At 39.0% G+C, this 101349-nt stretch overlaps 1 protein-coding gene and 1 pseudogene across 10 annotated transcripts; one reads left to right on the top strand and one right to left on the bottom strand.

The window, feature by feature from the left end:
- Window positions 1-465: 465 nt before the first annotated feature.
- Window positions 466-89283, bottom strand: ZZZ3 (zinc finger ZZ-type containing 3). 9 transcript variants are annotated; one of them, XM_084872138.1, is made up of 14 exons: window positions 89018-89283; window positions 57194-57326; window positions 55467-55620; window positions 48304-49853; window positions 23901-24039; window positions 19464-19611; window positions 19262-19374; window positions 18751-18822; window positions 17678-17779; window positions 13255-13350; window positions 11032-11184; window positions 4535-4669; window positions 2052-2152; window positions 466-1768 (listed from the first exon to the last, which is right to left on the bottom strand). In XM_084872138.1, exons 4-14 carry the CDS (start codon window positions 49800-49802, stop codon window positions 1624-1626), a joined length of 2703 nt encoding a protein of 900 aa, XP_084728264.1. In that variant the 5' UTR covers window positions 49803-49853; window positions 55467-55620; window positions 57194-57326; window positions 89018-89283; the 3' UTR covers window positions 466-1623. The 9 variants fall into 9 exon arrangements, with proteins under 9 accessions (XP_084728264.1, XP_084728260.1, XP_084728261.1 ...); XM_084872134.1 differs by having other exon boundaries at window positions 19262-19377; window positions 89018-89280; XM_084872135.1 differs by lacking the exon at window positions 89018-89283 and adding an exon at window positions 88339-88415 and having other exon boundaries at window positions 19262-19377.
- Window positions 69337-71153, top strand: LOC311615720 (ribonuclease inhibitor-like; annotated as a pseudogene). Its single transcript has 2 exons — window positions 69337-69340; window positions 70147-71153. The product of its transcript is annotated as a ribonuclease inhibitor-like (transcript).
- Window positions 89284-101349: the final 12066 nt, after the last annotated feature.

Raw genomic sequence — 101349 nt, 5'->3', positions numbered from 1 at the left:
CCAGGGTATGGTTTTAGTACCCTACAATGTGTTAAAAGAGGCCTAGTAAATAACGTCCCCTTGATTTAAAATTAGAAAAAGCAGGAGACTCTCACAATTGGGTCAGTATAACTCTTAATCTTAGAATATATATACTGTCTTTTCTAATAATCAATAATAATTTCCAGGGAATACAGGTTTTTTCAAAAGCCGCCTATTTAAATTAAATACATGGGGGCTTATCTTATCAAAAAGAATGAGTAAAATTTTCCACTGTTTAAGTTTTCATATCTGAATAAAACTGCCTTTTTCTTTAGCAATAGTATGTGTTCTTTTGTACCTAGTTTATAATTTAGTGCTTCAGTACCCTCTTTTACAGAGCTTTTCAAGTTCACTCTCGTTTCCATAATAAAGTCCTTACCTTTGAAGGGAAAGGTAAAGCAAAACTCTTGAGGGGGAAAAAATCCAAAATCTAACCAAAGGAAGTCACAACAAGCATTCTATAATATAAACAGACAGTATCCACACAGTTTATTTCTCACAGTCTCCTGACAAATGAACATTATTCAAGAACATACTGTATACACAGATAAGAAGAAACATACAAAATGTCATAAATGATGCACAACGAAACCCAGCAGTATAAAAGAATGCATGTGAGCCCTTGCTCACTGCGCAGACGAATTTAATCACTTGTTTAAATAGTAATAAAAATACAATCTTTTATGGATCTTGTGCAGACTACAAAAGGGGGAGTTATTACCATATATATGATCTTTATATTAGGCAGTTTTCTTTGATGAGTTGTACTGACAACTCCAAATACAGAGGCAGAAGGCTGTGTACTTTAAAGGAATTAATGTTGTGAATTAAAGACTTTACACAGTTACTACCACTGGCACTTTTCACCATAGTTTGTACACATCACATGATCATCTTATATAACATTACATTTAAAAAATATATCTGAGTGACCATTCTATAACATTCACACACCATGAGCTGGTTAAGGAAGCGATGTGGCCGCTGCCTCCTGTAGTGCTTCGTGTTGGTAAGGACAGTTCATTGTGGTTAAAAGAAATTAGATATCAATATGGTTAAGCAGCTCCAATTTACTAACAGCCGCCAGGGACCACCTCTGGAGGGGTGGGGGAACGGAGTTCTTTTAAAGTGTATATTCTAGAAGCAAACACCTTCATTGGTTAAAATTTTGTCTAAAGAAGTCAGTTTCTGTGCTGAAGACTATTTTCACAAAACTGAAAGCTACTAAACTGTTTTAATATAAATACTTCGTCTTCTCATTGTCGTATTTATGACCAAGTTCTTGAAACCTTTGGAACTGACTCACGTTTTAATGTGTGCTCTCATTTCCATCTCACCTATGTAAGTGCCACCTCAGAGACTGGAAGGTGGGGGTGAGAGACTCACCAAGGAAACCCTTTGCTCACCAGGAATGTTCAGCTGCTGAGCAGCCATCTGGAGCCACACGGTGCAGAGCTGGACTGGACGAGAACACTCAGGAAGCTGTCATGCTGTGAGTGTCATTCAGGGAAAGCAGAGAACCTTTCCAAACTGTGCACATAACTCACAATGAGACCATTGCTATGTGTTGAAGAGGACTAGCATACGGTGTTCTCTCCCATGTCATCTGTTGGCTGGAAAGTAGTTTGGGTCAAGGTAATTATAACTGGTGCCCTGGGACACACAGTAGTCTCTGTCTAAAAATGTCTCTGACCTATACACAGGTTCTAACTGGTGATCTTCTTTGTGAATATCTGTTTCATGTAGGCTGTAAAGAAAAACACACATGCACACACATTATTACATGCATTTTAATCTAGATATTCCAGAACTTCCTCACAGCTCAACTGGGTTAAACCCATTAATCTCTCCAAATCTCTAATGGAAAGTTATACTTAAGAAATATTATAATTAAGGAAAACTTCTTCATCGCCTTAGAACAATAAAATTTAATCCAGCAGATGTGATTTTCTAAGTAGTCTGGGAAGCAAATTCACTAGTACTGAAAGCTCTAGTCAAAATTGAAGATGTACAATGTAGAAAACACTTACCAGTCTGAACAAGAATCACAGAAATCCAAAGACATTCCTGGAGGACAATCCTGGCAATGCCACCGAATACCCTGGATAGGCTCTATGCCACAGTTATCACACTGTCAGAGATTCAGAGAAAAAAGGCATCAAGCTACATTATTCCACAACCTTTTCTCTGCTGGAAAACTCGTGGTATGCACACCAACATCCTCTCCCCCTCCCCACGCACTGGACAGCGATACAATTTCTAGCATGGACTGAAATTCCACCCACTTAAGACCAAGTGCAGGTGGACAAGAGGGGCATTATAAGAAACTAACTTTAATATGGTGTGTTTTAATTTATTCTTTAAAATTTTAAATAAACTACCTACAAACTTGGCTGTGTGGTTGATTAGTAATTATTCATCACCAGGGTACAATGACTGTGATCACAAACCACTCCCTTAACACTGCGGTTCAACTTTACAATTATGTCACAGAACCATTTAACACACTATTGTACCTAAATTACCAGGCAAACTCAAAATCCTCTCCAAACTCTCATTTTACTGAATTCCTCTCCAAGCCCGCAGGCTCCTATGGCCAATGACCATCTGAAGGGAAGGAAGGCCAGGCTCCTTCTTCATGTGGTGCCTGTGGAAGACCTCAGTGTGTTCTGTGCTATTTGAGAAATCAAAGTAAATGTCATTTCTAGTTTCTTTGATCATCAGGCCACCCAGAATGGCCGACTGGCCAACAAGCCACAACTGGGTCTTGTGGCAAAATTATGAGAAGTGAAGTTTCCTCTGAAAGGTCAGAGCTGTCAATTTGGAAAATCCCTAGAAAAAAGGCAGGGTCACTGAAGGATCAAGAGGGAAAATGCTTTTATACAGCCTAGCTAATGGCTAGGCCAGAAAACCAGAGGTATAAAAATCTCGTTTTAAATTTCAGTGTGTCAGTCATAGCATACATCAGTATTTTCATGTATACCACTACAGCAAGTTGATAGTTCATGGTCTCATTATCACCTCCTCCAGTCCCATCCAGTAGTCAATTCTAATGCCTAAAGTGTTCTCAAATCTGTCAATCTTTATTCCACAGCCACCAGGCAAATTCAAGAAATTCTCATCTCTTATAAATTACTGAAAGAAAAATCCCCAACTAAGGACAGAATTATCTTTTTCTCCTTCACTTTCCCAAATTACATAAATAACATACATACATGAATACATTATTGTTAAAAATAAAATTTAACAACACAGTATTCAGAAATTAAGAGTTATCCACTCTAAACCCACTGCCTTTGTAAAGATGATCAATACTAATGGTTTAAGAATGACCTTTCTGAAATGCAAATTTCATATTACCAACAGTTCCACAATCCTTTAGAACAATTTAAATTCCTTACCAAGATTTCCCTGGCACCTCAATAGCCTCTCACTATTCCCCAATATGCAATCTAGTCGTACTCAACCATTTCACTTTTTCTAAATTCCCCGAGATGATGACAAATATGTGATACCTTAATCAATAAAGTAATTTAAAAAAAAAAAAAGAGGAGGAGGAGGAGGAGGAGGAGGAGGAGGAGAAGGAGGAGAAGAAGAAGGAGAAAAAAGAAACAGAGTAAGAAAGAAACTGAGTCTGTCTTATTTACTGTTGAATCTCCTAGCATTTAGCCTAGTGCCTGAAGCATAATTGGGTATTTCAAAATTTTGTGGAATGCTAAATGTATTTCTACTAGTGTCTGAAAAAGTAACAAAAATAATTGGATGTGAAAGAAAACAAATTTCTGATTCATGAACAGCAGCAAAAAAAGGGAAACAGTTCCATGGGTGCATGGATAAAAAAAATATCACACACACACACACACACACACACACACACACACACACACACGAGTATTGTTCAGTCATAATGCAGAAGAAAATTCTGTCATTTGTGACAACATGGATGAAACTAGAAGACATTAGGCAAACTGAAATAAGCCAGACAGTGAAAGGCAAATGCTGTATAATCTCACTGATAGGTGGAAACTCAAACAGTCAAACTCAGAGAAGAGAGAACAGGGGTGGGGGATGGGAACAGGAAAAGTGGTACAATGTTGGTCAAAGGACACAAACCTTCAATTATAAGACAAATAAGTTCTGAAAAACTAATGTACAGCATAGTTAATAATTATAAATTATTTGCTAAGAGAGTATATCTTGTGTGTCATCACCACACACAAAAAATGGTTAACTATTTGAGACGATACAACTTTTACTTATCAATTACATCTCAGTAAAACTGGAAGGTAAAGAGAAATAGGTAGACAAAAACTTATTTCACATTTTACCTCAAAGTACAGAAACCTGTATGTTTGCCATTGGCACACTACTTTGTGTAAATAACAGGTTGAGAACTAAACTTACTTTTACCTGTATGCTTAGAAGTTGTGGCGTTTAAAACTCCGAAGCCATCTTAAATATCTCTATCACCCTTTCAAAAATTAATTAAATAGTAAGAGTAAGTAGAATTTACCTTAAAGCCCAAGTGTTGTACAAATCCACTTTCAGCTTGCATTTGCTGAAGTTTCTGCTTCTTTAACTTTTTAAACTGTAATAGTTCCTTATATTCAGGTAAATTCCTGTACATAATAGGAATACTTTCTTCATCCTATTGAAATCACAAAACATAAAATAAAAAATGTTAGTCTGGCTGAGACTGGTTTGGCTCAATGGATAGAGCGTCGGCTTGGGGATTGAAAGGTCCCGGGTTCGATTCCGGTCAAGGGCATGTACCTTGGTTGCGGGCATATCCCCAGTAGGGGGTATGCAAGAGGCGGCTGATTGATGACTCTCTCTCATCGATGTTTCTAGCTCTCTATCTCTCTCCCTTCCTCTCTGTACAAAATCAATAAAATATATTTTAAAAAATATTTTTTAAAAAATGTTAGTCTGATAATTAAAATGATAATTGTAAGAAATAGTGACACAGAGTATTTCTATCAACAAGATTTTTCACTTCTAGGGTACCTTTCCTTTTAGAAAACTAGTACAGAAAACAGTGTTTTCTATTAGCAATATTTCAGACTAAAACTTTCAGAGGGCTTCTTACTGCATCCTACTGAACTCTGGTGTGCTGCCTCATAGGGAGGCACCAGGAGAGCAGGGCATGGCTGCCACCTTGTCACACACTAATGCAGGCGTCACATCCCAACACACTGGTAGCTACCTGACAGCCCGGATAACCTACTTCTCCCTGACCAGCGAAACCTCCTCTACTTTAATCTAACAGATTTTATGCTTCCTCAGGTAAATATGACATTTTCTTAACAGCAAGCAAACCAATCTCTGCTTTGCTTTCTGCTCTGTACTCCCAATGATCAAGGCAGTACATTCATCTTACTCAAGGGGATGAAATAAGGTACAAAGATGATTTAAAATAGAGTATAAAAGAAATGAGTAATAAAAACTATATAAAAATATGAAGTTGAAGTTGATAGGTGAGTCAGTGTTTCTTATCCTCCCAATTTATTTGTGCTCTGTCACCCAGAGCCCATTTCTTTCCTTTGCTACCTCATGACTGATCCATGGTCACCAATTTCCACATGTACCTAAAAGCATACCCAATTCACCAACACCCTCATGTTTCATCAATTACTGGTCCTGACCAGACAACCCGTGTCCCTCTCTTCCCTCCTTCTCTCCATGTTAGGTATTATTAAACTACAATGTGTATTTCACATCAAGAAAACTGGCTTTTATAGAAATTATAACAGTTGCCCAAGGTCAAGTAGCTTGCAGTCTGATGAATTTGAACCTGATTTATCTGATTCTATAATTCCTCACACATTTAGCAGCTAAAGCCTACATAAAAGAGTTACCCTTAATTTTTCACTGTCTCATATCTAATGTAACAAATCTTGTCACTACTTAACACTTTCTAATCTCTCTCTCAAACTGGTTCTCTATAGTACCTACTCCCCCCTCTACTCCCTCCATTACTTAACATCTCTGAAATGGCTTCCTGGCTGTCTACAGCAGTGGTTCTCAACCTTTGTAATACCACTATCCTTTAATACAGTTCCCATGTTGTGGTGACCCCCAAACATAAAATTATTTTCGTTGCTACTTCATAACTGTAATTTTGCTACTGTTAACAAATTATAATGTAAATATCTGTTTTCTGATGGTCTTAGGCTCTACAGCAGCGGTTCTCAACCTGGAAAACCGCTAGCTGGGTCGCCTAAGACCATCAGAAAACACAGTTATTAAAGGAACTATATAAAAGGGTCATGGCATTAGAAAGGTTGAGAACCACTGGACTACAGCATCAGGTCCAAAGTATGTAGCTGGATAAAAGATTCTCTACAATCTCACACTTCATCTACCTTATCTCCCACTCTCTTTCATCCATTTCAAATTCTTGTCAAACATATTAAAATAGCTACTGCCTTCCTATGTCACCACTAAGACAATTTAAGTAATCTAGTAAATAGTTAACACTAATAAATATGTGATCTAAATTATGTAGTAAAAAAATCTTATAACAAAATTTATTGAATGCAGATATTTTAAACAAATACAAAGAGTACAAACTGCTAAATATGTGTGAGGGTGTGTGCATGTGCATTATAGACTATTATTCAGCCTTAAAAAAGAAAATTATGACACATTACAAGATAAATGAAACTTGAAGACATTACACTAAGTGATATAAGATCTATAGTAAGAACAAATCTCCACCTGTGAAATTGTTCAATTTATGAATTTATGAATTTAATTTTAATCACCACCATACAAACACCGTCTTTATAGGGTTTGGAGCTATCAGTGGTTTCAGGCACCCACTGCGGGAAAAAGGGATGTCTTAGAATATATCCTCGGAGGATAAGAGGGGACCAGGGATGGCTATCTTAAAATAATCAACCAAACAAAATTTAAGCCTACTATATTATATTTTGCCAATATTCTCAAAACATAATTCTTTTGAATATCCTGCCACCTCTCCTGGCCTGACTAAATTTTATTCATCCTTCAACTGCCAGCTTGACTGTCACTTTCTCCGGTCTCCCACTTAAACTCCCAATCTAAATTAAGAACCTCTTAAAAATAATTATGCTAGCAGCTATTTTTGAAGCAATTTTTAACTTTAAATTTATTGTTGTAATAATACACTTATCTTCTCTCACGAGACTAAAGTCTATAAGAGCAAAGATCAAAGATATTTTGTTTATTTAACTGAACTTAGCAGAGCCTAACATATATTAAGTGTGAATAGACATTTCTCAAATAAATAATTTTAATATCCACAAAGTATAAAATTAAATATACTTTCCTCAAGATCTGGAACTAATAGTAGCAACCCCAACTGGCCCTCCCCAGGAGGGGCCATGCCACGCCCACACTATAGGCCAGGAGCTTTGGGGATGGGGCACCTAAGCCTACCTTCCCTGGCCATAGGGTCTTGGGTCCCTGCTCTCTCACCCAGGTTTGGTTCCTCCCAGGGCCCCCCACTTGGAAATAAAGATGGGAACAGAATGGGGGAGGAGGGGCAGAAAGCCCTTCTTTAGCTGCCCTGAAGTCAGGGCCTCATCCCCCTAGAGTCTAGAGAGTCAGAGGTAGGAGGTCGAAACTCCAGGGGCTGGCTTTTGTAAAACTGATTTTACTTTAATTTTTATTATGGTTTCAGTTTTTCCATAAAGGAGCCAAACCATTTTTAAAATTACATACAAACGGCATGTCTTAAGATATGACAGATATAAGCTGTTTTCAAATGGTAAGTTTTAAAAAAAAATTTGAAGAATAGGCATTTTGCCTGGCCAGTGTTGCTTAGTGGTTAAGTGTAGACCCATAAACCAAGAGGTCATTGGTTAAGATTCCTGGTCAGGGTACATGCCTGGGTTTTGGGCTCAATCCCCTGCAGAAGGCAGCCAATTGATGTTTCTCTAATCACTGTTTTTATCTCTCTATCTCTCTTCTTTACTCTCTCTAAAAAATAAATAAAAAGATTTTTTTTTTTTTTTTTTTTTTTTTTTAAGAATAGGGCCCCACCCTAACTGGTTTGGCTCAGTGGATAGAGTGTTGGCCTACAAACTGAAGGGTCCCGGGTTTGATTCCAGTCAAGGGCATATGCTTAGGTTGCAGGCTTAATCCCCAGTATGGGGCATGTAGGAGGCAATTGATCAATGATTCTCTCTTTATCACTGATGTTTCTATCTCTCCCTCTCCCTTCCTCTCTGAAATAAATAGAAATATATATTTTTAAAAATAAGCATTTTATAATAGTTTGATACCGAAGTATACAATCGGTATTTAATCTAGAAACAGACAATATAGAGACTTACTTTTATTTGCTGATTTGTCATAAAAATCTCCTTTTCCAATTATTACATACTAGAGGCCCAGTGCATGAAATTTGTGCACAGGAAGGGGAGGAGGGGGGAGTCCCTCAGCCCCGCCTGCACCCTCTCCAATCCAGGACCCTGTGGGGGGATGTCCAAATGCCTCTCAAAATTGGGACCGCTGACTCCTAACTGCTCACCTGATTGCCTGCCTGCCTGATTGCCCCTAACCACCACTGCCTGCCTGCCTGCCCGATCGCCCCTAACTGCTCTCCTGCTAGCCTTTTCGCCCCTAACCACCTCTGGCTTGCTCTGAACCCAGGACCCAGGTCCAGGATTCCCTCCTCTAGCCAGTTGTAGCACCAGGGACCCGGGCTTCCCTCCCTCTGGCCGGCCACAGGAACCCAGGACCTGGGCCAGCTTCGCCCAGCCCAACCGCAGCCACAGGGGACCCTGGGCAGGCGGCTTTGCCCAGGCCTCAGCTGCAGGTGCTGGCACCCGGGACCGTGTGTTGGGCGGCTTCTCCCTCTCCTGGGCCCCAGCCCCAGCCCCAGCTGCTGGCATCTGGGACCATGGGGTGGGCGGCTTGTCTGTCTTCCGGGCAGCAGCCTGGCTGGTCCCCATTCCTCTCTCCCCAGTGTTGAGTGTCTGAGCCATTGTGGCATTACTGCGTGACTACCATTTGCATATTAGCTCTTTATTATATAGGATAGATGGTAGTGTTAGTAGTATATTCTGAGACTACTGTGAGCTGTGTAAGACAAAGAAAATGAGTATTATTATATTGATGTTTTTGATAAATGGGGTTTTCAAAATGGGAGAAAGAAGATAATATTTTAAGATTAACAAGGGAAAGTAAAATTCCCATAGTGAAGTTGTATTTGAAATAAAAATATAAACTTATGATGTGTTTTATCCTTGAACAAAAATATAGTTCCCAGCTCTTGCCACTAAACAGGCCTAGAAAAAATGATCAACCAAGTAACAAATAACATTTATGGAGTCAGGATATAGTTTACTAATACTATTTCCCAATAAAACAAAACAGTATATTTCCTACCCTAGGCCTGGGGTAGGAAACATACAAAAAGAGCCCAGAACTTCCTTATCATACCAGACAATAAGGAAGTTATTAAAGACTACTAGAGTCTTGTCAAAAGAATTCAAAATCCAACTTCAATAAGTTACAACTATCAATGGACCAAAACATATTAAATATATTTAAGTCCAACAATTTTTCAGAATATAAAATTTTAAAAATCTCAGTCATTTTTGGAAGATATTAGAGAAAAAACTCAGTATTTTAAAAACAAAATAAAGGGAAGAACTAAGCAGTGGTCTGAGCTGTTCTAAAATTATCAAGTGTTCATGGTGGTGGCCAGGATTAGATTTATTTCAAAGTATTTTTTTTCAAATTACTAAAGTAATAAGTGCTTACTATAATAAGCAAAGAGTAAAGGTATCCATAAATTTTTTTTAAATTAATGCTCCTTCTAACCTACTCCCCTGCCCTCAAATAACCAGTGTGATCAGTTTTTGTGTCTCTTTCTACTTCCCCTACTCTCCCTCAGCAGCTATACTGCCTTTTCCTGTATGTAGGATAATCAAATAAAGGAGAAAAGAAAGGAATATCATTGTTTTGTAACATTTAATGAATTAATGAATCTAGGCAAAAAGCAATGGCTGTGTCAAAAAGAAAAAAAAAAGAGATGATCAAACGGATGAAAGTACAAATGAAATAGTCCTGCCCACCTTAATAAATCTGAGTCTGACCAACTAGCTAGACCTATAAATTTACTGGAAATTCAGGGAACAGAGAAAACAGGTTAAATGACACTAGGAAGATGTAAACAATAAAATCCACACAAGATAAATTCTACAAGATAAATTACCCAGTTTTTCACCAAAAACAAGTAAGAAAATGTAAGAAAGAAAAAAGGAGGGGGAAGGGAGGACTTATTGCAATTTATGATTAGGAAAATGTGAACTGAATGTATATTTGATCAGATAAAGAATTACCTCTACAATCATATTGAAACTGTATAATGTCTAGAACTTTGTCTGAAATATTTGTGAAAAAGTTGGAATGGGTAGGAAGTATAGATAAAAACAAGATTGTCATAAATTGAAATTATTGAAGTTAGATGATGCGTGAATATGGATTATCCTCTTGTATTTCATTTATTTTAAAAAATTAAACACATTGTAATAATAGACCCTTAAATTTGATTTGTTAATTTAAAAAGAAGAAGAAGAAGAAGAAGAAGAAGAAGAAGAAGAAGAAGAAGAAGAAAGAAAGAAACCCTCATTCTAGAAAAGAAGAAGAAGAAGAAGAAGAAGAAGAAGAAGAAGAAGAAGAAGAAGAAAGAAGAAAGAAGAAAGAAGAAAGAAGAAAGAAGAAAGAAGAAAGAAGAAAGAAGAAAGAAGAAAGAAGAAAGAAGAAAGAAGAAAGAAGAAAGAAGAAAGAAGAAAGAAGAAAGAAGAAAGAAGAAAGAAGAAGAAGAAGAAGAAGGAAGGAAGGAAGGAAGGAAGGAAGGAAGGAAGGAAGGAAGGAAGAAAGAAAGAAAGAAAGAAAGAAACCCTCATTCTCCAAGGAGCAGGAATAATGAGAAAATCCTGGTGTGCTTATTTGGGCCCTAATCTGTACAGTGCATAGACAAATATACATCTGTAGTAAAAACAGATAACTTACTGATGCCTCCTCGATAGTGGTGCTCATGTGGCTATGAAAACAAGATCGGTCATCATCTTCATCCATATACACTGGTGGTTCATGGGAAGTCATAAAAGTGGAAGGTTTAAAGAGATGCTTATTAAGAGGGTGCTGTCGTCTGCTTGTTGAAGACTACATGAGAAAACAAATGTTTAATTGCAACAGTGGAAAATCATTAAAATAATCAAGACAAAAATATAAATGTTACTTCCTACAAGTCTATTAGAAGGGTTTTAATTCTATTTATTTATTTATTTATTTACTTACTTACTTATTTATTTGCTATTGTTCTTAATCCTCACCCAAGATGTTTTTCCACTGATTTTTAGAGAGAGTGGAAGGGAGAAGGAGAAACAAACAGAGAGACATATCAATTAGGTGTCTCCCCTGTGCCTGGTCCAGGGCCAGGGATAGAGCCTGCAACCGAGGTGCGTGCCCTTGACTAGAATCAAATCTGGGATCCAACAGTCTGAGGGCCAATGCTCTATCCACTGAGCCAAACCAGCCATAGCTCACTTCTATCATTCATCACACTCCTATGCAGCTGCTTTTCCTACATTATCTGGATTTTTAAAGCACAATTAACCTTTAACACATTAAGCGCCCTGTCAGTCACTGGTGACTGACACTATACCTTCCATCCTGAAGACAAAACAGGCTGGGCACTTAACGTGTTAAAAAACAAAGAAGAGACACAGAGGGCGAGTACCCAAACAATGGGACCACGTTCTCATTATCTAGCTTTACATCTGTATCCCCAGTATTTATCACATTCCTGACACTCAAATGCTAAACTGAACTCCTTTTACACTCCTCATAGAAGATCAGGGAAGATGAAGTAGCCTTAGCCAGATATAAAACTATCAAGTAAAAGAAAAATTTCCACAACATGGTGAATGTCTGAAAATGGTACCTAACACTGACTGACTGCTTACTTTATGCCAAGCTCACTTAATCCTTACCCCATTCCTATAAAGCTGTTATTACCACCTCTAATTTAAGATCAAGAAATGGAGGCATGGAGAGGTTAAGCTGCTTGCAAAGGTGTTGAAGGAGATAATGGTAGAACCAGTATCACAACCCACATCTAAGACTAACTTAGAAACTAGCCATAAAAATTAGAGCAGTTAAGTTGAATGTTGGCTATCAAGGTTCCAACATTCCAAAGTTATAGGATGAATTCTATATATATCTAATATAGGTAATGTTAATATTTAAGGGAAAAGAAAATCCAGAATATTTAAAACAATTGATATATTAAAGAAAGCTTCCAAAGCTTGGTAACAAGAATAAAAACAAAACATATAGCTTCAATTAAAAAAAAGGGCAACAGCATTAAATGGTCTTAGCTTCTCTTTATATGAAGGATGGCAGTAGTGGAGGGGGGGAAGTACCAGGATGATTTACTAAGGGAATGAAATTAGGCCATTCTGTGCTTTATTTTTTGTAATTAAAGCAAAACAACAACCACAACCCTGGATATAATTTGGTGCGATGTGCTATGTAGGAGAGGGACAGTAGCTTTTTTGATGTGGAGACAACCAGAGAACAACTTGAGATCAGATCTGGCTTGAGATCAGAATCAGAGGATCAGTGGTTCCCATATTTAACAGTAATGTGAATAGACAATCTACTCAACATATTGTAAGACCTAGTTGTCTCATCTATAAAAAGATTGTACAGTAGTACCTGACCCAGAGCATTCAATCATGAGAATAACAGCTAGCTACTAACACCATTATCAGTAAAGTGAAGGTGACATTATCTACACTTCTAGAATAACAGTGAGGATCAAATAAAATATCTTAAACATTTCTATTCTTGGATTTAAGTAGCATATCTAAAAACTGGAAATTGATTGTGTTTATTAAAGTGTCAAACATCCTAAAAACTTTAACATCACAAAGGCCTTTCTGACACATTCAATTTAAAATATTTCAAGCAGCACTCATTCACATAAGCTAACCTACTCCAAAGAAAATAATGAACAAACATCATTAAAGCTCTCTCAATTAAAATGAGTAGCAATCATGGATTCCTGCCCTGTGTTTATGCTCAATATAACAAAATGCTTAGAATAAGTGAACTTTTAAAAATAAAACAACCCCATTCTAATAAATGTATACATCTTTACATAGCACTTCTGACTTTGATGAGTTTAATCTATAATCTAAGATTTATTTTCATCTATTTTCTTCTTACCTTTTTGGAGTATATATATAAGTTTGGTGTTCTGCCTGGGACTGGAATGCCAGCTTTAGTTAGTTTTATGAAATACTTCTGCACTCGGCTGGCAACCTAAGAAAACATGACAATCCATTGAACATAGTGTATTGATATGCTATACCCGAATAGTTTTTGGTCCAATTTCAAATGTATTATTCATCTAAGTGTATATGCTTTTTATTAAAACTGAAGTCTCTCAAAAGCATATACAGGAGGTTCTGAAGGACTGTCAAATTGGGATTCACTAACAAATGTTCAACAGTTATTCAGTCTATCATACACCATCACTTATTCCTTTTCTACTGGATCATTCCCATCAGCAGACAAGCATGTAACACATGAATAGCTTTTAAAAATTAAAATGTATATGTGTATCTTAATGAATGCTAAGAATTTTAAATTTATCAAATGTTTGATTCCAAAGCTAAATACATACTTTCAACTTGTAAATACTTATGCTTATAATATAAAAAAACATCTATAATAATATTGATGAGAATGTAAAGGAGAAAACTGCTGGTTTTTTAGAGACAAGCAGGAAATACTAACTAAGGCCATATCACAAATCTATTACCACAGTCTAATAAAAAAGTATATAGTTGGTTACCAAAGAGATCAAAGAAGAAATTAAAAACATCCCGGAAACAAATGACAATGAAAACACAACAACCCAAAATTTATTGGGCACAGTGAAAGCAGTCCTGAGAGGGAAATGCATAGCCTTATGGGCCTAACTAAAAAAAAACAAGAAACACTGGTAATAAATTATCTAACTCTACAACCTAAAATTAGAAAGAGAGCAACAAGTAAAGCCCAGAGTGAGTAGAAGAAAGGAGATAATAAGGATCACAGCAGAAATAAGTGACAGAGATCAAGAAAACAATACAAAAAGATTAATAAAACCAACAGCTGATTATTTGAAAGGATAATCAAGATTGATGAATCTCTAGCCAGGCTCACCAAGAAGCAGAGAGAGAGGACCCAAATAAACAAAATTAGAAATGAAAGAGGCAAAATAACAACAGACCCCACAGAAACACAAAGGATTGTTTCACAAAAAAAAAAATACTATGAACAACTCTATTCCAACAAACTGGACAACCTAGAAGAAATGGACATATTCCTAGAAAATATGACGTTCCAAAACTCAATCAGGAAGAATCAAAAAATCTGAATAGGACAATAACTAAAACTTCCAGCACACAAAAGCCCTGGGCAAGATGGCTTCACAGGGGTGTTTTACCAAACATTCAAAGAACTAAAACCTATTCTACTCAGACTATTCCAAAAAATTCAAGAGGAAGGCACACTTTCAAGCTCTTTCTATGAAGTCAGCATTATCCTAATCCCAAAACCAGATAAAGACACTACAAAGAAAGAGAATTACAGGTTAAATTCCTGATGAACATAGATGCTAAAATCCTCAACAAAATTCTAGCAAATCAGATTCAGCATTACATTAGAAAGATCATATACCATGACTAAGTAGGATTTATTCCAGGGATGCAAGGATGGTACAATATCCACAAATCAATAAATGTGATACATCACATAACAAATTGAGAAATAAAAATCACATAGTCCTATCAACTGATGCAGAAAAAGCATTTTACAATACCCAACACCCTTTCTTGATAAAAACGCTCAGCAAAATGGGAATAGAGGAACAACACCTCAACATAACAATAGCCTTATATGACAAACCTATAGCCCACATCATACTTACTGGGCAAAAACTAAAACCATTTCACCTAAGAACAGGAACAAGACAGGGATACCCACTCTTACCATTCCTGTTAGACATAATACTGGAAGTGCTAGCAATAGCAATTAGAAGAAAAAATAAAAGGTGTCCAAGTTGGAAAAGAAGAAGTAAAGCTATCATTATTTGCAGATTACATGATATTGTACATAGAAAACCCTAAAGACTCCATCAAAAACTACTAGACTTAATAAATGAACTCAGCAATGTAGCAGGATACAAAATTAACATCCAGAAATCTAACACTTTTCTATACACCAATAATGAACTTACAGAAAGAGAAATTAAAAAAAACAATCTCATCTACCATTGCAACAAAAAAATTAAGATACCTAGGAATAAACTTAACTAAGGAGGTAAAAGACCTGTACTCAGAAAACTACAGGACACTGAAAAAAGAGATAGAGGAAGACATAAACAAGTGGAAGTCTACACTGTGTTCATGGATTAGTAGAATCAACATCATTAAAATGTCCATACTATCCAAAGCAATCTATAGATTCAATCCCATTAAAATACCAATGGCATATTTCACAGACCTATAACAAACTCTCCAAAAATTCATATGGAATAGAAAAAGACCCTGAATAGCCGCAGCATTCCTAAGAAATAACAAAATAGTAAGGATCTCAATACCAGATATCAAGCTATATTACAAAGCCACTTTTCTCAAAATTGATGTACTGGCACAAGAACAGACATAAACTGAGTGGCCAGATTATTATGATCTTTGAATCATAATAATCTGAACATTGTGTGTGTGTGTGTGTGTGTGTGTGTGTGTGTGTGTGTGTAAAAGGCCCAGTGCATGGGTGGGGGTCTGGCCAGCCTGGCCAAGGGGAGGCGATATGGGTGGTTGGCCAGCCTGCCTACTGGTCTAACTCCTGGGTCAAGGGGACAATTTGCATATTAGCCTTTTATTATATAGGATATACACTGAGTGGCCAGATTATTATGTGTTCAGAGATCATAATAATCTGGCCACTCAGTGGATAGACCAATGGAACAGAACAGAGAACCCAGAAATTAACCCAAGCCATTATGCTCAATTAATATTTGACAGTGGAGGCAACAGCATACAATGGAATCAAGACAGTCTCTTCAATAAATGGTGCTTGGAAAATTGGACAGATATATGCAAAAAAACGAAATTAGACCAGCAGCTTACACCATAAACAAAAATAAAACTCAAAATGGATAAAGGACTTAAACATAAGACAGGAAACCATAAAAATTTTAAGAGAAATCCATAGAAAACAAAATGTCAGACATATGTCATATCTTTTTACTGATACAGCTCCTAGGACAATGGAAACTAAAAAGAAAATAAACAAATGGGACTACATCAAAATAAAAAGCTTCTGTACAGCAAAAGAAGCAATCAACAAAACAACAAGAAAGCCCACTGCATGGGAGAACATATTTGCCAATGTTATCTCCAATAAAGGTTTAATCTCCAAAATTTACAAGGAACTCATACAACTTAACAAATGGAAGATAAACAATCCAATAAAAAAATGGGCAAAGAACCTAACAGACACTTTTCGAAAGAGGACATACAGAAGGCCAAGAGACATATGAAAACATGCTCTAAGTCACTAATCATCCAAGAGATGCAAATCAAAACAACAATGAGGTACTCTCTCACACCTGTCAGAATGGCTATCATCAACAAATCAACGAACAGTTAAGTGCTGGTGAGGATGGGGAGAAAAAGGAACCCTCGTGCACTGCTGGTGGGAATGCAGACTGGTACAGCCACTGTGAAAAACAATATGGAGTTTCCTCGAAAAATTAAAAATGCAACTCCCATTTGGCCCAGTAATCCCACTTCTAGGAATTTATCCCAAGAAATCAGAAACACCAATCAAAAAAGATATATGCACCCCTATGTTCACAGCAGCACGATTTACCATAGCTAAGGTTTGGAAACAGCCAAAGTGCCCATCAGCAGATGAGTGGATTAGAAAACGGTGGTACACCTACACAATGGAATACTACCCTGCTGTAAAAAAGATGGAACTCTTACCATTTGCAACAGCATGGATGGACATGGAGAGCATTATGCTAAGTGAAATAAGCCAGTCAGAGAAAGATAAGTATCATATAATCTCACTCATTTGTGGAATATAATGAACAACATAAACTGATGAAAATAGCTCCAGAGACAGATAAGCATCGAACAGATTGTCAAACCTCAGAAGGCAGACAGGGGAGGAGGGTGAGAGATTAACCAAAGGACTTGTATACATGCATAGAAACATAACCAACGAACACAGACACTAGGGGGGTGAGGGCATGTGCTGGGGGGTGGGAGTGGTCGGGGAAAGGTCAATAAAGGGAAAAGGAGACATATGTAATACTTTATTCAATAAAGAATTTTTTCAAAAGTATATCACTGGTGCATCATCAAGCATTCAACGGACACTAAATCCATTACATTTTTATTTTTTTAGTATTATCTCAAGTTTGTTCTAAAATCAACACAAAAATATACAATGCTAATTTTAAAACCCTACATACCATTACACTCTGTAGCTAAAATGATGCTGCAGTCTGCTGATGTCAGTCACACTATCCTTCATAAAATAAACTATCAAAAACATATCAACAATATGGGACTGTCTCCTCAATTACCTGCTTTGCTGTCCTATTGCCCAGCTCATCTGCTATCTTCTGCCAGCGTCGTGATTCCACTTCTTCAGGAGGGTATTTCAGGAGTAGCTGTTCAAGCTTTTTCTAAGCCAAATCCAAGATCAAGTTTAAGAAAGTTTAATACTGAATTTCTAAATAAATACATCCACATTTCATTTTAAATTATAATATTCCCTCCTCAAATTTGGGGGTTAGGCACTAGAAATCGTCATGTAAGAAAAAGTTCCCATAAAGCAACTTAAAGAACTCACGGAGAAAATGAAATTAGAGAATAAGCCTAGAGAAGCCCTTATAAAGATTTTCTATTCACTTCAATAAAAAGATAGCATGCAAAAATTAATATTTTATACATCTTGGTGATTTCCATTGACTATCTTTTCTTATAGACTACGTTGAGGTTCACCCTTATACATTTGACAAAAACATGTAAATTAATTTGATTTGGACAGAAAAAGAGACTTTCCTTCCTTTGTGTGGTCCTCCATTCAAAGATTTGATTTTAATATTCTGACCTATTCCTCAGTTCTCCCATAGTAATAAATAATAAAGATGCAAAATAATCTAGATGCCTGAAGTCAAGATTCTTAAGCTTTTAATAAACTCAGTACAGCTGAGAAGTTAATCCTCCTATGAAACAGAAATGTGTCTCCAACCTTACCCACAAACAGTCCTAGTTGCATGCCAAAACGAAACAGAACCCACTGACTGGCTTCGTCATCTCCCCTCACAACAAAACAAGAGCTCACTGAGGCACACTTGACTTGGCCCCAAGTTTTTTCTCTCCCAAAACTGCAATACAAAAGCTTTAGTCTGTCCATTTCACTACCTTTTTTACTCTTCCTCCCAAAACCAGGTACCTTCTTTAAAAATCAGCCCAAACAGGATTTCATTTATGCTCAAAATCCAAAACTCTTAAAAGATTGCAAAAAAGTATACATAAATAAGTTTAAATATTTTAAATTCATGGTGAAGAGAGATTATAAACAATAACATACACTTTATCCATATCTAATTTTAACTCTTTATAATCTACACAATTTAGAAATATCTATTACCTGTTCTTCAACAGTCCACAACTGGTTAAAGGTTTCAGGTTTGGTGTCATCACACAGACGTCCTCTTATCATCTGCATATAAAACAAGGCCTTTGTCAAGCAGAAAGGAACAAAGACCGCCCTCTGATATAGCCAAATAACAAACTATGGAACTTTTTTTTATTAATTCCAAATGTTTTAGTAAATTTACTTTTTAAACATGTATATAATGTAATATTACACATATTACTCATTTAATCCTCACAACTACTCTACAACATAGGCAATATTAATTATGTTTTATATAATCAAAAACTGCAGCTTGGAGACCTTAATAAATGACATCTGAAGTCCCACAGCCAGTAATTATTAGAGGTGGGTATGCAATCCAGGTTTCTCTTAACTTCAAGGTCATGTCCCTGCTATCTTCAGTGAAAAGACTGCTTAAATTTTAAGAATACAAATCAGCAAAAAGTCAGAATATTTTGTCTACAATTCAAATTTCCCTACTCCAATACTGTGTACTGCTTACTTGAGGACGATTGCTTGAGCCTTCTGGACCATCACTCAAAGGCAGCACAGAGTAGGAAAGGGACTCTCCATCCTTCTTAGGATCTGAAGGACTTTTTGGTCTAGCAGGTAAACCTACTAAATAAAAGACCATGAATAGGATTATTAAAGCAGGACTTTGCCAGGTATTTCTCTACTCAAATTCTTATCATGTCATTTCTTACCTTTATCAAAAACTAGCTTAACTCTCCTTGTATGTCTTTTACGATTTTTAAATTCTCTTTCAAAGTTCCCAAGACTATTGGTATATTGGTCCCATACAATCTCAGGCAATTGAACAACTCTTTGTGGGTACGGAAGCCCTATATCAGCCTGGAAAAAAAATAAAACAGTCTAAATTTAATTCAAGAAATTATCAACTATAGCCAAACTACAGATGACATCAAATCCAAATAATCATCAACTGGGCATTTGTAGTCACAATTAAAATCCAATAGCCAATGAAGTTAAGATAATGTAGTCTACACATTAAATGGTAAAGATGATAACAAGGAAAGGATGAATCGATTTAACAAAACATAAGCACTATTTTTAGAGCTCTAAAGCTGAACTGTATAGACATATTGTACATTATCACTAGCAGACTTTAAACATAAACAACAAAGCAAAAAAAGGTTGTTTATTTTAAATGTAGTCCAGTTCACCACTTATCCATAAAACAATGATTTTCACAATATATACTCTTACGACATGTAAAAAAAATTATATCCTTTTAAAAAATATATATATTTTATTGATTTTTTTATAGAAAGGGAGAGGGATAGAGAGTTAGAAACATTGATGAGAGAGAAACATCAATCATCTGCCTCCTGCACACCTCCTACTGGGGATGTGCCCGCAACCAAGTACATGCCCTTGACCAGAATAGAACCGGGTCCTTTCAGTCCCCAGGCCAACACTCTATCCACTGAGCCAAATAGGTTAGGGTGAAAATTATGATATCTTGAGAATCAAAATTATACCTTTAATTTACTTTAAATTCAGTTACTTTACCAACCACCTTTAGAGAAGTCATTCATTGTTATAATTACTATAATCAGGTGACTATGATCAATGTCTTTTAAGGGGTTTGGGTTAAACATAGGTGGATGCATTGTTGAACTCATAGAGTACTACAATTAGGATATTTTAACTTTCATTGTATGAAAAATTCACCTTTAAAAAAGCCTAAGAATTTTACTTAATAATATGCATTTAAAGTATTTTGGTATATTAATATGTCTAATATTATTTTGGTATATTAATTTAAATGCATGGAAAGCATTCTATCTTACAATAAGATGGAATTATGGATTGAAGACTGATAGATATGTGATAAAGCAAAAATAGTAAAATGATAATTGGAGACTCTAGGTGGTGGATATGTGTGTGTTACTTATACAATACCTTCAACATTTAAAACGATGAGGAAAACCATCATAAATTATAAAACTGGAAGGGCAAAATCCACTTTGTGACACAGAATTCTTAATTTTTATTTTGCTTATGACATATTACATTATCATAATAGTACCTATAAGTTTACGGTTCAACTTTAGCAAATTAGATCATCTTTTAAAGTAATGATGGTAATATTAAAGAAAGCTAACAGCCACAAATGTTCGCTGCATTCTATATATTAATATATACCACAAATTTCCTAATTTCAATAAGGAGCTTCTAGATGTCCACTAAAACAAACAGATCACATGTCAACAGCTTAATGTGGTAAACCTAGAGAATAGGCAAATTAAGTATACATGAGTAAACACAGAAAAACAAGAGTCAAACACCTAAAGTAAATCCAGTATAAACATTTCTCCCTAATAAACACATATTTTTCATGATTATTATAGTATCTGGACTTACTGTACACCTGTACGTTAAAACTGGTCTATATCACACCTGTTTCTGACATAAAATGAAAAGAAATTCAGTTCTAAATTAAACCTGAAAATGGAGAACCAGCCAATACCCAGCTGTATACAACTTTAATGAATGTGCCTAACTCTATGTTCTGTCCACCTGGAAACATGAACAAAATAAAATTAAGGTTAACAAATGTTTTATCAATATTTACAATACTACTTATTTTAGCTGGTTCCATTTTAAGTAATCATTGTAAGTACTATATCTTCTTGCAACAGCAAATCCTATATAATAAAAGCCTAATAATTATGCCAAGTGTCCGACTGTTAATTGGGCCAGTTCCTATGATGCACGGGGAACACTCCAACTGGTAGGTTAGCTTGCTGCTGACTGGGATTGGGCAAGATGGGCCAGATACACCCTGGAGCCGTCCCATGGTCCCTTCCCCTGGCACCAGTGGGAACCCTCAGCCTGGCCTGCACTCCCTCGCAATCCGGGACCGGTTGGGGGATGTCAGAGAGCTTGTTTCAGCCCGATCCCCACAGGCCAGGCTGAGGGACCTACCGGTGCACAAATCTGTACCCCGGGCCTCTAGTTTTTTAATAACAGCAGCGCAGAATCAATAAACATCTAAGTGGACACTATAAGAGGGAGGATGCAATAGGGTTCTAGAAACTTTAAAAATTTTAACAAATGCTGAAACCGGTTTGGCTCAGTGGATAGAACATCAGCCTGCTGACTGAAGGGCCCCAGGTTCAATTCCGGTCAAGGGCATTTACCTTAGTTGCAGGCACATTCCCAGTGGGAAGTGTGCAGGAGGCAACTGGTCGATGTTTCTCTCTCATTGATGTTTCTAATTCTCTGTCCCTTTCCCTTCCTCTCTGTAAAAAATCAATAAAATATATATATTTTAAAGCAGGGGTCTTCAAACTACGGCCCGCGGGCCACATGCGGCCCGCAGAGGAGTCTGATCCTGCCCGCCAGGTTTTTTGGGCAGTGAGCACAGCCGAGGTGTTACAGTAGGAATTAGTAGTTCATATAGTCCGGCCCTCCAGCTCTCTGAGGGACCGTGATCTGGCCCCCACTTTAAAAAGTTTGAGGACCCCTGTTTTAAAGTTTTAACAAATCAATATATAGATTCCATATCCATTAAGATAGTCAATGTTCTTAAAGCACATAAAGAAATGTTTGTCATGTAAATATTATAGCTAGAAAAATTCAAATAATAAATTAATAAATCTAAATGAAACAAAGTCCTCAGGGCCATTCCCTTACTACTTGGTAGATCACTTTTGTGATTCATTAAAAATGGGGAACTAATAATTATACTAAAATTGTCACACTAGCCCTTGCTGATTTGGCATCAGCCTGTGGACTTAAGGGTCCCAGGTTTGATTCTGGCCAAGGGCACATGCCCAGGTTGCAGGCTTGATCCCTAGTAGGGACCGGGCAAGAGGCAGCTGATCAATTATTCTCTTTCATCATTGATGTTTCTATCTTTCTTCTCCTCTCCCTTCCTCTCTGAAATCAATAAAGAAATATATTTAAATCAAGAGTTCAAAACTTTGGAAAACATTTAAAAAAATTGTCATACTATACCTACACAAGCCAGGTTTTTGTTTAAGGTGAAGAAGGTGATTCTTTTTCATAGTTTTTCAATTTTAATCTTGTCACACAATGCTGATTAGTATTACTGAACAATTACTGGATCCCTAATTTAAGACACATACTGTCATAAACGCATATCTAGATTATCTCCACATTTTTATATTATAGCCCTGGCCAGTGTTGCTCAGTAGTTAGAGTGTTGATCCACACATTGAAGCATCATGGATTCGATTTCCAGTCAAAGGCAGTACCTGGGTTACAGGTTCAATCCCCAAGGCCTGATAGGGGGCAACCAATCGAAGTGTCTCTCTCACTTCAATGTTTCTCCCCACTTGCTTCCACTCTTTCTAAAATTCAACAGAAAAACTATCCTCAGATAAGGATTAAAATAATAATAATAAAATAAAAATTAAAAGGTTATTATAAAAACTTGAATCACTTTCATAGGTTAACTGCTAAATATGAAAGTTCTGTTTAAAGAAAAATAGAAAATTATTAGAAAATTCTATACCAACATGCATATAAGTGCAACCAATGGACATAAAACTCTGGGGAGGGAGGGTATATATGGGAGGGAGGAGGGCAAAAAAAAAAAATCAATAAAATATATTTTTTTAAAAAAATTCTATACTAAAGTAAAGGACACTTCAAAATTAAGTAAAGTTTATACCTCTACTTTACTGACTTGGCAACCATAATATTAAAGATATTTAAAAGAGAGTTTTTGTTTTTATCACTGTTTTCTATCTCACTATTTTGAGTTAGTTACAAAAGTAAATTAAAGCTAAAGGTGTTAATAAATCCTGAAGTTTTTTTAGTGTTTTGGTTTTTTTGCCGTTTTTTTTATTTGTTTGTTTTTTAGCTAATCCTGAAATCAGGAAAGCAGAAGAAGGAAAACACTCTAAAATGGGGAAAGTAACAGGAAAAAATCATAATACTGACTAGGGAACAGGACATCAAGTTCCTATAAGAGCATCCAAATGAAATATCTAGGTATTTTCAGGAAGGCAATGTCTTGCCTTCAGTAGTATGGTTAATTACAGAAAGGGAAATAATTAAACATTTTTAAAGTATATACTGTATAAAAAAACACAAGCTTTTACCAAATAAATCTCAAGAAATGTTAAAAAGTGCTCAATATATACCTTCTTCTGGAGTTTCTCCACAAATCCAATGGGATTTTTTAGTGCTTCTTTCTGATGTCTGCTTAAACTTTCAAGATCCTGGACTGCTTGAGAACGTTGAGCCTCGAGTACAGCAATCGTCTGCAATAGTCTCTGGTAACTATAGAGACAAAGAAAAATACCTCACTAACACTTTCTAGTAACAACAATAAACAAAAACTGAGTTCAAGCCATAATCTACTATTAAGTCACACAGTCTTTTTAAAGTTACCTGAAAGAGTTTAGTAAAACATATTACTGGGAATAAATGAGGTCTTCCTGAGTTACGAAGTACCTAGTCAGAAAATATCAGTTAGAGAAAGCAAAGCCTTATTTCTCCATTAAAAAATGTATTTGACTGATTTTGAGAGAGAGAGCAAGGGAGAGAGGAAAGGAGGAGAGAGAAACATCCATTTGTTGTTCCACATATCCATGCATTCACTGGTTAATTCTTTTATGTGCCCTGATCGAGGAGTGGACCTGTAACTTTGGCCTTTGGTGTATGGGAACAATGCTCTAACGGAGCTACCTGGCCAGGGCCTCCCCCACGTTTTATTTCTTGAAGCTGAACAAGTATAGAAAATAAGAAAGTATGTGTGTGTGTGTGTGTGTGTGTGTGTGTGTGTATATATATATATATATATATATATATATATATATATATATATTATTGATTTCTTACAGAGAGGAAGGGAGAGGGATAAAGAGTCAGAAACATCAATGAGAGAGAAACATCGATCCACTGCCTCCTGCACGCCCCCCACTGGGAATGTGCCTGCAACCAAGGTACATGCCCTTGACCGGAATCAAACCTGGGATCCTTCAGTCAGCAGGCTGATGCCCTATCCACTGAGCCAAACTGGTTTTGGCAATATGAAAGTATCTTGACTTCCCAACAATCAAAGTCATCAAGAAACTGCTAAACTAAAAAAAATTAAAACCGTAAGACTTCAGCACTAGGAGGGGTCACCAAATTTAGCCCCTCTGTTGTACTCCATTGGAATAAGCAATCTGAGGCACATTTTCTTTTCCAGAATTACATAATTCAACATGATCTTGTGTGTCATGCTTTTCATTTGCTCTACTATACTGTTCTACAGGATGTTTACTTTCATATCTATTTTTAAGTATTGAATATTTTAAAAGAAAGTAGGCCATTACAATATTTTTTTTACTTCCCTGCCTACAAAAGTCCACTTAGCACAGCTAACAAATTTATCCACACAAATCTATTTACTATCTGTCATTATCCTGAAATCTCATTATGTTACATGTATACTAATTAATTTCCTCCCTCCCCCTCTCTCTACCTCTAGTTCAAATTGTCTTGCTTTTCAGATTAAGGTCTAATTTCACATACAGATACACATATGTAAACGTGTTGACCCAAAACCCTGAATACTCAAATACATTTTGCAAAAAGAATTAAGAACAAGTCACCCTAAGTTCACTTCCAAATAAGTGGCTAATCCCTAGATGGTTTGGCTCAGTGGACAAAGCATTGGCCTTCAGATTGAAGGTTCCAGGTTTAATTTGGGTCAAGGGCACATGTCCAAGTTGCAGGCTCAATCAGTAGGGGGCATGCAGGACGCAGCCTATTAATTATTCTCTCTCATCACTGATGTTTCTATCTCTTTCTCCTTCTCCCTTCCTCTCTGAAATCAATAAGAATATATTTTAAAAATAGTAAGTGGTTAAGACCTTAAACTATTAATGAGGCACAATTTTTTATGGTCTCAATTACATTTCATTTTGTTTCCCACTAGACTGTGAACTTCACAATGGCAAACACATCTTAAAAGTCCACTAATTATTAATCTAGTGTGCAGCGTACTCCCCAGCATATAGATTTGCAATAAATACTTTTTAAATATATTTATATACTAGAGGCCCAGTACACAAAAATCATGGGGGCCGTACCTTCAGCCCGGCCTGCACCCTCTCCAATTAGGGACCCTGTGGGATCGGGCCTAAACCGGCAGTCAGACATCCCTCCCGCAAACCGGAACTGCTGGCTCTGAACCACTCACTTGCCTGCCGGCCTGATCGCCCCTAACCACCTCTGCCTACCCAACCTGATCGCCCCCTAACTGCTCTCCTGCAGTCTGATCACCCCTAACTGCCCTCCCCTGCCAGCCTGATCACCCCTAACCGCTTCTGTCTCGGACCCCCGACACTGTGGCTTTGTCCGGAACGATATCCAGTCTAATTAGCATATTACCCTTTTATCAGTATAGAAGATATACTAGAGGCCTGGTGCACAAAATTCGTGCACTGCGGGAGAGGGGGCCCCTCAGCCCGGAGTGCAGGCCAGGCTGAGGGGCTGCACAGGTGCAGGATCAGGGCCAGGGAGAGGCGCAGGAGGTTGGCCGGCCAGGGAGGGACCACAGGAGGGCTCCAGGGCATGTCTGGCCCATCTCGCTCAGTTCTGATTGGCCAGACCCCAGCAGCAAAATAATCCACCATCAGAGTGTCTGCCTCGTGATGGTCAGTGCTCATCACAGTAAGCGGATGAGCAGCCTTAGCATATCATTAGCATATTACACTGATTGGTTGAATGGCCAATTGGATACTTAGCATATTAGGCTTTTATTATATAGGCTTTTTTAATGGATTTCAGAGAGGAAGAGAGAGGGAGAAAGAGATAGAAATCTCAATGATGAGAGGGAATCATCATTGATCGGCTGCCTCCTGCATGACCCCTTCTGGGGATCAAACCCCCAACCTGGGCATATGCCCTTACTGGGAATGAAACTGTGACCTCCTGGTTCACGGGTCCATGCTCAACCACTGAGCTGCACCAGGCGATATTTTTTGAATGGACAAATGAATGAACAGATTAGTCAATGCAGTAAAAAATATACTGAATCTTTTAAGTTCAGAAGTAAGAAAACTAGCAGAAATTTCAAGGATTAAAAAGAAAAACAACAAAAAAGATGCAATTCACAAACACAGCATAATTACAACATTATATCATAACACTTTCTCAGCTCCCTGCCTAAACACATTTTATTCTTGTTCTCAAGTCCCCTATTAACTAATCCTTGGTGAAGTGTTTAATAATTAAGGTAAAAATGGCTAGGAGTAAGACTCCTCTCAAGCTAGATACTTCATTTAAAAGTTGGAACGGAGTTGGAAATTAAGGGCAGTACTAAGTCACTACAGAGATTGTCTAAACTCACTTTTCACTAAGTCTCTGTTTGCTTTGAGGTGAATGGAGCATACAAACCTGCCTGTGCTGGCTGTTTTGTTTCTACCAAGCAGGCTCACTCAGGCTCAATCTGAGGAACCTATCCTCTGTATCATATTCTTAACTGTCATATCTCACCTCTAGAATTCCCATCTTGCTAATTAAATAACTATAGGCTTGTCATAGTATCTCTATAATACATGGACTCCTGTTTTAAATAGGAGTTATACATTTCTGTATCATCAATATAAAAATGATTGAGACCTGAAATGGGGGGGGGGGGGGAGGAGAAGGGGAGAGGCTAGGCGAAGGGGATAATGGGGGTGGGGATGGGAAGCATCTGTAATACTCTCTACAATAAAAAATATATATGTCCTAACTGGTTTGGCTCCATGGATAGAGCATCATCCTGTAGACTAAAGGATCCCAGGTTTGTTTATGTTTATATATATATATATATATATATATATGAAAGAAAATGGTTGTAAGTGTATAAAATTTCAGCATCAGCTGAAAGCACAGTAAACATCAGTAAGGAATAAGAATAGAGTTAGGTAAAAAATAAGTGGAGGCTTGAAAAAAGTGCTAGTCAATTACTGACATTGGGAAGAAAGGCCTATATCTGAAGCAAATAAATTTTAACAATTTTAATTGTATATAAATTATTGCAGAATAATTTTGACTTGAAAAAAATAATTCCAACAAAGATGACAAAACAAGTGTAACTTTTCATCTCTTATTTTGCTTCTCTTTAATCAAGATAAAATGATTATCAGATTGAAAGGCTTACAATAGACACTGGTAAAGACTTAAAGTTCAGAATATGTGAGAAGACTAATAAAACAGTGAATTAGTCTTCTGGCCCAGCAAATTTAATTACTTCCTAGAGTACTCAGAGATTTTACCAGTAAGATTACCATATGCATCTCTGTATAGAAATGGAAGGAATCATTAAAAACTGGGGTGACATCTAAAAAAAGTGATACATATAAATTTATTTTCAATCCCACCTACTCACTCACTTTATCTCCGAAGCAAACTATTGGATTCAGGCATCAATGAAGACAAGATTAATTTATTCAATTATTTACCAAGAGAATAAGACACTATCCTAAAAGCTGTAGTTACTATCAAGGTGAAGGAGGCATAGAGCTTAAGTATATCAGGGGAGCTACACTGAGAGAGAGAAAAGGAATTAGATAAAACTGAATGGGACAGCACTGGCCATGCTGTTGGACTTGGAGGGTGGGTATGGAGAGTCCATCATAGTAGTCTGTCTACTTTATGTATAATTTAAATTCTCTACAATTAATTAAAAAGAAAACTCCAACTGTAGTTCACATTATGGGTAATGTGACCATTCTACTCTTCCTGGACTGGTCAGATCACACCTGCTACTACTATACACAGCACTGCTTTAAGACAAACAGGTTCAAGAACAGATAAGACAGATGAGAAACAATGTAATAAGAACAAACAATAGTGTTCAACGCATTTACCAAATGTGTACCACACAGGGTGGGGCAAAGGTAGGTTTATAGTTGCTCAAATGGAAAATTATCCTACCTAATAAAAGAGTAATATGCAAATTAACCATCACTCCACTCCACCAGCCACACCCGCGAGCCACGCCCACCAGCCAATGAGAGTGAGTATGCACATAAACCCAACCAAGATGGCTACAGCCAGAGAGAGCAGGAGGGAAGCATTTCCCTGGCAACAGAAGCAGCCAGGCTTTCCACCTGCCCTTGCCGGCCTAAGCCTCCATTTAAGGCTACAAAGTTTCAATTATAGAAGGTAAACAAATCCAAATAGAAATTATGGCAGCCACACAGCGAGCAGCAGCAGCGAGCTGGAGGCTTGGTTCCGCTCCAAGCTACAAAATTTCAATTGTAGAAGGTATGGTTGCAGGCACATCCCCAGTAGGGGGTGTACAGGAGGCAGCTGATCGATGTTTCTATCTCTCGCCCTTTCTCTCTGTAAAAAAAATCAATAAAATGTATTTTTTTTTTTAAATTGTAGAAGGTAAATATATTCCAGATACCAGGGCCTCCACTTGGGTCAGTTGGGGGGGGGGGGGGGGGGAGGCACGTGGCCTGCAAACCACCACAGCCCCTCACTCAGGCTTCCCCCCGCTCCAAGGGAACCCCCACCCTGATCCAGGACACCCTTCAAGGCAAACCAGCTGGCCCCCACCCGTGCACCAGGCCTCTATCCTATCTAATAAAAGAGTAATATGCAGATTGACCATCACTCCAACACCATATGGCTGCCCCATGTGGCCAAAGATCCTGCCCCCATGTGGACACAAGATGGCCACCACAAAATGGCCAACAGGGGAGGGCAATTGGGAGGGACCAAGCCTGCAAGGGAGGGCAGTTGTGGGTGATCAGGCAAGTACGGAAGGGCACTTGGGAGGCACCAGGCCTGCAAGGGAGGGCAGTTGAAGGTGATCAACCCTGCAGGGGAGGGCAATTAGGGGTTACCAAGCTGGCAGAGGAAGGAAGTTGGGGACTGGCATGGGAGTGGTTAGGGGATGATCAGGCAGGCAGGCGAGCAGTTGGGAGCCAGCAGTCCTGGATTGTGAGGGATGTCCAACTGCCCTCAAGGGGTCCCAGATTGGAGAGGGCGCAGGCTGGGCTGAGAGACAACCACCTCTCCTGCCCCCATGCACAAATTTCATACACCTGGCCTCTAGTAATTAATAAATAGAATAAATTGTTTTGCATACTTACAACTATATACCTACTTTTGCCCCACCCAGTATTCCAGACATTGTTGTACTTTAAGTGTAATAACTTAACCCTCACAGTTTTATAAGGTGCCATTTCCTTCATTTTACAGATAAGGAAATCAAAGCACAGATTAAGTAACTTGTCAAAAATCAGACCAGCCATTTATTGTACAGATGTGATGTGAGGAATGGTTAAAGACTCTGAGAATACTTAGCCAAAAAAGGAAAACCTCCAACAGAAAATTATTTCAATCTTTACTTAACACCCAGAGATATGGGTATAAAGGGTCAAACTAGAATCAAATTATGATAACTGCACAATAATGAAAAAACAGCTTGTCTCAGTCAAAACCAATTAAAAGTTGGCAGGATAGTACCCAATCATCCACACATGTTCATATAGCTATTTAAAGGAACCTCAACCTCAAGCACTAAAAATCCCAAAATTCTTTAGTTCTAGTAGAATATATTACATTCACTTTTGATACTCATAGAACTAAGTAAAAGAATGAAATAATTATTTAAATGTATACATTTTTACATTTTTACATAAATGTAGTATATTGCAAAGTAGTTGCAAAGTAAAGTTGATCCCCAAAGCCTTTTAAAGTATTACTCTCTGGCCCTTTAAAAAAAAATCTGCTAGACCCTACTCCAGATTAAAGGATACTGAGCTATGATAACCAAATGTAATGCGTAATTTTGGGTTACAGACCACTGGGGCAGAAGCAAACGTTTCTGGGGATAAATGAAAAAATTCAGATTATGAATTATATAATTTTATTGTATCAATGCCAAGCTGCTTATTTTAAAATAAGGTATTTAAGGTTATGCAAGAGAATGTCCTTGTTTTTAGGAGCTATAGATACTGAATTATAAGGGTGGTAAGGCTACAACGTACTTATAAATTACCCAACAAAAAAGTTTCAAAGTATATGAAGTGAGGAAGAGGATAAGGGAAAAGAAAAAAAGAGAGCAAATGTTACAAAATGTTAAGCTGTTAACTGATGAATATAGCTGAAGAGCATATAAATACTTAGCATGGTATTCTTTTAGCTTTCCTAAAAGCTGAGTGATGAAGAAGCTATTTACTATACTTTGCTACTGCAAATGAGCAGCTTGATTATCCTATAGATACTAGTCTTGATTAAACACAGTGAAAAAAACTAGAAGACCCAGGTGACATGAGCATAATGTATTAGCTTAATTCCAGTGTATGAAAAGGGAAGTGAATACAGAAAAACTTACAATCATGTAAATTAACCCATGTGTTTTTACCTATGTGCATATGTGCACAAACGCATACATGTATGTATTGGTGAGCAGAAGGAAGAGAAAGAAAAACAAGACATACATAATATAATCTAATGTATGACAAAACTATGTAGTGAAATGGCTCTCAAGAATAATAATCAGGCCGTGACCAGTTTGGCTCAATGGATAGAGCGTCGGCTTGGGGACTGAAGGGTCCTGGGTTAGATTCCGGTCAAGGGCATGTACCTTGGTTGCGGGCATATCCCCAGTAGGGGGTGTGCAAGAGGCAGCTGATCGATGACTCTCTCTCATCGATGTTTCTAACTCTCTATCTTTCTCCCTTCCTCTCTGTATAAAATCAATAAAATATATTTTAAAAAAAAGAATAACAATCAGGCCATGGATTTGTTATAACAAATTTCATCCTAGCAATTTACCAGTGTAAAATAATTTATGGATAAAATGCCTCAATCTAACTATGTCACAATTTTAATCAAGTGTGATATTTGTCTTTTTTGCAAAATACTGAGCTCATTATATATGTATACATGATTGAACAATTTTGATGTGAGTAGCATACAATTTAATAATGTATCTATTTGGTGAAATAGAAACTGTATAATTGATATTTTCTCTTTCTTCATGAAGGAACTGAAACTATGTGATCTATGAATTCAATAATTCACAAATGATCACTTGCTCTCTATGAAAATAAAGAACTCATTAGAGGGTGATTAAAAAGCAGTTTATGATATTCTGTGTTAAAGAGAAAAACTAGTATCTCAGCTTCTGATATGGTCTTTCCAGATATAAAGCTCAATACTATTAAAAATAACTAAAATTGCTGAATTGAAAACAAGAAAAAAAAACATGTACTTGTTTATTTTAAAAGAATGGAAGAACCAATAATAAACTAAGATTTTGGGGGGGAGGGGGGCATAAATTGGGATAGTCAAATTGAACCCAAAACTTTGGGCTTAAGGACAGTTACTGAACCATGCAAGCTGGAGCTCAACTGCCTTTATTTCCCTTGGCCAAGGTACAGAAAACAAGGCTACCAAGGTAGGTAGTCTAATAGGAGACCCTCTTCCATCAAGCTGAAACCCTACCTACCTCTCACTTCCATCCCATAGGACAGCCGATTTGGAACTGAGGCGAAAAGCAGGTAAAAATTTCAGCCCTAAAAAGGCAGTCCTTATATGTATCTGCTGCCCAAATCTTATTATCTGGGTGGCCTAAAAAGACTAAAGCCATGACTATTGTAGTTTAAAGCGGTGCTTCTGGACTGGTTCAAACACTGCCATCCCCTGCCAAGACACTCACAGAAGCAAATGGTCTTCCATTGTAGGCCTCAAAAACAACCAATAAATAATTTTCCAAAGAAAATGAACAGCTCACATTTTTAAACTACCAAAAGCACACAAGAAAACAAGACACAAATAATAAAGAATAAAAATAAAAGACAAGCTTAAGAATAGCTATCGGGAATAAGCAGCAACAAAAATTGAGTATGTAGGAAACTACAAAGAGTGAATATGTAGCTTTGAAAAGGAAGCAAATTCCAATTTTAAAAATATAATAATTAAAATGAAAAGCTCAACAGAAACCAATTTCCAGTTCCTAAAAATGGAGACGAGGTAAATTCTGAACAAAACCTTCATTGAAGACAAGCTGGAAAAAAAAATTATTTTATATATATATATATATATATTTATTTTTTTTTTTTTTTTTTTAATGAATCAAGGAGCTAAGAGAATCATGAGGTATTAACAGGTCAAGAACCGTGAGAAGGTGGAAACCAACCTTAAAATAGTTTTGGTGGCATTTTTGCCCTGCAGCAATTTACTGATCCAGAAGAGGTGGCTGAGAGGCTAGGCCGTGCTTTAAATGGTACCGTATTTCCCTGAAAATAAGACATCCTCCGAAAATAAGACCTACTTACAGGTTTCCTTCTGAGTGAAATATAAGGCATCCCCATGAAAATAAGGCCCCCTAGGCTAAACATGAGAGATTTGGTCCACTGATTCTGAAAGAAATGGAGTCACAAGAAATTCAGGAACTGGATTGTTATGATGATGTTCCAGAAGATGATGACATGATTGTCATTGAATAAATGAGTAAATTCTTGATACTGTAGGATTCAGTTTGTCTGGTTTGTGTTGACAACTACCATACTACCATACCATATACAGGTAATAAATTTCCTTTATTTTCATTTAACAATAAATGTGTACCATATTCTTCTTCATGGAAAAATAAGACATCCCTGAAAATAAGACCTAGCGCATCTTTGGGAGCAAAAATTAATATAAGACACTGTCTTATTTATGGGGAAACAGGGTAGAAGATCAAAGCTGGGGTCCAGGACGAACCAAAGATAGAGGCTCTGGAAAATCCGCCTATGCTTTGGCCTGGGATTCTGAAGAGCTACACCCAAGGAATAAAGTAAACAGGAAGTAAATAGCCCCCTTAGAGAAGACTAGGATGCCTCAGTTTGTAATTAATTAAAAAGGCTGAAGATGTCCATATGTAGACATCCCAAACGTAAGTATATAACCTCAAGAAACTGTTGAATACACACAACATACATTTTAATAGCCTTATCATAACCCAAGTCCAGAAACAACCTAAATGATGACCTAAGCAGAATGGATAAACTGTGGTATTTGTGCAGCAATGAAAATAAGCTTACTACATCTATTTATATCAATACACTTGAATATGAAAAACAATGTATTACAACAGAGTAAAAGTAGTAGTGTGTAAAAACTGAACTAAAAATTTATTTAAAACACACACATAGGTGGTTTAACCTTATATTTATTTTATTTTCTTAATCCTCACCTAAGGATATTTTTTTCCATTGATTTCTAGGACAACGGAAGGTAAGGTGGAAAGGGAGAGAGAGAAACATCGATGTGAGACACATCGATTAGATGCCTCCAGCACATGCCTCCACATGTCAGGAAACCTGCAATGGTGTTACATGCCTTTGACCCACTGGAACCGAATCCACAATCCTTTGGTTCTGGGGCAGATGCTCTAACCATTGAGCAAGCCAGCCAGGGAGGTTTAACATTATAAAATAGCTAAGAGTAATTTTGAAACAGTAAAATAGTGGTTATCTTTGAGAAGAGGAAGAGGGAGTAACTGAGGAACTATTTACCAGGAACTTCTAGAGGGGTGTCAATATTTTATTTCATAACCTGGACTGTGGTTTACCAATTATAAACTATTTGATTTCATAATTACTCTATATCTGTATGTAAATATTTCATTACTGTCACATTCATGAGATATCACACAATTTTTTTAAGGGAGATTTTTTGAGGAAGTAAATATTACAGAGATCACTTCTACTCCTCTAGAACTTTTAGTTTCACATAAAAGACCTGGCTCAAGCCCCGCTCTACCAGTAACTACGGGACCTTATTCAAGTCATTAAAGCTTGGGTCTTAGCTTCCTCAGCTTTAAATTAACAATGGATGAGATAAATGACTGCGCAAAATGCTTTTTACCAGGTGAAACATTTTAAAACTGTAAAACACTTGTTCGACCTTGGCCACTCATTATTACAGATTCTTCCTGAGTTAAAAATGGATTCATTTTATATTGTATACATAAATAAAGCATTAAATCACTGTTTTCTTTACAAGACTTATATCTAAAACCCGAGTTTATCAGCTCTGCCCATAGTGAGAAGCATGCCACTCTTGAGAGGAAGGTACTTAAAAAGGGATTGAGTCTCTCCTATTCATGATACATTAATAGCATTTCTCTCTGAAGTTACTAACAAAAAGAAATCACCTGGGGAACTGAAAGGGGTGCAGCAGGCTGGGGGGAGTGGCTGCTGGCCGATTGGGGTGGTGGGGGCCCATCAGGGGAGGGGCCAGCCAGGGGAAGGGCTAGAGGAGGATGGCTGGCTGGTCCCGCCCCCCAATCAGGCCAGTTCCCTGGCCGCAGTGGGCATCCTAGTGACCAGACCAGTTGTTCTGGCTTTCTGGTCGCTGACTTTTTATTTTATTCAAATATATTTTATTGATTTTTTACAGAAAGGAAGAGAGAGGGATAGAGTTAGAAACATCGATGAGAGTGAGTCATCGATCAGCTGCCTCTTGCACACCCCCTACCGGGGATATGCCCGCAACCAAGGTACATGCCCTTGACCAGAATCGAACCCGGGACCTTTCAGTACGCAGACCGACGCTCTACCACTGAGCCTAACCAGTTTCTGCTGGTCGCTAACTTTTTAAATATATAGACTAGATGACCAGTGCATGAAATCGGTGCACTTGGTGGGGAGGGGGTCCCTCAGCCCAGCCAGTACCCTCTTGCCATTCGAGAGCCTTCAGGGGATGTCTGACTGACAGCACCGTGGAGAGCGGGCCTAAGGCAGCAGTCGAACATCCTTAGCGCTGTTGCAGAGGCGGAAGAGGTTCCTGCCACCACTGCTGCGCTGGCCAGCCTTGAACCTGGCTTCTGGCTGAGCAGCGCTTGCCCTGTGAGAGTGCACTAACCACCAGGGGGCAGCTACTGCGTTGACCATCTGCCCCCTCGTGTTCAGTGCACATCATAGCAATCCATCGCTCCACCATTCGGTTGATTTGCATATTATCCTTTTATTATAAAGGACATTAATTAGGACATATACACCAGTTTATTAATTATAATAAATGTATTAACGTAAGACGGTAATAGAAAAAACTGGGTAGAGGATATTTGGAAATTCTCTGGACTTCTTCATTTTTCGGTAAACCTAGTAAAAGTGTACTAAAAAATAAGGTCCATTTAAAAAAACAAACAAAACAAGAGTTTTATAGTTTCTTCACTGGGATAATAAAATTTTACTAACAATCCTTCAAAATTGATATGTGAAAACAATACAAATGATTTAAAACTCTTATAAGGAATCAAGGATAGGAAATCCTGACCTGAGAGTCAGGACACATGTAACAAGTGGCAAACCTTCCACAAGCTTTGAAATCTCGAACATACTCTTTTCTGGTCTAGGTTTTTACACTTATCAACTGAGAGGGATAAAAACAGCCTCTGAAGCCATTATCATCATACCAAATGTAAAGTGTTAGAATACATTACTTTAGTAGATCATAATAATAAACAAAAAATGTTGCTGTACTGCCGATTTCTAAGAGAAAGATAAAAGTCAGGTTAAATTAGATGGACAATTAGCAAAATAGCTCTGCCACTAGTACTCCTAGGAGATGACTCCCACCATTGAACCCTAAATTGATCCTAGTCACCCATTAATTAAATGACTTTTTAACTACCGTATCTTTATCCTAAATTAGAAGCAAGTGCCACGTTATGACAGGAAAGAGTGAAGACATGCCTAGGCATCCAGAGCCAGCACAGCCTCCACAGGTATGTGCCCAGTTGCTCCCTCTTCATTTTCTCTCGGCAATCACAACTGATAATCAGCAGACCAAATAACTCAAAGAAGCCTTCTTTCTAGTTAGCCAAAACACTGGCTATCCCACCACCACAATAAATGAACTTGAAATAGTCAGGGATCATTCAAAATTAAATAGATGCAGAATTACACAATATAATCAGTGAAGATGGTCTATAAATAGTATGATTTATAGACCATCCTCACAGAATTTCATATTATGGTGATTAAAAAAATGATACAGGAGAGAAAAATCCACAAAATATTCAGAATCTTTAAAAAGTTTGGCAATGATTAAATCAATGTGGAGAAACTATATCATGTACACAGCAAATTTGGCACCTAGTTTCAAGAAATTCACAGCCTAAGAAACAAGATGGCTAGAGTTGGTCTGAAATTTTTCGGGCCCAAATTTATGAATCACATTTAGTTCAGGTTAGTGAAAGATGAAAGAACATCAGTTGCTTTATTTATAACTAGAGGCCAAGTGCACAAAATTGTGAACAGATGGGCTCCCTCGGCCTGGCGTGTGATGGGGGCTGATCAGGGCCTTCTTGCCCAGTCCAAGGCGAGGGACCATAGATCAGCCGACCATAGGTTTGCTGTGAGAGCACACTGACCACCAAGGGGCAGCACCTGCATTGAGTGTCTGCCCCCTAGCGGTCAGTGCACATCATAGCGACTGGTCCTTAGGTCAACTGGTCTTAACGGTCGTTTAGGCTTTTATATATGTAGACTTCATTTTTTTAAAAAGTATATTTTATTGATTTTTTTTTTTTTTTTAGAGAGGAAGGGAAATATCGATGAGAGTTAGAAATATCGATGAGAGAAACATCAATCAAGTGCCTCCTGCACACCCCCACTGGGGATGTGCCCGCAACCAAGGTACATGCCCTTGACTGGAATCAAACCTTTCAGTCTGTAGGCTGACGCTCTATCCACTGAGCCAAACCGGTTTTGGCTAGACTTCATTTTTTGACACAAAGAACATATATTTCTCCATGTCATATTTCTATACCAAACTTGATTAAGAATCTTTTTTTCTTTTGGCCAGATTTAAAGAAACAGAGAAACATTGATGTGAGAGAGTGTTGCCTCCCATACATCGCCCAACTGGGATTGAACCTGAAACCTGAGTATGGGCCAGGGCCTGATTAAGAATCTTAATTAAAAGTAAATGTCCTTCAAAAAGAATTGCCACTGAGGTTGTTTTGCAAACTGTTAAAAAAAAAAAAAATGTGAGTTACAAATCATTTTAAGCAATGATACCTGAGTCCAGCAAAGTGAGGATCTAATATCTATTAGGGAAAGAACATTCTACTTCTTTTTGGTTTTAAAATAAAGCTTAGTATACATGTCAGCAATGATATTTCAGTTCTGGGTGGTGGACAAATGGTGGTAATGCAGGTCCAACCCTCTCTGGTTTGGTCCTGGGCAACCTGCAGTGATACACAGCTGCTGACTGCTATGAACAACATAGACTGATGAACAAGAACAGAGCCAGAGATGATGAGCCATGGGTCAGACTGTTGGACCTCAAAGGGAGGGTGGAGATAAAAGGGAGAGATCAACCAAAGGACTCATGTGCATACATATGAGCCTAACCAGTGGTCAAGGAAGGGGTTGGGGGCATGAGTGGGGAGGGGTGTGGGATTGGAATGGGGGTTTGAGGACAAATATGTGACATCTTAATCAATAAATAAATTTTAAAAATAAATAAGTAAAAATAAAATAAAGCTTAGTAAATCAATATTCGCATGCTACCTAATATAACCACTATGCAATACCTGCAAGTCACAGGCCCCCTCAAATTAACTATTTCTTCTTAATCACATTTAAATAACCATAGTAATATGAAAGCTTCCCATGGGCTTTAAAGTCTACAGACATTATACACTCTCAATTCTTTTTATGTTACCTCTTAGATAATTCTCATTAATTGGCCAGGCATGCTTCTTATCCCTGCCCTTGAAAAACATTATAATTCCTTTCCTCAAAATAGCTAGTTTCTCTTTAAATGCTCAGTATTTGTATTTATTATCATTAGTACTACTGGCTTCCCAGCTTCCCAGTATGAAGAATAGTCACAAGTCCCTAATCCCCAAGAACCCTTTGATGTTCTTAGGAACTTAAGATACTTAAAATGTCCAATCATAACACCACACAATTTAGCTAACCCAAGTTAGTTTCAGGACTGCTAAGTAAATGCCAACTGAGCACTACAGTTTCTCTAAATATATTATTAGGTTTTGATAACCTGTCTACTTCAAGAGATAATCTGGTATTATCTTTAAATACTGCCTCTAAATACTGAGGCAAAAAAGTAATGACGGCTCAGTAATGTTTTTCCTTGATAAAAACATCATTTTTTTTTTCTTGCACAAACTACCTCTGCTATTAAAAAAAAAAACCTAAAATTTGTGGCAAATGCTTCTCATAAATGCATACTTACTTATAAATTATGCTTTACTATACTTGCTACATGTATTATAAATATATACAAAGAATCTGAGAAATTCCTAAGAATGAGGAAGAGTCATTAAGTAGTATTTCTTCCTATCTCCCAGGGGATTATCTCAAGCATCCCGGGTGTGCATATACCTCACCCATACATTTCTTTGGCATTCCTTTTACTGTATTAAAATTCACATGCCACAAAATTAACCATTTATCCATTTTAAAGCATAAAATTAAATTAAGCAATGTTTAGTACTCACAATGCATGCAACCATCTGCCCCTGGCAACCTTTAATCTTCCTATCTCTATAAATTTGCTTATTCTGGATATTTTATATAAATACCTGTCATGTCTGGCATCTTTCCCTTAGCATAATATTTCCAAGATTCAATTATGTTGTAGATGTACTTCATTTGTTTTTATGGCTGAACTAGAGACTCGGTGCACAGATTTGTCCAGGGCTGCATAGATTTGTCCAGGGCGTGTCCAGCCTGTCTTGCCCAGTCCCGACTGGCCAGACCCCAGCAGCAAGCTAATCTACCAGTTGGCCCATCTACCCCCTGGTGGTCAGTGCATGTCGTAGCTATCGGTCAAACCGTCACTTAAGCTTTTATATGTATACTAGAGGCCCAATGCATTAAATTTGTGCATGGAGCCCGGGGTGGGATCAGGCCTAAATGGGCAGTCGGACATCCCTCGCACGATCCAGGACTGCTGGCTCTTAACTGCTTGCCTGCCTGCCTTCCAGATTGCACCTAACTGCTTATGCCTGCCAGCCTGATCACCCCCTAACCACTCCCATACCAGTCTGATTGATGTCTAACTGCTCCCCTGCCAGCCTGTTTGTCCCCCAACTTCCCTCCTCTACTGGCCTGGTCACCCCTAACTGTCCTCACCTGCAGAGTTGATCACCTCCAACTGCCTTCCCTTGCAGGCCTGGTCCCTCCCAACTGCCCTCCCCTGCTGGCCACCTTGTGGTGGCCATCTTGTGTCCACATGGGGGCAGCTATTGTGTTGGAGTGATGGTCAATCTGCATATTACTCTTTTATTAAACAGGACAGAGGCCTGGTGTATGGGTCGGGGCCAGTTGGTTTGCCCTGAAGGGTGTCCCGGATCAGGGTGGGGGTTCTCTTGGGGAGTGGGGCAGCCTGAGTGAGGGGCCTGTGATGGTTTGCAAGCCAGCCACGCCCCCTGGCAACCCAAGTGGAGGCCCTGGTATCTGGAACTTATTTACCTTCTACAACTGAAACTTTGTAGCCTGGAGCGGAGCCAAGCCTTCTGATTGCTCCATGGCCGCTGCCATTTGTTTGGATTGTTTACCTTCTATAATTGAAACTTTGTAGCTTTGAGTGGAGGCTTAGGCCTGCAAGGGCAAGCGGAAAGCTTGGCTTCCTACTTGCCTGGGAAACCTAAGACTCCCTCCTGCTCTCTGTGGCTGTAGCCATCTTGCTTGGGTTTATTTGCAAACTCTGATTGGCTGGTGGGCATGGCTGGTGGGTGTAATGGGGTGATGGTTAATTTGCATATTACTCTTTTATAAGGTAGGATAGACTAGAGACTCGATGCACAAAATTCATGCAAGAGTAGGCCTTCCTTCCCCCAGCTTCTGGCACCGCTTCCCTCTAGCCACCAGCAGGCACCCAGGACCCGGGCTTCCCTCATAGCCCCAGCTTCATCCAGAAGGTCTGGAAGGATGTCTGATCTAATTAGCATATTTTGCTTTTATTATAGATAGTATTCCATTATAACAATACCACCTCATTTACAGACATCTGAATTGTTCCCACCTTTTGACTACTATAAAAAGGGCTACCAGGAACATGTGTGTGCAAGTTTTTATTTGAATGCTTGTTTTTAATTCTTTTCAGCAGAATTAAAATAAATATGGTAATTTTATGTTTCACTTATCAAGGCACCAACAAATTAATTTCTATAATGGGTACACAATTTTATTTTACATTTCCACCAGCAATGAATAAGGGTTTCTGTTATCCATTTTATAGACAACTGACTGGTCAAGAATACAATTTGACCCAAAACATGAAATGGTCTGTACTGGGCGTATTTTCACAGTCCACCCATCTTTCCAGGAAGACATCCTTGTGAAAGAACATTCTAAGATGGACTTGACTTCTCCTCCCCTTCCCTCAACAACTCCACCTCTGACCATTTATAATTTTGCTGGGAATGGAAACCTGACCCAAGGTAAGTCAATCTACAAAACAGCCAATAACCAGGTTCGCTTTACAGGATGTGAAGAGGCTCTGGAGAAAGGTCATGTAGATTTGAGACCAGGATAAGCATAGGGGGAAAGTCATCGCCAATTGCAAACTGAACTTATCAGGGGAAAGAAAAGTGTGCAAAAACATTAGTAAAAAGAGAAAAACAAGTCTACACTGCACTTAGAGAAGCTGAAGCAATTAAATAGTGATAGATTGTAACCTTTTGAAGCCTGGCTAGATTTTATTTCCTGACCTTGGATATTCATCAATTGTCTATTTAAAATAATTTTTTTAAAACATACTTTGAATGGGTTTCTGATTTCTGCAACCAACAAGCTCTTATTAAAACAAGCTCTCACTACCTCTATTTTATTTCCCTTGTAAGTTTTTAAAATAACCTAAAGAGGTTCCATACTGGTTACTAGATTTTAACAGCTGTGTTTAAATTGAATACCTTTTGAAGTACCATACAAAGGCTTTCATAGTGAATTTTTTAAAGTATGTGTCAGTAATTTTTTTAATCCACATTTCCTTCAAACAATGGTTTGTTTTTCCAGATTTTTTGTGGCAATCAACCTTAAAAGATGACCTTTCAACTTTTTCCTAGTGCCTGTTTTTCTAAATCTATTCACAGACTTCTTGAGTTTTTCTTCATAAAAAAAAGAAAGCTGAATGCAACTGCATTGTGGTTGATGTTATAAAAGTTGCATGATCATCTAGAAAAAATCCTGACTACCAATGAACTCAAGAGTCATATATTTTCCCTACTCCAGAGTTTTAGATCACACATTCTAAAAAACAATAACTATAACATCTAAAAAGTTCACCTTCTGTTCTGGAATTGCAAATATATAAAAGTTTCATATAGTATAAACAAGCTAGTAATTTCTAATCATAAACTAATTAATAAACAACACACATCAACTATAGACAAGCTACATATCTGTTAAACTATCTGTATAATATGTAGTTTCACAATAATTTCAAAAGCATAAGACATGTCTTGTCATTTTTAAATTACTTCTAGCAACTATTCAAAATATGTTTATATAGAGAAAGCTGAACAATATCTTCTATTGAAAATCTTTAAATACTAGGACAGACACACAAATAAATAAGGACTCATTTTCTTTCAAGACTTGCAATTCAATAAAGATAATCCCAACCAAATTCTTATCATTCTGTATGCTTTCTAAAGCATAATGGCAAAATTCTAGATTGTAAAAATGTATTTGAAACCATATAAAACATACTGATCATATCAAACTTTGTACACTTGTTTTTAATATAGTAACATTCTCTTTGGGGTTTGGTATTAACAATCGAACTGTCATTTTATATCGCCAGGCAAAAACATCATTTTACTACTATTCCTGATCACAAAAAACACCTTTCTATACCTACCTCCATCCCCCTACTATAATCTCTCCCCAGTTCCTGAGTGGATGTGGTATACTGGTCTGCTTAAGAAATGGGTAAAGGCCTAACCAGTTTGGCTCAGTGGATAGAGCGTCGGCCTGTGGATTGAAGGGTCCCAGGTTCGATTCCAGCCAGAGTCATGTGCCTTGGTTGCGGGCACATCCCCAGTGGGGGGGTGTGCAGGAGGCAGCTGATCGATGTACTCTCTCATCGATGTTTCTAACTCTCTATTCCTCTCTTTTTCTCTCTGTAAAAATCAATTAAAAATATATTTTAAAAAAAAGAAATGGGTAAAAATATATTTTGAGACTACTATAAAACTTATAAATTTCCTAATGCTAAAGCTTCTATTAAGTCTCAAATAAATGGTAATGCTTTAGATGGGTTTTATTGTTAATGAATACTTATTATCTATCCTATATAACAAATGGCTAATATGCAAATCAAATGGCAGAACTACTGGTCACTATGATGCGCACTGACCAATCAATGCAGGAGCTGCCCCTGGTTGTCAGTGCACTCCCAAAGAAGCCAGGCTCATGTCTGGTGAGCGCAGCGGCAGTGTCAGGAGCCTTTCCCGCCTCTGCAACAGCACTAAGGATGTCCGACTGCTAAGGATGTCCACCAGGAGCGGGCCTAAGCTGGCAGTCGGACATCCCCAGGGCTCCAGGACTGCAAGTGGTGCAGGCCGAACTGAGGGACCTCCCCCAAGTGCACAAATTTCATGCACTGGGCCTCTAGTCCTATATAATAAAATCCCAGCAACCATAACAGCGTAATGACCAGAGAGACCGGTGGAACCAGTCACTATGATTCACACTGACCACCATGGGCCAGATGCTCAATGCAGGAGGAGGGGAAAGGGGGCACAGTGAGGCCTGGAGGTACATGCTATAGCCCATGGATCTCAGGAACTGCAAGCCCAGAGCTTGCTTTCCAATAAAAATAAATAAATTGGGGGAAAAGAAAAAAAAGCAGCCCATGAGAAGAATGGCTCCAGCAGGGAAAGGCCTCCCCTGGCCCTGCCTAGCCTGACAGTGCACCGCAGGCTCACGGGGACTCACCGGTGACATGCAGGAAGCACAGCCCCTTCAACTCCAAAGCCGACTGCACCAACAGCTGCTCCCTGTCCAGCTCCATGGCGGACACAGCACTGCCAGGCCGCCTCAGCTCCGACTTCCAGTTTCTGGCTTCCTGCCTGCCCCTTCCTGTGTACTGCATGCGGTTGGCAGCGTGGCTTCACACACACACACACCCGCCCCGAGCCAATAGCACCGCAGCACAGCCAGAGAGTGGCAGGACACAGCCACCAGCACTGGCTGGGCATTAATGTGGCCGTGTAACTGAAATCCATGTGCATATTTACATTTGTAGGGAAGCAGTGCAGCCCACTCCTGTAGCCCACATCATCTTCTAGGGCAGGCTAAGAAAGGCCTGCTGATCTCTGTGTTTCACCTCCCATCCAGAATCAAAACCTCTTGGGAATGAATGATCCTAGCGATGGCCCCAAGATATGCTCAATGTCACTGCACAGACATTCCCACTCATTACAGCCTGTTCCTCAGCCCACAGTGCCCTGCTCCATCCACTGCCACTCCTCACTTGTCACCCCTTGAGGACCATCTTATGTTATCCTATCTGAAATGTGAGCAAGATCTCAAATGACCCCATTAATAGCTCCCTTGCCCTACCTTTCTTCCTCTAAAAACCTTGTATTTAAAAAATATATATTTGGCCGAAACCGGTTTGGCTCTGTGGATAGACCGTCGGCCTGCGGACTGAAAGGTCCCAGGTTCAATTCGGATCAAGGGCATGTACCTTGGTTGCAGACATGTCCCCAGTTGGGGGTGTGTAAGACGCAGCTGGTCGATGTTTCTCTCTCATCGATGTTTCTAACTCTCTATCCCTCTCTCTTCCTCTCTGTGAAAAATCAATAAAATATATTAAAATATATTTGGCTGAAATCGGTTTGGCTCAATGAATAGAGCACCGGCCAGAGGACTGAAAGGTCCCAGGTTCGATTCCGGTCAAGAGCATGTGCCTTGGTTGCGGGCACATCCCCAGTGGGGGGTGTGCAGGAGGCAGCTGATGGATGATTCTCTTTCATCGATGTTTCTGACTCTCTATCCCTCTCTCTTCCTCTCTGTAAAAAATCAATAGAATATATTTTAAGAAATAAAATAAAAATATATATTTGATGGATTTTGGAGAGGGAAATAGAGATAGAAACATCAATGATGATAGAAAATCGACTGGCTGCCTCCTGCGCATTCCAGCCTCCTGCGCATACCAAACTGGGGATGGAAACCTCACCTGGCTCCTCCCCTCATCCCTGCCCCCATGCTTCCGGTAGTGGCATGGCAGCCCCCCCACCCTCTCCACCCCCCCACCCCCCGCGCAGGGAACTGTGGGGTGGCAGGGCGCCAAGGGCAGCAGCATCCGAAGTCTGTTCCTTTCTCACCAGGCCCAGCCAGCACCCGGCCCAGCCTGCATCACCTTATCTCCTGACCCTGCCAGTATAAACATTAGCAATGTTATCAACGAGTTAACCTTTTGCAAGACCTCAAGAATCTAGAAACCCTAAGGCTTTTCACCCTCTATCTGGTTCATAAAAGGTTACAACATCATTAAATGAAGCTTTCCAAGGTCCTTTAAATATATATTTTTAAAAATATTCTTGTACAATGAGAATTCAGAGGCAAAAGAGCAAATCACATTTTCATCTGAAAATTTATTTCCAGTGAGCATCTTCTGAATTGGAAGAGAAAGCTCTGATGTTAAAAATCAGGGCCTATAAACTCTTCCATACTTGCTCTCCCTAGAGCCAGAACTTCAAACTTAGAGATCAGTTTCCATTCTTCTGATTCAAAAAATCAGCAAAAAGCCAATTCCCAAACAGAAAGGGCAATCCACAGTGAAGTACATGATCTCAGTCAGTCTGACCACTTAGGCCAAGAAGGGAGTCACTAGGTATTATCCACCACTATAACATATTTCATCAACCTTGAGATCAAAGCATTTGAGATGAAGCATATTTATTTTGATTCCCCACCCCTTAATCTTTGAGAAGGCACATCTGGTAAAATAATACACAGCTGGACTCTTGCCAGAGAAAAAGATACTCATTAGTCCCTTGCTTATAGAGGAGTTTTTCATTTGGAAAAATAAATATATAAAAGCACACTGTAGATTTATGTCCTGGAGAAGAGAAGAAACAGGGTACAAGTACCTAGAACATCTGCAGATTCATTTCACTGGCCTATAGCCTCATTACCAAGAATCCGGTCTAAGGATAAAACTCTACCCACAGTATCTTTTCAGTCATTTAGAAGTGTTTAAATGACCCTATATGTGATATCCTTACAAACAAGATGGATAAATTTTAGCTAAATGATAGGATAGAAGGTTGCTGATTAAATAATCCATGTTAATTTAGAAGATAGTTGCAACTGGAATAAAGAGCTCTGTCCTGCTAGCTCCAGACAAAGAATTATGCCATGCTCACTGTTTTCTATTAATAACATATATGTATTTTCTTAAACTGGCCACCAGGAAGTACTCATTCAGCAGTGGTAGAGATTCTTCTGTGTATGCTGGGCAATGCCCATTTCCTAGTTTCAAAAGGCAATTATTTGCAGAAATTTTCCAGCATGAGAAGAAAAATACTTGATGGGTATATGTACATCTGTGTGTACAGAACAGCAAACCATCTACCCAACTTGTCTTTTTTTCCCTTTACCTCAAGGGACTTTTAACATTTTTAAACTGCCAGAAATATGTTTTTGAGATTTAAAAGCACTTAAACAGGTATTATAATACTATTTTTAACAATGACTATTTTTGAGGGAGGGAGGGGGTCAAAAAAAAATCAATAAAATATGTAAAAATAAAAAAATAAAATAAAAATAAATAAAAAAAACAATGACTATTTTTAAAAATGGCAATTTGGGTTAAAAAGAGCCAATATTATATCCAACCATCTCTTGGCTCTAGACAAAAAGCATAGAAACAGGGCTTTACTGAAATAGATTACATCTGATATGATCAAACACCTTCTCCCAATTTACCTTAAATTATCTCCAAACAAAATATTAATCAAAATGCTCCCTCTTCTCCTTTCTCATAATGTGTTTTCTTTGCAGGGGAGGGAGTGAAATGTCAAAAGGTGTTATTTCAAAAGATTTGAAACAAGGCAAAAAAGAAGTTATTTCCTTTTGTCCAAAGTCACCCAATGAGGCATTAATTTGAGAACACTGTCCTAATAATAAAACAACTGCTATGGAAATTCAAAGGACTTTGAATATTCTAGAAATTCACAAAACTGTAATGATGTCATTCTCAAGACTTAGGAATATGGAACATCATTTTTTAACAACTGTTGGACAGGAACATCATCCTTCAGAATCATCATGAAGGGAGCTCTTACCAAAAAGTAACATTAATAAATTTGTGGGAAAATATTTTTCATCATCAATAACCAGCTAAGCCTTAAGAGAGTATCTCCTTTGCCAAAGAACCAATAAAAAGGAAAAACTAGAAATAGCAGAATATAATTTTGTAAAAATGCACATTTCTTGAGTTTTGGTATTTCCCTAAGACTTATGCTCTGCTTTCTTCACTTGTAGTTAAACAACTCTACTCTTATGAGCTGTTTTTCTTTCTCAAATTGGACTTCAAACATTTCAAATATATGACAATGCTAAAGCATTCCAAAAATAATGAATAAAATGCTCAGAGACAGTATCTCTATCAAATCCAATATTAAAATATTACTTACAAAATTTCAGAAGGGAGACCTATGCTAAAAGGCTACCAAATTACCATATGCAAATATGAATTATTTGTAATGCATGGCAAAAAGATTATTATGTTCCACAATCAAGACTTGATACTTTGTTTTGTTATATACCATTATCTGGCAACTGTCACAACAAAAAACATTACAAAGGTTCTTCATATCAGTATTTTTACATAGATTATATAATCTGATTGTGATATTAATTCAAAAGCCTACACTGTAAAATAAAGATGATTAACATATATATATATATATATATATATATATGTCTGTCTTTTACTATGGTATATATATGGTATATATATGGTATGATACATGGTAAACACTGTTAACAGTTCCTTTCAGGATTATTTAGACATAATTAGCTCCAATTCTTCAAAGGAAATTTAAGATAAACTGATAAATTTGGAACTCTGAATTCTTTATTTTAAAAAGTACCTTTATCATGAAGGTTAAGAACTAGTATTATTTTAAGATACGGTCTCCCTTATAACTTAGAATTAGGTAAAAGCAATCTCAAATGCTCTATGTCAATTATAGAGCAGACTAACTCTTTTCCAATTTTATAAATTAAGTCAAATGACATAAAACTTATTAAAAACAAAAACATCATCAACCAAGTTTCTACATGTCACTTCTAATTGAGACATGTTGAAGTACCAAAACTAGAAAACCATATTGCCATTGAGAAAATAAAAGTTGAGTTTTAAAGTCTTTCTTTTTTTGGTAGATTTTTTTTTTTAATGAGATGAAAAAATTATGTATGTTAAACTTAAAACTTCAGCTAAAGCATTAGTTTTTAGCTGTAAAAGAAATGCTAAGAATAGACATTTACAAGTACTGAAAACTTGGGGAATAATAAACAAAGCAGAATTCATGGTTACCATATTTACACATACTCTTTGTTGTGTTTCAGTGCCACATGATCTGATTCAAAGTAATAAACATCAGGATCATCATCTTCCTCTTCTGTAATGTGCGGATTGGCACTCTCTTTGGCAGATGGCAAATTTCCAATATTGAGTCTTGCCTCCGAGGGTGGCTTACTTTGTCCTTCACTCCCATAATTTTCAGAGTCACAACATATCCGTTTATTATTCTGAGAAATTTCATCAGGATTTGTGGGAGACTCACTTATATTATCACTAACAGTTACATTTGTTTCATTGGGACTCAGATTATTCTCCTCCAGTTGTCCATTTTCTCTGCAAGGAGAACTGTTTTTCGTGGGACTTCTGGTCGGGGCTGCCCTTCGAGGTGAAGTTCTCAGAGTATATCGATGTTCTTGAGGTTCTGCTAAAGACATCGTTTGAGCTGACACACCGTCTAGAACAGAAGATGGGTCCAGTTCTCCAGAGTCTGGCATACTCTCAAGTCTTGTGTCCAGGGCGCTGTTGGTATTTTCATTACACTGCTCTTTTGAGGCACTGCTATCTCCCACCACATCTACTTCCTCTTCAGAATCCCTTAAAGACGACTGAATTTCAGGAAATGGGCCGGTAGCTGGCTCAGTCGTCAGCTGATTAACATGCTCCACAGGCAGGCAGGCAGTTACTCTTTTGTGGTCCTCCAACTTGACCTGCACTTCAGAATTTGTGCAAGGCACGTTATGGTCTATATAACTGTCCTCCTTCCTACTGTCAAGAAACACTGAAGTGCGGGTGTCCGAATCCCCATTTTCAGCTACTGATTTCTCCTGCAATGGGTAGGAACCAGTGCTGTTTTGCTTAGTGTTCCCATCAGGCTGACAGTCATCAGAGTTTACACCAGCTGAATCACTGTCATCAACACCATTGACAGCCAAATAGCCTGTGATTTCTTCAACTACTGCAGAATTAAGTGGCCCCTCCTCACTGACATTCACCTTTTTAATTTCCCTTTTCTCACAATCATCCAGTATAAGACATCGACAAGCTCGTTTAGTCCCTTGAAAATCTGCATCATTGTCCACTACTGTACTTCTCTGTTCTGCTGACTCCTTGTCTGATTTTACAGGCGAATCTTCTTCTGAACTGTTTGGTGCTTCAGATCTAAGACAACGCTTAATTCTTTTTAAAACTGGTGAAACAGGTTCTGTTTGCCTTTTCTCACAATTTTCTACAGCCTGCCTTTCTATATTATCTTTTTCTGAAGAAAGTCGTCTTTTCCTAGGGCTTACCCATGATTCTCGAGTATTTTGCGGTTTTAAATCAGTAGTTCTCCCACTATTACTTCCCTTCTGAATTTGCACAGGCTCTGGTCTCTTCTTTGGTGATCTTGATCGTACTTGAGAATGAGAAGAGATTTCTTCAGGGTGAGCAATGCTACGATTTCTTAAAGTTCTACCACAAAAAGATTCATCCAAGCCGTTTAACCCCACTGTTGATCTTGTAACACGAGTAGATCGGGAAGCAGCCATACTATGGCAAGTCCCTACAATACGGTCATCATGATCCACTCATTGGGAAACCTTCAAAAATGTAAACAAAATAATGAGAAAAAGGTAATAGTTAATATTCCTAAAACAAAGGTATAAAGCCACAATTTTTTAATCCAAGTATAGCCAATATTAACAAATTACTTGACATAATTTATTAACATTTTTTTTAAATGCTATTAATAATAACTAACCACTCATTATATGGCAGTTGATATGTTCCAGGAATCATTCTATATGCTTTATATACATTAACTCACTTAAATCTCATAACAACTAGAATAGGTGCTATTATCAATCCCTACTTTACAAATGAAGGGACTGAGCCACACATTTTAAGTTATCCAAAGCCACCCAGCTAAGTGGCAGGGCAGGACTCTAGATTTTAACCTGCTTCACTGTGTATCTGCCTCTCAGACTTGGGCACAAAGGGCCCAGAAAAGACCTCTCTCAAAGACAGGATTTCATCTTGGTTATTAAAATAATAATCTTGAATTTATGTAGAAGCTATCAAAAAAACTATCCCAATCATTTCTCATGTTTTCTCAAAATATTCCCAGGAAATAAAAAGGAATATTTTTAAATATTTTAAAATAGAAACTGCTCTTTTAATTCACTCTTACTACAAGGAGTTTCAGGTCAAATCCTTTGATAACAAACTACATGGCATGAAAAAAATTTTTATTGCAGCAGAATGTTTTTTTGTGAAGCAGATTGATAGAACTCACAATCTTAGCTTGCAGTGGGCTAAGGGCAAAACATAGAAAAACCAAGCCTCGCTAGTTCCTATACGTAGAGCCATAATTAGCAAGTGAAACACAGTATTCTAAAAGAGGATTAGAAAACTAAGGAAAGAAGCCCCTGAAGCAAATACTGCATTTAAGAAATCAGGAGTATACTTATAACCCCATCCTTTCCTTCTTTGAACTCCTATGTATGCGAGTATGCCACAGTTTTAAAGCATATTGGGGAGATGAGCTTTTTCTGGTGTGAATGCTTGGTATTCCTAAGATGAATATGAGGAAAACTGAAAAAAACTTTGAGGGGTTTAGTGGTTATTTCCCAAAGGCTCTCTCACTGAGCAAAATAAAGGAGCTGTTAACATTTCAAGTCTCCATTCTTCTGCTCCTATGTTTAGCTTCCATAAGATACTTTGCCACTTCACTGTCTAACTTCTAACTGGAGTGCTGGATAGACAGGAAAATAAGTCAAAAATGCCTGTGGTACAGTTTCACAGTGTCCCTCCCCCCTCTCCCTCTTCCTGTCTGCCATCCTTCAGCCTTTCTCTAATCCCCCAAATGCCATTCTACGCCCCCCCCACACACACACACACCCACACACACTCCCCGCAAATCAAATACAATGTTCTTTATCTCAATTGGAAGTATGTAACAGAAAGGTTATAAAGAACCACAGAATGCACAGCAACTTGTTATCACAAACAAAAAGAGAAACATTAAAAGCAAATCTTGCTGTTCCTGCCTGTTGGCAAATGAACTGAGTGAGAAAGTACCCAATAACATATTTAAGTTGGTTGAATGTAGCTTTGTTTCAGAGTATAGCATACTTTTAAATTTCTAATTATTAATTTTTAAAAATTTTACAAGAACCATAAAACCAGTTCTGGGATTAAAGCATGAAAATTTGTTCTAGAAATCAATCACATGAATAAGTGTGGGATGCCAATCAGAACTTAGAAGTACATTTCTCACAGTAAACTTTTACAGTTTTGGGATTCATTAGAGGAACCTGACATGTAATTCTCTTTTGTTAAATCATATTAAGATTACATTCTCTTATTTTTATTCACATATAATAAAGTGTATGACCCATAAATATCCACTTTTAATTACAAAAATTTTTTATTTTGAATGATGTTTCAAAAAAGCACAAACTAAAAAATTTAATATAAATTTATTTGTCTCATATACCCAAACTTGGACCTCTCAATCTTAAAGGTGACTAATTTTTAAATATTAAATACCTATGTAAATTTACGAAGAAAACAAATGAATTATAAAATGCAAATATCATTGATGCAAATTTGATTATATTCATGATTTATGGCTCAAATATAGTAATGAAAATAGTAACACCTAACACACATTTTAAAAAAACCTGGTAATCTTTACTTTTTAAAATGTGATGCCAAGTGCCAAAACCGGTTTGGCTCAGTGGATAGAGCGTTGGACTGCGGACTGAAAGGTCCCAGGTTCGATTCCGGTCAAGGGTATGTACATTGATAGCGGGCACATCCCCGGTAGGGGGTGTGCAAGAGGCTGCTGGTCAATATTTCTCTCTCATTGACGTTTCTATAATAGCTCTCTATCTCTCTCCCTTCCTCTCTGTAAAAAATCAATAAAATATACTTTTTTTTAAAAAATGTGATGCCAAGTAAGGGCATATAAGTCACAAATGATTCCAATGAGCATTCCTAGCCCTTCTTTCTATGTTAATCTGAATGAGAGCAAAATCCCTATGTTGTCCTTAATAAAATAAGCATATTAGTAGTAGTAGCACCCAGAAGTACTATAGTACTATATAAAACACCACATGTGAGGGCCTATTTTATTCCTCTACCATCCAGTGATCAAAACACTGATTAATAGGAAAGATTAAACCTTTGTTTCTTTTACTAAAAATGTTATTATTCCATTCAATAATTACAATGAAGTCCAAATTTTATAGTTCTCAAATCCTGTGCTATTGGGCGATAATTAAAGTGGAACTGGTTTTATAACAAAGACCTTTTGGTATCTCAAACTTCTGCAATTCAAAGTGTAGCCTGAGGACCAGCATCATGGGCATCTCTTGCAAGCTTGTTAGGCCCCGCTCCAGACTTGCCAATTAATCCGATTCCTAGGTAATTCATATATCTCTGAGGGTTTGAGAAGCAGGGCCTTAAGACTACTACAAACAGACAGTATTATATTAAAATAACAGTGTCATCAAGTTTCAAACTAAATTAGACTAATTTATCTGATTCCTTATTTGCTACCAATAATAAAAATATTTATAAATAAAGCCATAATCTCTTTGGCAAAGAAAGCACCAAATAGAGAATTGTAAAAATCTCTTGCCTGAAATTAACATAAGGTAATAAATTGCTTAAAATTCTGAGAACTAGAGTTTAATGATATTTTAAATATTTTATTTATTTATTTATTTTTAAAGAGAGAGAAAGGGACAATAGTGAGAGAAGCATCAATATGAGAGCAAAACATCCATTGGCTGCCTCCTGCACATACCTTCACTGGGGATCAAGCCCAAAACCCAGGCATGTGCCCTGACCAGGAATTGAACCCATGACCTTTCAGTGCATAGGACAATACCCAACTGAGCCCATGCAAGATAAATAATGTTTTAATATTCTACCCTCTCATGATTTTTCTTCTGTTCTAACTTTTTTCTTTCCTTTTCTACTTTGGACAAGCATACATAAAGGCATACATTTTCCGTAGTTACCTGATAAACAGAGTACAAAATTCAGTGACCAGAAAGGGGCAAAAGGAAGTCCTAATTATCTCAACCAAATCTCAACATTATTTTGCCATGGTTAAGCAAAGTATTATAGACTAAAGCAATTGTTTCCTTCATTTTAGCTGCATAATACAGTTACTGAAGAAATTCAGAGAATTTCTTTGGAGCACAAAATTGTATTTCTGACAAAATTTAAGTTGCTAAGGGAACAAAAAGAAACTCAGTTATAAAACAGTATCTCAGAAAAGACTTTTGCTAGGTAACAAAATAGGAGGTACAAGATGAAATCCTTAGCCAGCACCCTACTGGAACTGAAAATTCAATCTTTAGTTTTAGAATAAAAGGAAACTGTTAGTTAACATATTCATATAAGCAAAACCCAATCTAGCAACTAGAAAGAAGTTTTCCCTATATGTTATCCACCGCTAATGAATAGGATGCCACTTTCTAAAATAGAGAAAAGAATGTAATGCATCATTAGAATTAAACTGACTCCCTTCCTCTCTTTTGTACCCTCATAAAGTTTTCAACCTTTGGAGGGCTTATCTGAGAAGAGCAGCTACCAACCAAATTTCAGCCTCTCCTTTCATATTAAGCCCTAAATCCTACCCCAAATTCCACATATCTCAACCATTTACTTTCTGTTGGAACTACTCTTCCCCCAATTTGAATGTACTTTTATCTAAAATTTAATAGGGTTCTAAAACAGAATTAGCTATGTTTCATATCATAAATTTCTTGCCCCTGTGAACACATCAGAAGTACATCAATAAGAACTGAAAGGAATAATAAAAGATTAAACTAAAATGGTCCTCCTAATGCAACACTACTCCAGCTATCACCTTTACTTAAGAAAAAGAAATCTCAAGATGATATTTCAAAGATACTGCTTGTAACCTTTTGCTCCCACTATAATTATCAAAGTAGTACAGTTAATTTTGGGGATTGAGGGACTGGTGGTAATCAATTCTCCATTAACAACAATGTTCTGGCTGATATTTATTACAATAATATTTAGTTTTATTGAATGAACAATTTTCAAGAAACTGGTCATGATACCAGGTAGACAAACCAAAGTGAAAAGCAAAAAAGAGCAAGAGCAACTGAAAAATATAATGAATATTATTATTTTTCTTTCTGTCTAGAAGAGCGATTTTCAGATAGACAGTTCTTAGGGGGTAGAGAGCCTGAGCAAAAAAAGAAAAAAATAAAGAACTCATTGACAGGGACAATTATGCGGTGATAACAGAAGGGAGGAATGGGGAGAGGTAGAACAGGGAAGGAAGAGGGATAAATGGTGATGAAAAAATAAAGAAAAATAATTTTTATAACACTCAAACCTGACTATTTAGTTAGGGACACTGACCTCTTTCTTTTCCCTTAGATTGTAAAACTAAAAAATGAAAATAGCCAACAAAACAATAGCTGTTCAGTATAGATGAATCAAAATTACTTTTTTTTTTTTTTTTTTTTTTTTTTTGTCAGATAGCAAAAAAAATATGCCACAGAATTTTAGTAATTAGTTTATGTATGCCATGGGGTGGAAAAGGTTGAAAATCGCTGGTTTAGAACGTAAGAATGAACTGTTTAATAATAGTTCAGACTATCCTTGTCACACAATTCTTTTAAGACATTTCTTCAGCTGAGCAATTACCACTATTTCTATCAGATTAAAAGAACCTGTAAGGTTAAAAGTAGGAGAGTGAAACCTGGGAACCACCTACGCAATTCAACTTATTCTTAATATTCATCTTTCTGAAGCTTGGTAACTCTGTTACGTATTGCCTTGCATAAAAGGATCTCCTCTTTCCCATTAAGAGAAACAGATATATGATTGATAGATGACAGATGGATAGATTAGAGCTGAATGAATACCCACTTAAAGCGACAATTGGGAACAAAGAAAAGTAAAGAAATTTCACAATGTCCTTGAATAAAAAAATACATAGATGGTCAAATATGCTCTAAAGATTGCAATGTATTAGTCACTTCATTTATTGGAAAGAGAGAGAAAATATTTCATCCCCATCCCATTCCCTATAGCCTCACATTCCTAAGAGCTATATAATTTTCCATGCAGAATATAGACAAATAAGCTTCCCCCTCAAAAAAAAGAAATCAAACTATTGATATCTTTCTTCACTACTGCAAAACTAAATAACTTACCTGTACAACCAAAGATCTATCATTGTGGAAATATTATCTCTTTTCCTTATATCCTGAAGGAGTTGGAGCTATGATCTAGAATAGAGCTTAAGCATCAGGGTTTCAGACTTTCAGCTTCAGCCATGGAGAATACTAGAACCTCTTAAATTCCTTTCTTTAAAATAAAATAATGAAAAAAAATTAAAGAAGCAAATTAACTTATGCTAATAGATATACTCCTTCTATAATAAGAGGAAATAGCAGGTAACAGAGTATCTGTTCACAGTACTTCTTGGTGACTTTGTAGCCTCAGAGATACTTAAGAAACTGGAAAAGATCTTTAGGAACCAATAACAACAACAAAAAAAGCTTAACATGTACTAAATCCTTACAACTCAATATTAGTTTGAGTCAAACTTTGACTCAGTTTGTTATCTATCAATAGAATCTCAGGCAGTATTTTTTGGAGATGACCCAAAGACTACCCATGATATGAGTCCTAATACAAAACCTATAAATTTTTATTCTAGAGCCTTTCCCAAATGTTGGCCTTCATATACAAAACTGGGAATTGAACAAGAAAAATAATTTAGGTTATACACACCAACTAATCAACCAAGTCTTCTCTATCTATATGATAACCTTGATGACTATTAAAGTGCTACAAAGACTATTATAAAGGGAAATTTCTACTATTTTGGCATGTGGATTTTCAACAAGGACAAAACCAATAAGGATTTTCTGGTTTTAGTACCCAGTTGGCCAGATATTTTAATTACCTTAATTAAATTCCATTTCATGGTCAGTTAGGCTAATTACAGTTTTATTTTATAATAATGTATTATAATATCTTTTTCAGAGAATCTGACTAAAATGAATGATTATGAATGTCTATTTGGAAACAAGGAGAAAGACCAGGAAAAAGACTAGTGATGATTATGATAGTAATTGTCATTTTATTATAAACATAAAACTAATCGTTCTAAAAGTGCTACTATTTTCGGTGAAGGTTTATTTTTAAAACTGATGTACCTTATCAAGCTTTGTAAACCAGAGTTACTGCTTAATAAATTAGATAATGTTTTAGTCAGCTAGGAAGTGAAGAGGGCTGATATATAATATCAGTAGACAAAACCTCTCCCAAATATGCTTTGTAAATTATTAAAAAGTAAAAGGTAGGAAAATTAACTAAATAAAGTAACTTAATACTACATTTAAATAAAATGTTTGAAATTAACATGAGGAGGGTTAACAGTAAAAACATAGTCCTATAAAAAGTAACTCATAACATGAAAATTCACTTTTCTTAAAGCAAAGATTCCAACTGCCAACTCCTTTGTACCTAACCCTGAAAACGTTTCACAAACATGGCAAAACATTACATTCTACAGTGCATGGTGGTGATGGCAATCATCAGAGATAAAGAGAATCCACAACATAAGATGTGTCTTGAGTATACACTGATACACCAAATCTAGCCTTCTGTCAAGTTCTAGTCACCAGGTTACTACCTTTTTGTATAGGATTTGCTATAGGAACATCATCCATTATATTTACCAAGCAAGGACATCTGCAATTGTTATTTTCACAGAAGAACTGATACTTACAGCTGAGTTCTACAAGTATTAACATAGGATCGTGCAAATGTGTTTCTAAATAGCCTCATACACTAAAAAACAAACTTTAGTCAATTACTTCTACTAATACTACAGCCTGTTTGGCCTTAATAAAGATTACATTTTTCTTACCTTTTTGAAAGTGTTTCGCCTAGTATTTGATTCCCAAGCGTCTGCATTTATCTGTCATCATTGTTACTGTCCATATTACATTGAGACTTCAGGTATTAATTATTTATATGGTTGTACTAGCACAACTTGATATCTGTGAAGGGAAACCACAATATAGTCACTATGGTTGTGTTAACTGTTTACAGATTTGTGGATAAAACTGACGATTCTAAGCAGACGTTACAATGCATTTTCTAATAAATTACAAAAAAAAATATATTCCCAATATTTAGCTACAAAATGTGTTATCTTCAATGATAGATGATTTGCTAATAAAGGTCTTACAAATGCTTCTCAGAGTACCAACATAAAATACTTCAAAAATTACCTCAAAATTTAAATTCTTACAAATAATAAAAGCTCCTTAGATTCCTTTTGACTACCAACATAAATATACATCATTTTCCAGAAGTCTGTAACTTCTCAGACATTAATAGAAAAGTATCATTTTTATGTTATATTATAATAAACTTATAATGCTAATGAATAAAATAAAAAGGATCCCTTAAATGTGACTTTAATACTGTCGATGCCTTTTTAAGTAATATTTTTGCTCTGGTTACATTATCCCTCTGTGACAAATTTATCAACATAATTTTGAAAGTAAATAGAAAATAAATATGACCAAGTAAATTAAGAAATGAACTAAGATATAACTGTACAAAAACAATTCTTTAAAAGTAAGCTTCTTAAAAACACATATTTTATTCAAGATAACAAGTCTGAAAAGCATATTGATGTGCTTACAATGAAGAAAAGCATTATAAACATATTCATATATATTAAAGAGAGAAACCTAAGAATGGCATTCTGGAATAATTCACCATGGTGTGCCATTCCAAAGTTCTGTCTAATAAAAACAAAGAGTAAAAATCTGCCAAGAAAATTCAGACAGCCTTAGGCTGTTTTGTGGATAAAATGTGCTACTAGAGTTCTCAACCTGCCAAAGTTTTTTTCATTAACAGTAGAGTAGAAACCAATATAATCCTATCTAATAAAGGGATGACACTCAAATTGACCATCAATCCAACACACAAGATTGCTGCACCTATGTGGACACAAAATGGCCACCACAAGATGACCAGCAGGAGAGGGCAGTTAGGAGGGCCCAGGCCTGAGAGAGAGAGCAATTGGGGGTGAGGAAAGGATAGTTGGTGGAGGTGGGCCAGGCCAGCAGAGGAAGGCAGTTGGGGGCGACCAGGCCTGCAGGGGAGGGCAGTTGGGGGTGACCAGCCCGGCAGGGGGACAGTAGTTTGGGACAATCAGGCCGACGGGGGAAGTTAGGTGTAGATCAGGCTGGCAGGCGAGTGGTTAGAGGCTGATCAGGCTGACAGGCAAGCAAACAGTTGGGAGCCAGCAGTCCTGGATTGTAGGAGGGATGTCCGACTGCCCATTTAGGCCCGATCTTAAATGGGCAGTCGACCATCCCTCAAGGGATCCCAGATTGGAGAGGGTGCAGGTTGGGCTGACAGACACATACACACACACACACACACACACACACACACAAACACACACACACCGTGCACAAATTTCATGAACCAGGCCTCTAGTCCTATATAATAAAAGCCTAATATGCTTACTAAGTATGGGTCAACTGGTTGGCTGTTCAACCAATCGAAGTGCCATCTTATCTAATAAAGAAGAAATATGCAAACTGACGGCCACACCATCATAAAGATGGCAGTACCCAGTCCCCTCAGCCTCACCAGAGTCCCCCAATCCTTTCAGCCCTGCCGGGGGAACAGCAGGCAAAAAGGTGTGGCTGGACCCACCCTCAGCCCCCCAGCCACCTAGGGCCAGCCCAAGGAGCAGGCAAGCCTTGGATGGCGGCTGCCCAGTCGCCCAGGGCCGCCAGAAGCTCAGGTAACCAGGGTCGGCTGAGGCCTGTGCTGCTGGCAGTGGCAGCAGCAGAGGTGTGATGAGGGCGTCACCTTTCCATGATCAATGGGTTGCCTCCCAACCCTGAGCATTCCTGGACTGTGAGAGGGGGCAGGCCAGCTGTGGGACCCTCCCTCCAGTGCATGAGTTGTCATGCACCAGGCCTCTAGTATGCTAATGATATGCTAAGACCACTCAACCACTCATTATGATATGTACTCACTACCAGGGGCAGACACTTCAACCAGTAGATTAGCCTGCTGCCGGGGTCCGACCAATCGGGACTGAGGAAAATGGGCCGGACACTCCCTGGAGCCCTCACGCAGTCCCTCCTTGGCTGGCCAACCTCCTGCATCCTTCCCTGGCCCCAATCGTGCACCAGTGGGGTCCCTCAGCCTGGCCTGCACCCTCTCATAATCCGGGACCCCTGGAAGCCAGTTTCAGCCTGATCCCATAGGCTAGGCCAAGGGACCACACTAGTGCACGAATTCGTGCACCAGGCCTCTAGTATATCAAATATAACTGGCTTTTTTTTAATCAGAGGAAGAAAACAGAGTGATTAAGAAACACTGATATCTATCCTCAAACATTTAAAACAATTCTCTATTTACTTTTTTCAAATGTTAAAAAAAGACTAAGTAATACTATAAAAATTTAACAGTTTTAAGTATTCCTAAATTTTAAAGTTGCTATAAATTTTCTTGTAACAAGCAAGGAAATTAAACTAGTAAAAAGTCTTCGATTCCCTACATAGTACTCTTCATTTCATTCACTTCACATTTCAAATGTAAGCAGTCTACGCAAATGCCATATGCTTTCTGGAGCAAATAAACTACTCTGAATTGTGATTTATTTATTTATTTATTTAAAATATTTAACTATAGTAACACTTCCAAAGTTTTAAAAAAAATAACTATTTTGTGTTTTTAAAAGCATACAAACTTGGAAGCGAATCATTTAAATCCAATTCCTAAGGCCTCTTATTTATCCTTGCCACAGAGCTTTGCTTGTTACCACATACTAATAAAAATGCATTGACTATTCAAGAATTCTATAAGCAAATCCAAAAACCAATCTTGACTGAAAAGAATTACTTCTCCTACTCTTTGCAAACTAAAACAAGCACTACTGTGTCAAATAGATTACAGGACCTCAGATTCATGGCACGTATGAAATTACTTTAAAAGAATACAGAAAATCTCACTAGAAAATATTATCAGTTCTAGAAATATAATAGTTGTAAGCCACAGAATTTACTATAAAATAAAATTGCAGTCATAAAATACTGAGATTGTCTTTAGTTTAATAAGACCTTGGAAAAAACTTAAAAGATTATACTATACACTCATATTTGGTACCGAACTCTTCAGTTGTTCTAAGTGAAAATATCAAATATGTATATTACATTCTGTCTTTAAATAAATAATTTTAAAAGAATAAGAGAAGGATATACCAAATCAGTTATTAAAAAGTATTTAGGATACTAGTCAAATACAGAAGCACTTTTCCCATTTAAGCTTATCACAGTTACTTACTACAGAGAACAAACAAATACTTTTTCTTTTAAGGAACTAGTAAAAAAAATTTTACTGAAGTCAAGAGGATGAAAGCAATATAAAAATCAAAAACGTATCTGGCATTAATTGGCTTTTCTTTCTCTTGTCAAATGGGGGTGGGATTTTACTTACATATTTTCTAAGGGTCCCAATATGCTCATGAAATCCTTACACAGGAGGAAGCTGTAGAGGAGAGATTCCTTAAGGGACCCATTGGGAGAACGTCTATAAGAGCAGAAGTAACTGCTCTGTGCTGCCTATTTCCTTCCCTTTTGCTTCATGTGTTCTACAACAGTCATTGCACACAATGGTGAAGGATACTTCACTTGGGATGGTGAGCATATAATACAAAATAAAGATGATTTATTTATGTATTATAGAATTACTGTATTCACCTGAAGCCTATATAATTTTATTAGCCAATGTCAATCCAATAAATGCACTAAGAAACTTAAAAAAAAAAAGGGGGGGGGGGGAGCAGTTAGGAGCAATTAGGCGGCAGGGGAGGGAGGTTAGGGGCGATCAGGCTGGAGGGGAGGGCGGTTAGGGGCGATCAGGCAGGTGAGCGATTAGGAGCCAGTGGTCCCAGACTGTGAGAGGAATGTCCCAGACTGGAGAGGGTCCAGGCCAGGCTGAGAAACCAACCTCTCCCCTGCATGAATTTCATGCACCAGGCCTCTGGTTCCTCAATAATACTCCAAAATAAACCCAAAAACAAAACCCTTCCAGGGGCACAGGTTGAAATCTAAGCTTCTAAGGAAATGTACAACTTCTATCTGGTCACTCCATCTCTACCCAATTCTATTCTATATTCTCCCCATCAGCCAACCTTATCATAGAGGTTTTCAACCATGGCTAAATAGCTTCTATGACTTAAAAAAAAAAAAAAAAAAAAGCGCAGGAGTTTCTGATTTCATAGATCTAAAATACAGTCTAGCTACAAATTTTTTTTTGGTAACCTTTTTACATTTTTAAATATTATTTTTAACTTTCTGTTAAAGTATTCAGCCGGGACTGGTTTGGCTCAGTGGATAGAGCGTCGGCCTGCAGACTGTAAGGTCCCGGGTTCGATTCCGGTCAAGGGCATGTACCTTGGTTGCGGGCACATCCCCAGTAGGGGGTGTGCAAGAGGCAGCTGATCGGTGATTCTCTCGCATCGATGTTTCTAATTCTCTATCCCTCTTCTCTTCCTCTCTGTGAAAAATCAATAAAATATATTTTTTTAAAATAAATAAATAAATAATAAAGTATTCATACAGAGAAGTTAAAATTATTAGTGTATAGGTTGATGAATTATCACAAAGTGTAAATGTGTTTATCTTTTATTTAAATATACACCTACCAACGAGGATCCAAGATGGCTGCTCGGGTAGACATCTAACCGCAGCAGCACACAACAATTTCAATGGAATACAACTAAAATGTAGAGTGGACATTGCCCAGAGCTACAGGTAGTCGACTGACTGAAAACTCTACAATAGGAAGGAGGGAGAAAACCAGAAGGAAAATCAGAGGAGCTGAAAAAAAGCCTAAGGTACGGAGACATGCTGTGCGCCCGCACGCACGCGCGCGCGGAGAGGTCGCAGCCGGAGAGGAGGAGAGGGCTGGGTGCTGCCTGCGTTCCCTAGCAGGAAAGAAATAGAACCCCCAGCCTGGGCTGAACCCCTGAACCGGCAGCGCTCAGCCCCAGTTATGGGCCAGACCCTGGGGACCCAGGCTCGGGCAGGGGGAGACGGGGCTGTGAGGCGGAATCCCGGGAGAGCAGCGAAAGGCGGGGCCCCTGGAGTCGCGCGCACATTGTGCGCACAGAGCGCACAGAGGACTGAATGTTGACTCTGATGCTGGATTACCCTAGCCGGAAGAAACAAAGCTTCCGGTGGCGCTGAGCCTCAGTCCGAACCGCCCCGAACTCCAAGTCTGGGCCAGTCCCTGGGGACCCAGGCTCGGGCAGGGGGAGACGGGGCTGTGAGGTGGAGTCCTGGGAGAGCTGCGAAAGGCCGAGCCCCCGGAGTGGCACACACTGCGCGCAGAGGACAGTCTGTTGACTCTGATCCTGGACTCCCCTAGTGGGAGGGAGAAAGAAAGCTCCAGACTGGAGGAACGCGACGAGGAGCAGGAGCCCCTGCAGGACACCGGCCAGCCAGGCACCAGCAAGGAGCCAAGCGACGGGGCCCCAGGGGGGGGGGAGGGTGCCCCTGAGCCTTCGACCGCTGAGCGCGGGCAACGGAGCCAAGGATGGGGCTGCTTCCTGGGCGGCGCCGACCCCGGCAACAGGCTGAAGCAGCGCAGGAGCCCGCTGAGAACAAAGGGGTGCCACAGACCAACCTGCTGAGCTTCCAGGACAAGGAGGAAGAAACCAAAGAAGTTCTCAATGTGAAGAAATCAAGTGAGAGCAAAAATAGTAAAATTACTTAAGAAAGAATACGAAGAAGATCTTGAAAAATCAAAGACTAAGTCAGAACTCAACTCACCAGCCAACATTGCAACATAAATGCGTTTTTAAAAAAAAAAAGAAAAGAAAGAAAAAGGGACAGAAAGTTGGAGCAGTGGCGACCAGGCCTAGAGTGGCCAGGCACAAGGCAGTGGCAGCCGGGCCCAGAGCAGCAGCGGCCAGGCCCCAGAGCAGCAGCAGCCAGAACCAGATCATCAACGGCCAGCACTGGAGCAGCCAGACCTGGGGCAGTGGCAGCCAGGCCTGAGGCGGAGGCGGCCAAGCCCAGGGTGGCCAGTCCAGGAACACCCAGACCCAGAGTGGCCGGGCCCGAAGAAGCCGGGCCCAGAGCAGCCGGGTTGGGAGCAGCCAGGCCCAGAACAGCAGTAGCCAAGCCCAGAGCATCCAGGCCGGGAGCGGCCAGGCTCGGAGCAGCCGGGCCCGGGGCAGCCAGGCCCAGAGCAGCCGGGTCGGGTGCGGCCAGGCCCGGAGCAGCAGCTGCCAGGCTGGGAGCGGCCAGGCCCGGAGCAGCAGCTGCCAGGCTGGGAGCGGCCAGGCCCGGAGCAGCGGCTCCCGGGTTTGGAACGGCCAGGCCCGGAGCAGCCGGGTCTGGTGCGGCCAGGTCCGGAGCAGCGGCTGCCAGGCTAGGAGCGGCCAGGCCCGGAGCAGCGGCTGCCAGGCTGGGAGCGGCCAGGCCCGGAGAAGCCGGGTCGGGTGCGGCCAGGCCTGGAGCAGCGGCTGCCAGGCTGGGAGCGGCCAGGCCCGGAGCGGCTGGGCCTGGAGCAACCGGGCCCAGAGCAGCCGGGTCGGGTGCGGCCAGGCCTGGAGCAGCAACAGCCAAGTCCAGAGCAACTAGGTCGGGAGCGGCAGTGACCAGACCCGGAGCAGCTGGTTGTAGAACGAACCAGAGCAACAGAGGCCAGGCCCGGAGCAGCCAGGCCCGGAACAGCTCGCTCCTCGCCTGCCCCCTCCCCACGGCTGCCTCTCAGACATGGCTGGAAACTTTTGCGGGAACTTGAGGGTCTGCTGAATCAAGTGATGAAGGCTTAGATCTGGATGTGTTGAGTTAGTATAGTGCTGGGGTGTTGATCTGTGAGTGCCTTGGGCGGGGCCTGGATGAGGCTGGTTGACCTATTTGGAAATGTCTTTTGTGTGAAGTGTATCATTGGGCATGTGGAGGTATTATTGATATGAGAAAATGCTAAGTAACAGATTTACTATCTGAAAAGGGATTTACTATCGTGGAAAGGGAGGGAGGAAGAGACTGAACATAAACTGTGCACCTATGGATGAGGACAATGGGGGGTGGGGAGGGGGCGGAGGGTGGGGTGGGAACCTGGTGGAGGGGGGAAGAAATGAGGAACCTTTGTAATAATATGAACAATAAAGATTGATTTAAAAAAAATAAAAATAAAAATAAATAAATAAATATACACCTACCAACCAGGTAGGGCAGGTGTATATCTTTTATGAATTCCAAGGACGATTCTGATAAAGAACCTAGAATTAAAGCTATCTTTGTTTCATTCATGTGTAACTTACTTCCATTGCCCAAGTCAAAGATCAGATGCATCTACCTAGAACAGGGGTCCTCAAACTTTTTAAAGTGGGGGCCAGATCACGGTCTCTCAGAGAGCTGGAGGGCCGGACTATATGAACTACTAATTCCTACTGTAACACCTCGGCTGCGCTCACTGTCCAAAAAAACTGGCGGGCCGGATCAGACTCCTCTGCGGGCCGCATGTGGCCCGCGGGCCGTAGTTTGAAGACCCCTGGAAGCTACCTATTTTCAGGGAATTTGTACATAGATCTTATCATACTATTGAGCACATGTGGTATTTTTAAAACTATTTTTAAGTTTAGAACTCTTAAATATGCTGGAAAAATATGATGAAAGTAAAGCTACTCTACTTAAAGGCAAGGGTAAAGTGACTGTACTACAGTAAGCTAGCCCATTAACCCTCAAACTAACCCCCAGCAGTCTGAAAATTATTGCTTCCTATACTAATCTATCCATTCACTTATCTGTGTCATCTACCAAATTATTTTATAGTAAGGTCTCTCTCTTTTTTTATTTTTTTATTTTGAGGGCAGGAGAGAGAGAATCATCGATTTTGCTTTTCAACATATTTATGCATGCACTGGTTGCTTTTTGTATGTGTTCTGACCGGGGATATTTGTATGTGTTCTGACAGGGGATGAAACCTGCAATCTTGGCATATAGGGAAAACGCTCTAACCAAATGAGCTACCCAGCCAGGGCAGCAAGACCTCTTTTATTCTTCATTTCCCTGGTACCTAGAAAACATTCATTAAACACTCATTATTGGGACATTATTAAAACTAAAAGTAAATATCAAAGATAAATCCTTAAGGGGAAAAAAGTTTGAGGAAAAGAACAATAACTATGGAAGCACTTAAATAAAAAAAGGTTTGGCATATCAGAAGAAACTGAATAAAGCCAGTGAGGCTGGACCTTAGTAGGCAAAGGAGAAAACATCATGAAATAAGCTTTAAAGCATACAGTTGACAGGCCATGGGGGGCTGTGTAAGTTATAGTATGAATTTGATCTTTGTTTTGTTTTTATTTACTTTTTAATTTTTATTTAAATGTAATTTGGATTATTTGTCCTATTGAAGAGGTTTAAAGAGGAATGGCACAATCTGATATAGGTTTTTTTTTTGGTTTTTTTTGGTTCAAAATAATTTTATAAACTATTTTATCAAAACTCACATTTACAGGATCCAAGGAAAATTCTAAAGAATGTCATTAGATTTTAACAACAAGACAAAACATATTCTTTTTTTTTTTTAAATATATTTTATTGATTTTTCACAGAGAGGAAGAGAGAGGGATAGAGAGTTAGAAACATCGATGAGAGAGAATCATCGATCAGCTGCCTCTTGCACACCCCCTACTGGGGATGTGCCCGCAACCAAGGTACATGCCCTTGCCTGGAATCGAACCCGGGACCTTTCAGTCCGCAGGCCGATGCTCTATCCACTGAGCCAAACCGGTCCCGGCAGACAAAACATATTCTCATTACAGCACAGTCCTTAAAAATGGCCGAGGCCGGTTTGGCTGAATGGACAGAGCGTCGGCTTGGCGACTGAAAGGTCCCAGGTTCAATTCTGGTCAAGGGCATGTACCTTGGTTCCGGGCATATCCCCAGTAGGGGGTGTGCAACAGGCAGCTGATCGATGACTCTCTCGCATCGATGTTTCTAAGTCTCTATCTCTCTCCCTTTCTCTCTGTACAAAAATCAATAAAATATTTTAAAAATAAATGATATACATGTTTTAAAGATCATTCTGAATACTAGGTGAAATGTGAACTCAAAAGCATAATCATCAAGGAATATTCTAATGACCTAAGATATAAATAGCAATTATATAGGACCTGGTAAGCCACAGTAACAACTTGGGATTTTTCTGGGTGAGATGAAAGCCTTTTGAGAATTCTGATCAAGGGAGTAACATGATCTTGACACATTTAAAAGGATCATCCCTTTAGACAGCTATGTACAGAATAGACTGTAGATTGCAAAAGAGCAGAAACATGGAGAATGATTTCAGAGGCTATTATTGCTCTAGAAGAAATAATAGCGCAGTATCAGTGAAAGGACTAAGAAATTATCCACGTCAACATAGATTTTGGAGATAGGCCCAACAGAATTCTCTAATACACTGTATGTAGGGCTTTAAGAGAAAATAAAATAAAATAAATTTTAAAAAAAATACATTTATTTATTTATTTATTTATTTTACAGAGATGAAGGGAGAGGAATAGAGTTAGAAATACCGATGAGAGAGAAACATTGATCAGCTGCCTCCTGCACACCCCCTACTGGGGATGTGCCCACAACCAAGGTACATGCCCTTGACCGGAATCGAACCTGGGACCCCCCAGTCTGCAGGGTGACGCTCTATCCACTGAGCCAAACTGGTCAAGGCCAAATAGAAATTTCTTTTTTTTTTCCAAATCAAAATTTCTTAAATCTACTTTCTCCTCTACTTAAGGGTGGGTACTCCTCAAGGTTCTGTCAAAGTCCCCATTCTATTACTGCCTTCTTTTATTCCTGTACAACAAGCATGTCAAACTCAAAACCTAACACAGGCCAAATAAACAAATTTTAAGTTTATGTGGGCCGCAAAAAAAAAAAAAAGTTTTAATTTTTATAGGAATGTGGGTTTATTTCAATAGAGACATGCTAAATACAAAGGGCTGAAATAAATGAGTAATGGTTAACATAAAATAATAGAACATTTAAAAAATTAATATATTTTCTTGAACATTAACTTACCAGACACTGAATAACTGCACAAATTAATAAGCAAAACGCAAATAAACCTATTTTTCTTGTTCTCCAAAAGCGAAATATTTCCTGTTGTACACACCAAAAAAGTCAGTCCAAGACTAATGACGTGGCAATCAGCTGCTAAAATATTCACTGCTAGTATAAGTGGAGAGAAATGGTGCACCTGTGAGTAAGACGTGTAAGGGAAATGAATGCAACACAATTATAGTAATTAGTCATTAGCAAACATTATAGTTTGTTATTAATAATTATATATAAAATTATGTCTAAATAAATGACACTATAAAATACCCTGTTGTCCACAAAAAGAATATATGCATCCCTATGTTCACTGCAGCATTATTTACAATAGCTAAGATCTAAAAACAGCCCAAGTGCCCATCAGTAAATGAATGAAAAAAACTGTGGTACATTTACACAATGAAACACTTTATAAATGAAAAAAGGATCTCTTAACCTTTGAGATAGCATGTAGGGACCTGGAGGGTTTTATGCTAAGCGAAGTAAACCACCCAGAGAAAGACAAGGATCATATGATCTCACTCATATGTGAAATCTAACAAAATAAACTGATAGACAAAATGGATCAGACTGATGAATCTTAGAAGGAAAGGGGGGGGGGGGGAGGAGGAAGACATTAACCAAAGAACTTACATGCATATATGCATAAACCATGGACACAAGACAATAGTGTAGGGGTGTCGAACTCAATCAGAGAAGGGGCCAAAATGTAAAATCCAGCCTAAATCACGGGCCGAATGGTTTACTGAACAGTCATAAACTGACAATGTCATAAACTGACAGCGGAGTGCAGTGATGACAGCGCGGTGCGGGCCACATTGCAAGGCCTGGCGGGCTGGATTTGGCCCGCGGGCCTTGTGTTTGACACATGTGCAATAGTGCATTGGTTTGGGGGAGGGCAGGGGGAGAAAAAGGGGGAGAAAAAGGTCAAAGGGGAGAAAAAGGAGTCATGTAATAATTTGAACAATAAAATGGGGTGAGGGGAATACCCTATTGTCCAAAACAAAGCCTCAAAAGTAAACTTTTAATTTTGTTTTCCATTATCATCCAAATCATCCATCCATGCACATATCTAATCATTCATCATATCCAAAATAATAAAAGCCTAATATGCTAAGTATCTGGTAGACTGTTCAACCAACCAAAGTGTAATATGCTAATGATATGCTAAGGCCACTCAACAGCTCACTATAATGTACACTAAACACCAGGGGGCAGACAGATGACCGGTTGAAAGCTGCTATGATGTGCACTGACCACCAGGGGCAGACGCTCTGACCAGATTACCTTGCGGCTGGGGTACGGACGATTGGGACAGAGAGACAGGCCCAACATGCCCTAGACCCCTCACAGTCCCTCCCCGGCCCTGATCATACACCAGTGGGGTCCCCTCAGACTGGCCTGCGCCCGCTTGCAATCCGGGACCCCTCAGGGGATGTTGGAGAGCCGGTTTCAGCCCAATCCCGCAGGCCAGGCCGAGGGACCCCACTGGTGCTACGGGCCTCTAGCATATATATATATATATATATATATTTTTTTTTTTTTTTTGGGGGGGGGGGTATGTAATGTGCCCTTTTGTTGTTGTTGTTGTTGTTGTTGTTGTTAATCCTCACCTGAGGATATTTTTTTCCATTGATTTTTAGAAAGAATGGAAGGGAGAGAGAGAAAAACATCAATGTGAGACACACTGATTAGTTGCCTCCTGCATGTGCCTGAGCTGGATCAAGCCTACAACTGAGGTATGAGCCCCTGACCAGAATGGAAGCCACGATAGGGTGACACTCTAACTACTGAGTAGCTGACTAGGGCTGCACTTTAATAATGTCACAGAACATTATGTGACATTATTCCCTCCCTCAATGGTAAGGAAGATCATTTAATTTGCTTTCTCTGACTTATGGGTAAGTAGGTGAGTAGTATGTAAATTAATGCTCTAATATTAGTTCAAAGAAAAATCTAAGGGAGTAAAACCTTCAACATAAGATTGTATTGTTCCATTTAAGAAGTAGAAAATCTCAGACTAATTTCCAAAACATGAAAGGTCCACGTGCATAATTTATGAATCAGAGCTTCAATTGTGAAAGCAAATTAGCTCAACCAAGGCAAAAGAGACTAGAAGAAATTTTAAACAGAAACTCTAAAGCAGTGTTTCACAAACTTCTCTCATGATGAGAATCACCTGGTGGAGTTGTTAAAACACAGATTCCTGAATCCCAACTAAGAAGTGCTAAACTAGAATTTTTGAGAACATATAGGTAAAATTGCATACCTAACTTAGTGCTCTGTATATAAAATCTGTCTTAGAGCACTAGTTAAGTATACAATTTTACCTATATGTTCCCAAAAATTCTAGTTTAGCACTTAGTTGGGATTCAGGAATCTGTGTTTTAACAACTCCACCAGGTGATTCTCATCATGAGAGAAGTTTGGGAAACACTGCTCTAAAGGTACCATGTACCACGGTAGTAAAAACGAGACAATTCTAGAAACTGAAAAAAATCATCAGAGATGGCACAATAACCTGAAGAGAGTAACATAATCAAACTATGTTTAGGCTATTGGGTCCCAAAAACTGGTCTTCAGTGAGGTGAGTGAAAAAAAAAAGGATTTCATTTTCCATAAAGCTATATTTACTTAATAAGTGCAACATGAGGTTTCTGCAGATTTTCTACTTGTTTTTGTTTTTGATTTTTAACAAAATTAAAAGTTGGCAACTCCAGGCTGCGCTCCCTGCCCTCCCTTCACGAGCTGGACCTCAGCTACAACCAGCTGCAGGACGCGGGCCTGCAACTGCTCTGCGAGGGGCTCCTGGAGCCCAGTGCCACATCGAGAGGCTGCAACTGGAGTACAGCAACCTGATGGCTGCCACTACGAGGCCCTGGCCGAGGTGCTCAGGGCCAAGCGGGAGTTGAAGGAGCGGGCCACGGCCTGGCTGACTCCACCCGCCCACTGGAGTCACTCACGCTGGAGAGCTGTGGCCTCACCGCAGCCAACTGTCAGGACCTGTGCGGCATTGTGGCCACCAAGGCCTCCCTCAGAGAGCTGCAGCTGGGCAACAAGCTGGGGGCTGTGGGCATCGTGGAGCTGTGCCCTGGGCTGCTGAGCCCCGGCTCCAGGCTCAAGACCCTGTGGCTCTGGGAGTGTGATATCACGGCCAGGTGCTCAGAGCCAAGGAGAGCCTGAAGCTCAGTGTAGCTGGCAACGAGGTGGGGGACGAGGGCATGCGGCTGCTGTGCGAGGAGCCCAGCTACCAGCTGGAGTCCCTGTGGATGAAGTCCTGCAGCCTCAGGGCCGCCTGCTGCCCGCACATCAGTGTGATGCAGGCCCGGAACCGGAGCCTCCAGGAGCTGCAGATGAGCAACAATAAGCTGGTGACACAGGCATGGAGGTGCTGTGCCAGGGCCTGGGCCAGCCGGCACGACCCTGCAGATGCTCTTGTTGGGGGACTGCGAGATGACCAACCAGGGCTGCACTACCCTGGCCACCCTCCTGCTGGCCAACCACAGCCTGCTGGAGCTGGACCTGAGCAACAACTGCATGAGAGAGGTAGGCGTCATGAAGCTGGCGGAGAGCGCCCAGCAGCCCAGCTGCCCCTTGGAGAAACTGATTCTGTGACATTACTGGAGGGAGGAGACGGAGGACCTCCTGCTGGCAGTGGAGGAGAGGAAGCAGGGCCTGAAGATCATCTGCTGAGCCTGGACCCTCCCCAGCACCCAAGTCTCAAGGGGCTGGCCAGCTCTCAGGGCTCTCACTACAGTGCCTTAGCTTTAACTGAAGAGAAATGCTCAAATTAGCTTCTGCAAATATTCTAGGCATTTATAACTATTAAAGCGTTTTGGTTTAAAAAAAAAAAAAAAAAAATCCAGCTAGCTCCTCCCACAAATGCAAAGGTTTCTCTTCTCAGTCCTCTGAAGCTTACAACCAAGACATCACATTTCCTTCCTTCCACTGAAACTCTCACCTTTACCCTCTACTTCTTTCTAGTTTTCCTGCTACTTGTAAGATAAAAATTTTTCAAGTCTCTGATCCTCTCATTTTTTCATGCTAACTCTTCCTTTCTGCTGCCCCAAAAATGTACATGTCCCTTTCTAATCCTCCCTCCACAGGTGAAATTATTATAACTCTCTTTTAAATAATTTTGAAATATAAAGTTTATATATCTATCCTCAACTTCCACCCCAAAATTCAAACTAGCATATTCTGAGCTCTCAATCTAGATGTCCCAAAAGTACCTTGTATTCAACAAGTAAAAATCCCTATTCATTTTCTTCCTAACTCCCCAAAATAACCAATGTCAACAATTTTAATGACAAATACCTAACCACCAATCCCAAAAACCTTTGAGACACCTTAACTCTTTCCTTTTTCCACCATATAATATCAACAACCCTACTTATTCTTCTAAAATATCTGAAAAAAACTGCCCACTCTATCTATTATATCTCAGTGTTATTGTCCAGTTCAGACCATCATCACCCCATTAAAAAAAAGTGTAATAGCCTAATTAGTCTCCCATTGCAATCTATTCTTTATCTGTTCACAATATGTCTTCATAAACACGGCCTTGATTGTAATTTTTCAGTCTCCTAATTTAAAAAAAAAAAGTACAACTTTCCCCCACTTTCAATTTCTGGAAAATTACTCATCAAAGTCCAATTCAATGATCCATCTGAATTAACTGCTCTCGCCCTTACTTCCATCATAATTAATTCTGCTATCATAGAATTTACAATGTATACTTTGACATGACTCTATTTCCTACTTGATTATAGGCTCCTTGAAGGAATAGTGTAATTCATTTTTATTCTTAGTAACTTTATATTGGTGAATTGAACAGAATTCACCAATACAACTTTTGTTATATTGAACTTTTTAATTGAAAAACTATTAAATGAATTGGAACTTTTTCAATTAAATTTCATACTTTTTAAAATTCCTTACTTTTATTTATTTAAAAAACAAAAGAAAAATAAATTCCTTACTTTTAAACAACTCACACTATAGGTTCCTGCCTTGGGTTTAAGGCAAAATTTTTAAAGTTGCTTTAATTATCTCTCCTTGATTGCTGAGTTGTTCAGAAATGTTATAAGCACAAATGTATATCTAAAGCATTAATAAAGGTATTAAAATGGACAAGAACAAAAATAACCTATTTAGATACATCTTTAAGTTTCACAATTATACCTTTGTAACATTTTATTAAAGGTTACTTTATACCTATTAATGTAATATTCCTAATGCTGATGAGATAGCCTACATTTCTCTACCTCAACTCCAAGGATGGAAAATGACATCCAAAACTACTATTTTCTTTAAGACTTTTTGCCCGTTTATAGTCTTCTGGCATACTCTGAGTCACTACAAATTAAGCAAAGTTACTAGCACCTCTCAGTTTCTTTGTGTCGTTTAAATGTAATTTAAAACCTGTGGCATTAGCCTGATAGGTAGCCAATGGTTTCTAGGAATCCAATCAACTGGTAAAACAACCTAGGTGGGATTTACAGAACTAGATCAGACAATGGAAATTAAAAAAGACTTAAACTTGAATTTAGAAGAAACCAAAGAGCATTGTCTTGGAGTCCCACTGAATCACAGGGACAATTTTTGTTAAAGGTTCATTCAGTGTGCCCATCTGTGGCATGAGAAAAAAACCCACCTAGACAAAGGCAGCTTCCGACACCAATGTCAGCCTGATGATCACAGAAATTTCCCACTGCTTGAGACAACAAAGCAGGGCCTTCAAAATGAATTAGAATATAGAAATTAAGTATATATAACCCATGATATTAATATTTCCATGTTAAGTTTAAAACCAGCCATATATTTTCTTGAAGTTCTTGTAATATTTAAGAAAATTTTAATATTAAAGAATCTGACAGCCTCATGATTTTAAATTTAAAGTCGTAACTAATCAGACTTGTGACTAAGTTTAAAGCTATAGGAGCATTTGGTTTGCCCTAGGTGGTTTTGTTCAATGGATAGAGCATCAACCTCTGGCCCAGGTTGGATACCGGGTTGATTCCAGTCAAGGGCACATATCACAGTTACAGACTCCTCTCAGGCCTAGACCCTGGTCAGGGGTTTGTCCAAAAGGCAACCAATGGAAGTGCTTCTCTTACATCAATATTTCTGTCTTTCCCTCTCTCATCCACTCTCTAAAAAACAATGGAAAGCCCAGCCAGTGTGGTTGAGTGGTTGAGCATTAACAGGGGCCTTCAAACTACGGCCCGCGGGCCACATGCGGCCCACAGAGGAGTCTGATCCTGCCCGCCAGGTTTTTTGGGCAGTGAGCGTAGCCGAGGTGTTACAGTAGGAATTAGTAGTTCATATAGTCCGGCCCTCCAGCTCTCTGAGGGACCGTGATCTGGCCCCCACTTTAAAAAGTTTGAGGACCCCTGAATTAGGAAGTCACGGTTCAATTCCCAGTCAAGGCACATGCCTGGGTTGCAGGCTCAATCCCCAGTAGGGGCCATGTAGGAGGCCAATGATTCTCTCTCATCATTGATGTTTCCATCTCTCCTTCTCCCTTTCTCTCTGAAATCAATAAAAATATTTTTAAAAAACAATGGAAATGATATCCTCTAGGGTAAGGATTAAAATAAATATAAGTGGCTTATGTTAAAGTCATAAAAAATCCTTTAGATGACTCATACATTTTTCTGCCCTCAATGGATATTTTTTTAATTTTAATGACAGGTTTTATTTTTAAGAGCCTTCTATCACTACTGATTGTTTATACCATTTGTGGTCATTACCAATTTTTTCTCCTAAGTTTCTGAAACTAGCTTCTCTCTGAGTTCTGTCTATGAACTCCAAGGTGACACATTCACTATCTTTTGATTCCCATGACTTCCAGTTCTATCCGGGAAGCAAAGAATAGTGTTTTGGAAAAGCATGAGCTTTAGAATCAGGTATTTGTTACTCAGACTATTAACAAATTTCTCTGAGCCTCCATTTCTACATCAATAAAATAACAAATAGCATTTACTGAGCACCTATTTTATATCAAGTACCTTATATATCCTATATGTGAGTAGAAAGATCTATAATAATAAAAGCATAATATGCTAATTAGACCAGACAGTCGAACGACCTTCGGGACGAAGCTGGGGCTGCAAGGGCCAAGGCAAGCTCTATGACTGAAACGGCTCAGCCCCTTGCATGAATTTTGTGCATCGGGCCTCTAGTATCATTTATAATTAGAAAAACAAGACTTAAGAGATAAATCATTTGCTTAATTACAGAGCTCAGAAATGCTCGAGCCAGGATTTATTAATCCTGGGTCTTGATTCCAAGCCCACATTCTTTACCACACCACAAAGCAGTAACTATAAGATGAGTCTGCTTGCCCAAAAGTGAAGTTCAGTAATGGTTATTTCCATATGCCCCTCACTGCTCTTTCCTGTTGGTCAGAATCAATTTCACACCAGCAATTCTCTTCAACTTTTAAACTGCCAGCAAAGCATTTATCAAAAGATCTGATACCCCTAGCCGGTTTGGCTCAGTAGACAGAGCACTAGCCTTCAGACCAAAGGGTCCCAGGTTTGAGGTCAAAAGCAAGTACCTTGGTTGCAGGCTCCTCCCTAGCCCAGACCCTGGTTTGGGCTCATGAAGAATGCAACCAATCTATGTTTCTCTCACACAGACCTTTCTCTCTCTTTCCGCCTCTCTTCCACTCTCTCTAAAAATCAATGGAAAAATACCCTCGATTTAAAAAAAAAAAAGTGCTGATAATCTTTATTAGTAAATTATTTAATCAATCCACTAATTAAAACCATGTCACATTATGCCAAACATACTCAGGATGTTTTTTGTTTTTTTTTGGTTTGTTTTTGTTAAAAGAGCCTTGCATACAATAAAAACCCATGGTTAGAAAAACATAAAAAGTCAGGAAACCTAACTATCTTTTTCAGCATACTGTGCTATATCCTCAAAATTCTTTAAACATACCATGTGAAGAAAAGGCTTTTTTTTTTTTTTTTTTTTTTTTTTTTTTTTTTTAGTTATTTGGGATGGGAGAGAGACATAGGGAAAGGGGATGGAGGACATCTGTAATACTGTCAACTATTTTTTTTTTAAAAAGTCATTCTGTGAGTTATTCAGATCAAGACAACAGAAATAGAAAAATATATAGGTTAGCAGTTAGGGGTGTCGAACTCAATCAGAGAAGGGGCCAAAATCTAAAATCCAGCCTAAATCGCGGGCCGAATGGTTTAATGAACAGTCATAAACTGACAATGTCATAAACTGACAGCGGAGTGCAGTGATGACAGCGCGGTGCGGGCCACATTGCAAGGCCTGGCGGGCTCGATTTGGCCCGCGGGCCTTGTGTTTGACACATGTGGTTAGCTGAATGGATAAGAAAACAAGACTCAGACTGGAGAAACCCAGATGGCGGCATAGGTAAGCACCTAAGCTGCCACCTCGCACAATTTCAAAACAACAGCCGAAGCCGGTTTGGCTCAGTGGATGGAGCGTTGGCCTGCGGACTGAGGGGCCCCGGGGTTCGATTCCGGTCAAGGGCATGTACCTTGGTTGCAGGCACATCCCCAGTGGGAGGTGTGCAAGAGGCAGCTGGTCGGTGTTTCTCTCTCATCAATGTTTCTAATTCTCTGTCTCTATCTCTTCCTCTCTGTAAAAAATCAGTGGAATATATTTAAAAGAAAAAAAACAAAAACTAAAAGACAGAACCATCATCATCCACAGGAAAGCTGGCTGAGTAGAAAAATCTACAACTAGAAAGAAAGAGAGAGGCTCAAGGATCAGGGGAGCCACAAAGCGCTGAGGTAGGGAGACGCTCGCATGCAGAGAGGAAGGGCAGACAAGTGTGTGGCTGGCGAGAGGGGAAAGGGAGCCCCCGACCACACGGAACCCCAACCCCAGCCAAAACCCGGTGGACCCAGGCTCATATGGGTCGAGTCTGGACTATAAAGAAAGGCATCCGGAGACTCAGAGACTGGGTCTCCCCTGCACACACTCAGGGGAGCCAGGAGCCACAGCTGACAGGTTCTAGAGGCGCCCGTGCGTGAGTGAGTGTATGTGTGTGTGTGTGTGTGTGTGTGTGTGTGCAGGGAGGTCTGACCGTAGAGGTTGCCGCCGCCTCTCCATAGCGGAAAGAGTTGGAAGCTCCTGACTGCACTGAGATTAAAAATATTATAGAGACCCAACCCAATTCTGGGCAAGACCCTGGGGCACCCACACTTTTGCAGGAAAAAGAAATCTTTTTGGATTGATGGAAATGTTCTAAAACAGGACGGTGGGAATAGTCGCACAACACTGTAAATTTACTAAAAATTACTGAATTATACACTCAAAAAGAATGAATCAGCCAGAACCGGTATGGCTCAGTGGATGGGGTGTCGGCCTGCAGACTGAAAGGTCCTGGGTTCGATTCCAGTCAAGGGCGTGTACCTTGGTTGCGGGCACATCCCAGGTGGAGGTGTGCAAGAGGCAGTTGAACGATGTTTCTCTCTCATCGATGTTTCTAATTTTCTATCCCTCTCTTCCTCTTTGTGAAGAATCAATAAAATATATTTTTTTAAAAGAATGAATCAGAAATCCTCCCTAAAAAATGTCTAATATGGTGACCAGAATGCTCAGCTCTTTCCTTATCCTGCCTTGACATTAACACCAGTATTTAGATCTATTGTTATGCAAATCTGCATGTGTTACCTGAACTCCAAATCAAGTAATTTTAGCATATTGAGGCCTCCTGGTGCTGAATTAGATTGTAGTCCTCTTTTACTAAACCAAGTAGTTTGTGTATTTGACACCACAGTACACAAAACACTTTAAGAAATGCCCCGCGCTGGCCGGTGTGGCTTAATTAGTTGGAGTGTGGTCCAGTACTCCAAAAGGTGTCAGGTTCAGGGCACATACACAGAACAGGGTCCCATCCCCTGTCAGGCACATGCAGAAAGCAACCATCAGTGTTCCTCTCACACAGATGCTTCTCTCTCTCTCTCCCCCTTTCTCTCAGATGTCTGTCTCCCTCCCTCCCTCTCTCTCTCTCTCTCTCTCTCTCTCTCTCTCTCTCTCTCTCTCTCTGTCTCCCTTTCTCTCTCTAAAATTAGTAAATAAAATAAAATAAAAGCCTTTCTAAAATTACATGCAAAAACAAGGTGTATAAAGAGCATAACAGTTTGGATAAATAACACAATGAATAAACTTAAATGCATCCTATTTTTAAAGATCAAAGTATTCAAATCATAGCTACTCCAGTTCTGATTTTTTTATATATATATATATTTTATTGATTTTGTACAGAGAGGAAGGGAGAGAGACAGAGAGTTAGAAATATCGATGAGAGAGAGTCATCGATCAGCTGCCTCTTGCACACCCCCTACTGGATATATGCCCGCAACTAAGGTACATGCCCTTGACCGGAATCGAACCCGGGACCCTTCAGTCCCCAACCCGACGCTCTATCCATTGAGCCAAACCGGTCTCGGCTGATTATTTTTATGTTTAAAACAGTCCCTGAACAATATATCTGGAAGAAAATGCAAGTATCACTGTAAAATGAGATACAAGAAATTCATTAAAACTGAATATATATATATACTACAGTGAAGACAAATGTACATAAATGGCCATGATAACACCTCAAACTCCAAAAACAGACTCTGAATGCTTAGGTTCATAATCCAAACCCAGAAATGGGAACCTGTATAACACTGAGCAAGATATTTAAAGTCTCTGCTTCAATTTGCTCATTTGCAGAAAAAGGTAACAGTAACCATTCTTACAAGGTTGTTGTGAGAACTAATAATGAATACAGTGTTTCTATGTATGTAGCACACAGAGGATTTTATCAACATTACTTTTAAAATTTATCTAGAAATGAGGGCATGCAACAAGGGGTAGGGGCAGCTGGGGAAGGTCAATGGGGGAAAAAAAGGATATATGTGTACTACATGTAATACTTTAAATAATTAAATAAAATAAATAAATAAATAATCTAGAGCAACCCTAGCTGGTCTGGCTCAGTGGATAGAGCATTGGACTGTGGACTGGAAGGTCCCAGGTTCGATTCCAGTCAAGGGAACATACTCAGGTTGCAGGCTCGATCCCCAGTAGGGAGTGTTCATGAGACAGCCGATAAATGATATTCATCATTGATGTTTCTCTATCTCTCCCCCTCTCCCTTTCTCTCTGAAATCAATAAAAAATGTTGTTGTTTTTTTAAATTATCTAGAGCAGTCCCTCGCAAACTTCAATATACATTCAAACTGCCTGGGAAATTAATTAAAATGAGATTCTGTTATTTGGGAAGATCTGGGTAGGTCCTGAAATTTGCATTTATTTTGTTGTTAATCCTCACCTGAGGATATTTTTCATTAGATTATTAGTGAGTGGGAGGGGGAGAGACAGAGAAAGACACCAATATGAGACACATTGTGGGTGGCCTCCCAATCTGGAGCCTTGACCAGAGCCAGGGGTCAGGGATCAAGCCTGCAGTAGAGATATGGCAGTATGTGCCCTTGACCAGAATTGAATCCAGGACCCTTCAGTCCGCCAGCTGATGCTCTGTCCACTGAGCCAAACCAGCTTCAGCTGAGATTTGCATTTTTAGTAAGTGCCCAGAAAGTTATCAGGAAGGGCACTTTTGAGTTGCCAGACGGTTCTCAAACTTCAGCACACATCAGAATCATTTAGAGAGCTAAACGATTTAAAGCATAAATTTCTGGGTTCCACCTGAGTTGGAATATGTATTTATAACACGTTCCCAAATAATGCTATACTGCTATTCCCAGGTTCATTTTATAAATATGTATTTTTTTTTTATTGATCTTAGGGAGAAAGAAATATCAATGATGAGAGAGAATCATTGATTGAGCTCCCTCCTGCACACCCCACACTGGGGATCGAGCCCAAAAACCTGGCCTGTGCCCTGATTGGGAATCGACTGGTTCATAGGTTTCACGCTCAACTACTGAGCTAAGCCAGCTGGGCCCAGGCTTTTTTTTTTTTTTTTTTTTTTTTAAGATTTTTTAAATTGATCTTGAGAGAGAAAGAAAGAAACATCTATTCAAGTGTAGAAAATCGCCCTAACTGGTTTGGCTCAGTGGATAAGAGCATCAGCCTACCAATTGAAAGGTCCCAGGTTCGATTCCTGTCAAGGGCATGTATCTGGGTTGCGGGCACATTCCCAGTGGGAGGTGTGCAGGAGGCAGCTGATCGATCGATCGATCGATGTTTCTCTCTCATGGATGTTTCTAAGTCTCTATCCCTCTCCCTTCTCTCTATAAAAAAATCTATAAAATATATTTTATTAAAAAAAAAAAAAAAAAAAAAAAAGAGTGGAACATCAATCAGGTGCCTCCTGCATGCCCTCCACTAGGGATTGAAAATCTGGCATGTGCCCTGACCAGGAATGGAACTAGCAACCTTTCAGGTCAAGGCCCATATTTTGAGAACTACTGCTCATAAGTTCTGTTAGAATGTACATCAGAATCAGTTCTGAGGTGTTTGTTTGCATTTCTTTGATTAAATATAGGTGTCCTGACTGTACCCTAGTAGGTCTCATAACCTACTAGATCTGAAACTCTAGGGGTGGCGCCCAGCCATCCATTATCTTTAAGAAACAAAAACAAATAAAACCTTCAAGGTGATTATGATGCATGTTAAAGTTTGAGGACCAATTCTAATTCAGAATTTCCTTGGTGAAATTTTGCTAACTACAGAAAGAAAGTATCTACCTACATATATGTGGCTTAGGTCTAACTGGAAAATGTCCTGACTCGTTGGCCAAGTAAAGAGCATTTATTCAAATCTAGTGGAAACTCCATAACCATTACCTAAGTCAATTATTCTCTACTTCATTCTTCAGGATAATGTTTTCCTATAACACAATGTATCCCCCCCAAAGTCAGACATTTAAAATCTCCGAGCCAAAAAAATCCCACAACTTCTTAAAGAAATGTTAGTCAAAGCCTTTGCCTAGCATTTCCACAAAAGCTCAGCAAATACAAGATCACTAGAGTCTGAAATGTAGGTATGTGTTAATCTTAAATTATTCTGAAACAAAATAGCTAATTCCAACAACTATGAGCTATTTATAATATTCTGACCCTAAAGTAACAACTGACAGTAATCAAAATTTATTTATAAAGGAAATTAAGTGTATCTTCCAGGCTAACTAACCATGAGACTTATCTGAAAAATTATGTGCATGAAAACAGTAATAAATCTTTTACTATGCCTTTCTTTAAAATTAAGAAAGTAAAATGGGAGGCATAGAAAATGCAAAGGGAGGAGGATTTCTGGTAAGAAAATTGCATTTATACATGAAGCCAGCCTGAAAGGAAATACTAAGTATAAGTCTCTCAGCTGATTCTCAACGTTTTAGTAGCCTACAATTTGATTTTATAATCAGCATGCCACAATTTTGTACTGTTTATAAATATAAAATAAATATCTTAAAAGTAAAATGGCTTAAACTTAAATTGGGATTTTTTTTCCTTGGGGAGTGGTACCCTCACAACACTCTCAGAAATAATACGGGATAACAGGGTTTCTGTCATAAAAATTAGAATGGGAATGAGTAACTGCTTGAAAGGAATTCAAAGAATGAAAAGAAAGCTGCCAAGTCATAGGATAAAAGTCCAAAAAGCCATTAGCTCATCAAGAATGCTGTACTAAAGTATTCAAAACAAAAAATTTAAGTGGAAAAATAAAATAAAAGCTGAGGGGCTGTTGTGGGCCATCAATGACAACAATTAAAAGTGTCCTGTTTGCCCAAATAACATTAATACACAAACAGATCTACCACACAATCTGAAAGCAAAGGCTTTTCTCCCCTTCCAGGGAGTTCTTGAAAACTGAATGCCATGAGGAAAAAAGTCTAACTCAAAGTGCTGAAATCTCCAGGTATAAATATTGAGTTCTAGGGTTGATTTCTCAGGTCACTCATATCACAAGATAAAGATGCAGTCATGTTTATAAAGGAAATTAAAGTTCAAAAGCACACAAAATTATTCTATGGTTCATCAAAATAGTGGTTTCTCATGAGGAGAGGGGAGTTTTCATGGCCAGAATAGGGCTCAAGACAATTTCTGGGCTTTGTATAATGTTAACTTCTTACAGGTGTGTTCACATAGTAAAAATTCACAGAACTGTAGCCTTATGGGAACTCTCTGTGTGTATTATGCTTTAATCACATTTACTTTTATTTATTTATTTTATTTATTTATTTATTTTTTTTTTTAAGCAGGGAGGAGGGGAAAAGGAAATTTCCCTCTCAGGAAATAAAACATTACTGCAAAAACATTTTAAAATTCTATTCAGTGGAGAGAGTTAAGATTAAGAATTACAGGTTTGGGAGTGCAGTAGAGAGTTAATGTAGAGAAGTACTCAAGTTCCTCAAAGGCTATCAGTAGCTAAATCTCACAAACCACACACCTTTTTCAGGAGGAAGATATCTTGGAATCTCCCTGTATAATATAGCCAAGCCAAATAGAGCATTACTTCACTTTTCTTATGAAATACATTAATCTGCATACTAATGGGAAATGTATTTGAAAATGCACATGTTTTCCTTAAATTTCTGATTTAAAAAAAAAAAAAAAAAAACCTAGTAAAGAAGATAAATAAGAGCCAGAAATTAGCACCTGCTATTTCCTAGACCATTTCTGTGCCAATTTACCAATCAACTCATCCCTTTATGGGGTACCTGAGTTCCAGGAGAAATAGAATGTATAGATTATGTTCCAATCCCTTTAAACCTCATCCCGAACCCAGGTAGAAAATGTCATCACATCAAGCCCTTCACCTGCAATTCTCTTTATGTGACCCCAAACACAAGAAACACACCTTTCCCAATATTTACTATGGTTTCTCACTCAAAGTTAATCTGATTTTTCTTCCTAACATTAATGCAATCACACTAATCTGTAAATAGCAGAAAATGTTAAAATAGCAGCTTTGGAGCCATCCCAGTTTAAAATGTAAATAAATGGAAATATCTTTTCAGAATGATTATTTTAAGATCTTGAATAATTTTTTCATAAAAGAAAAAAAGACCACTCCTTTCTAAACAATAAGAACTTTTAATATTAAAAATGCCCTCCTTGACATGGATGTCCTCACTGATGGTCATCTGAAATTCTCTTACTCTTCATTAGATTACAGTAAATGCACCACACTGGTCTTAACAGCTAAAGCAAGATAATGTGATTCTATAACTTTGAGTCCTAGAACTACCAATCAGCACTTTGTCATTAAATATATTAGAAGCCTAGGATGTCAACTTGTCTATTACTATATTTAGTAAAGAAAATACCTTAAGCACAGATCCTAAATTACTGATCTTAGAATTTTATTTCTCTAATTCTACAAAAATCTACCAAAGTAGTTTTTCTCTTATAGCCTATAGTACTGAACTCTTAAAGTAGTTCCATATTTTGTGTGTTCAAGAAAGGAGAAACTGCTTCATTGAATTCTAAATTCTGGAGTATGAAAACAGAATCATTTCAGAAATTTTGGCTAATAAGAAAAGAACTTATAAAACATTGTTTTGTACAGAATGAGCTTTATTATCCTATAAAATGCTCTTAAAAATCAATCAGAAAACAAACAATAAGAGACCAGGGCAAATTATATGAAACATGTCAAATAATCATCTAAAAAACACTATTAATATTTTCATAAAGTTTTGAATAAAACAAACATTTAAAATGTAAAAATGAAACATAAAGCAATGAGAATATAAAGGATTATTTAATAGAGTTAGACAATTATCAATTTGGAGGAAAACATTTAGATTCTCACTTCACACCAATGCCAGATGAGGTTAAAAACTTAAATTTATTTAAATCTAACTTAGAAAAACTAAAGAAACAGCATTAAATCATATTTTTATTTTTTATTACATTTCTGGAGGAGGAATTTCATAGGTTAGTAGTACAAAATTAGGTCAAAAGGTATGTTTACATTAATTTAAAAATTACTTTTCTTAAAAATTCATAAGATGATTACATCTATTAACCATTAAGTAATGTTTTTCCTCAGTAGTAACGTAAGAAAAAAAGTGGTCTGACTTACACCCTATTTAGTTTCTATAAATAATATTTGTTAGGTACAGAGCAACAGCCACTTCAATATAAACATAAATTGATACTTTTTATAAATATTACAATCGGTGCAAGAGCCTATAAAATGTGAGCTAAAAATCATTTCTGGCAATATATTGGACAGTAATACTTATATAGGAAACATGTATAAACATTCTTCAGTGTTATTTATTTATGCAAAATGTTAGAACAGGAGAAATGATTCATCTACACATGGAACATTATACAGCCATTTATGATAATAATTATGAAGACTCATTGTGAAAATGGGAAAATGTTATCCAACACTAGGTTAAAAAACTGGGCATGAAATTAAATGTTTTAGCTATAAAAATGTAAAACATATATATTTGAAATACTGGAAGAAGCCTATCAAAATGTTAATACAGCTATATTATTTCCCATTATTTAAAATTCTCAAAAAAATAAATTAAAAATTAAAAATAAAATAAAATTCTCAAACCAGCCATTAAAATGATTAAAACACACACCCTTTATAGCTAAATCAAACACTACCTACCATCATTCTACCAATGAGGCATGAGGTTTAACTTAACGTATTAAAAGAAATTAAGAAGGCAAGCAAAGAAACAATATGAAACATTTCTCATCTTGGGACAGTCAGTATGCTGAGGACAAAGACTCAATATAAGGGCTCAAAACAATATAACTGAATAATGCAGAAAGAACATTTACTAATTCTAACATCTGTTTTGAAAATTCCTTCAACAAATGTTCTTTAGACAATTGGTAAATCACTATTAGTATCAAATATTAAGTAGAATGAACCTTATTTGAAAGATAATCCCTTGAAATATTAACTAAGGAAATAAATAGACAAAGGCAATAAAATTAAACAAAGGAAATTCCATACATAACAGCACCATTTTTATTTGTTATCATCAGATGAGTTATGTGAATTTTCTAGAAAACTAAAGTGCATTAACAAAGCTCTGAAAAAAGTTACTCTTATAACAATCTTTTTAAAAGACATCAATTTATTTCCTTAAACACAATACATGAAATAAAAGTTTATATATGATTTATGTCATCACTAAGACCATCATGTACTATATACATCTCTACAATATAGGACTCATTCAGAAATTAATTATTTTATGACTGTATGTCTCCAGGTAATAGCTTTAAAATACTATTAACTTCTATAGTTCCATCTTCTTTTTAATAGCTCTTCTTCCTTCTCCCTTGAAATTAGATGACAGACAGTTCAGCTTGTCAGTGTGCCTAACTCCAATGGCCAATTCTGTGGATAACCTGTGAGCTAAAAAAATCAGATAACCAACCCTGTTAGGGCTGCAAACTTTAAAGTCATTTACTGCAATTAGTAGTTTCTGAATAAAGTCCATAGGTTTATTTTACTTGGTTAGTTATTTTGAAGGCTCAAGATCCCTGTTTATAGTAGCTGGCATCACTAGCACTCAAAATGTCCTTAAATTACTAATAAGTAAATATACTGGAATTTTAAAAAAAAAAAAGTGACCAATAATAAAATACATAGTTTAAGTCTCCTCAGGGAAAGTTACTCAACTCACTTGTCTCTGACAAAGCAAAATTACCTACATAAATTAGAAAGAACTGCTAAAAAGAAAAACAGAAAGAGGTGAGGACAAGTTTGAAAAAAATAGCAAAGTCTATATTCCATGGTTTTAGAAGTAGAGGCTTAGGAATTTGAGAAATATTTACTGATACAGGACAACACTCAACCAACTGAGCACACTGGCCAGGGCTGCAATGTACTTTTATTGAAGTTATTGGTCAATATGTAATCTCTCTTGAACACTGAAATCTCTCTTGGACACTGATTCAAAAGGTAAGAAATAAAACTTACAGTCTTGGTATAATTAATAGGTAGCATAGGTATTACAATGTATAGTTTACAATGTTACAGGTCTATAGAAATTAACATTGTATTAGACCTTGGGGAAAAAACCCAAGTGAGGACAAATCAGTATTATATTATCAGTTACTCATTATCTCTGATTACTGAAGTTCATTAGCTCATAGATCACTTCTACCGCAGTAATTGACAAAAAGGAAAATAAAACGTCTTGATTAAGTTTTACTCAAGCACATTCAAATCATATAAGTTACATTTCTCCTCTTCCTTGGATTTTCCCAGCAAGTTTCTTCCCAGTACCTTAGATAATTTAGTCTGTACCAATTTGCAAAACTGGTAATTCCAAAGACCCACTACAAAAAGCAGTTTATAAAACAAAGTTGTTGTTGTAAGGAACATATATTATTGTGAGGAACTACCAAAGACCCAATTACTATGCAAAACTTTGTAGATACCTTTGCAAAAGCCATTATAGTTGTGACCTTTGAATCCATTGTAATTTTCACAATTTCCTACTTTTATTTTTGTATTGATTTTTAGAGAGAAAGAGGAAGGGGAAAGAGGATAGAGGGAAAATGCGGGGAAGGGAAAGGAGAGATGAAGGGAGGGAGGGAAGGAGAGAAGGTGAGAGGTAAGGAGGGAAACAGATTTATTTATGGCTCCGCTTATTTTATGCATTCATTGGTTGATTCTTGCATGTGGCCTGACCAGAGATCGAACTCAAAACCCTGGGAGTATGGTAGGCCCCTCTAACTGAGCAACCTGGCCAACGGCAACAATTTCCTTTAAAAAATAATAAAATCTATCCAACAACTGTTATTTAACAAGAGGGTTATACACCTAAATGTAGCTTCAATTAAACATCAACATCAGTTGCTGACTTTTTATGACAGGTGATAGCTATCAAGCAATTTGGGGAAAGGATTGAAAACTATTTGAAAAATTATTTAAGAAAAAGATTACCTCAAATACTGATTCCAAATTCTGGTCAACCCAGCTTGCCCTGCAACAACCAACATGAGCCTGTCTATTCTTGAACCATGGCTGTCAACCTTCTACCATCCTCTTCAGTCTGCAACTTCTACAATTCCATTTCAGTATCAACCTATATATTCCCATGTCTACTCTTCCTTTTTCCCACATCACACCTCTCTCAAATACAACTTTTATTAACTATAACCAATATTCCTAAATTATTACAATTGAAAAAGCACACTACCCAAGAACAAGACTTTTCTTTTTACGTGACAGGTGTAATAAATAATATTGCTGGTGAATTTGGGAGGAAAAATACAAAAAGCAACAATGGCAAAATGCTGCATACAACTTTTAAGTATACGTATATTTATATTCCCTACTGATATATCAACCATTCTTCTGTTAATTTCACTATATTTCATGGTCAGAACTATAACTGAGCTGATACCTTCTACTAGTAAAACTTCTAGAAAACTAAACACATACTTATCTTATAGTTTAGAATATATAAGTATTATAAAATATAAACATATGCATGTAAGGGTTAAGTATATAATTCAAATATTAAGTATACAAATATAGATCCCAAGGCATAAAATATTTTTCCTTAAGTCCTATTTTCAATGAGCTTTATTTTTACAAAGCTCCTAGCATACTAAATCTCCAGCACACAAAAAAAAATAATGCTATCATTTAAGATACTTCCACAAAATTACACCACCCTAAAATCTGTACAAACAAAACAATGTATTTTTTAAAGCAAGAATGCATGAGTCAAGACAATAGGCATATATCACTAAATAAAAGTTAAGTAGGAAAAATTGTACTGATTGCTAATGCTGTGATAGTGTATCTTAAAACACCACCCCTATGTTTCCTTACGAAAACAAACTACTACATGGAAAATAGCTGAAATAATGGCCCAACTACCGCTAGGAGTGGTCTCGGAGACTTAGAACTGGGGAAGGCAACCTGGTGGTGTAACAGGGAGCCTTCTCTGTTTTAAGTGCAGACGCAAATAGCACTTTTGTGGCTTAAAATATATATGCGAATGAATCACCTAGTTATCTGTTTAGTTTTGTAATTAACTCCCCACTAAGAATACTCAGTAAATCCAAAGGATGCTTAAGAATATGAAAAATGTCTACTGTATTTTCATTTTTGATAAGCCACTCGAGTTGGAGAAAAATCAATTTGATGACTTAACTCACGGAAGAAAAACTGAACTCAAACTCTGATACCAAGCCTATGAAAAGGAGTTAATTAAAAACTTGACTTAAAGCATTCCACTATTACTTTAAGTATGTAACCTAAAACAACCCTCCCTGAACATCAAAGATGGCAACCTCGTAACACGGTCATCAAAATCTCATCGGTAATTATGAGTAACTAGGCACGTACGTCCAAAAGACTAAAAGGACAATTTTATTCTGCTATCAAGCACTGCCAGAGACATAAAGGGTCTCTCCAAACACTGCCAAAAGTCACTGTAAACACAAAGATAGAGTGGTGAGGAATCACCAATGCCCACATCAATAGGCGTAAGTGATGCCCAGAAAGAAGAAATCAAAGGCGCTCTGTGTGAAGCGTCTGAGAGCGGCCGGTGCAGAAAGGCGGCGCCGCCGCAGGCACAAGCGAGAGAATGGTTAACAGGTCTGGAATTCTTTAGAAAATGGCAACAAGGAGCAAAACTAACAAGAACGTTTGGAAGTGAGAGTAACAGTATCCAATGGAATCATCACGCCTGCACGAGCGCGGCTGCAGCCTTGCGGTGCGCTGGGACGGGGGGTGGGACTCTCGCTGCGCGGGGCAGGGGGAGCCCGGGTGCGGGACGCGCGGTGCAGGTGGCCGAGCGCCCGCAGGGGGTGAGGAGCGGACCGCACCGCCTCCATGGGGCCAAGGTACTCCCTCTCCAGACCAGAGGAAGCTGACACAGCACGTCTCCCGGCACCTAGAGGCAGTCGCTCCCGGCCCCTCCCTAGCAACTTGCCTTGTGGAAAGAGTTGCACGTCCCAGGCCCCGGGAACCCAAGGCTCCGCCATCCAGGACAACTGCTCTGCCAACAAGGTCCCGCGAGAATCGAGAGTTCTCGCGATACGAACCCACTAGCATCTCGCGAGTTTCCCCTCTCTAGAAGAACAAACATGGCGGTCTAGGAAAGTCTGTAGTTCGACAGTTAAAAAAGTGTTTCCTTTAACCGACTGTAAGAATGTGTGTACAACAGATAAAGGGCAGGAAGTCTTATCCGCCTGACATTTCTCACCCTGTTTCCTCTGGTGTAAAAGAGAAGTGGCAAACAACCCTAAAAATCCCCTGGTGACCAGTTAATACTACAGACACAGCATCCCTCCAGCGCAGCCAGCCTGTCACGTGGAACATGGTGCTCAGCGTGCCCGTCACGTGGGCCGCAACGGAGCGCGCGTGCGCGCGTGCCCGCCGTCCTCCCCCGGCCCCCTTTCGCCCGCGCACACGTGCGCGCGCACCCCCCGCCCCACGTGGGGGCTTCGCCGCCGCCGCCGCCGCCGCCGCCGCCGCCTCCAGGCCACCCCCTCCCAGCGCTCTGCTCCAAATCAGGGTCTCTGAGCCGAATGAATCCCGGGTTCCCTCTTCCTCTCCCACTTCCCCTCCCCCGCGTCTGGCCCTCACCACGTGCCCCGGGCGCCTCTCACCTTCCTCGCGGAGCCGGTCTCCGCGGGCCACTCGGGGAGGGGCCGCCGCCGTGGCCGCTCTCCACCCCCGCCACTGCACTTGCCCCGGTGGCCGCCGCCGCGCCGCCGCCGCGCAGGAAGCTCGACAGCGGGGCCGCGGCGCTTCCAGGTGGGTCCCCGCCTCCCGCTCTTGCCACTTCCCGCAGCACCAGCGGCTCCTTCCGGTCCCCTCCTTTCTCCTCGTCGCTGGGCCGGGCTGGCGGCGGTGGCTGCGGGCGCGCTCACTGCACCGCCTGCTGGTCACTGCAGCCTCTGCAGCGCCCGCGGGCCGGGGGCGCCCAGGCCCGCCCCCGCCCCGGGGCGAGGGTTGGTCCGAGGGCAGGACCCAGTCCATGCCTGGCGGTGGTAACACGTGGCCCTACCCTGGCAGGAAAGGCGGCTCCGTAGCTCCCCTGTTGGAAATGCGCTTCATCCGGCCCGATGTGACCCTGAGAGATTTGCACACTTTAGCTCCCTAAGCAGTGTGTCTCGGGCCAGGCAGATACCTCTGTATGTTACAGTTGCTCCTGCTTACCCACCACTGCTTATTCATCCCCACCCACGTCGGTCCCCTCACTCTCCCCTCTAGCTCTCCCCCCCGTTCCTACAACACGCAGGCTCAGTCCACTTCAGGACTTGGCGCTGCTGTTCCCTCAGGCAAGAACAGAACACGTCCTCCAGATTTCTTTTAACTCCTGGATGTTCAATGCATATTTCAGGTCCCTTCTCAAGGGTCAACATCTGAGACTTCCCCGGGTCGCAAGAGTTACACTTGCGCCATTTCTTCGTGAGTTGTAACTTTGGAGACCTTATGTGTCAATGACCTACTACCAAGAAAGTGAGAGATCCTTACAGCCAGGGACTTGTAACTCTTGCTCATTGCTTTATCCTAGACCTCTGTTTGTCACAAAGCAGTGTTCAGTAATCAGCCTATGAAAACAAAGCTATATTGAGCATGCAGGAAAATAAAGCCCAACACACACTATTGGAGGTATTTTGGGTTGATCGTTCCATTGACAGCCCTACCGTTTATGAGCTGTGAAAAAAAGCTGAGCTAAATCTCCTTCCCTGTCTGTGGTTTGAAGATTATATCTCAAAAATATAGAATCCAGTGGTAGAAGCCATTTTAACGGACGCTCTTCTGCAGTTGTCAAGTAATGCTGCATTGCTTTTGTTTTTGGCTTTGGAACTTTTTTTCCAGGCAAGTAGATATATGTATCTCTTTTTATTTTACTAAAAAAAAAAAGTTATTAAGTGGTGGAAATGGGTTTTTGTATTTGTTTGGTTGAGAGTTCAACCCAAAACATCTCCTTTAAGACACAGTGACCATTATATTTTTATATTAACACATTAATGGCGCCTTATTGAACCTAATGGACAAAAAAAAATAAAGCTTTTCCACCTTGCTCTATAATGATGATAGAGCCAAGTCCTATTTATAATAATCATAACACCTTGAGTCCCGTGTCTGGCAATATGCTAATGTACTTTTTATACTGTATTCTATTTTAGAGTTGCAACAGTCTGACATTGATACCATTAGTGGTGGGCACTGAAATATACTTCTTAGATCTCCTTCAAGAATGAAGGGCTTGCCAAAACCGGTTTGGTTCAGTGGATAGAGTGTCGGCCTGCAGACTGAAAGGTCCCAGGTTTGATTCCGGTCAAGGGCATGTACCTTGGTTGCGGGCACATCCCCAGTGGGGGGGGTGAAAGAGGCAGCTGATCAGTGATTCTCTCTCATCGATGTTTCTAGCTCTCTGTCCCTCTCTCTTCCTCTCTGTAAAAAATCAATAAAATATATATTTTTTTTAAAATGAAGGGCTTGCCGAAACCGGTTTGGCTCAGTGGATAGAGCGTCAACCTGCAGACTGGAAGGTCCCGGATTCCATTCCAGTGAAGGGCATTTACCTTGGTTGCGGGCACATCCCCAGTAGGAGGTGTGCAAGAGGCAGCTGATTGATGATTCTCTCTCATCGATGTTTCTAACTATCCCTCTCTCTTCCTCTCTGTAAAAAATCAATAAAATGTATTTTTTTTTTTTAAAGGAATGAAGGGCTTGTTACCCCAGCAGCCAAGAGTGTTGCCCACAGCCATCAGCTGTCAGCCCCCTTCTGGTATTGCATAGTCGCCCCTCCCAGTGGGGCCACATCCGATGACTAATCATCTCAGGGCTGCAAATAGTATCTATCTCAGGATTGTTGGAAGGCCCAGCCTTCTCATCCCAACTTGAGACAGTTATGGATCATCCCATCTCCAGAACAACCTGTAACAGCCGAAGTATACCATTAAGACTGCATCCCAGCTCTTCTCCCTCTGCCCGATTCTTCCCTTCCCTTCCTCACCCATGATGACCTCAAGAGCCTTTCCTAATAAATCTGCTCACTAGTCAAGTCTGCTTCCTGGGGAACCTAATCTGTGACATTATTCACATTTTTCTGATGAGAAAATAGCCTTAGAGAGGTTAAGATGTTTGCCCATGTTTGGACTGCAGAAAGTTCTATATAGAAAAGTATAAATAAGTATGGTGGGAACAGGAAGGCTTGGGAAAGGCTTTTTACAAGGGTTGACATTTGAGTTGCAGCATAACTTTGAAGAGCAGAGAAAAAAGACCATTCTCAGCTGAGGGAGAGTGTGTGGGAATATGAGAGAGGAACTACAAGTAGCCAAAGTGACTGCACCTAGGGTCTTTGCAGCAAGCCCTAAAGGGGTGAGGAGGAAAGACCAGTTCATTGATGGTAAAGAAGGTAGTAAAGGAGATAAAATATAGGTCTGGGCATAGGTCCCTGATGAATATAGAAGGGGTTAAGAAACCCCAAGATCTTCAGTTACCTAAGAGAGGCAAAGAGGAGCTTGCTCGTTCTTGGCAAAAGGAACCACTGCCAATCTAGCGAAGGCCAGTCTCAAAGTATATCTATGTGGCCTTTCTTATTTTCATCTACGTTCACAGAATTTTGAAGATGGAAGAGACTTAAGATCATCAAATTCCGGAGTTTGTATGATATTTTCTGAAGCACTGGTATTCTGTTTAAAAATGCAATCTTACACCAGAATCTAGTATGTAACCCAAATAAAAAATGACATGGGAATGGGCAACTGCTGACATTTCCATCAGTGCTTACCATGGCACATAAGGCACTGCCTCAAAACATGGTTAGAGCCGGAACCGGTTTGGCTCAGTGGTAGAGCATCGGTCTGCAGACTCAAAGGTCCTAGGTTCGATTCCGGTCAAGGGCATGTACATTGGTTGCAGGCACATCCCTGGTAGGGGGTGTGCAAGAGGCAGCTGGTCGATGTTTCTCTCTCATCGGCGTTTCTAGCTCTCTATCCCTTTCTCCTCCTCTCTGTAAAAAATCAATCAAATATATATATTTTTTAAATGATTCTGTTGCATTAAAAAAAAAAAAAAACATGGTTAGAAATCCACTGATGTAGTTCATTCATTTATTTTTTCAATAAATAATGCCAGAAACCATAGTAGGTGCTGGAAATACAGTGAACAGAGCAAGCATAGGCCCTACTCTTACAGAACCTGTAATGTAGGGGGGGAAATTTAAGAAATAACACAGATACATAGATTCAAAGTGATAAGTACCATGAATGAAAAGTACAAGGTGCTATGAAAATATGTCCATTATATTCAAAAGTACATGTTTAAGGTTTCTAGATAAAAGAAAAAGGGAGGCCTGCCTGAAGAGATAATATTTAGGCTAAATGAGCCCTGAAGTATGAATAGGCAAAGGGTGGGGAAAACATTCCACAGACAGTCCTGGCTGGGTAGCTCAATTGCATTGTGATACGCCAAGTTTGTGAGTTTGATTCCTGGTCGGGGCACATACAAGAAGCAACTAAGAATGCGTAAATAAATGGAACAATAAATTGATCTCAATCTCACTCTCCCTCTCTTTTTCTCTCCCCCTCCTTCCCTTTCTTTAAAATCAATCAATAAATAAAACTTAAAAAACATTCCACAGGCAGAGGAGTTGATGCAAAACCCCCTATGAGGATGAAACTTATTACTAATTTACTAATAAGTTACTAACAACACAACTACCAGAAAGAAGCCCCCCCCCCTTTTGTTGATAAATAAAATCTGATGAAATAATGTATACTATTTCATATTTTCCATGTTATTCGTTTTTAAAAACTCCAAGAGATACTATGTGTCTTTACTTATCCATCTTTCTATTTGGACTATTCCACTTGCATGCTATTATGAATGATTGGTTTGCTAAATGTCCTTGTGTCTAAATATTTCAAGTCCCTTCTCAATAGTCCAAATATTTTGGGGATTTGAATCTCTAAAACAATCAGGGTAGCTGATTGAATTTGGAGATAAATTAAGAGTCTAGAATTCCCGGAGTCCCAGGAGATGGAGGTATCATTGGTGACCACAGAAAATACTGACGTCGGAGCAGATTTAGCGGGGGAAATGAGTTTGCTTAGGCTGTGCTGTCAGAAGTTAACACATGCATCCACGTGAAGTCCGGACTCATTTGAATATATATGTCTGGGATGCAGACTCTAGGGCTAAGCTGGAGATACAGGTTTGTGAGTTTTCAACATACAAGTAATAATTGGAACCTGGATTTAGATTAGGTTATCCAGGGATGCACAGAGTGAAGAGCTGAAAATGAACAAAACCCTGAAATTTGGAGGCAAGGAAAAACTGACAACTTTAGAGAAACAAGAGGCCACAATAGTAAAAGAAAAACTAGGATAGAATTGTACTAACAAAAACCAGGGATGAGAAAATTTGCAAGAGGGAGTCATCAACATTAATTTATTGGACAAATTTACCAGATATCTATTTTGTGCCACCCACCATGTTAAGCATTAGGGGTGAACAAGACAAATCCTTTTGGAGTTTACTCTCTGGTGGGGAAAACATTGTACACTACTGAAAAGGTCAATATATTTGGCATGTTTTAAAAATATACCTTGTTTATTTCTAAAACATTTATGTGGCTTAGGGGAAAAAATAGTGTAATAGGGCAAATAAAATTTAAAATAATTAAAATGGGAGAATTCAAGCAAAAGGAAAATGGAAGCAAGAAAAATAATGCACAATAATACATGTTCTAAGGTCCTGACACTTGCTTAAAGCTTTCTGGCAGATGATGTAACAAGAAAAAACAAGGTCAGTTATGACAGGCTGAGTACATTTGGGATTGCTCAGAGGCATTACTATTGCTAGTACAGGCAGTCCTTGGGTTACATCGGACTCTATGTATGTCATTTCATGGTTATGTCGCCATCTCCCATGCTATATAATAAGGAGGTAATATGCAAATTTATCCTCACACCCTCACAAGATGGCCGCCCCACGTCAATACAAGATGGCTGCCACAAGATGGCTGGCCGGGGGGAGGCAGTTAGGGGCGATCTGGCAGGCAGGGGAGCAATAAGTGTCAACCATGCCAGCAGGGGCGTGGTTAGAGGGTGATCAGGCCAACAGGCAGAAGCAGTTAGGGGTAGGCAAGCAGGCAGGCAAGTAGGGGCCAGTAGTCCTGGATTGTGAGAGGGATGTCCGACTGCCGGTTTAGGCCCAATCCCGCAGGGATCCCAGTTTGGAGAGGGTGCAGGCGGGGCTGAGGGACACCCCCACCCTCCAGTGCACAAATTTTGTGCACAAAGCCTCTAGTTTATAAAAACAAAAGTTCCGTCATTTCGACATATGTACATATGTGCTTTATGTTCTTTATTATTACCACAAGTAAAAGGAATTGTTATTTCTTTTAATTTTTTTTTTACTGTTTCACCTCATCACTGCTGTGTATGTGCTCCATGTGAGGGATACAGATGCTTATGTAGGTGGGTTCCGACTTAACGGCAAAAATCATGTTACATCGCGCCATAGGAACGGATCTCCGATGTAACCCAAGGACCTACTGTACTAAGACCACAGATACATTTTCCCTATGGTTTCTCAAAATGAGATCATGAATATAATGAACAGTGTCCTCAACAATATCCTTATAGTAGGTCTGACAATTTTATGGGACTATCTCTATTACAGTATCTCTCATTCTAGACTCAAGGAAGTTCTCTAGGCTTGGAAGAGGCGAAAAGCATAGCCCAGGTAAGAAATTCTCTTATAAGTCTAATTTAGTACAAGAAAAGATTTACATTTTAAATGATGAATAAATTATACATTCTTCATATCCTCCATTCTTTCATGATACTCCATTCATTCAGTTGATACAGTCCATAGATATTAGTCTCTCACTGATCTCAACTGACCTCAGGGGCATCAAGTTAGTACTGGTTTCAACATTTACCACATCACAAGTCCAGAAACACTTTCCTCTTTTTCCACAATTCATTCACAACAGGGGTGGGGAACCTTTTTTTCTGCCAAGGGTCATTTGGATATTTAAAGCATCGTTTACAGGCCATACAAAATTATCACTTTAAAAATTAGCCTGCTATATTTGGTCAAACATTTAATTAACTCACCTCTAATGCCTTGGAGAGGCCAGACCAAATTATTTTGCAGACATATACAGCCCATGGGCTACACATTCCCCACTCCTGCTTTACAGGGTAAAGAACATTTTTTAAAATATATATTTTATTGATTTTTCACAGAGAGGAAGAGAGAGAGAGACAGAGAGTCAGAAACATTGATGAGAGAGAAACATCGATCAGGTGCCTCCTGCACACCCTCCAATGGGGATATGCCCACAACCAAAGTACATGCCCTTGACCAGAATCAAACCTGGGACCTTTCAATCCACAGGCCGATGCTCTATCCACTGAACCAAACCGGTTTCGGCTAGAACATTTTGAAAAAGTCCCTCAAAATGAATGCTAGAAGTAGAAAATCACCATTTTGAAACCTGTAATGAAATAATTGATTTAAGCAATAATCATCAGTAGATAAAACTATAGTTGAAAAAACCAGTAACTTTATAATGGAAGAATTAGGCCCTCACCATCTAACCCATTAATCAATTTTTGTGTCATTAAAAGTAGGGCAAAAAGATACTGTGTGACACTCCCCTGCTTCCTTCCTCGGGCTGGTTAAATGTGGTAGTCGGTTACATAGGTGTCTCCCAGTGAACTACTCCATGTTTCCAACCCTCGTGTAGTTCCCTCCCAATAAAAGAAGGCAGAACACAGTGCCAGTTTCAGTCCGAACCCTTTAAAATCTTGCAGCATTTTCTTTCAATCCTTTGGAACCCAGCTGCATACAGTAAGGAAGGTCAGGCTATCCTGGGGAGAGAAGGAACTTGAAGAGGCCCTGAAGGGTGAGACTTGTAGAGAGAGACCTGGGTGGTGATAAATGTAGTGCCTCAGCCAATAGTCAGCACCAAGCCAGTTATGATAAAAACCTTGCTGGACTTTCCAGCAGAGCCTAAGGGCCAGTTCAGTGCAACCTCGTGAGTGACTCTAGACAAAACAACATGAAGCAGAAGAACCATCCAGACAACCCACAAATTTGTGAAAATAAATTGTTTTAAACCAGTAAGTTTTTTAAAAATGTTACTGATTTTAGAGAGAGAGAGAAAGGGAGAGGGAGATAAACATTGATAGGCACAGACACACTTTGCTCAGGGCTACCAGTAAGCTGGGAGGTGCTTTGTTATGCTACAAAATATAGTCTTCAGTAGCATCATGACTTTACAGTTCGATTACACCTGTTCCCATACCCCTGAACAATCTTCACTTCAGTGCCTATAGGTCCTGTAGCAGAAGTTCACCTTAGTGAGTGAGAGACCGAGAACTGAAGGAACTTAAACCCAAAAGGGCTCATCTGATAAACCTATACCTGTATAGTTGCTCTCATAAGTAACTATGCCTCCATAATTTTTCCCAACATAATTTTTCAGGCATGAATTATTGAAGTCATGGTCTACTTAACACATTGAGCTATATGGGAGATGGACTGATATCCTGGTATCCATTGGTGACATGAAAGCACTGTAGGTCTATGCATCTGGCCAGGCACGTTATCTGCACCATAAATTGGGGAACAGTGATAACTGTACATTTACTACGTACTTTGTATCTTTAAAGTATTGGGTTTTAGAAAATTCAAGGAGGTGCTCATTATGCAGATGAAGAAACTGAGGTCAGAAAACTTGCCAGAGTCACACTGATAGTGAGTAGGAGAGCCAGTATTCAAATGTAAGCAATTTGACTGTAGTAGATTGATTGCATTAATGGCCTTAATTATTCACATCTTTGTAGCCACAATTTCTGCCATGTGACTTGCAGTTTTCTCATTAAAAGTAGCATCTAGCCCAGCCTAGTGTGGCTCAGTTGGTTGAGGGTTCTCCCATGCACCAAGAGGTCGCCTTGATTCCCCTTCAGAGCACATGTCTGGATTGCGTGCTACATTCCCAGTAGGGAGCATGCAGAGGCAGCCAATGGATAATTCTTTCTCACTGATGTTTCTATCCCTCTCACCCTCTTCCTTCCTCTTTCTATAAAATCAATAAAAACCTTTCTTTTAAAAAATAGAATTTAAATGCTCCTTCCCCCCATTTCTGAGTTCCACCTATGTAACTTGCTTTGGCCAGTGAAAATTAGCACATACAACACATGCACACGTGAAAACGTGCTCCTCTTCCATGACCAAGAGAACATGCCTGGATTAGCCTGCTGAAGAACACAAGAAACAGTTGATTTGCTCCAGTCATCTCAGAAGTTATCTTAGATCAGCTCAACACAAGATAAAGGGTGAGCCCAGCCAAAGTCAGAAGACCTGGCTAGCCAACCCACTACTGATTACATATAAGTCCAGGAGATCAGCCATGGCCCGAATAGCAAAACTCCACAGACTTGTAAAATAAATAAATGCCCTTGTAATACCCATGAGGCGGGGTTTTTCGGTTGTTACATGGTGGTATTATAGCAAAAGTAACTGATACACTGGTCTGGAGTCCATATGCCTAATGACCATATTGCTTTTCAAAGGGTTGTGACTAGATGATATATCCAGCAGAGTTAGAAATTTGAGACTAGAGTTTGGAAGAGACCTTATGAGTAGTGAAATATACTTGAGAATCATTTTAAAAGAAGTGACAGTTGAAAGAAAGGCAGTGAAGGAGCTCCCTAATTGAGAATATATACAGGGGAGGGCAAAAGCAGGTTTACAGTTGTGAATACATGAAAGAGAGTTTATTCTCGTATTATTATTTATTATTGTATTACAGTGGAACCTTGTTTCTCAAACTTGATTCTTCTGGAAAGCTGTTTGAGAAATGATTTGTTAAAAAACCGAATCATTTCCCCCCATTAGAAATAATGTAAATTGAATTAATCCATTCCAGACCCCCAAGTAATTCCCTTTTAACCTTTCTTATATACAATATACTGGTATGTCTAATGTACTGTTTAATTTATACTTTAAAATTTATCAAACCACCCCCTACTAGCCTTAAATGAATTTTTCAAATATCACTGCCTCGGAAATGCTATAACTGCTTTTTATTTATCCAAACAATATTCAATTGCCTGTGATTGTTTTGTAAGCACTTTCACACCCTTGGCAATATTAGCACTCCATGGCCTCTTTAGTTTTAAAATTGTACCAATCCTCGATTTCACCAACAAAAGCATTCTCTCCTTTGTTGCCTGAGAGACCCTTTTTTGTCTTGCTGATGTATCAGCATGAAAACCGAGACTGTTTTTCTGTGAACAACTTGTTCGAGAACAGAATTGTTCAAGATGGGACACATTTGAGAACCGAGGTTTCGCTGTATTTATTTGTATCACAACTGTAATCTTCTTCACCCTCCCCAGTATTTACAAATGTAGTGATAGGCCCGGCCGGTGTGACTCAGTGGCTGAGCATCAATCTGTGAACCAGCAGGTCATAGTTAGCTTCTAGGTCAGGGCACATGCCCAGGTTGTGGGCTCGATCCCCAGTGTGGATTGTGTGGGAGGCAGCCAACCAGTGATTCTCTCTCAACATTGATGTTTCTGTTTCTCTCTTCCTCTCTTTTCCTCTCTGAAGTCAATAAAAATATGTTAAGGAAAAAGAAGCAGAGTGATAGGGATTTATCATTCAACATCCAGGATAAGAGGTAAAAAGAGAAGACACAGGAGGCAGATATGCAGGGTAGGGGTCAGGGGTGAGTGAGTTGATAAAATGCAGCACCATGCCAGTTTAGAAAGGAAGATTCAGGATATAGTTATCACAAGAAACATGGGCTTTGGAATTAGACACATCTAGGTCTGACTTTTGACACTTAACATACTTACACATTAATCTGTAAACATGTGTGGACTAGTGCCTGGCATTAGCCCCAGCCAGTATGGCTTGGTTGGTGTCATTCCATGCACCAAAAGGTTGCTGATTTGGGTTTGATTCCTAGTCAGGGCATGTGCCCAGGTTGCAGGTTTGATCCCCAGTTGGGGTGTGCAGTAAGCAGCTGATGGATGTTATGCTATCTCATTGATATATCTCTCTTACCCTCACCCCATCTTCCTCTCTCTCTCAAATTCAATTTTAAAAAATCTTAAAAAGACAACTAACAAAAAAAGAAAAACAACATAAGCAGTGAATCGCAGTGGTTGTGTTATTACAAGTTTTGAACAATAACCTATAATAATTTCTAATCCCCTTACCCACAGTCCTTCAAAATGGTCACAAGTATGTTCGAACTAATCACTTTCCTTTAAGAGTTAGAGGTGTAATTTTAAAACCCAAGGAAATTGCCTCTTTCTGATATAATATTTATAAAAAACTAATATGCAAAGTGTCCCCTCAGGAGTTCGACCAGGAGTTCGATCATTCACTCTGACATGCGCTGACCACCAGGGGGAAGCGCAGAAGGAAGGCCGGGCCAGCAGGTGGCAGCTGGGAAAGGAGAGGCCCCAGCCGGCAGCTGCTAGGGACCCTCCCCATGCACGAATTTCATGCACTGGGCCTCTAATTAACTGCACATAATATTCCAAAGTAAGTTGAATGTTATGTGTAGTTACGTGGCTTATCAGCAAACATTACTGTTTCCATAATTATTAGCAGGGTGGCAATGGAAGCCAGACGGTGGGTTTCAAAAGGAAAGAAGGTAAATACTGAAGTGGAAGCAAGTAGTTGTAGACCAATCAAATAAGAAGTTTATCAATAAAAGAAGGCAATAAGCAGGTGTGGCAGATTAGTCTAGGTAATGTTCCTCTCCCTTAGCTCCTCGTTTCCAGGAAGGAAGGGTTTAGATTTAGCACATTTGAAGGCAGTGGAAGGTACTAGTAAAGAGGGAAAGTTTGAGATGTATGGTGTGGGCACTTGATTTCAAAATGTACAGAGGGGCACACTGTTTCTCTCTCTGGAGCACACAGCACACCTGCACCTTTCCCCACCCACTTTCCCAGGGAGAGCTCTTTCTCTCTAGACCACACCTATGCCTTCCTTTTTCCTAAGCTCTAAGGACCCTTCTTTTGCCTTTGTAACTTGTCTCCTGAGCCCAAAGTCCATCTGGCTCACTTCCTCTGCCTCTGTAATTTCTAAATAAACTTTTGCTTGTAAAGAAAAAAAATGTACAGAGGGAAGTGAGAGAGCAAGAAGAGTTCACTGAATGAATAAATTAATTAATGAGGGAAGAAAGGAAATTAGAGGCAAAGAGAATGGCTTATTTCTCGAATCTAGAAAGAAAAAGTTATCAAATATTAAGAGGTGGCAACAAAAGGAAGACAAAGGAGCTTATACCTCCTCAATCTTAGCAAGAGAGGGGTAAGGTTATCTTCTGCAGTCAGGTTAAAAGCAAGGTTAGGAAGAGCTAACATGGCAGTATGCTATCCCAAGTATTAGGGTCGCCAAAGGAAGAATGCACGAGGCCAAAAAAGGTAAAGAATTATCAATTTAGCCGAAACCGGTTTGGCTCAGCAGTAGAGCGTCAGTCTGCGGTCTGAAAGGTCCCAGGTTCGATTCCGGTCAAGGGCATGTACGTTGGTTGTGGACACATCCGCAGTGGGGGATGTGCAAGAGGCAGCCGGTAGATGTTTGTCTCTCATCGACGTTTCTAGCTCTCTATCTCTCTCCCTTCCTCTCTGTAAAAAAAATCAACAAAATATATATATATTTTTTAAATTAAAAAAAAATAGAAAAAAAGAATTATCAATTTACTAGTGGCTCGATGCACGGATTCGTGCACATTGAAAGGAAATTAATTAGGAGAAATATTTTAATATCACTACCCGCCCTTTCTCTATAATAGAAATATCAACCAAATTCATGAATGACAATAACAGATCAAAACACACGCACATGGCCAAAACCGGTTTGGCTCAGTGGATAGAGCGTTGGCCTGAGGACTGAAAGGTCCCGGGTTCAATTCCAGTCAAGAGCATGTACCTTGGTTGCG

The sequence above is a fragment of the Pipistrellus hanaki genome (assembly GCF_964339955.1).
Source record: "Pipistrellus hanaki genome assembly, chromosome: 2".
In the NCBI taxonomy this organism is placed as follows: Eukaryota; Metazoa; Chordata; class Mammalia; order Chiroptera; family Vespertilionidae; genus Pipistrellus; species Pipistrellus hanaki.
The sequence above is the reverse complement of the archived record's forward strand: the minus strand, read 5'-3'. Positions and strand labels throughout refer to the sequence as shown.

Excerpts from the sequence above, each read along its gene's own strand:
- ZZZ3 (XM_084872134.1), bottom strand. The coding sequence starts at position 49,802 with ATGGCTGCTTCCCGATCTACTCGTGTTACAAGATCAACAGTGGGGTTA. Across the intron at positions 24,040-48,303 it reads GCACTGAAACACAACAAAGA|TTACCAGAGACTATTGCAGA; the intron begins GTATGTGTAAAT and ends TTGTCTCTATAG. Across the intron at positions 19,612-23,900 it reads TGGAGAAACTCCAGAAGAAG|GCTGATATAGGGCTTCCGTA; the intron begins GTATATATTGAG and ends TTTTTTTTCCAG.